Raw genomic sequence first — 136,448 nt, 5'->3', positions numbered from 1 at the left:
CAAGCAAGTTATTTTTGAAGATGTAGTTCAGTTTCCCAAATGAATACCAGGCTAACTGTATTCTTCTTTTAATTTTGCTCTGTAATCGATTTTCAATGTCAAAAAGTTTTCCCAAGTACACATGAGAGGAGACTACTTCTATTGGTTCATCATCAAGTTTAATTGTTTTTGCTCTTAAGCACTTATTGAACATAACTTTTTTTTTCTCTATTTATTTTAAGACCTATCTTGCTTGCTTTCTATGTTCAGTATATTTATCATTTCCTATAGGTTTTGTGCTGATTCTGAAATTGATATAATATCATCTGCATATCTTAAGTTGGTTAATTTTGTATTTTTTATTGTCATGCCTTTGGAACTCCAGTTAATTTTTTGAATCATCTCCTGAAGTGCTGCTGTAAAAGTTTTAGGGGGATATAGAATCTCCCTGTTTTATCCCCTTTTGTATAGGGATTTTGATGCTTTCTGTTTGTTGTCTTATAATAGCTGTTCCATTTTTTTTTGTATATTTCTTTTAACAGTTCCACATATTCACTTGGTATGGATTTATTTTCTAGTTTCTATTATTGCAGAAGTTTTAATGCTATCAAAGGTTTTTTCATAATCTATAAATGCTAAACAGAGAGGTTTTTGATATCCTGTTTTTTTCTGTGATTTGCCTCGGTGCATGTATATGGTTGACTGTACTATATCCTTTTTGGAATCCAGCCACTGGTTGTTTTAAATCCAGAACAGGCGTTATTCTGTTAGTTATTGTTTTTGTAAGTATTTTATACAGAACTGATAATAAGCCAATTTCTCTGTAATTTCTGGCTTCTTCTTTATCTCCTTTTTCATAAATTAATGTTAGCATTGCATTATTCCAGATTGTAGATATTTTCCCTTTATCAATGCATAAGTTGATAAGGTTTGTCAGATGTTTTATTAATTCTTCACCAGCAATCTTTATTAACTCAATTTGGATTTTATCTTCTCCGGGAGCTTTTCCATTTGATATATAGCTTCATGTACTTCTTTATAGGTTATTGGTAATTCAAAATTATTTTCAATATTGGAGTTACTTCTGTTATTCTGTATGGTTTTATCTGATTCATTTTTATAAAGTTCTTTGTAAAATTCTTCCAGTCTTTTGATAATTTTTTTTCGATTTCTTGTTACTTTACCATTCTTTTCTTTTATTGCTACTAAGTGTTTGTTTCCAATCATCAGACTTCTTAGAATTTTCATTTTTGTTATTTTCTATTATTTGTTTGATTTTTCTAGTGTTATAAGCTCTGATTTCATGTCTTACTCTTTTCCTTATATAGTTGTATAATTCTGAGTATTCTATTTTTGAAGTAGAGTTTTTATCTTGTTTTAATATCCCTTCTCTTTTTGATCATGTTTATGTGAAAATTTGTTTTCTTTATTCTTTGCTGATGTATTCTTAAAATTATTTGCAAATGTTACTATGATATCTGTTATTGTTTGATTTAATTTATCAACCTCTTCAAAAATTTTTATTTTATCTAATTTTTTATTTATTGTGTTTCTATTTTTTTTTTTTTCAATTATTGTCTTAGGGTCAAGTTTTTTGGTTGTATTTATTAATCTCTTTCTTCCTGATTTAATGGACAGCATAACATTAGCTCTTACTAGTCTATGATCACTTCCTGTTCTGAACTGATTTATGACTGCTACATCGTGTATTATATATTTCCTGTTGCAGAGGATATAGTCTATTGCATTTTTGACTTCTCCATGTCCATTTCTTTTTTGGGCATTTTTTTAAAGAATGTGTTCATGACATAGAGTCTGTTGGCTTCTGTAAATTCTATTAAAATATTTCCATTTTCATTTCTCTCCCCTAACCCATGAGTTTCAATCATTTAAACTTGAAGGGGGTTTTTTTTTTGCATTAAAGTCTCCTATTATGATCTAAAAATGTTTGTTATTATTATTTACTGTTTTCTGCATATCCTCATAAAACTCTTCTTTCTCCCACTGAATAAGATTGCATTGGGGAATAAATTTGTACTATTTTTAGCTTATACCTATTATTGATTTTTAATGTGAGTTTGGGAATTCTGTTCGATACATAATTTATTTCTTCTATATTTTCTTTTTAAGGATTTTTTGATGACAAATCCTACTCCTACTTTTGCATTTGTTCCATAATGGTAAAAGTAGTGTTCGCTTTTAAGTTGTATAAATTCCTCATCCTTCCTTTTTACTTCAGCTGCATTCTCAATGGAGAACTTATATAATGAATAAAATATTTCACCTATTTAGCACAGTTTTTAGTGAAGATGGCAAATTACTTGTAGAAATAGACAACGGAATAAGCAAAGCTGGTAAGATTTCCAGTTGAATAAATTTATATGGAATAGGAGAGAAATTAGCCAAAACACTAAACTAGCAGTATGTAAGACAGTGTTCAAACCAGTTTTAAGTTATGGATCTGAGATTTGGGTTAAAAAATAAAGCATTTGATTAAAGATTAGTGACCATAGATATGACAGTTCTGAGGAAAAATTAGGGGCCTGAACAGATGGCATCAATGGCAGAATCATATTAAAAATGAAGATATTATGAAGAAATTTGACATTGTTAGCATTCAAGAATGTGTGAGCTAGGCTAAGCTAAGCTAGTATGGCCACTTAAACAGAATGGGAGAAGAAAAGTTAGCAAAACTGGTGTTTGATGGCAAGATTTTAACATGGAAGGAAAAGACCCAGAGGAATACCTAGATCTAGGTGGACTGATTGTCAAAAGTGCCTTAGAGGACTGTAATGTTCGATATTAAAATATTGCTGACAATAGGCTAATGTTGAGGAAAATTATTGATAGGAGATTAGTAATAATGCAAACTTAATCATGTAGCACTATCATAGTAGTCTACAGCCCCATTTGAGGGTACATATCTGGAATAACTGATGATGAGTTATAATATAAAGATCAAATTATGGAATGACATAAATTGGTCAAAATTTATTAGCAGCAGAATTCTCAGCCATTTTGAGATAAATTAAAATAACAGCTGAAATTAAAGCATGTGTTACAATGCATGATATTAATTGCAGGAAAAGAGCACTTTAAACTATTAGAATTCTATAAAAAAAAAAAGAGGAATATTGCTTAGGATAATTACCCAAAATCGGGAGTTTTATATAATCATGTTTTGTTATGGTCCAGTTGATGAATATGAGTTTCACAGCTATCTTACAAGTCTTTCTAATAAGAAACAACTTTTGTGTAAAATTTTATTTTTATTCCTATTGAATTCTATGTCTAGTTGACATAGTATGCTGGCCAGACCTGACCTATCATACGCATAGAGCAGGATATAATCCTTGTGTTCTAAATGAATCTGAGTAGATAGACCAGTCTACTCATAAGGAAGGCCACATGAACACAGAATTCTGTAAACAAGAGGATAGGACAATGGAGGATATTTATCTTTCAGAGTTAGGTTCAAAAACAGCAGCAACTAATCAACATTCATAGAATCAGCCCAACTTCAAACTAAGTGCACTTTTTTTTTTTTTTTTGTAACATCTTCTTTCATCCTATATAACTGTTTGACAGGTTTTCCCCTAAGTATTATCACATGCCTAATTTACTTATCTGTTCTCCATTCTAACCCACCAATGATACTAATGCATTATAGGTTCTACAACTTTTGTGTGGGGCTGATACTTAAGAAATCATTGCATGGGTGACAGGATATAGGCAAAGTTTGCACACAACTGGCTGCATGGACTTCCTTTGCCTTTCCCGTCTTAAGTGTCTTTCTGATGTCCGCTAGTCTGGTACCTACCTAAACTTTGCAGAGGACACAACAGAAGGCTGTTGTGTCCTCTGCAAAGGAAAAGTGTAAAGATATCTGTTTTGTATTAGATATCAAGATATCTATAATTTATTTTCAGTATATTTTAAACAACCGAGAAATGTCATGATTATATATGCAAATTAATTCATCACAATATTGTTTTGTAAAAAAAAAAAAATCATCATCATCATCAAATTCCTGACATGTACCCTCAAGGGGGTGATGTACAGGATATGATAGCACTACATGACAAATTTACATCGTTACTAACTTCCTATCTATAATTTTCCTCCAAATCAGTCTGTCACTTGTCAAGACCCCAACATTATCAGATCTTATATTTCTATCGCCTAAGGCACTTTGTACCGTATCAATCCACCTATACCTTGGTCTTCCTCTGGGTCGTTTTCCTGCAAACTTGGCAGAGAACACTTGTTTTGCTAATCTTTCCTTGCCCATTCTGTTTAAGTGACTATACCACCTGAGATTAGCTGTGCTAACACATTCCTGGATGCTGACAATGTCTAGTTCTTTCCTAATATCCTCGTTTTTAATATGATATTGCCATTGATGCCATCTGTTCACACCTCTAATCTTTCTCAGGACTCTTATATCTGTGGTCTCTAGTCTTTGGTCAAGTGTTTTACTTCTGACCCAGCTCTCAGATCCATAAGTTAAAACTGGTTTGAACACTGTCTTGTATACAGCTAATTTAGTGTTTCGACTAATTTCTCTCTTATTCCATATGAATTTATTCAGTTGACTTCCTACCATACCAGCTTTGTTGATTCTGTTGTCTATTTCTATATTTAATTTACCATCTTCACTAACAATCATGAATAAGTAGCTGAAATGTATTACTTGTTCCACAGGTTCTACATTCACAAAGCAGTTGACATTTTCAACGATTCTACCTATTTTCATTGTCTTTGTCTTTTTATTGCCGACCTTCATACCATATCTATTACAACAGTTATTCAATTTAGTCAGGGAATTTTGCAAACTTGTAGCGGATTTATTTAGAAGTATAACATCGCCCGCATATATTAACATCTCCAATTCTGATATCATGTCTAATACGACTTTCCTTCATAATGTGATTCATATAGATAATGAATAACAGAGGGGATAATGTACATCCTTGTCTCATACCAGATTTAACATTAAACCATCTTCCTGTACTTCCTTCAATTCTAACTGCTGACTTGCAACTCAAATAAACACTAAGTATTGCTTCATATAATGCCACATTGACACCATATAACTGTAGCGTATTGAATAGCTTCTCTCTTGGCACCTTGTCATATGCCTTTTCCAGATCGACAAAACTTGAATACAGATCTTTGTTATATTCCCATGCTTTCTCAACTATTTGTCGTAAAGTGAAGATCTGATCCTGACAGCCTCTATTGGCCTGAATCCAGCTTGTTCTTCACCAACTTTTCTTCCACAATTCTTCTCAACTGTTTCTCAAGTATACTTGTCAGGAACAAGTATACTTGAGAAACTTGTCAAGTATACTTGTCATAAATCTTGCCAGGAACACTCAGTAGGGAAATACTTCTATAATTCTCACATTCAGTTTTATTTCCCTTTTTATATATGGGTACTATGAGAGCTCTACTCCAATCATCAGGAATTTGTCCCTCTGTCCAGGCCTTCTGAACTATGCAGTGCAGCCACTGTGAGACTTTAATACCACCATACTTCAGCATTTCTGGTCAAATATCATCTACTCCTGCTGCCTTTCCACATTTCAAGCTTTTGATGGCTTTTTCTACTTCAAGTATAGATATGTATTCCTGACTGTATGCCTGTTGAGCGTTTTTTACCACTTTGCTATCACTGCTTGTTTCATTTAGCAATTTTTGGAAATAATTATTCCATACTTCAAGGATATCTTTTTCTCCCATTTTCATGTCACCTTTATCATCTCTAACTCCTTTTACAGCACTCTTTCCTCCATTTCTAAGCTTCTTCAACAATCTCCAGAATATCTTACCACATTCTTGATATTTATTTTCCATGTTCTTGCCAAAGTCCTCCCATGACTTTTGTTTAGCTAGTTTTACACAGTGTTTAGATTTCTTACATTTGTCTCTGTATTCTCTAAGAGCACAAGCTGACTTATTTGCTAGAAACTTTTGATATGCTTTCTTCTTTTCCTTCACTGCCTCTTTAACTTCCTGTGTCCACCATGGAGTTCTGATTTTTCTATCCTTGCAGACAACTTCACCACATGCCTCTCTGGCTGAATCAGTCAGCGTTTTTTTCAAGGCTTGCCACTGAATCTCCAAGGTTTGGTTCCTGTTCTCAAACCCTTTCATTTTTTTTTCAATAATCTTTGTGTATTTTAGTCTACAGTTCATATCTGAGAGCTGCTCAACTTTTATTCGCTTTAAAACTTTTCTTATATGTTATTCTTTTCTATATGAAATTCAATTTTATCCTGCTCAAGACTAAATAGTGATCACTCCCAATTTCAAATCCTCTGTACACTCTGGTGTCCTGCACCAGGGAGAAAATATCACTATCAACAATAACATAGTCAATGAGACTTTTCTTATTCTTTGCCTCTTCTCTCCATGTGAATTTGTGCACATTTTATGTTGGAACATGGTGTTAGTAATAACCAGTCCATGTGCTGAGCAGAAATCCAACAGATATTTGCCATTATTATTAAAAAAAAAAACTCTTATATCCATAAAATATATGAAGTCACAAACTGCATCTCTCTTATCTCCTCAATATAATTATTGTTATTATTATAATTATATAATTATAATTATATGAAAATGTGATACACACATATAGAATATAAATTCTTGACCAAACACAGAACATCTTACAGAAATAATATTTAAATCAAATGGCCCATTATTTGTTTGCCACAGTGAATATAATACAAGCATAATGGCACTTTTAAGTATTAATCTTATTAATATGAAACATTTATTTTATCGAAAACAGTATGCTATTTTGAAAAAATGTACATGAAAATATTGTTTACGGGGGATAAATATTCAAAGAAAAGCAGTGATACTGCATTCTCAAAAAAGATACCATATCAATTACATTAAAGATAATACAAACTATACAGCATTTATATTCAAAAGTAGCTCAAAGTATATCCAAAAACCATTACATAAAAATTTATCAAAAAATTACTTAAGTATAAAGAGCTAATAAGCTTCATTTCGGCAATGAAAACATTACTTAAATTAAGGGGATATTAAATCCCACATAGTTTTAAAACCGAATAAGAAACTCAAAGATTGGAATCAGAGAGTTTCTTGCCGAATATAGTAAACTATAAAGTATCGGCGAACACTTAGCGTGAGCTAATGCAAGTGACCCTAGTACATAGTACAATACCGGACGACTCGTTGCAAAGGTGGGGAAAGTTCAGATCGCTATTCTTAGGTATTTTCCATAATGTAAAAACATGTTTCCTAGGAAATGTATGCTGTTATTACATTATGGAGGGAGGTCACTACCCAGACCGGTTTCAGCCTTTTTTGAGGCTTCATCAGTGAGTAGCTAGACCTAATACCAAAGTGTATAGTGAAAAGAATTTATATACTCTGCGAACGAGTTTTCCAAACAGGTGCAACCATTAAGTTACTTAAGTATAAAGAGCTAATAATCTTCATTTCGGCAATGAAAACATTACTTAAATTAAGGGGATATTAAATCCCACATAGTTTTTAAACCGAAATGAAGCATGTAATTCTAAGATATTACATGTAATATAGTATCTTCGTGTACAGACTAATACTACTTCAATTCATATTTTAGACATTTATACAACTCAGACACCAGTGCAACATTAAAAGAAAAACAAAGTTTAACCAATTCCACACATCACTGTCCAGCTGACTGTATAATGCAGACTTAATGTTAATTTCTTATCAAATTAATTAACTATTCATTCCATTACATCTTCTTCTGTGTATAGATATCACACACACACACACACACATTGCATATGTACATATCATTTTCCCAAAGCATATCTTAATTCCCAGCAGAAGAACACAATGCAAAATTTATTAAAATAAAGACTTTGTGAATGATGTTGGATAAAGAGACATCAGTGAGCATTATGTTCAGCTTAAATTAAAATGATGTGCAAAATGATTTTGGGTTTTAGTGGTGTTTATGCCACAAAAACTGGACTCTGGATGACTGGTAACAAATATATTTTGGAGTGATCAACTTGGATTAACTCTCATTGGATAGAAGAACATACATCTGACAGCAACATACTGGTATAAGCATCTGTCCGAAATTGTCAAACATGATAATGAAAATGTATGGTTTTTTATAGAATGGAATTGGTGCACTGGTTTTTATTGGTATTATTGTGAATTGGGCAGTGTATTTTTACATTGTGGATAACCTCACACTTTCTGCATTTATGAAAGTCCAGAGTGAAAGTCATATACCTGTCTGATATGGAATTGGTCCATTGGTTTTTATCCAGTGAATGAAGAGCTGTATCTTTACTTTCAAGAATTCCATAGTGAAAGCCATATCTGCTCCAGCAAACTGTCCCTACATAGTAAAGTTCCACTATGACTTGGTCTGAGGATAACATTTTTTAAATGGGCAGCTCAGAGCCCCAACCTGAACTTGAAAACATGGGTGGATTGAAGCAGAACAATGTGTAGAGAATTTCAGTTCTGGAGGTCAATATTTCTGGCAGAACTCAAAACAGTCCTGTGTGATGAATGCAAGTTAATTTCCCATCAAACTTGTCAAAGGTAAAGTTAACAGCATTTATGACTGTGTGTGAAAACATGTCATTATGTTTTCACACATGCTAAATAATTAGAAATGGATAAATGATTAATGAAACATGCTAAATAATTAGAAATGGATAAGGACTTACATATGTGTATTCAGCAAAGTTTTCAGACAGATACTCAGGTCATCTTTTGTACTAGGTTACATAAGTTAAAATGAACAAATTAAACATTCTGTTCACTTTGTTCATTTTAACTTATGTAATTTAGGTCACATATTTCACATTTAGTGAAATATGTGACCTTGCTTTCAGTAAATCTACTCTAAATTGATGTTAATTAAAAACAGGATAAATAAGAACTGTACAATTTTTTTTATTATTATAAAGTTCACATTTAGAAATATTATAGAAGTTAATAAATGCAGTGATGATGCTTCCTTGATGTTACAGATGGGGAAGGCTTTTATGCCATTGCTAAACTTAATTGGTCTTGTGTGTCTTCTGATATCCAGTCACATAAATTTATAGCTTACTATATTATGTGAAGATTTTAAGAATATACTATAAATGTTATATTTAATATCAGAATGTAAATTCAATATGTCAATGAGATATTCTGTGTCTTCTGATATCCAGTCACATAACATTTATAGCTTACTATATTATGTGAAGATTTTAAGAATATACAGTATACTATAAATGTTATATTTAATATCAGAATGTAAATTCAATATGTCAATGAGATATTTGTTTTCATCCAATTATAACTAGAAAATCTTAACTGTAGGAGAAAATAAAATATTAACTTTGAAGTGTGTTATTTTCCTGTTTCAACTAGATGTACATAAATATTATTTCCACTAAAATGCCCAATTGTTCTGGAGTGTATATTATAAAAAAAATTGAGCCATGTTCAGAATTATTGCATACATTTAAACAAATGACAGGCATTATTTATGATTACATATTTAACAGCAAATTCTGTACATTAGTATACAACATTCACAATCAGGATGGCAAGAACAAAAAAAAAAACATACCAACTTATGTCTTAGGACTCAGAGGTACTGTACAACCTTAAAAAATAAGTAAATTTTAATCAAAAGTTTCAGCTATGTTTAAAAAGCTTTTTTTTTTTTAAAAAAAAAACAGTTTATCTGTAATTTTTTTGTATAAAATAAAATTATCTGTTTAGGAAGTCAGACAGATCTGACTTCCTAAACAGATAACATATGTAATTATCAAATTCTTGATGATAATAATGATGTTATATATATATATATATATAATTAAGCATGTGAAGATAAATGTACTGTTTTTTGTTCTTTAAGGTTAATGGAATGTGATGATCAAAGTGAAAATGACAAGAAAAAAAAAAAAAAAATCACATGGTTCATAATTTTACAAAAACACAATGGAATCCATGCTATATAGATCAGTAAAATCAATATCAACAAAAATTAGGTATTATTTCTGGGAAAACTCCCATGTTACTCCTCTAAGTAAATGTTATTTTTATGGCTATTTAGCCTATTTTTGTATAGGAGCGCCCCTTTTATAATGTCATTGGCTTTTTACTCAAATTTTAAGGAATTATTGATGTTTTATATATAGAAGGATATACTAAGAATATACACTAAGAATATATAGGAGAAAAAATTCGAACAAAAATTACTATCAGGTTAACTCAAGTCCATCTAGAGTGGCAATGTTAAGGAATAAATAAAGGTAAGATATAATTATATGAATGGCATAACTTACAAACATTATCCAAATCCACTTGATACTCTTACAACACATGTAACTCTAAACCACACTCTAACTCAACTTCCAGGGATGACTTCTTGTCCCCCCCCCAGCTAAGTGTTAAAACATTTCCCTGCATTAATCCTATAAAACCCTTTAAGTAACTTAAATGTTCCATGACAGCTGTTAATGTTTTCGGCTACAGCACCATAATTTCTGCATGTACGTTCTCCTTCACCTGTTGGATTGTCTGGAACTCGTTCACATACCAGCCTGGTTGGCTGAGTGGTTAGCATATTCAAAAGGCTGCGGGTTCGAATCCTGCCATGGGCATAGATGTTTGTGATTGTCTGTGAAGATGCTTGTGGTGGTAGATGGCATTGGTGTAGTTGTGGATTGAGTGGTGGAAATAGATGTGTAGAGAAGGTGCCCTCCCCTCGACGAGTCTTTGGGCTCCCTGGAGGTGTCATGTAATAATAATAATACACCTTTTTCTTCAGGTAACTCCCCATAGGAGGAAGTCGGGAGCTGTCAGATCTGGAGAACATGATGGCCATTAAGTACAGATCTTCGCAAAATTTGTGTTAGAATAATTAAATGCCGATTTTCAAAAATAAAATTGCAAGATTTTGGTTTGTTGTTGTGAATTTTTCCATGATTAATTTCCTAATGTTCCTTAGAATACCTGAAAAAAATTAATAAAAAAAAACCCGCACTTCTGAAACAGATGGCTGACTAAATGCTTGGTATTGGTACATATGCTGTTAACAGTAAGAATCTGTGAGCATCACTCTTAGCAAAATCTAATGAGCACTAATAAAATGTCATACCGAATCACAGATTTTGGTACACAAGTTGAGAGAACCTATAAGAATCAATCTTAATGACTACTGACAAATTACATAAATGCAATTTTTTTAGATACAAATTGAATAATTTGTCCAGATGTATAATCGCAGTACAATGTTTCTACTAAGGCCAGAAAATGGATTAAATAATGCAATTGTTAACCACTCAAATGGCCACACGGATAAAATATATAAGCTTCAAATGTTATATTTACATCAATGGACACTTAGTAATTCCATATTGCTATTAGGAGAATATGAGTATTAATACAAGTAAAACAGAAACCTAACTTGAGTGCTGATGGCTCATTTGCCATATATATATATCACTGGAAGGAATATTAAAACAGTTTCAAACCGGGCAACAGACAAATTACAAAATGAGAAACTTGGAGAGTATAAGTTATTTATGCCCACTAAAGATGATTATAACAAAGAAGAATTTTTGCAAGTCATTATTTAGAATGACTTTCAGTCTGAAAGATCACTTAGCTATAATAACTGGCATTGCTTGGATTTTTAATTGTTTTTCCTTTCTGTTTAAAATGTGATAAACTGCTTAAAAGTTTTTAAAATACTTTATTTCCCAAAGTTTGTGGACAGCTTACAAATAAAAAAATAAAATAAGAAAATGTAAAAAGTCTTGTTTTGGTCTGGAGAACCAGAATATTTTTTGTCATTCAGTGTGAAACCATCTTTTATTCCATTGTAGGACTTGCGGTAAGAGCAGAAGCACCAGATTATCTAACCTTACCAACAGTACTACATAATGATGGGTTTACAATCTTTAATCAGAATGGTAGTATTTACTAGATTTCTGGTATAGGCAGAGAACAATCATTAAACAGCATGTTCCAGCAGAATGGTAGCCATAAATTCATGTAAAGGAAAAGAAAAAGAAATTGATTACATTATTATTAATGCTGATATTTTTATATTGATCCCAGGATAGAAGAGACATACAATCTGAAATACAAAGTACTAATTGTTTTGATGTGTGATCAACATGAGTATAACAGATAATAATCAAAGTGGAACAACTTCCATTTGTGAACTGTAAATTCAACTATACAAGATAAGAAAAAAAAAGTCTAAAAACAAGAACAAATTTTAGAGATTCAGTTGAAAAATCTGGAGGGAAGGAACGTAAGACAACCAAAGAGGTACGTGGCAAAGGTTCAACAATAGCAAAGTATGAATTCATGGTGAACATACACTATAGGTGGTAAATGTTCTCTAGAACAGGAGGGAACTGGATTGCCTGAAATTTACCCCATTCATGGTTTTAAATTGTAAGAAACAATTACACCTTTTTGTGGATGACAAAAAAATAAAATAAGAAGAATTTCTACTTAAATTTTGCTTGTATTAAAGTTTTGTACAAGTTTTTATTCCATTTACATAATTATTCTAATGTCAGTAACTTTTGTCTCATATCAGAGACAAAGCATAAAGTCAGCTGTTATAACTGCAAGAACAGGAAGAAAGTGTTCAATATGCTGAAAAGTGTAGTTGTACACTATCTTCACTGTTATTTATGATCACTTAGCTATAATACTGGCATTGCTTGGATTTTTAGTTCAGTTTTCCCTTCTGTTATGCTGTTTAAAATGTGATAAACTGCTTAAAAGTTTTTAAAATACTTTATTTCCCAAAGTTTGTGCATTAACATTATTTTCAGTCATACAAATTAGTAATACAAAATTTCATTTCAATAGGTCCAATGACATTTTTATAACATAACAAAGAAACAGACAAAGTTTTGTCTATTTACATGAGATTAATTTATTCGTATGGTCAAATACAGCAAAAATAGGGCTATTCACATCTATTACAAATAGGGTACAACAATTGCCCTGCTCTCTTTTTATAGCATGATGTAATTCAGCTATTCCTCCTGAGAAATAGGAAATTGGCCAGGACTCCACTATATGAGACATGGTTTACGGAGCATTCACAATATGGCTGATTGGAAATTTTCTATTTATGAAGTAGATATTTACATCTTCCATGGCCCATCTTAATCCTGTTTAGGGAGGACCATTGTTTGTGTGGCAGGTGAAATCCAGGAGACTCAGAACAGGGATTTTCAATAAGTGATCGACTGGTAATGTTAGAATTGTTCCAACGATTCCCCCATTCATCCTCAGGAGTAAAGTTGTGAATTTCCAATAACTGTCCCTCGGACCAAAAGGGCAGTACATGATCTGAGTTGGGTTCATGACGGATTGTTGTATATCTGAGATCAGTTGTAGAGGATCAGATTTGAGTTTTTTATATTTCTTCAAAGTTGCAATCTTTCTTCTAAGATCTGGTGAGGTGACATTTGCTAGGACAGGAAGCCATGGTAGCAGAGTTGATTTCAGGGTACCTGTTTTATATCTAGGGGGTGCTTAAGGGTCAAAGCTGTATAACTGAGAGGAGACCTCCACATAGCCTTTAAAGGAATGCGGAGAACTGACCAGGGCTTCTGACCTAATGTCCAATCCTTACCTTCTCGTGGTGCACCCTGTTGGGTATCTACTTTGATACTGAACAAACGAGGATGGGCTGGCAATTTGGGATTTAGCCGACCAAATTGTATTCTTATTGGTTAAACCAAAATAAAAAATGATGGTACAACATGACAAAATTTCATGCCGGCTGGGGCGTCGCCCGGTTAAACAAGGCCCCCGTTGTTTTCGCCAGGGAACCAGGGCAAACAGCGAAAAGTCAGCTACTGGAACAAATCTGAAAACAAACCCCAACTCAAAATCACCAGGGTTAAAGATCGGTACTATCAACGTAAGAAGCCTGAATGGCAAAGAAATGGAGCTAGCTGAGGAATTAGATAAGTACCAGATCGACATAATAGGGGTGACTGAAACAAAAAAGACCAAAACTGGTGAGATCTTTCTGAGCAATAAATACAAAATGTTATATTCAGGCAATGACAATCAAGGAAAAGAAGGAGTAACCATAGTATTCAACACAAAATACAAGGCTAATCTTCTTGAATGGCAGTCAGTCTCAAGTAGAGTAATGTGGGCAAATATGAGAATGGGGAACTGGACAATGAGACTTATTTGTGCCTATGGTCCCACAGAAGGTTCTACTAAGGTAGAAGTGGAGGAATTTTTTGAGGCTTTAGAAAAAGCAACTGACACAATGAAAAAGGAAAAGTTGGTCCTTGTTGGGGATCTAAATAGCAGAGTAGGAAATGATTGTGAGACATACAAAAATATTTTGGGAAAATTTGGAGAAAAGAGCAAAGCTAATAATAATGGCAAATATCTGTTGGATTTCTGCTCAGGACATGGAATGGTTATTACTAACACCATGTTCCAACATAAAAATGTGCATAAATTCGCATAGAGAGAAGAGGCTAGGAATAAGAAAAGTCTCATTGACTATGTTATTGTTGATAGTGATGTTTTCTCCCTGGTGCAGGACACCAGAGTGTACAGAGGATTTGAAATTGGAAGTGATCACTATTTAGTCTTGAGCAGGATAAAATTGAATTTCATATTGAAAAGAATAACATGTAAGAAAGTTTTAAAGCGAATAAAAGTTGAGCAGCTCTCAGATGTGAACTGTAGACTAAAATACAGAAAGATTATTGAAAAGAAAATGAAAGAGTTTGAGAACAGGAATCAAACCTTGGAGATTCAGTGGCAAACTCTGAAGAAAACATTGATTGATTCTGCCAGAGAGGCATGTGGTGAGGTTGTGTGCAAGGATAAAAAAATCAGAACTCCCTGGTGGACACAGGAAGTTAAAGAGGCAGTGAAGGAAAAGAAGAAAGCATATCAAAAGTTCCTGGCAAATAAGTCAGCTTTTACTCTCACAGAATACAGAAACAAATGTAAGAAAGCTAAACAGTGTGTAAAACTAGCTAAACAAAAGTCATGGGAGGACTTTGGCAAGAATATAGAAAATAAATATCAAGAAGGTGGCAAAATATTCTGGAGGTTGTTGAAGAAGCTTAGGAATGGAGGAAAGAGTGCTGTAAAAGCAGTTAGAGATGATAAAGGTGACATGAAAACAGGAGAAAAAGATATCCTTGAAGTATGGAGTAATTACTTTAAAAAACTGCTAAATGAAACAAGCAGTGATGACAGCACAGTGATAAAAAACACTGACCAGGCATGCAGTCAGGAATACATATGCATACTTGAAGTAGAAAAAGCCATCAAAGGCTTGAAATGTGGAAAGGCAGCAGGAGCAGATGATATTCGACCAGAAATGCTAAAGTATGGTGGTATAAAAGTCTTACAGTGGCTGCACTGCATAGTTCAGAAAGCCTGGACAGAGGGACGAATTCCCGAAATAAAACTGAATGTGAGAACTACAGAGGTATTTCCCTACTGAGTGTTCCTGGCAAGATCTATGCAAGTATACTTGAGAAACGGTTGAGAAGAATTGTGGAAGAAAAGCTTGGTGAAGAACAAGCTGGATTCAGGCCAAATAGAGGCTGTCAGGATCAGATCTTCACTTTACGACAAATAGTCGAGAAAGCATGGGAATACAACAAAGATCTGTATTTAAGTTTTGTCGATTTAGAAAAGGCATGACAAGGTGCCAAGAGAGAAGCTATTCAATACGCTGCAGTTATATGGTGTCAATGGGGCATTATATCAAGCAATACTTAGTCTTTGAGTTGTAAGTCTGCAGTTAGAATTGAAGTACAGGAAGATGGTTTAATGTTAAATCTGATGTGAGACAAGGATGTATATTATCCCCTCTGTTATTTATTATCTATATGGATCACATTATGAAGGAATGTGGTATTAAACCTGATATCAAAATTGGAGATGTTAATGTCAGCTCTTTGCTTTATGCAGATGATGTTATACTTCTAAATAAATCTGCTATAAGTCTGCAAGATTCTCTGACTAAATTGAATAGCTGTTGTAATAGATATGGTAAGAAGGTCAGCAATAAAAAGACAATGTAAATAGGCAGAATCATTGAAAATGTCAACTGTGTTGTGAATGGAGAACCTGTGGAACAAGTAAAACATTTCAGCTACTTAGGCACGATTTTTACTGAAGATGGTAAATTAAATATAGAAATAGACAACAGAATCAGCAAAGCTGGAATGGTGGGAAGTCAATTGAATAAATTCATATGGCATAAGAAAGAAATTAGTCAGAACACTAAATTAGCTGTATACAAGACAGTGTTCAAACCAGTTTTAACTTATGGATCTGAGAGCTGGGTCAGAAGTACTTGACCAAAGACTAGAGGCTGCAGATATGAGAGTCCTGAGAAAGATTAGAGGTGTGAACAGGTGGCATCAATGGCAATATCATATTAAAAATGAGGATATTAGGAAAGAACTTGACATTGTCAGCATCCAGGAATGCGTTAGCAGAGCTAATCTCAGGTGGTATGGTCAATTAAATAGAATGGGAGAGGAAAGATTAGCAAAACAAGTGTTCTCTGCCAGGTTGGCAGGAAAATGACCCAGAGGAAGACCAAGATATAGGTGGATTGATATGGTACAAAGTGCCTTAGACGATAGAAATATAAGATCTGATAATGTTGGAGTCTCGACAAGTAACAGACTGATTTGGAGGAAAGTTGTAGATAGGAAGTTAGTAATGATGTAATTTTTTCATGTAGTAGTCATATCCTGTACACCCCTTGAGGGTACATGGCAGGAATTTGATGATGTTTTATATCTATGAACTTGGCATGAGTATTTCTACTCCAGTCTGGAGCACAGTACTCTGCTATTGAAAAGACCAAAGCCAGGGTGGAGGCTCTGCATCCCCAGCCAGTTTAGAGATAATACTGTTTGTAGCTTCAATTTTATTTCCCAGTTGTTGTATATGCTTTTTGTAGGTGAGTGTTCTTGTTCTGTCTTGGGTGACTCCTAGATATTTTGGGTAATCTTTATGGTTTATTTCTTCATTGCCGCAATTAATATTTAGTGTTCAGTTAGCTTCATAATTGAGCAGGTGGAATGTAAATGAGAAAGTTTTTGCTGGATTAGGTCTTAGATCCAGGAGTTGAAATACTTTCCAGTTGTATTGGGTCATTGTCAAGGGATTTCTCCACTTTGCCAAAAACAGGCTTATGACTAATGATAGCTATTTACATAAGTGGATAGAATGGTGATACACAGTTCCTGTGCTTACCAATACAGGAAAACCTTGCTTTACGTGAATTCAATATGCGCGATTGAATGAAATGATACTATTTCCAGCTTTAAGTGAGTGATTAATCAGGATAACCGGATACAGCGAGTCTACAGTTTCAACTATATTAAATAAGAGCAAAGAATAAGGAAAGTTATTACTGGTTCTTTAAGGATGCAGATCACCTGAAATAGAAGCCATTTAATGATCGAGATGGAGCATCTTCTGTCGCTCTGGATTGAGGATCATGACCAAAAAGGAATCCCTCTTAGTACAGGGAATATTCAGGCAAAAGCTCTCAATATTTTTACCTCATTGAGACCAAATTTCAAGAGGAATGTGAAAGCTTTACTGTGAGTTTAGGATGGTCTGACTGTTTTAAAAATCGAGCTGGACTACATAACGTAAGAATAACTGCTAGCGATAAAGATTCTGCAGCCAAGTTTCCTGAAGAATTGCAAAGGATAATTCAGGAGGGTGATTATGATGATCGGCATATATTGAATGTCGATGAAACTGGTCTCTTTTGGAAGCGTATAACAACAAAAACTTTCCTAGCTAAAACTGAAGCATCTCAACCAGGATACAGAGTAGCTAAAGATCGTCTTTTATTTTTACGCTTTTATTAGGACACAATGCACAGGCTTTAAACTCAAGCCTATGTTACTTTATCGTGCACAAAATCTAATATTATTGAAGAAATCAAATCAGCACAACTGGAAAATAACTTGGATTTAATGAACTGGATAATGAAAATGTGAGAAACTTGCTCTATTCCCATTCAGAACAGTTAAGCGAGAATGATCTCCAGTGTGCATATGAAGAAGAGAATGTGATGACTAAGAAGCTAACTGCAAAGCTAACACTTTATCGTGCACAAAATCTAATATTATTGAAGAAATCAACACAACTGGAAAATAACTTGGATTTAATGAACTGGATAATGAAAATGTGAGAAACTTGCTCTATTCCCATTCAGAACAGTTAAGCGAGAATGATCTCCAGTGTGCATAAGAAGAAGAGAATGTGATGACTAAGAAGCTAACTGCAAAAGAACTTGAGCTAGTTTTCAATCACATGGAGCATGCTAAGAAAATTGTTTGATGCTGATCCTGATATGGAACGAAGCTTCAAAGTCCACCAAAATCTTGTTAATGTGATTGCCAGCTATCGTAAATTGTATGATAAGATGAAAAAGTCGAGCACGATTCAAACATCTTTACTTAATTTTTTTTGTAAAAAAAATAGCTCAATGAAATGTTTAGATATTAAATAAAAACTTAAGCAACTGATTTTTATTAACTTTGATGATTTTGTTGGATTCTGAATATATATAGATTTAAGTAATTATTTGCTTCAGAATCCAACATGATCTTCCATCATAAAGGCTAGACTTGTAAATATTATTTAATGTAAACAACTTATTTTACAATTTAATATTCATATAACTACCTTTAATTTTATCTAATTTAATTAATTAATCAAAGATATATGTATTAATAATGAAAAGACTTAAATATTATTAAGCTATTTTATTTATTACTATATTAATATTATAAGAACTTGTATTTGATAATTTAACTGCGCATTAATTGAAATGTAAATATTCTCTATTTATTCCTATTTGTAGAAGTTTAACGGTATGCAATAGCTCAATTTTATTATGTTTTGTTTTGTAGTCATGGAGACGTACGTAAGTGAGCGAGCGCGAGTTTGGAACAGTGCGTGAGGAGAATGTTGAAAGTTTATTGAAAAGAGTTTTAGTTAAAGAGATCACGAGAACAATTTAGGCGGGAAGAACGGATATGTAAGCGAGGAACGCTGAAAATATTATTAAGAGAAGGTGAGAGAGGAGATAGATAGGAAACATAGAGAAAGAGAATAGGCATTCGGTTGGAATCGGAGTATTCAGCATTCGGGGAATCAGAGTGCGATATTAGAGCGTCGGCAAGTCACTCAAGCAGCTAATTTAAGTCTACTAGTCGAGAAGCAGTTAGCTAATAAGTTGTAGAATAGAATTGCAATTATAGCTACGGCAAACAGCTGAGAGAGACTATTAAATAGACTAGCGATACTTGAGTTGAGATTTAATTTCAGCGCCGACCTTTCAAGGACATATGGAACCTTGAAGCAAAGCACGAAGTTACTAGAGAATAGAGGCTGTAAAGTTGAAGTTTACCGTTAGCTGTGTTTAGAATTATAGTGCCTAAAGAATTATTTGAATGCAGGAGGAATGAACAACTGTGCATATAAAATCTCAAGATAAGGAATTATTGTGTATTGCCTTAATTCATGAGTGATCAGTAGTACTTCATGCAAGAACGTTTGTTTATGTGTATTGTGACTGATGATTAATTCAGTTATTGCTTAGAAGATTTATTTTAATGAGTGCTGTATACTGTTTAAAATGTTTACGGTTATAAAAAGTGTTTGTGTGTAAGTTGATGAAGAAAGAAGATTATCGGTAAGATTATTCCAACCATTAATATTCCTAAGCAGAGAAGTGTGCAAGTTTCATCCTAGAATTTCCCTATACTAACAGTAACTATTGCAGAGAATTAGCTGAAGTGTAAAATTAAAGATGTTTGTTTGTGAAGAGATGTTACTGCAATTTTTATTGTATTTTGGAACTTAAGGAACTATATTATAGAGATAACAGATTTACCTTTCTCTGAGTCTGTATGATTGAACTTATCAGAGAAGCTAAAATGTTTGTGATATCTTAATTACTGATTTGAACTTAAGTGTAAAATTTGTGATTCTAAAATTAAATGTTTGTTTTTGTCAATCAAGGTTGTATTTTGCCTGAATCTCTTTTACTGCACCGTTTATATAAAATATTCGAACTAAAGTGGGTAAATTAAGTAAGTTAAATATACTCGGCCAGTATATATAATAACAACATATAAAGGAAGGGTAGTTGAGAATTGGTTTATCTTCAATTCTTGAACTAATTCAGATATAAAGTGGCATAGTCTTTAAATATAAATTTTCTTTATATTTGAATTAGAAATCAACTTACAACTTATCAATTAGTTAAGAACATTGTAATAGTAATCATGTCGGATCCAAAGTATAGATCGAGAAGAAGTAGAATCCAACAATTTTATCTTCTAATATAACTTATACCGTCATTTTTTTCCAAATTTATGCTAACTGATAAATGAATTATAATTATTCCTATTGTTTATTGTATTCACTTAATGTGATTTTGCTTAGCACACATTAATTGATGGATTAATTAATCACGTTAAGCGAGGTTTTGCTATAATTGCAGAAACTGGTGACAATTCTAACGATTCATTTCTGACACTATTGCCAGAAATGGGACATCTGAATCATTACTTGATTCAGATGTCCTAAAAATACTTTCTTTCTTCCTTTAATATTTTCTGACTGTGTATTCCAATACACTAGGTTGAAATAAGTATTTGGACACCTTTGTAATTTGCTGATATGTTTGTCATCACATATGACCAATACTACTTAGGTCAACTGTCCATTTGTATAATGCCAGTATGTGAAGAACTTATATACTTCAAAAGAGGAGTGTTATGTTTATCACTAGACGCCCATGATTATGGAACAATAAAGCACACTGAAATCTTTTCCACTCATAGGGCAAGAACATAGTGGATGTCTAAGAACATCTTAATCATGCCTTTTCCAGTATTTATTTCAGCATAACGTATATGTTTATTTAATTTTATATATTAGCATTTGAAAATGTGGGAGCAGAGCTAATCTAAGGTGGTATGATCATTTAAAGTGGGAGAAGGGAAGGTTAGCATAATGAGTGTTAGATGGCAGGAAAAAGACCAAGATCTAGGTAGATCTGCAAAATAGGCTTATGACTAATAGGTGTGAAAACCATTGTAGCTAAATGTTAACAGGCAAATGGAAAAGATGGATGAACAGGCAGAGGGGAAAGGAATATGCCCCTTACAGATCACACTGCTAGGAAACAGTAATATCTAGAAATCAGAAGATAATCACAGAATATCACCAAAAACTAGTTTTGGGGTAAAAAAAAAAATTAGCAAACACAGAATGTGAAAAGCCTCACTAAATGACATCATGAGAAAACTGGCAAGGAGAAAGGTTTCTTCTTCTTCCATAAGCAGAACAAAGCATTCAGTTTTCTGGCAGGATTGAAGTTTCTTTATAAATAAACAAATTGTTAAAAAATACAATAACTACATGAAAATCCTATTATAGTATTCCTATTATTATATTAATACGATTAGCACAGTTCAACAAACATCAGTTTAACCTCAATGGAAGTTTATGTATCCACTTCATTACAAAATCAGGAGGACATTCTAAAATATTAATATGACTTAATACATTTATGTAAACAGCAAACATGAGCATGAGGAACTTAAATTCAAAATTAGAAGAAAGCCTTCCCATAAATTAATGGAAAGTTTGCACAAATAAGGAGGTTTGAAATAGAACACTGTTTTTACATTATGTACTTCTTTTCACACATTAAAGGATAATTATATGAGAAAACACCCAAGAATTACTTCAGAATCAAACAGATTACATAATTTTCAGTAAACACAAAATCCATGGATCAAACAATCAATTGCTTTTCTATGACATCAAAAGAAGTAAGCTTAAAATTATTAACAAAACAACATAAAAATAACTACAAAAACTGGGGAGGATGGGAATGGATATGAGGCTAGTAGCATGGTCAGGAGGTGGTCAGAAAGATTCAGAGAGAACAAGATGGTGACAGGTATGTGGAATACTCCTACGAGGGAGTATTCCATAGGTTGAAGGTTTGTGGGTTACAAAGTTTAGTTGATAGGTGGAAAAGGGGGAGGGGACATAATAGAAACTTTTAAGATATTAAAGGAGTTTTATATTATAAAATTGATGCAGGCAAAATTTTTCAATATATGACGAATAGTCAGAGAACTACGGTGTGCAGACCAAATTTTTTGCATGGAGAATGGACTGGATTGCCAGAATTGGTTGTAAGTTCCCTGACAGTGAATGGATTCAAGGAGAGGTAGGATAAAAAATTTTCGTGTGTATGATGGCTCATTTGGGTCTCCCGTGATGAGTCTTGACTCCATGGAGATGCTGTAAAATTATAATAAAAATAATGTGATACAAATGAAATTCCTGCTTCCTTTAATAAAAATCTGCATCTGAAGAAATTCTGGCCAGAAGTGATAATACATCTGCAGATGAACTATGAACTGTGGGAGAAAGTTAAAAATATTATTATTGAGATAGCCAGAAAAACAAACAATAACTGGATTTTTACAAAAGGCTATACAAATTTCAGAAAAAAGGAAAAGTCTGAAATCATATGGTTTTAAAACAGAGAAAGAAACTACACTCAACTTAGACAAGAAATAAAAAAGCAATGTAGGAAAATAATATTGTAAATAGCTATTATAAATAATATTTGAATAGAAATTGAACAAATATAAATAATATTCAAAAGATCTATAATGATAAAAAGGTTATTTTTGACCACAAGAATTATAGGAGAGATTGACTTCTATTTAGGTTTATATAGGTCAAATTAATTAGAAAATACCGACAAGTTTCACCGACTTTAGCTGTTTGGCTTCGTCAGGGTAAAAAATAGATGAAAGACAACTTAAACACTAAAACTGTTACACGAAAACTATAAATGAAGGAAGAACCGAATACAACCGTATTTTTACAAAAAAACAGAAGAACGTATACATCACATGCATGGAGCGTGTATGATCTCACTTGTTGTTATAGGAACGTTCTGTAATTGGCAGCAAGATTTAATTCTGGCATGCTTAGAGATCTTATGAGGGTCTTCCAAATCTCAGGCAGAATTAATCCTTGGTTTCTATTTAGGTTTTGTTCTGAACGGATCACTGTTATGGCTTTTTTTATGATTCGGGAGCAGAAATCCTCCTCTAAGTATGGAATGGAGCTTTTGTCCCATTCTATGGTATGGTTTGTCCTGGAGAAATGAAAAGCTAACCCCGATTTGTCTTCTCTATAATTGTTTATATCTCTTACGTGTTCTTTTTTTCTTTTAAAGCCACTCGTATTCCATGTGGCTTGAGGAGCGTAGCAATCTTATTGGAAACTGTCCCCGTATACGGAATTACAATAGTGGAATTATAATGTATATCTTCAAGCTGTCTTTGTGGGGATCACAGAAAAGTATCTTGTGGATCAATTTTCTAGGATAACCATTGTTTATAAGGTTATTTGATATCAGGGATAGTTCATCTTTGAGGTCTTTATCATCTGTAGTGATGGGAGAGGCTCTATTTTTTAGCATGTGTATGATGCTAAGTTTCTGAGAAATGTGGTGTGAATAAGTGAAGTGCAAGTATCGACCTGTATTGGTTGGTTTGCAATAGACTGTAAGGCTGATGCATCCATCTATTTGTTTCTTAATTAAAATGTCCAGAAATGGTAATTGTTTTTCTTTCTCAAGTTCTAGGGTGAATTTAATTTTGTGATGCAATGAGTTGATCTTGCTAAGAAAATCGAACAGATACTTTTCTGTGTTTTTCCAAACAATAAAAATGTCGTCCACATATCTCCACACACTGTGGGTTTAGGGTCTAGTTGAGATAAAATTTTACTTTATAAAGTTTCTCCATGAAGAGATCCGCACAAGGGGGTGAAAGAGGACTGCCAATTGCAAGGCCTGTTAATTGTTGATAAATCGTTTTATTCCATAGGAAGAAATTAGATTTTAAGCAATGATGGAACAGAGAAGTAATGTCTTGAGGGAAGAGGTTTCTTAAAATGTCGATTACTTCATCTACTGGAATATTGGTGAATAAAGATGTAACATCTAGGCTTGCCAGGTCTATATTGGAGATCGAGATGTTACTTAATTTCTCAACGAAATGTTGTGAATTTCGTATGTAGTTATCCGAAATGCAGAAAAACATAAAAAACAATTACCATTTCTGGACATTTTAATTAAGAAACAAATAGATGGACGCATCAGCCTTACGGTCTATCGCAAACCAACCAACACAGGTCGATACTTGCACTTCACTTCTTCACACCACATTTCTCAGAAACTTAGCATCATACACATGCTAAAAAATAGAGCCTCTCTCATCACTACAGATGATAAAGACCTCAAAGATGAACTATCATTGATCCACAAGCTACTTTTCTGTGACCCCCTACAAAGACAGCTTGAAGATATACATTATAATTCCACTGTGATTCCGTATACAGGACAGTTTCCAATAAGATTGCTACACTCCTCAAGCCACATGGAATATGAGTGGCTTATAAACCTTCAAGGACCATCTGCCAATTCTTAAGATCTCCAAAAGACAGTCATCCTTTTTTCAAATATGCCGGAGTTTACAACATCCCCTGTTCGTGCAGCTTAAACTATATTGGTCAGACCTCTAGAAGTTTTGAAATCAGAAAAAAGGAACAGGTAGGAGACGTAAACAATAATAGAGAAGACAAATCGGGGTTAACTTTTCATTTCTCCAGAACAAACCATACCATAGAATGGGACAAAAGCTCCATGCCCTACTTAGAGGAGAATTTCCACTCCCGAATCATAAAAGAAGCCATAACAGTGATCCGTTCAGAACAAAACCTAAATAAAAACCAAGGATTAATTCTGCCTAAGATTTGGAAGACCCTCATAAGATCTCTAAGCATGCCAGAATTAAATCTTGCTGCCAATTGCAGAACATTCCTCATAACAACAAGTGAGATCATACATGCTCCATGCATGTGATGTATGCGTTCTTCTGTTTTTTGTAAAAATACAATTGTATTCGGTTCTTCCTTCATTTATAGTTTTAGCGTTTAAGTTGTCTTACATCTATTTTTTACCCTGACGAAGCCAAACAGCTAAAGTCAGTGAAACTTGTCGGTATTTTCTAACTTAGTTTGAAATAAATTTGACCTATATAAACCCAAATAGAAGTCAATCTCTCCTATAATTCAAAAGATCTGTTTAACTCTGTAAGGAAGCTTACTAAAGCTTTCAAAGTTAAATCATCTTTTTTTTTTTTTTCAATTGATTACAACATTGGAACCATGTTCATAAATAATGATGAATGATGCATAGACTGAAAAAATTAATTATTGTGAAATTTAATATATGAATGAGCTTGATTCAGGTATCACTGCTACTATCTTCTTTCATGAAACTGAAAAAGAATCTGATATGACACTGAAGAAAGTGAAAAATGGAAAGTCCCAAATGCACAGAATTTCTTCAGAAATCCTTTGAGTGAAAATCAAATTAAAATCATATACCAATTAAAAATAAATATCAAACATTATAAAAGAAAGCCCAGTTCCATTTTTTTTGGATCTCGAAAAGACCTATGATTCAATGGATGAATGCAAGTGAGTCAATTATCAGTTTGATTAAGAGAACATTCAGGTGTAGAGCAGCTGTTAAGTTTGGGAGACTGGTATCAGTTGAGTTTGTAACATCCAAAGGTCTAAGACAAGGATGTGGGATGTCACCACCCTAGTTTAAGATTTACCTTTGTGCAGTGCTGGCATGCTGAATGCTTCATGTAGAGCTATGGGAACTTGGAAACAGTATCATTCATTCACTATTGTTTGCTAACAATGTATAAGTGATAATTGCTCCAGATCAAAATGACATTGATTTTATGATGAGGAAACTGCCCGATATTTACAGAATGGGAAGTCTAAAAGTAAATTTTACCAAGATAAAATATTTAGTGGTTAGTGGAGAAGTCAGAGACTTAAATCTTTTAGAAGGTAAAGTCAAGGCAGTAAATCATTCTGGATACTTAAAATCTATTACTCATTCATAAGTCTGGAACATGTGAGAAGGATGTAGATGATTGTGTCAATCAAGCCCAATTCAGTTTCTAAATAACAATCATAATGTTATTTAGAAACTGAAGTGTGCTATGGAGTAGAGACATTACCAGCCAAGAAAATGATACTCCGAATGATAGTAAAAGTGTTCTGATGTTACTTTTTTTTTATTTGATTTTTTATGGCACAAAGACATCAAAGGGAATACTGCACAAGGACACATGTAACAGCAGTACATGTGGTAATTGGTTAGCAGGACAATGACATCCATGCACTTGATTCAAACTTGTAGCCTCTTGGCTGAGAGCGGATACACTAACCACTCGGCCAACCAGGCTGGCTGTTCTGATGTTTGGGGGAGAAGAATTGACATTGAATGTGAGGCAGAAGAATCACATGAGCTGTAGCTGACTTACAACAAAGTAAGTGTATATCTTGCTTTCAAAGGTTCAGAATGAGACCATTATGAAGAGATTGAATTTGCAAGAAAATGTGATATTCCACTTGGAACATCAATCTACAGTGGTGGTATGGACGTGTACAAGAGATGGCCCAAAGAATGATGAATTGGCCACCACCACCAGGAAGACAGAAGAGAGGATGGCTTCAACTTACATGGAGAGGAGGAGTTTGTGGAGGCAAATGCAAGCTAGAGGGTTGCAAGAAGGCTCCTGGAATGAACATTTGCAATGGAGAAATGGACAAAAGTACATAACAGAAATTACAAATCAATTTAATGTGAACTGATATTAATGAATCTGATATATAAAAATGTTTTCAAGACATCAAACTATATAATCATAATAGGCTTGGAGAATACTTAGGAAAATGGGAATGACAGAAAATTTAATTATACTCATCATAAAACCATATAATAATCACATATTATTAGTGAAAATTCTCCAGCATCTGGTTTAAAACAAGATATATGACAAGAATGAACACTTTTGCTTAAGCTTTTTAGCTTAAATGGAGAATATATATAATGAAAATGGAATATTCAATAGTGGTTTATAGGTTATATACTTTACGTTATGCTAAAGATGATATTATCATAAAAATCAATTAAGTTTAATTAAGCTAACTACTCTGAGAAATCATTTAAGGGGAATAAACAGTACAGATTAAATATAAATCTGGAAAATAACTAAGAAAAAAATTGATCTTGAATGATATGAAACTTGAGATTAAATGTTGGAACTAAATTTATTATAGAGATTAAATGAATATTGGGATTTTCTCATAACTAGAGTAAAACATCAATTTAGCATTTTTCAGACCACTCAATTAATAACCAAGAAGCTTTGTTAATGATAGAGAAATCCAAAGAATTACGCTGGGACAGAATGTCATTATAGAAACTTACAAAAGAAAAAAAAAACAACCTTGAACTTTTATTTTTTGAAACTCTTAAGATTAAATTAATATCAAAGTTCCTCCAACTTAAATAATGCACTAATTTAGCATTCTCATTAACAAAGCAAAAGGCTGTGCTAATGAATTGAAAAGAATGTCATGAGTTCATTATGGAAAGATAATGCTGTTACAAAAATACCAAAAGAAAACAAATTTCAACCTTTCTCTATACACCCAAATCCTGAACAATAAGGTAAAAACAGAATATCCTTCAGGATGGAATGTTGGAGAAAACTGCTGTCTTTTAGAAAAAGAAAAGGCCAAATATTATAAGAATACTAGGGGGAGGGCTAAGTCCCACCCCTAGTTCTGGACTGGTAGGCCGATTCTCCTTGAATTCTGATGACTCGACTCAAGATAGCCCCCGAGTTTCAAACGTGACATAAAAAGGCTTATCATTTTATATATATATAGGGTAGATAATCAAGTCTAGTTTTTCATCCTTGAAACGTGCATAAAAAAAAACTTCTCTATTTATATTTCTCCTCAAATTTATTGAGAAAAATGAATAGAACTTATCAACTATTAAAATAAATATTTTTTTAAAAGATTCACAAGTGATAAGGAAAAATTTAGGTAATTCTGAGACACATCAAAACACATTTTCCTTTAACATTATGATAAATTATAATTCAATGCGATATTGAGTTCATAATTATAACGTGAAACATTTTTCACGTTATAATTCTATCTAGTCTTTAATTCATAAGACTAGATAAACACAAGATGCATTGTAATTTGCAACAAGAAATCAGTTCTTGCAAAAATTCTAGTTTTCATCATAGAATCAACCAGGAAAAAAATAAAATAATGCATATATCAAAGTTTAATGCACAAGAAAGAGGTGGCTGAAGGCATTATAAATACTTCTAATAATAATAATGCAATGATACATTATAACAAAACTTATGGAACACACACTGGAAGAAATAATTTTTTTCTGTAACTTATGGGTTGGTCATTAAAGTTTTTTTTTGGCCAAGTGGCCGAGAAAAGAAAAAAAAATGCAGATACAGGAAACACTCACTATAGCAAGCATCGTTATAAAAACTTACCATAACAAACTATTGAAAAATCCAAAGCCCCTTAGGTACTATGCCATGATTAAAAAAAAAAAATCACTATAACAAATCATTCACGATAAAACAATATTTCTGTGTCAGTCTGAGTTTTCTGTAGTGAGAGTTGACTGTACCATACAACATATTACCACAACAGACATATAGTATCAAATAAGACTAGTATACACAAGATGCACTGTAATTTGCAACAAGAAATCAGTTCTTGCAAAAATTCTAGTTTTCATCATAGAATCAACTAGGAAAAAATAAAATAATGCATATATCAAAGTTTAATGCACAACAAAGAGGTCGTTGAAGGTATTATAAATACTTCTAATATTAATGCAATGATTTATGTAATGCCTGCCCTCCTAAGTAACTGCCATAGATTAGAATTGGACTGATCAGTCATTTGTGTTCAGTGCTGTTTATTATGGCTCCTTCAATTTGTTAAGTGATAAAGCAATCTTTGTTATATAAATTTTCCTTAAATAGGTTACAAAAAATAAATATTATATTGTGCAAGGCCTAAGCCCCCCCCCCCTCACACATTTTTAAATATGCTACACAAATAAACCATCTAACATACAACATCATTTAAATTTAGTAGTTTACTTTGCAGCACTGAAAGAAGAAATATTAATATACTCAAATCATTTTAATTGCAAATGAACTAAGCATTTTAGTTCAAAGAAAATTTAACAATTATTTTCTCACAACAGAAACAGTACTTTCTTTAGAGGGCTTTCAAGCATTTGTACTAGAATCTCAACTACAAATAAATTTATATACAACAGTTACTAATCTTTATTATATGAAAATCAGCTTGTGCCACATTATCTGCTATGGGCTAATGCATAAAAATTAGTAAAAAATCTTTTGAGTTAATTTTCAAGGGAAAAAAAGCAGAAAAGCAAGATTTTTACATATAATATAAATTTTAACTTGAAATCATAATAAAAACTAAACAACAGGAATAACAATGGTTGCATTTAAATGAATCAGTATCTCTGAAAGTTTCAATTAACAATGGCTTTTTCTGCACTAGGTCTAGCTTGTACTATATAACCTCACTTTTGCAACTGCATCAGATATAGTGTAGCATATGTGCTGTCCTGATTGTAGAATATGGAATGAATGCCACTACTTCAAGCACAGTTACACTAATAACAGGTACTTATTAGATAAGCTTTATGCAGTTTTGTCAACTGTGTGCAACAGAAGATCTAGAGAACAGTACAGTCTATAATGAAAAGAACTCAATTTCTGTTTAACAGGAATTGCCATTCTATATTCTGGAAATATCTGAGCAGTATGGTTCATATGGTACAAATCTAATACACAAGAAAAACTACGTTTCTACCAGATCTCATCTCTATGGAATGCAAGTTTCATGATGCAAACATTACATGACATCAGCTTCTTCATATTGCTTTCAAGTGATTGTTAGAATAATTGAGGTCTGTAGATCAGATCAGTGAACTTCCACACACCATGCAAAATCAATCCCTGGCTCCTGCCAAGTGTTCCATGTGAGAGAACTTATCTAAATTCTTTAAAATGGTATGTAAAAAATTTTCTTTGAAGTGTAGCTATCCCTCAACATAATGGAGTGGAATTCTTGGAGTTTATTTCACATCAAAAAACATATTTACATAAACTTTGAGGAATGTTATGCCACATGTTAGATGCTTAGTTTTATCTTATGTTGTATATTATTACAAATCTGTTAACATCCTGTGAGTACCTACAGACTTGTAATGCACAGAGACACTACATAAATTCAGTATTTTCCTAACTGAAATTCTTATTTTATGGCACTCTTCTCAAAATAAAATATATTAGGAATTTTATCACCAACGCATGACAATTTATCTAAAATTTTATGATATTGCCATATAAAACAATTTACAAAAATATGTGGTTCATGGCAAACAACACATCTGCATGCTTTTTTTTAATATTCTTCTAATATGGAAAGGACAACAATTATTAATTAAAAAAAATTAAATTAACAATTACGGCGATTCTTAGCACCTGATGGACAATTGTAATATTTTCTTCTGTTATGTTTGGAGCTTGACCAAAAATGATGCACATAATTTTGGCGATTCAGATATGAATGCTGCAACTGGAATTGTTTTCTGCACATGCTGAAAGGCTGACAAGGCAATATATTTTCAATATATCCAAGAAGTGCTTGAAGTAAAAGAAATAACACAATATGTTAATTTTCTTTTTGATTAATAAAAAAAATCATTTTAGTACAATTCATGTACAGGCTAATATTGATATATACAGTGGTATCTCGCTAATCTGAACTAATAAAAACCACGCTCATTCAGATTAGCAAATTTTCCCCCAAGAAGCAACAATAACTAGCGTTTAAGACAAAAATAATCAGATTCTAATGGTACATCAATTTAATTCTGTAAATAAATGAATTAACTGATAGAAAAAATGCTACTGTAGTAATATAAAACTTAAAAAAATAATACAGTACGCAAGTTTATTTTAGTAAAATATTTAGTTTGTATTTACCTGTATTGTTGAGGATTCCGATTTAATAAAATTGCATAGTTCAGTACATAACTTAATTTGCGTAAAAAATATCACTTTCTTGTACACAACACACAAAAAAAGTTTCAAAAATAATACAAAAAAGTTTTTTTTATTTATTTATTTATTTTGCTTCTTGGAAGCTAAACTTTTTTCGAATGCTTCTTCTCGGAGCTGCATTAGCAATAAAATTTTGTGGAATGGCATATCATTCTGCTTAGCCCATTCTATACACATATTAAAACTGTCAACCGCTTCTTCGTGTTTTACTATTTTTTCTTAGAGTTCTTTATCATCATCATCATCGTCTGCTAATTCATTTTGTAGCATCATATTTATAATTTACACATCTGATTTAATTTCGAATTCACTTTCGGTTCTGCCTGTAATCCATTCCGTACAATCTGTTTGTGAAATTTCAACATCTGGATTTATATTTTTAACCAAATTATGCCTGTTTTAAATATCTACTTTTTGTGTATCACTCTAGTTATCTTCGTAAATTCTAGAAGGCCACAGTTTTTTTCATGACGCTCAACAGCAGTGATTCATGCCGACAATATAGTATGTACTGTACAGTATAAAAAAGCAAACATGAACACACAATAAATCAAAATAGGCCTACAGTGTAACCATACAATCGACAGTATGAAAAAAAAAAATATATATACTGTACTGCAATAATAATAAAATAAATAATAATAGTTAAAATAATAATTATTAAATAAAAATAATAGCACACAAAATAATAATACGTAATAAATAAAACTTTTATTACGTATTAAACGGATTACTGGAGGGTTCGGACTAAAGAGGTTCGGATTAGTGAGATACTACTGTAATTATGAACTTCAATATAGAAACATTGATCTGTGCATGGTAGTTAATTTCAATTATATGGTCAGTTAACTATATGGACCTTAGCATTCAGAAGGGAGGTTCTGGTTCCATTGCATAAAACCTTGATAAGGTCTTGTATGGATTAGTGAATACAGATTTAGTTCCTTGGTTTTTATGGTAACGAGCATATATATTGGAAACAGTCCAATATCTCAAGCTTCGTGAAAAGAAGGAAGATAGGGGATATGACTGAGACATAAGTTGGTAAAGGGGATATTATTGGGTTGATGTGAAAGAAATTTTTCATAGAATGGAGGGAGAACAAGGGGAGATATACCTGGATGCTGTATAAGGAGGATTTCAGTAGGAGTGCAAAGATTAGGTTCTTTGCATGGAGAGTGGAATGAATTGCCTGACATTGTGGTGAATGAAGATACACTAAATAAGTTTAAAGCACAGTTTCATGGGCTTTTGTGTAAAAGTGTTACTTCCTATGATGAGTCTTTTGACTCCATGGATATCTGGTGTTAATAATATTCTTACAAAAGACATAGTTTTCTGGTTTAATCCATTTCAGAAAACAATAACTCATTTAACTCTTCACTTTGAATACTTACCATAAAATCCATAGGAAAAAGGCCACCAAAGCAAGTATAAATATGTGAAACTTTTCCAGAATCTGCTTCGTCCCTTACAAAGTACTCCTATCTCAACAAATGTGGTTGCAACAAGTTGCCACTTATTTGGAAACACTCATACACAGGCAACTGACTCAAAAGACAGGAATACATATCAATTAAGTGGCACTATTTAGGGCTGTAGACCTCCCTGTGTTTTTCTCCTTTCTCAGTTTCACTTACTGATGTAGTACTTGCATAAATGGTCTATACTATGTATGAGCAATGTATACTATTGGGTGATGCCAATTTAATTTTGGTGAAATATTGGAATTAACTGATAATTTAATTGTTATTAAATCATTAGTGTTGTCATTTCCTGACAAAAAAAAAAAAAAAAGTTAACAATCAACATATAAGCTTAAACATCAGAAGTATGATCCTCCATAGAGATTCACTAACATGCATGGCCCACAAGTTATAAGTTGAAACTGAAACTTTCAAGACAACTTAAAAGGCTGAATTTTCCAAAACATAGTAGAGATAATAATGTCATCCCTATCTCTGTAAATCTTTCAAGGTACCTGAGGCAAGACTTAAACAATAAATTACATGATAACCACATTTCATTAACTTTAATGAAATGAAAGTACTGATATTATGTACTGAAAACAACAGTACATCATCAGTGTGTAGAAACAAGCAAATCAAAGGAATGGAAATATAAAATACATACAGCAGTCAGTGGTTTATCTATTAAAAACTGTTGCCACATACTAGAAATTAATATTAATAAATAATATTATTACAATTTATTTATGATGGTTACATAAGATAAGAATCTCCCAAACTTTTGGGAGAGAGAGAGAGTTGTTCAGATTCAGATTTGGCTGATGTAAAAGGGCTTTGTAACTTTCCTTGAAAAGGCATTCATATTTAAACCTGCTTCTATGGAGAAGACAAGCTTCCCACTGAATACTGTGTTTAGTGTCAAATCTATGTTGTGCCAGACCAGACTTTTGATTCTGAAAATAAACTTGCTGCTTTCCTACAACAGATCAATTGCCTTCACTCATTCAATTCACCATGAAAAAAGAAAGGGCTGGTAGTTTACCATTCTTGGACATCCTTCTTACGTGACACAGCCTCTGGTAATTTGTCAACCAGTTTATTGAAAACCTACCTTTACTGGAAGATACATTCATCGAAAGTCTGCTCATCACACCTCTCAAAAAATTGGTGTTATCAAGTCTAATTAATAAAGCATATAAGGTGTGCTTCTCTCTCTCTCAAGCTTATAACAAGAACTTCTCACTATCAAAATGTTAATGGAATTTAATGGTTACGACCCTAATCAAATCCAGCAGATAATCGATTTCTATGTTCCAAATCCCTTATATTTCTTGCATCTCAGAACTGACCAGTAAAATTTTGAAGAAGTATCATCTCATTCCCACATATCTTCCGATCAACAAAATTTCTCATCTGTTGCCATCTACAAAAGACAAACTGTCACCTCTATCATTAGTCGGCATTTATCAGATACCTTGTGAATGTAATCTAACATACTTTGGGCAAACAGGCTGTTTTTTCCATTTTTCATAAAATGAAAAAAAAAATAATTAATGAACATCAATATTATATCAAATACATGAAACCTCAAAAGTCAGGTCTGGTACAACATAGTACTGACATTAAACACGGTATCCAGTGGGATGAAGCTTGTCTTCTCCACAGAGAACGCCTTTGCAAAGAAAGTGCAAAGCCCTTTTACATTGGCCAAATCTGAATCAGAACGATTGTCTCTCTCTCTCCCAAATGTTTGGGAGATTCTTATCTTATATAACTATCAAAAATAGTTTTTCATAATGTTATTTATTAATATTAATTTCTAGCACACGACAACAGTTTTTAATTGGTAAACCACTGACTTGCTGTATATACTTCGATTTGCTTGTTTCTACACACTGATGATGTACTATTATTTTCAGTACGAAATATCTGTACTTTCATTTCATTAAAGTTAATTACTGTGGTTATCGTGTAATTTATTGTTTATCTCTGTAAAATGGAAACATCACTTTCCCTCAAGCAAGATGCCTCACATTATAAATGCACTAGCTTCACCTGCTACAGGAACAAACTGTAAGAGTTTAATTCGTTCTATTCACTTACCAGAAGAAGAGCTTGCTACTGTGATGCATGCACACAAGGAATTTCAAAAAATAAAAATCTGGCACATCCAAAAGTTTGCCAATTTGGTTAAAAAAAAAAACACTCTTAAATCTCAACTATCGCTTGAAAGCAACACAGTGAACCTGTCCTCTGTCAACCTTGGAATGGGTACCATTAAAACCCTGAATTATAGTCAGAGCTTCTCAATAATCCCAGAAACAAACTAACAAGGATTTTTTCAATAATCCCAGAAACTAACTAACTATGGATCATGTGGGGGGTCCACAGCTTTCCTATCAATATCAGGCTAGATGTCACGAATGTTTTAGCACAGGAGAAACCTCTCAAACGCAACCTTTCCAACAAAGAATTTAGGGCCTTACTTAAAATAATAATCGCAAAAGCATATAAGAACAATGCATTAACAGTTCTCAACCAATCTGATTACATTAAAAAAAAAAATAGCTACTCTATTAAAAGACTGCTCTACCTACCTGTTAAACTATGATTGCACTGACACACATTTATCTATTTACTTAGAATGATGTATATATAGAAAGATTAGAGAATAAACAGATGGAACTATTACATAAAACAGAAAAGGCATCATAGTTTAACAGTCAAATTCTGAATCCACAATAAAGCTTCAGGCTTAATATCTAAAAAGTCAAAGGATAAGAGAACATAAGGCAGTAGTCACTAACAATATTGTTAAGGGCCTGGGCTACAATGCCACAATTGCATTATGGAGAGTCAGTCCATTTCCATTTGTGTAGCACCTGTTTGAATCTCCTGTCCTGATCCAGTTAAGTGTAAAACACATGATGTTTGGAAGTTCAAAACCCTTTACTCTGGCAACAGGATCAGGTATACTGAAAGATAAGTGTTTTCTTGTTTTTTTTTTTTTTTTTTTTTTTTTCCTTTTTTGTGGTTACCACCTATGAAAGGTTGTTACTAAACCTATAGTACATTTGTACTGTGGGTGGGCTGAGGATTTTTTTTTTCATTTTTGTCAATTATATATATATATATATATATATATATATATAGTAGTTGGAAGGGGATCAATTGTTCGATGCTGTTAGTGCACTCTCCCTCAACGAGTCTTTGGACTCCCTGCAGGTGTTACATAATAATAATATATATATATTTTTTACATGGTCTGGGAAACCTTGCTCTAGAGACCAAAAATGGAACTTTTTTCAGCCACTTCAGATCTCCATTAAGCGAGGCGTTGGTCTCACACTGGGCAATGAAATTCATCTTCCACCTAAAGGCAATCACAAACATCCATGCCCACAGTGGGATTCGAACCCAAGACCTATTGGTTGGAGAGTGGGTATGCTAACCACTCAGCCAACCAGGGTAGCATTAGAAGTGTGTTTCTGCCAGTATAGTTTCCATGCTGATGTGATATCACAGGCTTCATGCAATATTTACCTAACAGTTCTCCAAGTAGGTTGTCTAGATTTTAATCTCTGAGTACCTATGTAAGAGATGTCTTCATGTACAAGTCACTATTCTCAATAATTTAATTCCATAGTACCTAAAGTCCTTTTCCTTATAATTGAAGAGAAGCAATATTACTAAGGATTGGAATGCAGTAAGTTTGTGTTGATCTTATTGTTCCAGATAAATCTCATGGCTAGATTGAGATAGACATTCAGTGAGGAGTGAGCACTGTTAAGCCACAATGAAGAACAGTATTCTGTTGTGGGAAGCACTAATGCCAAAGCTATTGTTCATAATGTCTATTAAAAAGCAGAGTTGACCAAGCATTTCCAACTTTTTAAGTAAAACTTTTAGTGAAACTGGCAATTAAATATTTCAAAAAAAGTTCAATATGGAAATAGACAACAGAATAAGCAAAACCGGTATGATGTTGAGACAGTGAAACAATTCATGTGGAATAATATCGATTAAACAAAGCATTAAACCAGCAGTGTAAAGGCTGTGTCAAAACCAATTTTAATTTATGAATCAAGAGCTGAATTAAAAAAAAAAAAAACAGTTCAAAGACTACATGCTACAGATAATGTCATAAGAAAAATTAGAGGAATAAACAGATTGCATCAAGGAGAAGAATCATTAGCAGGATCAGATTTTAATATGATTCTGCTAATGATGCCATCTGCTCCAATTATTTCTGTGATCCTTACAACTTTGCTACTGGGAGATGACTGTATTAGAAAGTAACAAACTTGGCACTATTAATGACAGTGAAATAATTTGATGTGCCATCCAGGCAGGTGTCTGATGCCTGAATAGCAGGAAACAATGGATTCCACAGGAATTCCAAGGTCTGCATGAATTGTTGCAGTGTCTAAAAAAAAAAAAGTATTTGATATCACAGACAGCCAAGACAACTAACAGATCAGTTTGGAAGAAAACTTTTGAAAAGAAGCTGCTAACAATGTAAACTTAAGTAATATTTTCATGGTAACACATACATTTCTTGAGAACCAATCCATCACACCACTTAAGTTAGATGTATTAATGGCAAATTTGAATTTTTGTTCAAGTTTTATGAATAATAAATTTCACTGTGAATATACAGTTATACAAGCATATGCTTATTGCACCACAGAATTTTGTTTTTCCTAACTTTGCTATTAAATGTTCCCATATGAAACAATCAAACAAATTTTATAGTAATTCTAAATACAAAATTTCATTAAATTACATGAAGACAGTGAAGAAACGTTCGAATATTGCAAATCATACTACCAATAAAAACAACTCAGTTACACATGAGAAAAAAAAGATTACCATTTTGAAATGTTTCGCCAATAAAAATTTAATTAAAATGAAAATTTTTTTCATTGATCAGCATTGGGCATTTAACAATACAAGTTACTGCACTGAAGAATACTGAATTATCATTTTAGATTACTTTGCAATAAGAAGCACTAATTATAGTGAATAAAATATAATTTCAAATTAATTAAATATTGCAATATATATATATATATATTGATCTTTAATTGATCATGATTTATAAACATCTAATACCAACAAGTTTCGCCAACTGGCTTCTTCAGGGTTCAACAAGATTCTTAGAAACCCCACACAACAACAACCTACCATCACTCAATACAGTTCATCCTTAGTTATTCCTTATGCAGGTACAGTGTCTGAGAAGATTGCAAAACCTTTTAAACCTTTCAACATCAGAGTTGCGTTCAAGCCGGTCAAGATTGTCTGTCACGTTTTAAGATCGCCAAAAGACGTTAATCCTTTTTTCAAACATGCTGGAGCGTACAATATCCCATGCGCTTGTGGTCTAAACTATATAGGACAGATGTCGAGAAGCCTCGAAATCCAAAAAAATAACATATAGGAAATGTTAATAACAACAGAACAGACAACTCATATCTAGCTCATCATTTTGCGATTACGAACCATATCATTGATTGGGATAGCAACTTAATGCCTTACCTAGAAGATTTCTGTTGTAGAAATTTCAAAGAAGCCATTGTAGTCCTCTGTTCTAGAGAAAATCTTAACAGAAACCAGGGAATGATAATAGCTCACATATGAAAAACCTTAATAAGATCACTCGATCTGCCAGAATTTAATTTTGCTCAAAACTACAGAACGTGCTCTCATAACAGTGACTAATACAACACACTCCATGCGTGTAATGTTAAGCGTTCTGTTTTAATATTTAATTTATACGATAGTGTTACTCCATTTTCTCTGTACTAGTGACTTTGAATTTTCTCTTATTGTTATTAACCGGACAGCCCAGTCGACGAAACTTGTTGGTATTAATGTTTATAAATCATGGTCAATTAAAGATCAATATATATTTCAAATTAATTATATGTTTGAATGACCAAGTATAATCTAAACAATAATTTCAAATTGTTTGTCAAATTTCAAAGATGTAATTTAAAAAAAAAAAAAATTATGAAGAACTACATTAACATGAACGCTAGTAAGCAAAGAATAGGCAAGCATAGAAGGAAAGCTGGAGAGAGATCTAAATAAACTACTGGGTCAAGTTCTTTAATCTCTTTAATTTAAATGTCCTACTGGACGAGAAAAGTAATGAACGAAATCGAGGGAATGGACAAGATTTTGACTGGATGAGCTGTCCTGAAACCTTCATTTTAGACAAATTGTGGACTCTACAACTGTGTTAGAAATAATTCTTTTATTTTAATTTCCTGATGTTTTGACTCTCATATTAAGGTCATCATCTGGAGTATACACACACACATATATATATATATATATATATATATATATATACACACACACAGAGACAAGCTATATTACATTTCACATAGTATGCTAAAGAGAGAATGATTTGATCAATGGTTATTCTACTGGCCTAACCTCTAGTGAAAAATAAAATTAAATTAAACTAAATAAATGAAATAAAATGACTACATCAAAGCTATAGATCAGTTATTCTTTCATATAGATAGTTTTGTTACAGCAAAAATTATGTCCTAAATTAACATGACAATTGTTATATTAGATTTAAGATCCTGGATTACCTATAGTCCTATTTATAATTAACTCATAGGGAGAAAGGTTATGTGGGTAGAATATGTACCTTCCATATTCTTGGGATTTTCAGACCATCATTATTGCTAAGATTAGGGTAGCTGATAAGAATTTCATAAGCCTCCTTAAATTTACGTTCATACCATGTTTTGGTGCGATGTTCTAAATGATGGTCTAAAATGCCCAAGAATATGGAAGGTACATATTCTATCCACATAACCTTTCTCCCTAAGAGGTATTATAAATAGGACATCCTTGGAAGCTGAGAATGAATGCTGCAAGAAGGAGGTGAGGACTTGATTTTTTTCTCTCATAGGGTGGTGCATAATTGAGATTCACACTGCTTGCACTCACAACATCCAATGGCAATGAATTCAAGAATAAGTATGATAGCTGGTGTGTGTAGTATGTGGCCTCCCCCAATGAGTCCCGACTCCCTGGAGGTCTCTCTTAATAATAATAATTTTCCTCCAAGTTAGTCTATTACTTGTCCATCCATCTATTCATTAGACATCACCAGAATCCATATGGTTACTTCATTATTCAGTGATGTGCCACGGCAGTCCTTGCCAGATGGTCCTATCGTTTGCCTAACTGGAGGTTCAACACTCTAAAGATCAGTCACTCTAGACACACACCATCCATCTATCTCACTGAGGGTTTACCCCTTCCTCTTTTTCCAGGAACTTTACTTTCTATTACTGTTTTAAGAAGCTCTCCTTCCATCCTTTCAATGTGTCCAAAATATTTCAGCTTTCTTCTTTCAATATCTTTAAGGAGCCTTAAAGTTTTACCAATCCTTTCTAGCACCCATATCCATTTGACTGCCTTTCAGTATATGATATCCTCAACAGCCTTCTTATTACTCCAGTACTGTTATAACTAATATTTCATGCTTCTAAGGCACTTCTGAATGAATCACTCCACCTAGTCCTTGGTCTTCCTGTCATCAAACACCTGTTTTGCAACCTTTCCTCACCCATTCTGCTTAAGCAACCATACCACCTTAGATTAGCTCTGCTCACCCATTCTTGAACGCTAACAATGTCAAGGTCCTTTCTTATATTTTCATTTTTAATGATTCTGCAATTTGGTGCGATGTTCTGCAATTAATACTATTTATTCACTCTCCTAATTTTTCTGAGAACTCTCATTTCAACCTGTGGTATCTAGTCTTGGATCAAGTGCTTTATTTCTACACCAACTCTCAAGATAATATATATATATATTATCCTATACTATAATATACATATATTATATAAAGTGAAAGAATAATTAGAGAAGTACAAGTTGATATAACTTGTGTCACCAAATCAAAGAAGACAAAAACAGTTGAATCTTCTAAGTAACAAATATAAAGATTTTCTATTCAGTCAATTATGATCAGGGAAAGGAAGGGATAACTATAGTACTCAATGCTAAGCTACTTGAATGGCAAGTAATATGAAGTAGAATGATGTTGGCAAAAGTCAAACATCATTCACAGACAATGAGAATTATTTGTGTCTATGGTTCCACAGAAGATTTTACTAAGGAAGAAGCAAAGAATTTTTCAAATCATTAGAGAAGATCACTATCAATCAAAAGAAAAAAAAGTTGGTCTTTGTTTCGGATAAACAGGAGGGTAGTAAACGAATACTAGACATATACAGGGTGTCCCAAAATTCACGCAAGAAGTAATTTTGATAGAAAACACAGGTTTTTAATTAAAAATTGTAATTTCTTATTGATTCATAAAGTATACAGTATAGGGTTATGCATGGAATAGCACATCGGGTAAATGGCCTCCATGGCTTTGCTGGCACATATGCACTCTTTTGTCAAAATTTTCCATGACTGTTTTGCATAAATGTGGCTGAATTTCGTTGATGCAGTGCTCAATTTCCTCCTTCAAGGCGTGGGTGGTTGTGGGCTTGTTAGTATAAACCTTAAACTTCAAAAAACCCCAAAGAAAAAAGCCCAACGGCATTAAGTCACATGATCTGGGCGGCCAATTCTGATCACCAAAACGGGAAATTACATGACCAGGAAATGACTCATGCAGTAATTGAATTGTTTCTCGGGCTGTATGGCATGTGGCACCGTCTTGTTGATACCACATGTCATCCACATCCATATCTTGCAATTTAGGCACAAAAAATTGGATTATCATGTCGCAATAGCGAGCACCATTAACTGTTATTGCCTTACCAGCCGCATTTTTGAAGAAGAATGGACCGATGATGCCTCTAGCCCAAAATCCGCACCAAACAGTGACACATTGTGGATGCATTTGTTTCTCAACAATCACTCGTGGATTTTCTGAACCCCAAATGCGACAATTTTGTCGATTAACGAAGCCATCAAGATGAAAATGAGCCTCATCGCTGAAGATGATTTTGTTCGAAAAATAAGCATCCACTTGTTGTTGTTCCATAATCCATTCAACGAACTCTCTTCGCTGTGTGTGGTCAGTAGGCTTCAGTTCTTGAGTCAATTGAACTTTGTAAGCATAAAGATGCAAATCTTTGATGAGAATATGCTGTAGAGAGCTTCTCGAAATGCCCAATTCACGACCATGGTGCCGAATTGATGTTCCTGGACTCTCAGCAACACTCTCATGAACTGTTTTGATGTTTTCTGTTGAACGACTTGTTGAAGGACGGCCAGAGTGTATAAGATCACTAATTGATCCAGTTTCCTTGAATTTTTTAATTAATCTTTTCACAGTTGAAGTTAAATCACTATTCCAACCATATTTTGTACGAAAATTGCGAACTGTAGCTGCCAAACCTTCATTATTTTTAAAACATTGCTCAACAATGAAAATGTGTTGTTCTTTCGTGTAGCGCTCCATTTTTAATAACTCTGAACTGTCAGCTGTCATGCTGTCTTTTTTTTCTCGTTGGCAACACTTTACCGCACAAATGGCGTTAAATTTAAATCTTGCGTGAATTTTGGGAGACCCTGTAGAAGTGTTTTGGGAAAAGCTGGTGAAAACAACAGCATTGTTTTCCCAAGATGTTTAAAACAATTCACATGAAGAGAAGACATAAGATAGTCTCTTTCTTGCCATCTTGGTATCAAACCCCTGTTTTGCTAACCTTTCCTCACCCATTCTATTTAAGTGGACACACCACCTTAGATTAACTCCGCACAGACATTGTTGAATGCTAACAATGTCAAGTTCCTTTCTAATATCTTCTAAATTGTGTAATGTTATTGGAGGGGGGGGGGAATGGATATGCAATATGCTGTGGTCATGATTCAGTTTTGAGCAGGATAAAAATGAATTTCATATCAAAAAGGAAAAAAATGTGAGAAACGTTTAAAAAGAATCAAAATCATGCAGCTTTTGGAAGTGAACTATAAACTTACATAAGCAAATATTATTTGATTTTATTCAGTATTATTCAAAAAAAGAACCAAACCTTGGAGACTCATAGGCAGACCTAAAGAAAACATTGAATCAAAAAGGATGTGTGGTGAAGTTTCTGATAAAATAGAAAAATGAGAATTAAGTGGTGGTCACAATTTAAAGAAACAGTCCTGGAAATGCAGAAACCATATCAAAAGTTTCTAGTAAGTGAGTCAGCATGTGCCCTGAGAGAAAAATGTAAGAAAGCAAAGTAACGTATAAAAGCAGATAAACGTAAGTCATGGGAAGACTTGGGTAAAAATACTCAAGACAAATATCAGGAAGGTGACAAAATATTCTGAAGGCTATTGAAAAAGCTTAAAAACAGAAGAAAAAAATTATTCTAAAAGGAATCAAAGATGATATATAAAAACTGAAGATAAAGATATTCTAGATATCTGAAGTAATTACTCTGAAACATTACTCAATGGAAAAAAAGAGTGATACAAGACCAATAGAAAATATTCAAAAGGAATGCAATCAGGATATTAATACATAATTAGAAAAAGCCATAAAAACCTGAAATCCAGAAAGGCAGCTTAAGTAGATGATATTCAACCAGAAATGGTTAAATATGGAAGTATAAAAGTTTTACAGTGGCTGAACTGCATAACTCAGAACGACTGCTCAGCAGATCGAATTCCAGATGATCGGAGTAGAGCTGTGATAGTTCCCATCTATAAAAAGGAAAATAAAACAATGTGAGAATTACAGAGAAATTTCTTTATTAAGTGTTGAGAAGTGGCTAAGAAAAACTGTGAAAGAGAAACTTGGTGAGGGGCAAGTGGGGAACTAAACAGCGGTTTTCAGGATCTGATTTTCATTTTAAGACAAATAGTTGAGAAATCATGGGAACATAAGGATCTTTATTTAAGTTTTAAAGATCTCAGAAAGGCATATGAAAAGGTGCCAACAGGAAAGCTGTCAAAACACTATCATTATAGTAAATGGGACATTATACTGAGTGACACAGTCTATGTAGATAAAGGAAGACTTTGATGATAAATCACATGTAAGAGAAGGTTGTACACATTCTTGTATAATGACACCTGTGGAGTATCCATAACTATAGAATAACACGTACACCACAGTAAAAATAAATTCATTGTGTAAACATTTTGTCTTACATATCATAAGACATCATCAGTACAAACAACAATAAGGAATTGAATAAAGAAACAGTAGAGCATATGGGTTAAATTGGAATCCCTCTATGAATACAGTTGTGTGTTCATGGATTAAAACTATTAGGCTGAAAATAATAAAAATTAGTTAAAAATAAAGTATATATAAGAGATTGCAGATTTATTTAATACAATTCAAGATAACGATTTCCCACACTTTTGGAGCAGTGAGCAGTTGTTATGATTAAGGTTAGGTTGACGAAGTAGGACTTCAGTACTTTCTTTGTATAAGCATTCATGTTTATAAATTAAAGATACCAAGAAATTATATACTTGGTTTAATCCTTTATCCAAGTGTAAGCAAACAAAGATTGCACCCAAAGTATTTTCAGGACTGGGGTAACTTGTATAAGGAAGCGAAGACTTCACATCACTTGCTTTAGTATCCAATAATGCAAAGCACATTCCTTACGGACATGTATAATGCTATGCATTATGGGAAGGGTCACTACCCAGACCGATTTCAACCTTTATTGAGGTCTCTTCAGTGGGAGCCAGACCCAGAGGTGATACTAAGGTTGAAGTAATACAGAAGTCATATTTTCTTATACATAAAGCAAGTGATGTGAAGTCTTAGCTTCCTTATATGAATTGCCCCAGTCCTGAAAATACTTCACGCACAAACTTTGTTTGCATACACTTGGATAAAGGATTAAACCAAGTATATAACTTCTTGGTATCTTTAATTTATAGTATATATAACCAAGTGAAAAAACTTCCAACAATCTTTCTCTAATCCATAGTAATTTAATAATAAAGTGACACCTTTTGGCAACTCATATATGAAAATATGACTTCTGCATTACTTCAACCTTAGTATCACCTCTGGATCTGGCTGCCACTGAAGAGACCTCAATAAAGGTTGAAACCGGTCTGGGTAGTGACCCTTCCCATAATGCATAGCATTATACATGTCCGTAAGGAGATGTGCTTTGCATTATGGGATACTAAGGCAAGTGATGTGAAGTTTTAGCTTTCTTATATGAGTTGCCCCACTCCTGAAAATACTTCAGGTACAAACTTTGTTTGCTTATACTTGGATAAAGGATTAGACCAAGTATATAATTTCTTGGTATCTTTAATTTATAGTATAACCAAGTGAAAAGACTTCCAACAACCATTCATGTTTATATATGGATTTATGCAGTAGCTTGGTGTTTTCCTGTTGAATCATGTGGTCAGTGTTTTCATATTCATGTTGGGAACGGTCAGATTTGAGAGATTAGATAAGCCGGATATGGTCTTGATGTTAGATACATTTAGTTACAGATCTTCCTGTTTGTCCATAGTAAGACAAGTTGCACAAACATGGTACTTCATATATGCTGGCTAGCATCAGTAATGAGAGTTTGTCTTTTGGAGAAGATAACAGGTTATGAATTTGGTTGATGGGCTTATGGGTAGTGAAAAGTTTATATTTTTCCATTATTTTGGCCACAAGTTCATAGATAAGTTTAATATATGGTATAGGAGTCCTGTTAGTTTCTTGCCTGGGTTGCTGTATAGGAGAGGGGGTTAATTATTTTTTGGGTTATTCTTAGATTATACTATTTATTAAGGCTGTTTCTTCAACAATTTCCAGTTCTTGATTTTAGAGATTCTTCAGAACAAACCTTGTGTACTTTTGATACTAGGGATTTTACGATGACATATTTTTGAGATGGATGGTGGGCTGGTATTGTGGATATAATGACCTGAAAAAGTTGGTTTTCAGTAATCAGAGGTAGAAATGGATCCATCTTGCTTACACTAGATGTATACATATAGAAAGGAAATACCTTTTGATGATTCTTTTTTTAGTGTGAACTTAATAGGAGGATGTAGGATGTTAATTTTTTGTTGAAATGAGTGGAGTTCTGGTTCTGTGTGACTCCAAACTGCAAAGATGTCATCAATATATATCAATAGCTAGGTTTGGTGATAAGAGTGAGCCCACTGCAGTTCCTTCCTCTTGTTTATATATTTTTATCCTTCCATATAAAGTAACCAGATGTAATTGCAAATTTGAATAAGTCCACTATGTCTGATGGAAATTTTTGCACTAGAAATTCAACTGTCTCCTTGTGAGAAATATTTGTGAAGAGAGAATGTCAAACTTACCAACATGTCTATATCTGCCAGTTTAATGTCTTTTATCTTGTAAGAAGTTCTGTGATTTTTTTTTTTTTAAAAGAAGCTCAGTGGCCACTGAGGAGGCAGAGAAGATTATGTGGAAGACTTAATATTGCACAAGCTGTACTAAGTGGAATTTCAAATTGATGTCATATATTGAAAATAATGTTAAAATGTTTATTATCTTTTACTGCAAATGATTTGGCATTTCATGGAAATGGTAATAATACTGAAGAAAAGGATTGTGATATTTATAAACCTGATGAAATCTATTAGCCATTTTATGTTGGTATGAAAAATGCTTTTTAACTGTGTGAAATGCCATGCTAATTATTTATCCTCAGAAATTCAACATGTTAATTTATTAGCATCAAAAATACAAAGAGAAATAATAAAAGATATTAAAATGCTAAATATTATAGTATATTTGAAACACTCCAGATGTATCAAACAGAAATCAATTATGCAACTAATAGTGGGCTCTACAAGGTTCGGTTATCTCACTTCTGTATATCAGCGACTCCTTCTCCTTCCTGCTAACTCAATACACAGTTTCTCTGGCAACACCACACTGCACTTCTCCCTTTCATTTGACAGACCTAAACCTTGCACTACACAAATCACCACAACTTAAAGAGTATCGATCTCAACAGCCCTCAATTCTGATCTCCAAGCCATCATCTTTCGATGGAATTTAGATAATCTCATCGATTTCAATGCTAGCAAAAGGCAGTTCTGCCATATTTCCCACAAAAAAGAACCAATTCCTTCCAGTATTAACTTTAACAAAACTGAAATCTGCAAAGAAGATGAGATTTCTCTCCTTGGAATTATCTTGACATCAAGCTCTCTTGACATAAACACATCAGAAGGTTGGCAGAGAAATCTCAAGAATCTAAAGGGGATCAGATTAGCAGTAGTGACATGTGATGTAAAGAGCTGCAAAATCTCAATTTACATGGAAGGTCAACTGTCCATAACTCAAACACAATTATAGTATTCAGCAGCAGAAACATACAGTCGTGTTGTTAATTATTTGATATCACTGTGACAGGGAAAAAAAAAAATCATATTACATCATTTTTTTGACTGGATGAGTGTGTGGGTGGCAGATGCCTGGGGAACATCTTATAGTTGAGGTATCATTCCAACTATGCAATTTGATGACAAGGTGTGTAATTGTCTGGATCAATTCCTCGTGGAATGGATTCAGATGCCAACAGATATTCAACACTTTTGGATAATGTAATGCTTTCTACAATGCAGAAGTTTTAAAGAACAGATTCACGTCTTTTCATACAACAATGTGCAACACTATTTTCATGAAACCAGGTACTACTGCACATTGTTTCAGGAAAATGATGTGAAAACATGACTGGCCTTGACAGAGCTCAATCTCAGTCTAACAGAAGAACAATTCTGGGATGAACTAGAATGTCAGGTGCAGACTCATCCAACAAAGATACATGGAGTGGTCATGTTTAACAAAAATCAGTCCAAAATACCTAACCTATCATACACACTATGAATTATGTACAACTTGTTTTATTATTATAGAATGAATACTCATCATTGTCAACTGACTTCAATTTTAGTGAAATATGACAAATAGTAATGTAGAACTATTAATCAAATAACAACTGGTACATACGAAATTTTAAAAGGAAAACCAAGATATTAAGATTACCTATTTTTGAGGATGAGTGGTGATGACTTTTCGGATGGTTCACCTTCTGGCATGCATTAATTCTCTTGCAACCTTTTTTTAAAATTTCTGAATTTAAAAAACATAAAGAAGATCCTTTAGTAAGATTTCCACTATTTCTACTAACCAATACATTCCTTTGGTTATTTGAATTATGTGGCAGGCATACTGATACAGGAGCAGAAGTTGGATTGGATTCATATACACTCATACTTGGATGTTCAATAAGGAGGTTTTCCAATGGAGAAATTTCCAATGGAGAAGGGCTAGTGGCAGTGAAACATGGTGGAGGTGTTATATACCAGCTATCTTCCATAATTAATGGACTTGATGAACGAGTGTTAATAACTGCATCTTTACTCTTTTGTATAGTAGACACAAAATTGTCCATATTATCTACTGCTATGATGTTAAAGTCATCCACCACATCTGGTTTAACAAATTCTGAAATAAAGTAAAATTTATTTACATATATATAAAAATTAAGTAGTGTAAAAATGTATATATTTATGTTGATGACTTGTAAAAATCCTACAGATCATAGTTAAGGTGCTTGTTATGACTCGAAAAATAGCTACTGCGTGGAATTTTTTCCATCACTAAAGAAATGCAACATAATTTGCTAATGCAACGAAGTGTGAGTGTTGTTGGATTACAAAAATATAAAAAGTACTATTGGGTTGACAAATAAGTTCGTTCAGTTTATGCACTAGTGCAAGTTTATGCCGCTTCGCCTGTCGCTATTGTTGCGCTACCATGCAATGCTATTGCGCAGTTGAAAGGCAACATTTCACATAACCTTTCAGTGAATTTTCGTTCGGCCTACTTCAGTTGCGTGTGTGTGTAACACATTTTTAGAACTGGAAGGATATAATGTATATTACCGACATATTTTGCTTTTTTATTTCAAAAAAGGCAAACGAGCTGCGGAGGCCCATAAAAAAATTTGCAGCATATATGGGGATGGTGCCTTAACAGAACGTGTATGCCAAATTCCGTTCTGGAGATTTCGACATCAGCGATGCGCCTCGCGCCCGACTGAGGTTGATTTGAGTATTGTGAAGGATATCGTCGACAAAAATCTGTCACAAACAGTGTGGGATATTGCTGCAGTACTGAACATATCCCATACAAGCATTGAAAACCATTTGCACGAGCTGGGATATGTTTCAAAACTCAATGTTTGGGTGCCACATGAATTGACTGAGGCCAATATGACTGCTCGCATATCCACTGTGATTCGCTGTGAAGTTGCGAAGAAAATGACCCATTTTTGAAGAGGATGATGAAAAATGGGTCGCGTATGATAACGTGGTACGTAAAAGATCATGGGGCACAAGAGTGAGCCGCTGCAAACAACCACGAAAGCAGGATTGCACCCAAAGAAGATCATGCTCTCTGTGTGTGGTGGGATTATAAAGGTGTTGTCCACTACGAGGTGTTACCGTCAGGCAGAACGATTGATTCAACTGTCTATTGCTCACGGTTAACGCAACTGGCCTGTGCAATTAGCACAAAACATCCTGAATTGGCAAATCGGAAAGGAGTTGTCTTTCACCACGACAATGCCAGACCCCACACATCGTTAACAACCCAGAGTAAATTGTTACGTCTTGGCTGGGATGTTTTGTCGCATCCACTGTATTCACCAGACCCGGCACCTTCTGATTACCACTTATTCCGATCGTTGCAGAATTCTCTGAACGGGAAAATGAGGAGGCTGTCAAAAGACACCTGGATTAGTTTTTCGCCAGTAAACCTCATGAATTTTATGAATGCGGCATAATGAAGTTGGCAGACAGATGGCAAGAGATCATTGATAAAGATGGTCAATATATAATTGACTAGTATGTATTGTATATATTAAATAAAATGCGTTTCATTCCACTCTGAAAAACTGAATGAACTTATTTGCCAGCCCAATATATTAATAGAGAATACAAGTTAGTTTAATATTAGTTTAAATACACACTCCACAGAGGCCTATTAATAATATCAGACATAAAATACTAATAACTGCCTTATCAGTCTGGTTTGCCAAGTCAACAAGTGTATCTTCTAAACCAATGGTTGTAAATTTGATTCCTATTGAGGAATTAATGTATGTGAATGTCTTTAGATGGTAAATGAATTTCACTGCCCAGTGCGAGATCAACACCTTACTTATCAGAGGGCCTGAAATAGCTTGAAAAAAAAAAAGTTCCATGTTTAGTCTCTAGAAGAGATTTCCATATTATCTAACCCATAGCCTACCCATGACACTAATATCATCGTACTATGCATTTATGGCAGCATTCATTCCTGTGAAATCTTAAAAACATTCTCACAAAGGAGGTATTATCATATTGCTTTATACTGAATATTTCACACTATTATTCAATTCTGCATTGTATACCTTTATGACTGTGTTGTGAATACTCTAACTTTGTGAGAATACCTTAGTAACACAGTGTCCCAAAAGTCATTGAGTATTTAGGGGATATGGGGTAAATTTCAAACAAATGTTTTAATTACCTCATTATATGTATATTTTTACATAAGATACAAGTATTTAAATTGTGAATATTTAAAACAGCTGGAACTGTACACATGAAGAGAGAAAGAGAGATGTGTACAGATCCAGCTATTGGTATGTTTGATCTGCAGATGCATTCCTGATAATCTGTTTGTAAAGTCTTTGAAGAGGATCAGAAATTATCAGGAATGCATCTGCAGATCAAACATGCCCAAAAGGACAAATCACAGAACAGAATCTTGTGCACAGACTGCCTGCTATCTTGGATAATCTTCTTCTTCTTCATGCAAGTTGTGCACCATTCAAATATGGTAAGGATTTTTCTTCAGAGTAGAATACAAGATTCTGTGAACTGCTGTTCTGGATATGTTCAATCTGCAGGATGCACTCTTAACTAATTCATATGCACAGATCTGATCTTTTAAATTAATTCACAAGTTAAATACTTTATTTTGAATAAAAATATACACGTATTTAAATATATAATCATATCATTAAAGTCATCTGTTTGAAATTTACCCTATTTTACAAAAATACACAGTGACTTTTGGAATATCCTGTACAGAACAGCTGGGCTTAACAACATTACTCCACATTTTTTTTTTTAATATAAATCCTGGCTAACATATATATATATATTAAAATTGCTTGGTATCTTTAATATATATATATATATATATATATATATATATATATATATATATGGAGATGATGCTGTTGATGTGAGCCCAGTTAGATGTTGAATGACACTTCAAAAAATGAAATGAAACTGAGGTCAGAGAAAAGCCTCAAGGCAGCCAGTCAGTGATGAAAAGCAACAATAATTGAATCAATGCATTGATCATGGAGAATTGTCATATTGCAATTTGTAAAGTGTGCATTGTAGTCAGCATGAGAAAACCAGCAGTGATGGCCATCATTAATCTCAGCTACAAGGTTTCCATATGCTGTATTCCAAAAATGCTGAGCAAAAAGAGAAAGTAATCTATGCAGAACTTCTCAAGTGCTATGATGATGAAGGGTAGACTTTTCTGTCATGCAACAGCTACAAGTGATGAAACATGGATTCACTATTCCAACCTGAAATGAAGAGACAGTTGATGGAATCACATCATCTCAATTCACTGCACAAGAAGAAATTCAAAAGACTGGCATCCGTGAGCAAATTTATGGTATCTATGTTCCAGAGCAAAGATAGTCATGCTTGTGGACTTTCTTTAGGTAGAGATGCCATGATCAGTTCAGAATAGTAAATGAAGACATTGCAGAAACTGACAAAAATGGATCCATAGAGTTTGGTCCTCCAGAAACAAGAGATCATTCGTTTTTTGGATAATGCCCTAACTCCTTATTTTGCAAGGGATGTTATTACAACATTTGGCTGGACTGATTTTCCCCATCCTGTCCAAAATCCAGATTTAGAGCTCTCTGAAGGATGATTCCATTTTCCAGATGATAAGGATGAAAGAGGTTGTTTGTGAAGCCATGGGAATAAAGACGTTTATAATCAGAGGAAAGGCTTTTACCTTTTTCACCATACATCTCGCTTAGCAATGGCAAAAGTGTATAGATAATAAGGAGACTATTGAAAAATGACAGATTGCTTGAAGAAGAGGTAGGATTAATCCATGCAAAAGCCACTGTTAAATAAATAAATAAATTATATTTTCTAAGAAAAAAGTAATAGAAGGCATTTTATTTTATTCAGAGCTTAGGTTTTCCCCTCTCTCACTGCTCATGGCAACTTACCTGTCAGAATATTCAGTGTGATTTTTTCTTTCTCTGTCTCTTTAACTTCATTATTCCATCATAATTTACCAATCATTGCATACAACTTCACCACTTGTCTTCCTGACTGAATCATCAGTGTTTTCGCAGAATTTTCCATTAGCTATCTAAAGTGTGATTTTTGTTTTTAAACTCTTACATTTTTTCTGCAGTAATATTAGTATATTTGAAATTAGATTTCACCTCAGAAAGTCATCTGACTGACTGTTTTTAAAACGTCAATTGAATGGAATAGACTGAAGAAGCAATACAGGATAGGTGTTAGTTCTGGGACACAATAGGTGGGATACCATCAGGACCAGATATGTTGTTTGTGTTTAGGTTGTTAAGGATTCTTTGGATTTCTTTTTGTCCTACTGCTTCAGTTCTTCTGATCCAAATCACCTGCTCAGACCTAATAACAGAAATCATCCTCATAGGAATGAAGTCTTTCATCCCTTATTCCACTCCAAATTCTCAGTCACCATCCAGGCTTTGGTTCTCAAAAAAGTGTGCCAATGCAGGAGTTTGAAGAGAAGAGTGATGTCAGTAAGTTAGGGACAACTTCTATCCACCCCAAATGGCCTTGGCAAGGGACCTGAAGGAGCAACTGCCATTTGGGTAGGAGGGGAGTTTGCAGCATTTAGCCCTTTCAATGTCTGATTTAGTAATGATCCTTTTGCAAGGTTTTTTCTTTTACAGCATTGGCACACTTTTTTGAGAACCAAGGCTTGGATGGTGGCTGAGAATTTGGAGTGGAATAAGGGATGAAAGACTTCATTCCTGTGAGGATGATTTCTGTTATTCGGTCTGAGAAGGTGTTTGGATCAGAAGAAATGAAGCAGTAGTTGGACCATGGGAAGAAGGAATAGAAGACATGGAGGTCCTCCCAGTTGGCACATTTGTAGTGCCAAAGGACACGAGACTGTGACCTGGTGGATGAAGGTTGCTCTGTGGCAAAACAGACTTGTATCAGGTTGTGGTCTAAGTTACCAAGAGGAGAAATGACAACCACAGTATACCTGGAAGACAAGCTTGTTAGGAAGAGGTCAAGTGTGTTGGCAAATGGAAGGGAATTTTCAGGTAGGAAGATTGATGATCTGAGATAGGTAATACTTCAGCATCCCTTTCTTGATCAGTGAAACTGAAGAAGGGGAGCCAATATGAGCTGTAGACATTGAAGTCCCCAAGAAGGATGACCTCACCATTAGGGGTATTTTGAATGTAGAAATTCAAGCTTTAGACAGAGCTAGTTGAAAAGGTCTGAGTGATTCATGGAGTTTGAAGAGTGATAGAGATAGCATATGAAAAGGACAGGTTGACAAATGTACATATGCCACCCTTGTGCCAGAAAGAACTGTGTAACGTGTAGTTTGGGCAGTCGAGGTTCTGATAGTAATAGTAGTTCTGATTAAAATGATGGTAGGTAATGGTGCACATCATTTATATTGCTGTTTAGGCCACAGGTGTTGGAAACTTTTTTTTTATAAGAATTAGTGTTGGTGGGTTATTTGCTTAAATTTTGTTTGTTTTTATGGTTTTTTTAACTATTTTGTGTGGGGAGAATTTTTGAGATCCACAGCAAAATTGCATTTCTTTTGGTTATGGTTCATTGTGTTTAGTGAGGAAGAGATTAAAAGGAAGTGGGGCATGCAGTGAGAGGTGACAGACTTGCAAACATATTGTCCATACAGGGGACACAGTGTCATGTCTATATGCGGGTTGCAGTTCCCCTGCAGCCACAGTATTTGGTCTCCATCCAGTCATGAATTGGCAAAAAACATGGTTGAAGGATTTGACGCTAGTTGATCAGAAAGCCTCCAGATTCATTACTAACTGGTTGAGTCCTGTGTACTATCCGACAGCCAGCCTGCAAAACTGTTTTACTGCTGTACCCCCCTTTTCAAGGGGGGGGGGGATCCTGACCTCCTACAGTGAGATTGGTATGTCATTAAAGGTATCACTCTCACTGTATAGTATATAGAGGATGTGAGTCTACAAAATTTAAGGTAACCAGTGGTGTACCACAAGTGACGTACAGCTATTTGCTAATGATGCAAAGATAGGTAGGGTAATCAGGCATGAGGCTATTATGCAGTACTTGCAGAATGATTTGAATAGGCTGGAAATGTGGGCATGGGAAAATGGATGTCAGTTCAATGTAAAAAACATGTACTTATGGTGTGATTAGATATCCTATGTCATATTATATTGGTGAAATTATGCTAGAAGAAACTGATTAGGCTAGGATCTTGGAGTGTTAGTAGATAGGAAGGTGAAGTTCAGGGGCCATGTACCAAAGATTGCAAATACAACTCAAAAGATAACTGCAATGGCGAAACTAATTTTCACTTGTGAAGATAATGATGCCATTTTGCCTCTTTACAAGGAGTTGATAAGATCTCACTTGGACTATTGTCATTCCGATACAGTGAACAGAGAGTGCAAAGGAGAGTGTTAAAAACAATACCAGGATGGTGGAATACTGATGATGAAGACAGATTTAGAATTTGCAGATTGCAGACACTAGCAAACAAGAGAAAGAGGGGTGATATGATTGAGACTTAAAGGTCATACAGGATTTCGTTTGATGGAATTTTTGATTTTATGGAGGATGGGAAAAAGACATGAGGGCATCCTTGGAAGCAAAGAATGAATGCCGCTAAGAATGGAGTGAAATCTCGATTTTTCACTCATAGGGTGGTGTGTGCAAACAGTGTGAATGAATTCAAGAACAAGTATATGAGTCCCTGACTCTCTGGAGACCTCTCTTAATAATTAATAATAATAATATTATTATGTATCCCTGCTTTATAATTAGGGTGACTGTCATAACCATGTGATATCTTTGCAGTAGGACTGAAGGTACAAGATTTCAAGTGATTTTCCAGTTGCAACAGAAGAAAATCAAAACAAAATTTCATAATAATACTAGTTAGTGGCATACCTATTTTTTTTTTTTTAATCTCATGCCTTGAAGTACAAATAAACAAAATGTAATTATCAAGCAAAAAGCTGTTAACTGTAAAAAAGACTGCACCCCTTAATAAAAAAAGAAATGTATTATAAATGATATATTTGATGAATAAATTATAATGGGAATAAACAATTTCAACAGGCTTTCTGCTACTACATTCTCACTTTTTTTTTCAATTACAGGTATACAACTAAAATAATTCACTGAATAATTTCAATGTAAATTATTCAGCAAATTTCAATGAATAATTTGAAATGTTCAACAAAACAGCCAGTTTCTTAGAAATGTTTAAAAACATTTTATTTTAAAAAAGTTCGAAGATTAATCCAGCTGCTAATTTAGTTTCATGCATTATCAGCATCACCTTAAGAGAAATAATTTTAATTCATAAGAATACTTTTCTATGTATTAAAATTACTTACCATCAACATCTACTAAAAGCCAGTCATCTTCTGTTTCCCAGATATCACATTTTACTGAAAATTTATTCTTTGTATTCTCCAACTGTTTACTTTCTCCTAAAATATAACTTGCTAATCCAGTAAACATAGCTTTATTGAATGGAAACTGAAAAAGATAAAAAAACATAATAACATTAAAGAATATTTGACAGTTTTGTCTTAGCATAAAACTATCATGAAAGAATGATTTTAAAAAAATATCCCAAAATATATAGCAGTACTAATTTTGTAACATCATTTAAGAACTTCTAGTTCTTTAGAGATAAAGCTAGTGAAGGAAGAGGACAGTTTACTTCTAGTAGCAGAATTAGTTCTTATACACTGGTTGTTTAATATGTCCAATATACATATTATTAATAAACCTCCACAAAGTCAGACTCATCGTGGGAAGTCTCACTCAGCCAGCAGCATATCACACCGAACTCTCAAATTCATTCACAATCCCATGATTGGGCAATATATTCTTCTCATTCTCATTTTCCCATTATATTTATATAACTTGTTCTTGTCCTTCCCTGTGTGTAATCCCATTAACTTATACTGGCTATACGATATCATTAATTAAAATAATCTACTCTGTGTGCGACCTTCAAAATATCCACTGTTCAAATTTCTAAACTGCAGTTAACTCACTCCTGAAATATCATTTTCCTATAGAGAACTGCAGAAGAGATCAGGCATTGTTTACAGCAGAAGGGAAAAATTATGATGTTGGATTAAAAAAAAAGTAATGACAGTATCTTCTTATAATTATTATGTGACACCTCCAAGCACACATCGAGGGAGGGCATGTATACTGCTATGCATTATGGGAAGGGTCACTACAAAGACTGGTTTCGACCTTTATTGAGGTCTCATCAGTGGGAGCCAGACCCAGAGGTGATACCATGGTTGATGCAATGCAATGCAGAAGTCATGTTTACCTATATGAGTTGCCACACCTTATTATTACATTACTCTGAATTAGAAAAAGATATGGAAGTTTTTTTCCACTTGGTTAGATTATAAATTATATATTTAGTTTAATCCTTTATCCAATTTATACTTATGGTGCAAAGTTTGCACCTGAAGTATCTTCAGGACTCGGACAACTCGAAGCAAAGGTGGACACCGGTCCTGGAAGTGACCTTTCCCATAATGCATGTCCGCAAGGAGATGTGCTTTGCATTGTGGGATACTAAGGCAAGTGATGTGAAGTTTTGTCCACCTTTGCTACAAGTCGCCCCAGATACTTCAGGCGCAAACTTTGTTTGCGTACACTTGGATAAAGGATTAAACTAAATAATATAATTTATAGTCTAACCAAGTGGGAAAACCTTCCAACATCTTTCTCTAATCCAAAGTAATTTAATAATAAGGTGTGCCACCTTTTGGCAACATGCATAGGTAAAGATGACTTCTGCATTGCTTCAACCTTGGTATCACCTCTGGGTCTGGCTCTCACTAAAGAGACCTCAATAAAGCTCCAAACCGGTTGGAAAGCTTGGGTGATGAGTGGCAATGCCGTAGCCCATGAAGTTAACTGAGGCAAGGCTGTAGCTGTTATCCCTCAGATGACATATGAGCAAACGAACGGCTCTGCTTGGTGGTAGGTTGCCTGCCATGGGATAGAGCCAACACTGAGGGTTCTTCTCAGTAGCAGGGTGAGCCTGTTACTGAGGGGAACAACACCGAGTTTTTGGAATTTGACCTGTACTTGAACATTCAATAAAGGTCGAAACCAGTCTGGGTAGTGGCCCTTCCCTTAATGCATAGAATTATATGTCTGCAAGGAGATGTTTATGGGAGATACTAAGATAAGTGATGAGAACTTGGTCCACCTTTACTACGAGTTGCCTCAGTCCTGAAGATATTTATGGTGCAAACTTTGTTTGTTTACACTTGGATAAAGGATTAAACTAAATTCATTATAGAGGTATAAAAGTCTTACAATGGCTGTACTGCATAGTTCAAAAGGTCTGGAAAGAGGGGATGAATTCCCGATGATTGGAGTTGAGCTCTCTCAGTACCCATATATAAAAAGGGAAATAAAACTGAATGCGAGAATTACAGAGGTATTTCTCTACTGAGGTTTCCTGGTAAGATTTATGCAAGTATACTTGAGAAACGGTCGAGAAGGATTATGGAAGGAAAGCTTGGTGAAGAACAAGCTAGATTCAGCCAAAACATTCAGACAGTCAGGAATCAGATCTTCACTTTACAACAAATAGTTGAAAAATCATGGGAATATAGCAAAGATCTGTATTTAAGTTTTGTAGATCTGGAAAAGGCATATGACAAGGTGCAAAGAGAAAAGCTAATCAATATGCTACAGTTATATGGTGTCGATGGGGCATTATATCAAGCAATACTTAGTCTTTGAGTTGTAAGTCAGCAGTTAGAATTGAAGAAAGTGCAGGAAGATGGTTTAATGTTAAATCTCGTGTCAGAAATGGATGTACATTATCCCCTCTGTTATTCATTATCAATATGGATCACATTATGAAGGAAAGTGGTATTAAACATGATATCAAAATTGGAGATGTTAATGTCAGCGCTTTGCTTTATGCAGATGATGTTATACTTCTAAACAAATCCGCAAGATTCCCTAAATTGAATAACTGTTGTGATAGATATGGTATGAAGGTCAGCAATAAAAAGACAAAGCCAATGAAAATAGGAAGAATCGTTGAAAATGTCAACTGCATTATGAACGGAGAACCTGTGGAACAAATAAAACATTTCAGCTACTTAGGCACGATTTGCAGTGAAGATGGTAAATTAAATATGGAAATAGACAACAGAATCAACAAAGCTGGTATGGTAGGAAGTCAGCTGAAGAAATTTATATGGAATAAGAGAGAAATTAGTCAAAACAATTAGCTGTATACAAGACAGCGTTTAAACCTATTTTAACATGGATCTGAGAGCTGGGTCAGAAGTAAAAAAAATTGACAAAAGCTAGAGACCACAGATATGAGAGTCCTAAGAAAGATTAGGGGCATGAACAGATGGCATCAAATGCAATATCATATTAAAAACGAGGATATTAGGAAAGAACTTGACATTGTCAGCATCCAATGTAGTATGGTCAATTAAACAGAATGGGTGAGGAAAGATTAGCAAAACAAGTGTTCTCTGCCAGGTTGGCAGGAAAAAGACCCAGAGGAAGACCAAGATATAGGTGGATTGATATGGTAAAAAGTGCCTTAGAAGATAGAAATATAAGATCTGATAATGTTGGAGTCTTGACATGTAACAGACTGATTTGGAGGAAAATTGTAGATAGGAAGTTAGTAATGATGTAAATTATTCATATAGTATTATCATATCCTGTACACCCCTTGAAGATACATGACAGGAATTTGATGATGATGATAAAGAATGTCAGATTGCACAAAAGCACAGAAGGAATCGTGTAAGTGTAGTTTCAACAGAGATTTTGAGTCAAAAAGAGATTTCTCTGGATGGCTGCAGGTAATGATGCATGTTATTTGTTTATATCATGAATATAAAGTGATGTGAATGTGGACGAAATTTTTTTTTTTTTGTATTTTTTAATTTTTAAAAATTTTCTGAAGGAGGAATGTTATTTAATTTAACTACAATAAAAACATTTATTTAATCTTACTCTTGCTGGTATCGCAAAGGTGGAGAAGAAAAGAGCAGGGGAACATATTCTTAGACCTGTTACCCATACAGAGAATAACATCCAGACTCCATGCCATAATGTGGTCTCAACAGTGCACCACCCACCCACCCACCATTATGCAGCCTTCATCCAGATATGCTCTGCCCATGCAGATAGCAGTGAGAGTATGCATTAGCAGATCAGGAAGCATCCAAATTATGTCACTGTCTAGTTTGATCCCATATGCCTTCCAGTTGCCAGCCTACAGAACTGCCTTACCTTCAAAGATGGGAGAGGTATTGGATCTCTACAATATGTATGGCATTAACTTGAGAGATATCACACACACTACAGGTCGAAAGACTGGGAAACAGAAACCAGAACCTATATGCTGGGAACCAAATATAGCAAAAGCCACTTCAGGCCCCCCCCCCCCTCCCAATAAGAAAAGTGGTGTTATTTCACCACCTTTCTTATTGGGGATCATCTGATGAAGGTCATCTAGTTGGCATTTCCTCCAACTAGGAAAGTAATGAAGCATATGAATTATAGAAATAGTGATAGATAAATATAGATCAAAGGGAAAGAGAGAGGAAGATCAGCTGCAAGATGGAAAGACCAGTGAAGCAGGAACAGGCAAATGCCTAATACTTGAAGATAAGAAGGAAAGTATTCTTATATAGCAAGAATACTCACTGATGCCAAAGTCCCTTTTATATAAAGAGGCCACACTTCCAGAAGGTGGGGTTGACTTGTTGGGAGCAGCTATATTTCTGATAGATATCAAAGAATTGTATACAGAGGAGCAATATTAGGAAAAAGGAAAGTTATCAATGAGGTTTCATAGGACTCACTCAATAAGAGAACATTATTTAGTCCTCTACATCAATGATATTGTTACTGGTTGAAGGAAAATATTGAACTGTATGAAGATGATACAAAGCTAGATAGCATTACTGGAGATAGCTCTGATGCAGCACCTCAGGATGACATATATATAAGCTGGAAATATCACTTTAAAGTTGTCAGATGTAAGGTTTTGAACCTTGAGATTTAGAGACATACACTTTAGAGAAATTTACTGGAGGAAGTAGAGGATCTCTGAGTGATGATGGAAATTTGAAATTCAAGGGACTTATCTTTATCCTTCTTATTATAACACAATCCTATGAGTTGTCTTTACCATATTTGCAATATGTAGTAGGGATCCCTTTTGTAGAATGCTCTGATCAATCTGATGATCAGGATTTTTAGGAAATGAGGATATTTTAGAGTGGGCGTATAGGTAGATGATAAAATAATTCCAAGACTGCTTAACATTAGCTATGAGGATTTGCCAGAAGCATGTAATTTGTAGAGTTTGGCAGACAGAACACACACACACACTGATATGATGATCATTGAAGCTGTCAAGAGGTATTTAATATATATATATTATGATTGTAATACATGAAGTAATGATGTAAGTTCTTCATGTAGTACTATCATAATATCCTGTACACTCCTTGGGGGTACATATCAGGAATTTGATGATGACAACGATGATATATATATATGGGAGAAATTTTTTGAACAGCAGAACAAGGAGAAGTGACAGGGAGTGATGAATAAGTTTTTTTTTTTTAATGTGGAAGTTGTGAGTTAGTAGAATTCATTTCCAGAATGTGTTGTGCTAGGATGTAAATGAACTGAAAATCTTCAGAATGGTTCTTCCATGGTGAGACTTTTGTTGTATTTGCTATAAAAACTTCTCTCTTGATAAGTCAACTCTAGGAGAATGTTCTAGTAGTACTATTACTAATAATAAAGTTAATACAGTTGATAATTCATTTGATCATAAAATTGCATATTTGCACTCAATACAAGAAATGGAAAAAAGTACTATAATTACATACAATTCAATAACATACATAGTAAACAAGAAAAAACAACAACAAAAAAACAAGACAGTCTACTACCTTTAATAATACTGTAAAGGCTTTATACTGAAATCTTTGGATTCTAAATTTAACATTCACAAGACAGTAGCCGAACATGTATTGATAGATACATGTATTGATATTTTAATAAGTTAACCATCGTAGACAGTAGCGCACTCAGGATTTAATCTTGGGGGGGGGGGGGGAGTTGAGTAGACGTTTTGAGAATACGAACTACGCATCGCATACGACCTATGATTGAGCATTTGCAATGATCGCTAATTCATAAGTAGTATAGAAATAGAAGACACGACACAACATAAATAAAAAAACATGAATTTTAACTAGAAAAAGATTTTTGGAAATTTTTCTAGTGTTTTTTTCTGGGGGGGGGCAGGGTCCCCACTACGATCAGTGGCGCAACCCCTCTGGGTGCGCCACTGATCGTAGATGAAAGAAAGTGAAAATAATGCCAATGTATTTACCGAGGCACATCCCCTCCCGGTTTCAGATTAGTATTTCAAGTATTGACAATTTGTCTCAATGAATTCATTTTTGTTCATAGAGAAAAAGTCAATGACAAAACATCATTAGCAATTATCATTAATGCATCCAATTTACGATACCCTCACCTTTAAATGCAAACTGGATTTTTAAACTGCGATTAAAAACTACTGAACAAAGACAATGCAAAAACGAAATAGTATTTACAACACCAACACTTTGTTTCTAGTTGGTGTCTGATGACAACCCAGTACCAATATTAGTATGGCAATTGCGATTTGCTAGTACCAAAGACCAATCAAAACGCCTAAACATCAGGTGATGGTTATCACATGACAGAACATGTGTTTTGGTGACGCTGCTTGAGACGTGTTTCATATATTTTTGTTATCTTTAAAGAGGTATTTAAGTAATATTAGTTTCGGAATTAGATTTAGATTTCTTTTTTTGGACTATCAGGTGAATTATATTTATATCCAATAAGGTATTGATTTTAGGTATGTTTATCGCATAACACTGCTGTTAGTTGTACCTTTTATTCAATAATGTGTCCTTTTTCAAAATTGGCATCTTAAAATTAAGCTTCTGCTCAATTGCCAAGTTAACTAAATTTCTTTTTCCGTTTGAAGGGTTGATTTGTCGTGAACAGGTAATTTATTTTAAATATTTACCGAAAGTCAACCATAGTCCTGTAATTACCTCGGGTTATAAGATGGAATATGGGTATGCCGAAGGGAGACCGGCAAAATTCACTAGGTGACTCATTCCCAGAAAAAGAGATGCAACTGATTTTTATGATGGTATATTTTTTTGAGTTAATAATACGTTCATCAAAGTAAATCATGAAAGAAAATATTACATCCTAAAATTTGGTTTGGAAGCTTTTTAGTAAAGGGATTGAAATAAAATTGCATCAAGTTTTTTTCGCTGTTTAGAAAGTACATTATACTTGAAAAGAAATGATATTGCTCTTTACCCAAGCGTGAGCAAGTAAAAGCTTGTACGTGAACTATCTCCACGACTAATGCACCATAGTACTGAGGTCTTATTAGTGGAAATCAGATCCAGGAAAATACTGAGAGATAAATCAATGCAGAAGTAATATTTTCCATACACAAGTTACAAACTTGTGTATGGAAAATAATATAGTGTACCACTATATTATTCAAATATCTTGATGAGAGATAGTTGTAGCAAGTTTTTTCGCTTGATCAGAAAATAAACTATATTTGACAAGAAATTATATTATTGCTTGTTTTAGGCTTAAGTGCTGTATAAAACTCATATTTAATGGAAGGAAAACAACTCAACAAATGAATTTAAAAAAAGTAATTTAATAATATGGTGATACATCATTTTGCTATTTATATGTGGAAAATTACTTCTGCATTCATTTAGCTCCCAGGATCCTAATGGGTTTAGCTCCCACTGATGAGATCAATAAATTTCTTGTCAGGTGTAATGAAACAAAATTCTGCTAAAAACAGCATTCTTTGATATATATATATCAAAGAGATTTTGACAATAACAAAAATGTCCAGTAGGGTAAATATATTGCACTGAGAGAGAGAGAGAGAGAGAAAAATAGGTGAATGTGAACTAGATGGTATGTGATTGTGAAATGATTCAAAGTCGATGACAAATTCATTATTTGATGCTTATTTTACTCATTTAATAAATTAATGTGATACAAAAAAAAACAAAAAAAAAAACATATCACATTAAGCTGACATGCTGCAAGGTAATCCAGATGATCCATGATCTCAATTACCTTGCGAGACCAATACAGAAGAATAGACAATGATATTCATATATTTAATGCATGAATTTAGCATAGGCGATTAATAAAATTAATTTACAGAAGAATGCAACTGATCTGTCAAAAGGTTTTGCACATGATGTGCGATTTTGTCTTTAAAATCTGCTAGGTGAAGAACTTTGCCCCAATACACCATGCTTTTGAGGTAACCCAAAAGGCAGAAATTAAGGTCAGGGGTATTGCTAGAAATAAGTCTCAATGAGACTTTTATTTGATGCATTTTCTCTCCATGTGAATTTGTGTACCTTTTGTGTACTAGTTCATGACCTGAACAGAAATCCAGCCAGTATGTACCATTATTAGCTGCTCTGCTCTTTTCTGCAAATTTTCCCAAAATATTTCTATGTTATTTTATTATTATTATAAATATACTTTAAATATACTAATCGAAAACAGTCTAGAGACTATAAAAGCCAGCTTAGTAGATCTTGTGCAAGAACTCTTTGACAAACAGAACGAACAAATAACAAAAAAAACTACCAAATATGAAGATTTGGTCAAACATAATAATTTAGAAGTGTTGCAAATGCTAAAAGACGTTAAAATCAGCATTAACTCACTAACTGACAGGCAACACAATTTGATGAAAGAGACATCCGAACTCCGTCAAGAACTTGATTCCCTAAAACTACAATACGAATGTTTAAATCAGCAACAACATAAAGAAGATCTTGTCATAAACAGCCTTGCTGAAACTGCACCTACAGAAAACCTCAGAGACATAGTCTTAAAATTAGGCCATGCAATTAATATCTCCCTACAGCTTAATGGCATTCAGACCATAAATCGGATTCCTAGGAAGAGCAAAAAACAAGGCTGGCCACGACCTGCACTAATCATAGTTTGTCTCTTGTGGAGTTGCTTGTAAGACAATCTCATAAAATCCAGCAGACAGAAAAAACCAATTGTCAAGGGCTTGAATGCATTGCAAGACAATACACCAATCTTCCTATCCAAATATTTAACACCATTCAACCAGAATCTGTTGTACCAAGCAAGAAAAGCAAAAACAGAAAAAAAATTACCAATTTTTGTGGATCAGAGATACCAAGATATTCTTGAGGAAGTCACAAACTTCAAAGCTGATACAAATTAAAAGCTCAGAAGATATTGAAAGGCTATTACGCTTTTTTTTATCTAATCTTTGTCAAGTAGCTTTATTTTATCCTCCTACATGTTTCGCCAATCTTTGTCTATTGGCATCCTCAGGGAATACAAACTAGTAAGCTAAAATGAAGGTTACAGACTAGGTTATAACTGATGGTTCTAATTCATACAAAAAATTGGTATTGTGCATTACAATGTGCATGCCTCGTTAACGTGATTTATTCGTTATGGCTCATGACGTAATTGTTATGAATCACGTTAACGAGACACGCACAATACAGATTTTTTGTATGAATTAGAACCATCAGTTATAATCTAGTCTGTAACCTTCATTTTAGCTTACTAGTTTGTATTCCCTGAGGAGATGCCAATAGACAAAGATTGGCGAAACATGTAGGAGAATAAAATAAAGCTACTTGACAAAGATTAGATAAAAAAAAGTGTAATAGTCTTATGAATAATTGTCAAGAAAAAATTCAACATATAGAAAGGCTGTCACAGTGAAAAAAAAAAAGTCTCCTAATTAGTTCAAAAAGAAGACCACAATAAAAATGAATGTGAACCATCAAGACAGATGTAATAACACCAGAATATATTGGCAATTTCACTTTGATCAGACCCTTTCAGATCATTCATTTGACCTCTCAAACATCAGCCTACTTCCGACACAGCAATTAAATCAATAAAAAAATAATTAACTGGTGTCATCCTCAGTTAAGCTCATTAAAAAGCTTCGAGAATGCAAGCTGCGACATTACATCTCAACTGAGATCAACAGAAAGAAAAAAAAAAAATTATTATATTGAAGTGCTGTAGTTATTACAGCGCTTAAATACATTAAAAGCAAAAATTGCAAAATATATATATATAACTTATTGTTATACTATAAATGCTGTTAAAAATGTAATCTTATTCAATTGCAAACTATAAATTACCATCTATAGTAACTATTGTTAACACTTGTTTAAGTTAAGGGATATTACATCCCATAGCGTTTCTTAGCCGAATAAGAAACTCAGAGTTTCATGCCGAATATAGTAGAAACTATATAAAGTTCGGCGATTCCAAGTGTAAGCAAATACCTGGATACTGCAGCAACTGACCCTAAAGGTAGTGCAAGCTGAGGCAACTCATGTCTAAGGTGGAGCAAGCTCCGATCACTATTCTTGATATTTACCCATAATGTGAACTTAGCTCCTAGGAGCTGTATTTCTGTTCTACATTATGAGAGAAGGTCACTACCCAGACCGATTTGAACCTTATGTATAGGTGAAGCGGGCTCTAAAAATAAGACGATCCCGAAAGATCGCCCAACTCAGCGTTGTTCCACTCGATGACAGGCTCACCCCGTCACCGAGAAGAACTTCTCAGCATTGGCTCTACCCAGTGGCAGGCTCACCCCACCACCAAGCAAAGCCATAATCTCAGTGGTGGCCCCTCAGAGACAGGCAAAAACCTACCTCCAAGTGGAGCCTCTCAAAGCCAGATCCGTCCTGCACCAGTTTCCACCCTCATTGGGGTCTCATCAGTGAGTAGGTAGACCTAGTTAATATCAAGTTTGTAGCGAACAGAACTTACACCCCTTCTATGAGTATTGCCGAGAGGTGTCCTAATAAATTATTAAATATATGAACAGCCAAAGGCTTCAGTTCAGCGACATATGACTTGTTTAAGTTAAGGGATATTACATCCCATATCATTTCTTAGCCAAATAAGAAACTCAAAGAGTTTCATGCTGAATATAGTAGAAACTCTATAAAGTTCGGTGATTCCAAGCGTAAGCAAATACCTGGATACTGCAGTAACTGACCCTAAAGGTAGTGCAGGCTGAAGAAACTCATGTCTAAGGTGGAGCAAGCTTTGGCTCTTCATATATCTAATAATTTATTAGGACACCTCTCGGCAATACTCATAGAAGGGTTGTAAGTTCTGTTTGCTACAAACTTGATATTAACTAGGTCTACCTACTCACTGATGAGACCTCAATAAAGGTTGAAACCAGTCTGGGTAGTGACCTTCTTTCATAATGTAGAACAGAAATACAGCTTCTAGGAGCTGAGTTCACATTATGGGTAAATATCAAGAATAGTGATCGGAGCTTGCTCCACCTTAGACATGAGTTGCCTCAGCTTGCACTACCTTTACGGTCGGTTGCTGTGATATCCAGGTGTTTGCTTACACTTGGAATCGCCGAACTTTATATAGTTTCTACTATATTCGGCATGAAACTCTTTGAGTTTCTTATTTGGCTAAGAAACGATATGGGATGTAATATCCCTTAACTTAAACAAGTCATATGTCGCCGAATTGAAGCCTTTGGCTCTTCTTATATCTAACATATTATTAACACATTATACAAAAAACATATAACGTGTTATACAAAAAAATGGAAAATTTTAATGAAATTCACTGTTTAAAAAAAAACAAACTAGAACATGTTTTGTAAATGCATAATATGCAATCATAATTTTAATAATAAAAATCATTGAATTAAAAAAAAATACTATTATTATTATATGCATGTAATTTTTAGAATTTTGAAATTTCTATAATTGTATAATGTAATTATATGTATGGAAGACATAATAAAGTGTTAAAAAAATTATTATTATTATGTGACACCTCCAGGAGTCCAAAGACTCATCGAGTGAAGGCACCTACTTTACAACTTTCCATCTCCATCACTCAATCCACCAACTACAATGAACCGTAACACCATATACCACCCACCACCACTAGTATTTTCACAGACCATCGCAAACATCCATCCCCACGCCAGGATTCAAACTCGCAGCCTTTTGGTTGGAGAATGATTTGCTAACCACTCGGCCAACCAGGCTTGTTTGGTTATCATTTTTTACTCTGCTGTTTGGATCTCTAACAAGGACCAGCCATTCTTTTTTGTGTCGGCTGTTTTATCTAGTGCCTTGGAAAATTCTTCCAATTCTTTGTGGGACCATTGATGCAAAAAAGACTCACTGTCTTGTTTGCCCACATCACTCTACTTGATGTTGCCTGCCATTCAAGAATACTTGACAAGAAATTCTATTCTTGTTTAATGTTTTACTTAAGTGTAAATAAACAATAAATTAAAGATATCAAGAAATTATATACTTGGTTTAATCCTTTATCCAAGTGTAAGCAAACAAAGTATTTTCAGGACTGTGGCAACTCGTGGTAAAGGTGGTATGACTTCACATCACTTGCCTTAGTATCTTATAATGCAAAGCACATATCCTTGCAGACATGTATAATGCTATGCATTATGAGATGGGTTACTACGCAGACCAGTTTTGACCTTTATTGAGGTCTCATCATTTATCAGTGGGAGCCAGACATGATACCAAGGTTGAAGTAATGCAGAAGGCATATTTTCATATACGAGTTGCCAAAAGTGTCGGTGTCACACCTTATTATTATAATACTCTGGATTAGAGATAGTTAGTTGCTGAAACTTTTTCCACTTGGTTATACTATAAATCTCTGGAAAAAGAGGAAAACAACAGCCTCCCTTTCCTAGACACACTAGTCACCCGTCAGCCTGATGGAACCATGGTTTTCTCAGTTTACAGAAAACCCACCCATACAGGCAGGTACATTCAACAATTCTCCCCCCCACACACACACACAACAATATGGAGTGGTGAAAACACTAAAAAACAGGTCTAAACTAATCTGTTTAAACGACAAGGTCCTAAACACTGAACTAAATCACATCCTCAACACTTTCTCAGCCAATGTCTATCCCCCCTCCATAAAATCCAAAAAATATTGAAACCAACAAACCAACCCCCCTTCACAACAAGGATTACTCTAAATCCATCACCATTCCCCACATCCGAGGCACCTCGGAAAAAATTACCAAACTTTTAAAAAAACATGACGACCTCCTGTTACAGACCATACAGAAAATTGACATCCCTTATCTTCCGCTCCACTAAAGACCAACCACTTCCCCTAGACCTACCTGGTGTATATCAGGTCCCTTGCAGCTGTAAACTGTCTTTCTTGGCCAAACAGGCAGGACAGTGAATATCAGAATTTCGGAACACAAGGACTACATCCAGTTTCACAAGTACAGCCATTTGGGTCTTGCAGACCATGCTCTAGATACACGCCACAGAATACGGTGGAAGAAAGCTAAAATAATACACCAATTCAAATTCGAAAGACTATTCATGGAATCAGCCTCTCCAAACCTCAACAAATTTGGTTGCATGAGACTGCCCCAAATTTGGGAGGCTTACATCAGCAGACCTTCAGCCCAACGGCCAAGAACACCTACATAGCCCGTTAGGGGGCACCATCAGGACTTTTAGGAGAACAATAGCTTCCTCACTTCATTCTCAGTTACTGTGTTGTAGTGCCTACGTGCACGTGCCTTTTTTTGTAAGTTCCTTTTGAAGATGGCAACGTGACGTTGCCGAAATATCGGAAATATTTATTAAAGTGTAATTTAATTTATATTCTTATATACGTTGTCAATTCCTTAAGTGATTTAGTAATGCATAACCAATGTATAAGCTTGTCTACGAGAATTATAAATTAAAGATATCAAGAAATTAAAGTATTTGCCGGCATATATGACGCACCTCATTTTTTGTACACATTTTTTAGGGAAAAAACTTTATCACTGAATATTCTAATGAATTTACAGTATTTCAAATATAAAGTAATAAGTAGGTCTGCTTTTAAAAAATACCTAATCTAACTAGGAAAGAGTACCCACCTTTTTAATTTTTTATCAAAACCCAGAAATTCATCTCTAGAGCTAAATAAGAGACACTTTAAACCACTTCTAAATCAGAATCTGAGTCCTCATACAACAAACTGTCCTCTGCACCATCCAGTGCATAACTAATGCCACATTTCTTAAATGATTTAACCACTGTCTCAGTTTTCACAGCATCCCATGAAGCTTTGACCCACTCACAAACTTGCGAAATGCTAGGCTTCTTCCTGATGGTGTAACCTCAAAATCTGAAGACAGTGTTCCACTTCTCCTTCATAAATCCCTTAAATGGTTTATTAATACAGACATCTAAAGGTTGAAGCTGATTTAGACCTGGAATTACAGCTAACTGCGTTTTCAATTCTTGAGTTTATTTTTACCATCAATTTTTGCAAACTACAAATCTTGAATCTGTTCTCATAAGGTTCATTCCACAGACCTGCCACCATCTTAGTCACTCGTCTCTGGATCCTCTTCACCTCCTCTCCATCAAGAAGAAACCCTAGTGCCCATATCTGGGCACAGTAGTCCAGATGGGGTCTTATCAGGGCTCGATATAGAGGAACAATAACTTGTTTGTCTCTGCTTGTTAAAGTATTTTTTCAGTAACCAAGTGATTTGATGAGCTGATTTAGCCACTTCTGCAATGTGTCCCCTTAACTTCAACTCCCTATCCACCAACACTCCCAAATCCCTGGCCTCGTCAATCTCCTGGAGTACGGTTCCACCACTGTAATATACTGCTGCTAATCTTTTCACTCCAAAATGCATAACCTTACACTTTGCCACATTAAATTGACATCCATTTTCCCTAGCCCAGTCCTCCAAACTATCCAAATCATCCTGCAAAATTTTGACATCCTGTGCACTCGCAATTGCTCTACCCAACTTTGCATCAGCAAACAAGTGAACACTTCCTCTCAGATCCTTTCCTCTATCGTTAATGAACAAAATTAATTGCTTGTTTATCCGCCGGATCCATTGTTCTCTGATATTGTCTTCTTAATCTGTTTTTCTCTTGGATAAGACGTTTTATATCCTCTGGGAGTTTATTTGGTGGTGTACATTTGATTATATTTGTTACCTGTGTTATCGCTGTCAGTAGTTGATTTTCAAGAGTTTTCACTGCTATTTCATATATCTTCGGTGCATGTTATATGCTGTATTGGGTCAAGGTTTTCCTGGAAGGCTGAGGGAAGTTGTTTCCAAATTATAAATGTGGTGGTGTTTTCCATTAAATCTTGTATGGTGCCTAGTTGTAATATGATGGGATTGTGATCAGAACTTAAGTCGTTGACTGTTTGTATTTGATAGCTGTGCGCTATGTTTTTTAATATAGCTATATCTAGTACATCAGGACGTCCGGTTGCTCCTTAGTGTGTGGATTCAGTGGGTCCTATCACTGTTATATTTCATGAAGTGGTATAAGATTTGAGTATTCTTCCATTGATATTTGAGTTTCTGCTGTTCTGGACTGAATGTTTGGCATTAAAATCTCTGGCTATGATCACTGCTCTGTGTGTATTAAGTATCACATCTAAGTCAGATTCAAGGAGTTTTTTATTTGGGGATGTTGTAGGCTGCATATATCCTGATGCTGCTTGTGTTTTCCATATATATTTCAATTCCTGTGGTTTTCATGTGTTCTGTTTGGGGTTCGGCTATTAAATTATGTTTTATGTTTCTTTTGACAAAGATGGCTGTGCATCCTCCTCTGGCATAGAATCTGTCTGTACAGTAAGTGCTATAACTGTTAATTCTTATCTTGTCACTTGGACGAACATGTGATTCATTTATGAGAATAATATCTGCTTGTGTTTCTACTGCAAACTCCTGCCGCTCCTGTAATTTGTTAGATAGACCATTTGCATTCCAGCTAACAATCTGTAGTGATTTAAGTTTTCTTTTAGCCTTATCCATTAAGGATTTCAACAAGGAGTGACTGTGTGTGTGTGTGTTCCTTAAGATGATATCCTTGGCTTCTTGAGTTGGGTTGGTTTGCCGGAGTTCAGCAAGCATTTTGCCTATGTGACTTGTTATTTTCAGTAGGATAGGTTTGTTGCTTTGCTGTGACTGGTTTGGTTTTGGGTCTTTTAGGTACGTTGGTCTTGTAACTTCAGTATATGATCTTCTGTCCATTGTGGCGACTGTGGTTTGATGGGAGGACGTGCGTTCTTGTATAGGTTTGCTGGTTTTGAGGAAATGCTATGCAGACCCTATAGTTTGCAGGGTGTGGCCTCCGCAATTTGCACACTTTGCTGGTTGTGTGCAGGGGTTTTTGGCATTCATTTGTTGCATGTTTGCCACCACATTTCACGCAATGAAATTCAGCCTTACAGCATCGTTGTGTGTGCCCAAATTTTTGGCATCTGTGACATTACATTATAGTTGATTTATACTTTAATGCCTCTACTTTTATGACTAGATGACAGATGGTCTGGAGATTGTATATGTGTTTTTGATCTTTACTTATTTCCACTAGAATTAGGGGATAGGGTGCTGTATCAGCTCTCCTCATTCGGCTGACTTTAATTTGGCTAAATCCCTTAAATTGGAGGTCTGCTGTGACTTCTGTCTGTATTGTTTCAGTTACCCCTCTTAATGCCACTTTTAGATTCTTCTCACTGTTGAATGCAAATGTGTGGTATGGCAGGTTGTTGTCGTCGTCTAGGAATTTGGTTATTTTTCTGTAGTCTGACGACGTTTTTGGCTGTATACGTATTCCTTCTTTCGTGAAGGTGATATCTGAAGATTTCAGTGCAGATTGAATGGATGTCCAGTACTCTTTGGCCCTTAAGGCGACTGGGGGTACCCTTTCTTTTCATTATCTCTGCTGTTTTGGGTGCATCTGCAGTAGAGGAGATTTTCCTCTTCTTTTTGACTATTTGGAATTCTGTGTTGGTTTCCAAAGACTGCTGAATACTATTTAGGGATGCAGCATCCTCTAGATTTGTGTGGAGTGTCCTAATTCTGATTGAGTCAGCATACTTCCATCATTTAAATCATCCATCCTGTCATCTGTGACTGCTGCAGGGGGGGAAATGTATCGAACAGCTTTACTTTCCCTGCCCAGTTGTTGCCCAATAATTTTCCTAATCTCAGAAATTCTCTGTATACCTCTTTGAATACGGTTTCATTTAGAGGTTTTGTCATGTTTGATAAGTAATAATAATCTTGTTTGAATAAAGTTTGAGAGGTGGGTCCTAGAACCCAATGTAAATATCCCATAGATCAAATCAATCTGAAAAAAGATGATTAAAATGGCGATCCTACTCCATCCCAAATATCAACATACGAGCTAATGTGTGCTTTCATAATAGAATTCAAATCACAGACATTATTCGTGTTATTATCACTATTTTATGGATAAGCTGACCCAGATAAAAAAAAGTCCTAAAAAGGACTGGCTAGATGGGCGAAGCAAGAATGTTTTGCATATTCCCCGTTATCTATAGAGGACAATGTAAGGATAGGGTGTTATTGAGCTATATAAAGCTCTGATCATGGCAGGAGGATAACAGCAATAGCCGAGCCTCAGTTAGAACTTCATTGGCTACAGCAGGTGCATCAAACTCAATTGGGCCTTGGGCTATTTGTCATAAAACGTTATCTCAATTGGGCTGCAAAAAAATTTTGACTAAAAAAACCTGCACCAATTAGAATCGAAGGGAAGTGAAAGAATGAGTATAAATAAATTGGAAAATTATTAACAAAAATTTTATTTATTCTAAGTCATTACAAGACATAAAATAATAATATAATGATTATGATAACTCAAAAAAAAAAAACAAAGAATATTTTTGTTATATTAATATTTACAATAGATAGCATTTGAACCAAATTAAACCACACTCACACACATTTAAACTAAAAATAATAGTTTTTAGTTAGGTACTGTGTTTGCCGGTGCAACGTATGATTTTGCTCGAGTCTACACAGCATGGTCAGTGCGGAAGAGGGACATTTGACTCATTAGTTAGTACCGTTTTTATCCCAGTTGTCTCTGATTGCACTAAACAAATATATTACACAGACATCAAATGTCTCTGTACTTTATTCAGTGGTACAATAAAACTACTTGTTTTTCTTGCGTCTGTTGTATAGTGGCAGTTGGGGAGGGCGTTGTTTACTGTGGGGGAGCGAGTTATCGCCCCGACGTGAAAGTGGTTAAACTTTATTTTTGTGTGCAATGTATATGCAAAACTTTTTGATTTATTTTTTCGTAAAAAAAAAATCAGAGGTACGAGTCATAAGGGAGGGTGAGTTATATTCGAGTAAATATGGTATTTCTGTTTTATTATAAAAAGCGACCGTCCGTTTTTTAATCTTGCCTTGAGGCGTCGTGGGGTGCATGTGGGCCACCAGTTTGACATCCCTGGGTACCCATTTTCGTCACCTTGTACAACATGCATGGGCTGCAGTGGAGCTATTCTTATCCTGGCCACCACACGGGGAGCTGACCCAGATGGATACCATGATTGAGTTAATGAAGAAGTCATATGTGAGTGGTAATAAGATGTATTACCTTAATATTAAAATACTTGGGGTGAGAGAAAGCTGTAGAAAGTTTCTTCACTTAGTTACAAAGTAAATTATATTTGGCAAAAAGTTATATTGTTTAATCCTTTACCCAGATGTAAGCAGACATTATTTGCAAATAAAGTATCTTCACAACTATCCTGCCACTAATAAGACCTTAATAAAAGTTAAACCTAATCTTTAGTAATGGTTCTTCCATTAATGTTCTTCCAATATACATGTCCAAAATTGCACTATGGGATTCTAAGGCACATGTGAAAGATCTTGATATTTGTTACATTGTCACATAACAGATCCCACAGTTGCAAAAAATTTGATATGCAGCTTCTTTTTTTTCAAATGTGGATGTTGTTATTTGGAACACCTTAATTTAGAAGATACTCTCTTTTTTAGGTGTGAATGCTACTTTCAGTTTGTATTGTGTTATGGTTATTATACGGGGGGGAGGCAGAAAAATTCTGATAATCACCTATAACAAAAATGATATTAAAGCAACATATATAACTACAAGAAAGAACGTACAAGGATATAAGAACATAGGTTACCTTCATAACTTTGTGACCAGTATGTTCTTTCTTGTGTTTATATCAGTTGCTTTAATATAAGTTCTTGGTGTTTATGAGAACTTTCCAGATTCCCCCCCTTGTATGATATAGGATAGACTGGCCACTCAGAAGAAATTTATTTAAAAACATTTTAAGGATATTCAAAAAATAGAGAGCTTACAAGTATTAGCTTTGGCTTTTCACACCCATGGAAAACCTTTTAGTAGTCTGGTAAAAAACAGAAGTTCCTTACATAGTTCAAGACTTATATTCATAAATTTAAAGATGCCTCAATTGATCAGGTGACCAACACAGTGCAACCAGAATCAAGATCTCTTATTTAGCCTGTCATCTTATTTTTTTTTTAATAAAAGATGAAAATTAAAAAAAAAATATTCAACCCCTCGTAGCTCAGTTGGTTTCAACAATTCCCTATAGTTGGAAAATACCTAGGTTTGAAACCCATCTGGATGCCAAATAGGATCAGGGCTTTTCAGTTGAAGATCCGGCAAGGTTTTCCTTCTGGAAACTTGGGTGTTTCATAATACAGACAAATAGACCAGGAGAACACATGCAATTTATGGACAAAAATACACTGCAGCCAATGGCATTCAAGATTTTCCATACCTGCCTATATGAGCCTCATGGCCGAATTATCATCATACACTAAATATATAAACATCTGAATTCATTGAACTAACATATGATATAGCATTTGTAAACCAACTTAATAATGAAGTGAGCATATGACATACAATGACATGGCTGAGTGGATAGCATATCCACTTTCCAGCCATCAGACTGCAAACAACAGATCTCTGCAGTCTGATGAACTTCATAAACACCAGGTAGCATGAAAGGTGAGAGTTTGTCTTTAGGAGAAGGTAACAAATTATAGATCTGGTTGATTGGTTTGTAGGTAGCAGCAAGTTTGTATTTCTTTATAATTTTTGACAGACGTTCAGAGATGCCTTTGATATACAGTATGGGAATCCTATGGATCTGTTCTTGTCTAGGCTGATGTGTGTGGGTTAGTGACCGATGATTTTGGGTTGTTTTTGGATTGTATCCATTTAGTATGGCTGTATTTTTAATTAAGAGCCTGTGTAGCTCAGTGGATGTGGCGTTTGCACACCACGGCACTTGGCTGCATGAAGGAAGACTTGGTTTCGAGTCTAGTCGGCGACTAGAGGAAATTTTTCTAAGCCTTTTTTCGATCGGTTCCCGAGTTAGTCGATCTCTGGCACAGGCAAGCGGGTTTTTCGTCCCGTAAACTCAAGAAAATCGACCGTAGAACCCACATTATTTCAGACATTAAATATATTGTGTTATGGTTAGGGACCACGAGATGGCGGCACATTTGAGCCGTCTCTCTTCACTATGCACCGCTTAATTAGTGATAGCCTTGGGCCATCTATCTCTGATTGGTACCAGTGGAGATTGAACTGCCTACTCAGTCTCCAAAAGTTAGATAGGGCTAAATGGCCTCGCCTACTCCCGTATATGGGAATAAAAAAAAAGGCGTTAGCTGATTTTTTTTTTTTATATTTTTAATTAAAAGATTTCCAATTCTTGGTTTAAAGATTCTTCAGAGGAGCAAAATCTGTGTGATCTGGCTACTAATGATTTAATGATGCCATATTTTTGAAATGGATGGTGAGCAGATGAATTGTGAATGTAATGACCTATAAATGTCGGCTTACGACAGACAGAAGTGGAGATGGAACTATCTTCTTTTCGTTGGATATGTAAATCCAGAAAGGAGAAACCTTGTGAAGATTCTTTTCGCATCAAATTCACTAGTGTGAATTTGATGCGAGGACGAAGAATGTTGATTTTTATCTAGAAACAGGTGTAGTTTTGTTCAGAATGATTCCAGGCGGCAAAGACGTCATCAACATATCGTAGCCAACTTTTTGGTTTAGGTTCAAACATGAAAATTTTTTCTTTAAGGTGTTCCAGAAAAAGGTTGGTTAAGTTTGATAAGGGGAGAGCCCATTGCTGTTCTTTCCTCTTGCTTATAAATTTTTTCTTTCCATGTGAAGTATCTGGATGTAATAACAAATTTGAATCATTCCACAATATCGGATAGAATTTTTTTAAATTAACAAGTCTATTGTTTCCTTGTGGGGAATTAATGAGGGGGGAGACAATTTCGTAGCTAAGGATGAAAGCATCTTCACAAGGTTTCTCTTTTCTGGATTTACACATCCAACGAAAAGATGGTTCCATCTCCACTTCTGTCTATTGTAAGCCGACATTTTCAGGTTGTTACATTCACAATTCATCGGCTCACCATCCATCTCGAAAATATGACATCGTTAAATCATTAGTAGCCAGAGCACACAGATTTTGTTCCTCTGAAGAATATTTAAACCAAGAATTGGAAGTCATCAAAAATACAGCCATACTAAATGGATACAATCCAAAAACAACTCAAAACATCATCGGTCACTTCCCCACACATCAACCTAGATGAGAACAAGTCCGTAGGATTCCCATACCGTATGTCAAAGGCATCTCCGAACATCTGTCAAAAATTATGAAGAAATGCAAACTTGCTGCTACCTACAAACCAATCAACCAGATCTATAATTTATTACCTTCTCCTAAAGACAAACTCTCACCTTTGATGCTACCTGGCATTTATGAAGTTCCATGTTCCCGTAAGATGTCTTACTACAGACAGACAGGAAGATCTATTAGTAAACTCATCTCTGAACATCTGCACAAATCTAAGCATAGATTCTTATATAAACAAACATGAACGTTTATATAAAAAAAAAAAAAAAAAAAAAGTGCTCAAGCTCTACGTCACAGACCCAACTTAAACCGTAATGACTTCTTACTATCCATAAAGTCTGGAAATTGTCATCCTTAATTATGTAAAATAAATTTGTATGTTATTTTATTTTAATTTAATCTAATTTTTTTTATATCAGATATGTTTATTTTAATCTAATTCTATAATAATCTACTGCATGCATAGTGGGATTCCATTGTGAGCATGCACCCTAACTGTATGTTATTGCTAGTATTGTTTGAAATAACTGTACTGATGATGTCATGAGATACTTAGGATGAAATATTTTCTTATTAAAAATAATTTGATTACTGTGGTTACGTGCATGTGTTTAGTTACTTCCTAATATTAATATATAAATTAGATAACAACGATCCCAAAACACACACCTGTGGCACACCATTAGTGACTCTCCTCTTCTGGCATAGTGCCTACCCCATACACAACTTGTTGATATTTATCTGATAGCCAGCCACATATTGAACTCACTTGTCTGTTATCCGATCCCATCTGTTTCAGTTTAGTTTACAACTTCCAGTATAGCAATTTGTCAAAAGCTTTTGCAAAAGCTAAGTATATCGTGTGTGTATGTACACACACATCTTCCTTGTCCAATATATTCATCACCTTGTTTTAGTACATAAGCAAGTTGGTATAACACAAACTCCTTTTTAACAAACCCATGCTGACAAGCACAAAGAATACCACTGTTATTAACCCACTTTTGTATCTTATCTCTCACCATTGTTTCCAATACTGTAGCCACAACCTAAGATATATAGATCAGTCTATAATTTGGGACATTAACCTTATCACCACCTTTGTGGAGTTTGAACAAATTTACCTTCCTTCGATTCCTTTTTGACTGGTGCTGTTGGAAGACTTGTTAAGCAGGTAGGCTGAGACTGATATTAACTCCTTAGAACATTCCCTTAATATACGTGATATGAGAGGAGAGTGGAAAGTTCTGATAAACACCTAGAACAAAAATGATATTAAAGCAACCGATATAACCACAAGAAACAACATATCTTAAAACCTTTTAACCTCCATGTTTCATCAAATTGTAATAATTTGTTTTTTTCTTTTAGGGTATATAAGAAAGCACAAAATTAATTATTGTTATAGGTGTTTATCAGAACTTTCCAGTCCTCATCCCTCATATATTATCAAGTTCCATTGCCTTATCAACATCTAGCTGACTTAACTCCTCATATACTCTACCTCTTGCTTGCTCACCATTCTGTCTTCTCTCATTTCGCACTGAGGATTAAACACCCTAATGAACTGCTCACTGAATGCCTCTCCTATACATCAGTTACCAATCTCCCACTTTCATCCATTAACATCATCTTATCATAATCATTCTTATGTTGAAATATGTTGCAAGTAGAAGCTTCTACTTGCAACATAGCAAAGAAAACTTCGTAGGGTTTTTCTTTCTGATATAAATTTTGGTTAATACTGCACTTTTACTGTCCTTACCAACCGAGTCACTCTTCATACTTTTAATGGAACTAATTATTACCATTATCATCTTGTGCCCCTTCTTCCAGATTTCATACTTATCTCCTAATTCGTCCATTTTACACATACCTTATTCAGCCTTTTGATCTTCAGGATACATTTACACATTGATGCTGTTATGTATTTTTATCAGTTCCCAAGCAGCATTTATTTCCTTTCTTTTCTATTCAGTCCCATTCTATGCTATAGTTCCAAGTTGTTGTCTTCTAAGCATATCATAATCACCATCCTTTCCTCACAGAAGTCTTCATATAGCTAGCTACAACCCAGGTAATCGCTTCATGATCACTCTTACTTACTTTAGGGAAGTGCGAAACCCCACTCTGATGGTTACATGCTCCTTTGAAATGATCAGATATAAAACTCAATTCTTGCATGTCCTTCTTTACATACTGCCTGAGATAGTTGTCTCAAGAACTTGAGAAATTCACATTCCTTATTCCCAAATGCTATCTCTTTATTCATCTATACTGACATAATTAAAATCACCCTTCCCTTGTTCACCAACCCAAGTTGCTTATACATTTCTTTATTACTTCCCTTCACACTCCTTGGCCTATAGATCTCTTTCTGTCAACTTCCACCTGAGACGACACTGCCTCTAAACGATTGCCACTTTCCTGCTTTCATGTCTACCTTATGTGGACATAATTTCTCTGCTCTCATCAGCAACTCACTCTTTCCCTTTCTATCTTAGCATTTGTAAATAAATACAGTAGTTCACTTTTAGGTCTATAACCAGTCCTTCCCAAGCCACTTGTTGGTTGCGATTTCCACACCACACTTGCCCAGTGACCTTTATCACCGCTTACCCCATGTATCTGCTCAGTCTCAACTACCTCCCCTCGCATCCCCCAACCCACTCCTATGCCATCCCCCCCTTCCCCTTATCCTATTGCATTTCTGTTCTTTCTTCATCTCACATTACTACTATTTCCATTGCTAAACACTTCGGTCTCTTCTGTTCCATTCTCCTGATTTAATTCACCTCTTACTTCTTATCTGTTGCTTGCCTTCTCACTCCATTTCCATCTAACAACAGTCTCTAGTTCTCCAAAGCCATTCAAATGTAGACCATCTTGTATGTATAATTCCATTCTTCCCTCAAATGCATGCCACACATCCATAACACTTCCTTCTCACACAGCTCTGCCAGCATTCCAGTCATGATTCTTTCTCCATATCAATTCATCATCATTGTCATGCCTTGGTGTAACACACTGACAACCTTTCCCACTATACTGTTGTCTTTCACTCTCCTCAATAACCTCTGGATATTTGACCTTTCATTTTCATTTGTTCATCTAAATCATTTGTTCCCACAACCATCAGTAATTCTCTTGCTCATTTCCTCCTGATATCCAAAGCAGGAATTATCTTACTTAGTCTCTCCTGGATAGCAGACCTTATGAACTTTCTCATTAATCAACACTTTAACAAACGAATCTCCATAAAGTGCTATTTTTGAGTCATTCATCACTTATTTCTTTCTTTCTATTCTTTTGCATGCTTACATTTGTTATTATTATTATGTGACACCTCCAGGAAGTAAAAGGATTCATTGAGGGAGGGTACTGCTCTCCGTCTCCACCAACTACAACAAACCATCATCATCCATACCAATGCCATCTACCGCCCATCACCACCACTAGTATTTTCACTGACAATCACAAACATCCATGCCCACGGAGAGATTCGAACCCACAGCCTTTTGGCTGGAGAGCGGATTTTCACTAAACATCTAATATCACACTGCATATTCCTCTTTCCATTTTGAATAACTTTCTCGAAATCATGCATTCCAGCAAGATTCGCTCCCATAGTCTCGCTACCTCTTGTTCTGTCACAGCTTTCTTGTGTTTCCTTTTTCCTACTTACTTTCACTTTGTTATCACTTACTGTTGCTTCTTTTTTCCTTCCTTGCATTCTTTCACTTCCTCAGTCTCACCAACTACCTTTCGTTCCGTTCTTTCATTTATGTTAACTTTCATTCCTTCAGTCTGTTTCGCATTTGCTGATATATTTCATAGTCTAACAAAATATCACACTGTCTACAAATGCATACCTTCTCTCATCTCCTGTTCAGCCTCTCCACAAACACATCTTTCACATTTCACCATGCACACATGCTGCATTCATGTCAAACCATTTTTGAAATGTATGCTGTTAACAGCATTCTTCATGCTGCACAGCATGAAGATTAAATGATTATATTTCAATCTAATTTTATGATGCTGTACAACACTTCAACTGAGTTTGCTCTGTTTTTTTTTTTTCAGATTTATGAGAAAATTGGATGCCTTGAAAAGCAAAAGTAGGCCTAACAGTGGTCTCAGTTTATTCTCTTTGGGTAAGTGTAAATAAACCATTGTGCTTTTACTTTAATTGATAGAAATATGTGATTTTCACAGAAAGCCACAAAAGAAACTTGTTTATCATGGATTGTAATAAAATACAGCAATCCCTCAATTAGGGCGTCATTTTTTTTCGATACTCAAATTCGATTAGTGCGCCTATATACATCTTAAAAATAAATGTTACAGATTTTCAAAATTTTCGATTTATACATTTTTTATGGCTAACTATTTTAAAAAATCACTCGCCAGGATGAAATAAATTAGTTACTGATTTGAAACAATAAATTTAGTTTAATCCTTTATTCAAGTGTGAGCAAACAAAGTTTGCACCTGAAAGTATCTTCAGGACTGGGGTAAGGTAGTACAACACCAGGAAACTCGTTGCAAAGGTGGAGCAAGCTAACATTGCTCCTATCTCAGTATCTCCCATAATGCAAAACACATCTCCTTGCAGATATGTATAATGTTATGCATGGAAGGGCCACTACCCAGACTAGTTTCGACCTTTATTGAGGTCTCTTCAGTGGGAGCCAGGCCCAAGTGGGGATACCAGGCAGAAGCATTAGCAAGGCCATCTCTACCTATAGGAGCTGCCAAGTGTGAGCAAACAAAGTTTTCACCTGAAAATATCTTCAGGACTGGGGTAAGGTAGTACAACACCAGGCAACTCGTTGCAAAGGTGGGGCAAGCTAATATCACTCGTATCTCAGTATCTCCCATAATGCAAAACACATCTCCTTGCAGGTATGTATAATGTGTATAATCTGGGTAGTGGCCCTTCCCTTAATGCATAACATTATACATATCCGCAAGGAGATGTGTTTTGCATTATGGGAGATACTGAGATAGGAATGATGTTAGCTTGCCCCACCTTTGCAACGAGTTGCCTGGTGTTGTACTACCTTACCCCCAGTTCTGAAGATACTTTCAGGCGCAAACTTTGTTTGCTCACACTTGGATAAAGGATTAAACTAAATTTATTATAGTCTAACCAAGTGAAAAATAAACTTTCAACATCTTTTTCTAAATCCAGAGTAATTTAATAAAAAGGTGGCACACCGTTTGGCAACTCCTATAGGTAGAGATGACCTTGCTAATGCTTCTGCCTGATATCTCCACTTGGGCCTGGCTCCCACTGAAGAGACCTCAATACAGGTTGAAACTAGTCTGGGTAGTGGCCCTTCCCTTAATGCATAACATTATACATATCTGCAAGGAGATGTGTTTTGCATTATGGGAGATACTGAGATAAGAGTGATGTTAGCTTGCTCAACCTTTGCAACGAGTTGCCTGGTGTTGAAGATACTTTTAGGTGCAAACTTTGTTTGCTCACACTTGGATAAAGGATTAAACTAAATTTATTATAGTCTAACCAAGTAAAAAATAAACAATTTGAAACATTTTACAAAGTTATTTTTTAATGGCATACTACACTATTTCCATGTACACTATGTTCCAAATTTACCGCCATCATTTATGTTGTCTGCTTTACATAGCATTTTGCTGATCGTATCTCGTGCAATTGTTTTCCATACTTTTTTATTTTAAATTATTTTTCTAACCTTTAATCATGAGTAAAAGAATTAGTGAGCAAAAAATAGAAAGGTGAAAATGATTTTGAAAAGTAATCTGATTGGATGAAAAACTTGAAATAACAAAGAAAAATTAACAAGGCATGTCCAGAGCAAAGATAGAACAAGAACACAAAAATGGGTGAATCAAAGAGAAAGGCTGCTTCAAGTTCATCATGCATGCACTCGAAATCAAAGTATTATAATGATTGAATTAGAGAGACATCTTTTCACATGGATCGAAGATTGTAACCAAAAACAGATCTCGCTAAACACTGGCCTTATTAAATCAAAAGCATTGTCTCTTTATAACCTGGAAAGAAAAGACTATCAATGATGGAAAAGAAGAATTCCACATCAGTGCTGGGTGATTTGAACGTTTCAAAAAGAGGAATAGCCTACATAATGTTCTAATCACAGGCGAAGCTGCAATTGCAGATAACGAGATATCCAGAGATTTTGAAGAAAAATGTGTAAGAAGGGAACTATTGTGATCAACAAATATTTAATATTGATGAAACCGGCCCTATTTTGGAAGCGAATGCCTTCCAAGACTTTTCTAACCAAATCAGAGAAATCTCAGCCAGGTTATAAAGTCGCAAAGCCGAATGAAATTACTGCTAGTAATATGCGAGCTGTTTGGAAGCACGTTGTGCAAATGATTTTAGAGGCTTTTCAAATGAATCTAAGTTATTAAATCTCATTCTGCGAAGTTGAGTGATTTTGACCTGCTAAATTTAGATGCACAGCGAGAAGATCCTGAAGAATATGAAGAAAATTTAATCACTTACCAAAGAGGTTATCAGAAACGATTTGAAAATATTTTTGTACAATCGAAGTTTTTAAGCAGCAATGCTTAGAGACTGACCCTGGTGAAGAGATAACCAGTAAAATTTGCAGAAGAAGCAATAGGGCCATACCGTCAGTTGTATGAAAAAAAGAAACAGAATGCCTGCTAAACTACATTAGCTTAATTCTTTGTTAAGAAGCAGAATAATAAATTTATATCCTGAATATGTTTTGTCTTTTAGCTTCATGGTTTTCCTTTAACTAGGCCCAGAGGCATACCCTAATTCTTTTATAAAAAAAAATTAAGGGTTAAAAAAGAAATTTGAGGAACGAATTATATTTTTCCCCATAGGTTATATTCGATTAATGCACTTGTTTTAAAGAGCGCATTAATCGATCGATTGGTGTAATACAATTTCATTATTTAAAAAAAAAAAAAAAAAAAAAAACAGACAGACCTGAGCAAATGAAGGGTTATCATTTAACTTGTGTTGGTGTATGATGTGTGTGAATGAAGAAATGGCTTTATGATCTTCTGGCATCATATAAATATTTCTTGGACCTGTCCTAGTTAAAGCAGAACGTTTATGACTAATGGCCTAATGAAACAAAATTAAACAATTTCAAATATTTATTACTCAGTAGCTAGGTTTCATATAAACTTTGCATTTTCAAATTTTTTTCCAGATTTTGGTGCTTGAAAGTTTGTGCATATTTCCATCGCCAGGAAACACGTCACTATTCATCTTGCCAACAGGAGAAAGCATTTAGTGTTGGGGTTTGCAAAGATTATTCCATGCACAATATAGCAAACCTCCACCAGGTCTTAACAACATCTATCACAAACATATGGAGTAGAAAGGGTGCATCTATAAAGGACTGACCAGCACAGGGTGTCCACATGTCTGAGAAAGCCATGAGTCATATTTCTCACAATTCAGCAAGATCCTAGGAAATCAGTAAGATAAGCTTCCCTCTGCTAGACATTCTCCATAGGTAGCTGAAGATGAAACCATACCTGCTGCAAGTCCTAATTGAGTAAGCTGAATTCAAACAATACAACTTCTACTGCAGTTTTCAGTCACGTGGAAGATGAACATGACTAAACATGAAGCAAGTTGCCTCATGTTTGAGGTAATTTGTTGAGGCTACATTCCATTTAAGTGGAAAAGTGAATAGCTATGATATCTCCATATGGGCACTGAAAACTCGCCTGATGAATAAACATGAAAGGATTTGCCATGTCTTAGGCACAGTCTTTTTTTGTGGATAACACAGCAACATATCTAAACATGCAGATAACAGTGGCTTTTCCTACAGCTACAAGATGAGTCAAGCTTCGTTTTCCAGCTCTGGCTCACTTTCGGCATGAGATCCGGAGGATTTTTAATGAACATCTTCCCTGGCTTGGAATTTCAGTGTTATGTGCTAAATAAACATTGACCTTCCTCTAGAAGACTGGCCACAGATCTGTGTGGGATATGTCCTCTTCTATGCAAGCATGAAGAACACAATCTGGTTTCCATTTCAATCATTAACAGCACTACGCTAGGGTTAGGGTTAAGTTAGATTACAAGATTGTGTGACCTGAGGGTATTTGGCATTGTGAGATTATAACAGTAATTGTAATAGTTCTTTTACAAATTGGTTTAGACAGTGTTCATACGAAACCAAGTTAATGAGCAATAAATATTTGAGTGTTTATCCATTTCGAATTATTATTATTTTATGGCATCACCATGGAGCCTGAAGACTCATCGTGGGAGATCCAAATTAACCATTACACACAAATCCTATCATTTAATCCTACCTCTCCTTGAATCCATTCACCATCAGAGAACTAGCAACTAATTCTGGCAATTCATTCCACTCACTCTCCATGCAAAAAATCTAGTCCTCACACACCCCTACTAACCACTCTTGTATGTAACTTCCACAGATGGACTCTAGTTCTCTGACTGTTTGTCATATATTGAAAAATTTCACTTACATCAATTTTATAAAATCCCTTTAATATCTTAAAAGTTTCTATCATGTCCCCTCTTTTCTACCTATTAACTAAAACTTTGTAACCCACAAACCTTCAACCTATCCTGATAGGGAGTATTCCACAGATCTGTAACTATCTTGGTCACTTGTCTCTGAATCCTCTCTACTACCTCCTGGTCCCCAAGACACCCAGATGACCAAATCTCTGCTCAGTAGTCAAGATGCAGCCTTATAAGAGGGATAATAATTTCCTTATCTTTGCTTGTTAGCATGTTTTTCAACATCCAAGTAATCCTTTGAGCTATTTTATCAACTTTTGCAATATGCCCTTTGAACTTCAACTCTGTCCACCATTATCCCCAAGTCCCTAGCCTCATCAATTTCCTGCAATCCAATACCATCAATATGATACACTATATGCAACCTTTTCAACCTTACATTTTGCAACATGAAATTGACAGTCGTTATCCTTTGCACACAATGCCAATTTATTTATTTAATTATCCTGAAGGTATCTACATCATCTTTATAAACTATTGCTCTCTCCAGTTTTGCAGCATCAGCAAATATCTAAGTATCCCCTCTTAAATCTTTCCGTATGTCTTTGATATACAAATTAAAGAGTAGTCACCCTAGTACCGAACCCCAAGGTACTCTACTAGTCACCATCATTCTACTCCACCATATACTATTCTCTGGTGTCTCTCAGCTACCCCCTCCCCATCCATGCTACTAGCCTCATATCCATTCCCATTTATTCCGGCTTTTGTAATAGTTTTCCATGTGGTATTCTGTGAAATGTCTTGGCAAAGTCGAGCAGTATCGTGGCGTAGCCATTACCTGTATCCAATTCTGGTGTCACTTTATTAAAAAATGTGAATAAGTTCCTAAGATAGGACCTGCCCTTTACAAAGCCATACTGCCCATTATAGAGTATTGAAGCTCTATCCACTCATTGCTGTATTTTACCTTTTAGCAACTTTTACAATACTTTAACAACCACTCCTAATATATTAATAGGTCTGTAGTTTGCTACCTCTGTCTTAGAGCCACCTTTATGCAATGGTACTATCTTACCCTCTTTCCACTCCCTTGGAACCCTGTCAGAGCTAAGACTTAGATTGAACAACTTCATCAGAGGCAATGCCAATTCTCTTGCACATTCACATAGTTCATGGGCTGATATCATCCAGTCGCACTGCTGTGTTTACATTCATATTTTTTAATATGCTGAATGCCTTTCATCTACCTCAATTTTGATATGTGTCTCTGTGACATCAGTAACTAAAATTTCCACCTGGATGATACACCTTTTGTAAAATGATCACTCAGCAACTCAATTATTTCTTTTGGCTCAGTCACCTTCCTGCATGAGCATTGTTCAGTCATTCTACCGTAGTCATTTTTCCTCTAACTTGCTACATAACAAAAAAACTCTTTTTGGTTTACTTTGGCATGTTTGGCTAATTCTATCTCATGGTCTGATTTGGCCTTCCTTAACATACTACTTAGAACTTCAGTCAGTCCTTCTTGCTTTCACTTTGTACTGTTCATTGTATGCTGATCACTTTTTTCTTTATATTTCTTCCACAAAGTTTTCTGTTTTTTGCAGCTCTTGCTTTATATCCCTACTCATCCACTTAATTCCAACTTGGTTTATCCTCCTGATCTTTGGTGTGCAGTCTGATACTACTATTACTACTTAAGCAATCTCTGACCACTTGCCATGCACTACTGATATTCTTTCCTTGTAGCTTCTCAAGGCACTGTTTCATAATCACCAGCCTTATAGTTGAACATAAACCCCTTCTTGACAGAGAACTCCACATGTTTGGCAACTTCCCAGAACAAGACTGCATGGTCTCTCTCTCCAATTGGGGCAGTGTGTCTAACTTTGGTTATAGATGCATTTCCGATGCTGTTATCAGATCCAATGCTCTCAACCCTCTTGTTCCCTCTGTAACATGTTGTTTCATATAATTATCCCTTAGCAACTGTATAAATCCCACTTTCATCTTGCCATGCCCCCTTTCCTCCATCTCCCCATAGTTAGTCTCCAATAATAATTGTTTGGCCTACTTTCATTGTGCTAATCTGCTGATACATGGCATCTTCATCTTCCTGTGGGTCTCCTGATATATAGCAGCACTCAGCAATGTATTTTGTCCTATTTTGCATGTATCTCACACCAGACAGCTTCAAATGAACCATCTCCCTCAGACTTAAAATTCTCAACTTCTAATTTTGTTGTTGTAATTCTTCAGCTCTCATTAGAAATATCCCACCTCCTGTCCTGTTTCCACCATTCTCCCTGAAAATATAATACATTTTATCCCTGTAACTATATCATTTTTAGTCAATAAGGTCTCGCTGATGCCTATAATTTTTGGCCAGGTCTAACTGACCAATGACAAAAACTCCTCACCCTTATTCTTGCTACTTGCAATTATGTACATGAATTTCAACATCCCTTTGTGCTCATAGTTACCCTTGTGTAATGCCATTACCAATCCATTGAAATCAGAAACCTATGAAATCCCATTTGGCATTGCATAATTATTACTGTGCACATGCTCATTTATCACAGGGGTGACCAGACACATGCTTGTTTTCATCATCCCTAATATCTCTAGTTTCCCTGGTTTTGTACCACCACAGTCTCACTAAACAACTCTTTCTCCAAACATCTAACTCCAAAACCATTTAAAGGTAGTCTGTCGGGTATATATAAGTCCTTTCATCCATCAAATTCACTCCTTACGTCAATAAACTGCATGCCATTTCTCCTGCACAATCTTCTCGTTGGTAATCATGGCCCCCTTCTCAGTTCTGTCTTATTATACCGAGGCAGCAGGCTCACAATCTTTACTTTCTTACTCTTCTTTTGGCTTCTACTAACAACTCTCTCACCTTTCAAATGATTTTTCAAAACAATTATCTTGTTTGCTTCTTTCTTCTGCATACCTAGTGTCACTAACATCCTTTATCTTCGCACCAAAAACAAGCTTTCGTCACTTTCTCGTTAAGTATACCCAGGACCGGATTAAGACCCATAGAGGCCCTAAGCACTAAAAAGATTTTGGTGCCCCATATATATGTAATTCAAAATATAAACAATAATAAACCATAAAATAAATTTTTATTTTTCAAAATGAAACAAAACTTATAGTAAGATGGAAAATAATGTTTATTTTTGTATACTTCAACTTTATTTAGATTTGAAAAGTTTTCTCCTACTTTTTTTAATTGCAAAGTCTTTGATCAGATCCTCAAAATTAACTTACGTAACATATCTGCTTCTATACTTTAAGGCATTCAACCTGCCTTGTTGCATAGTTGTTCTGATGGAATTTTTAATATACTTCAACTGAGAAAATGAACACTCAGCTGAGCAATTTGTGACCATTAATGTTAAAAATATACGAAAGGCAATGTCTACATTTGAAAAGGCACACTTAATATTGTCTTCTACAATTATTTTATAAAGTTCAGCATGACTGAATCTTGTTTTTACATTTTTTTGTTGCACTGAACTTATGGTGCACATATGAGTGAAACTGCTGAAGCTCAGCTGAGAAATTAGTGTTCAAGTCCTCCGGGTAAGCATCAATCAGCTTTTGACAACACTGAGAATACTTTCAATTTCAGTAGATGATGAAGTCACTGAAGTAGCATTATGTGGCACATCACTTAGAAAAGAAAATCTCTCTGATATTTCTTTGTATATCTCTCCTCTTCTCATCTCAGTTTCAAGTTTGTCAATAATTGTGTAAAAGGTAGTGATACGAAATTTATCTCTGGCATTCAGATATACTTCTGGAGCATCTCTGTCATTGGGTACCTTCTTTCTGATACGTTTGTGAGTTTGAGCTGCCTTGTAATCAACATCTGGTAGCACTTCCTTTGTAGCTGCTTCATATCTCTCAAATTCATTTCGTGAAGTGCACAATTGGTTAGCTAATGATCCATACAGATCTGCACATGTTTTTAAGTTGACATCTTCATTCTGTAGAACTTGGCTTACTCTGAAAATTTTGCAAAATCTCATCCCAAAAATTCAACATAAAAACGAATTCTAGCTCTTGCATCTTATTTGCAATATTATCTGCTTCTCTTCTAGTGTCTCCCTTTTGTGACTGGTCTTCGGCTATACAGTCTAACACTTCTAAAATTTGAAAGAAAGATTTCAAAATTGCTGCTGTTGCCATAGCATGTGCCTCCCATCTGATACAGAGAGGGATTTTAAGACATTTTCATTTCCAATACAACCTTTAAGAATTGTCCACCGGCTGGTTAAGGCTGAAAAAAAAGGTATGGAGCAACCGCACTGTAGAGAAGAAATTAACCACCTCTTGACAGCAGTCAACAGCACTTCGGCCTACCGAATTTAGTGAATGAGCTGCACAGGGTACATATATAGCAAACTTGTTTGTTTCTAAAATTTTTTGCTGCATTCCCTTATAATGCCCAGACATGTTAGCAGCGTTGTCATAAGATTGACCCCTACATTTTGAAAAGTTTAGCTGACAAACTTTACGTAAGTACTGCAATACCTGATTTGCCATTTCCTCACTGGTATGGCTTTTCATTTCCAGAAAAGTTAAAAAGCATTCAATAGGCTGTCCATCTTTTAAGTACCTAAGTACAACACTTAACTGGCCGATATGTGACAGATCTGGTGTTGAATCAACTGACAAACTGAAATAACCAGAAGATTTTACTTCATCAACAATAAGCACGTGGACCTTTTGAGCCGTTGAACAGATAAGGATTTCCTTTGCCACAATTTCCATATTTCGCAATGTGACCTGCTAAAAATGGATCAAACTGACTTATGAGCTCAAGCAGCCCTAAAAAGTTCTCATTTTGCAATGATCCAAATCTTTCTTCTGTTCCTCGAAAAGCCAAGCCATGTTCAGCTAACATATGAATAACAGCTATGACATGCCTCAGGACATGTTCCCAGTAATCACACTCTTCCTGAATTTGTTTTTCCAACTGTTGTCCCAACCCTACACCTTGTCTGCAAGTTTAAGTATGTTAGCATAGAGTCTTGGTGAGTAGTGCTTTTTTCATGTTGATCAATTACAATAGTATTTCGCCAGTCACTGAACCCTTCTCTTTTAACAAAATGTGAGAAATTTTTAGGAGCAAACAGTTTACAAACAAAACAATAAACTGATCCCGTTGATGGTGAATACAATAACCACTCTCTCTTGTATTCCTCACCATTGGCTTTTGTCCCAACAAAAAGTTTCTGCGAACAGTATCTTACTGGTTTGCCACTACTGAAATGTCGGTAAGACTTGTTAAATGGCCCATTGTGGTGTTGACAGTCACTGGGTCCACAAGCAGTCCAATAAGCCACGTCATCAGCAGAGAAATCAAGCCACAACCCTGGATCTTTTGCTATATTTACTTCATCTTTTGCAGACTGAATCATTTCACCACCATTACCATGGCCCACTAAACTTTCATTTTCAGCAATTATTTCAACCTCAGAATGTTTTGTAAAGCAACTTGCATCAACATTTTCAGTAGAGATATCAAGAGAATTTACAGACAAAGTGAGGTCAGTAGTGAGACGTGCTAGATGAACCTGCTTGTGACACCTTGATGATTCCAACATCATATTTTGATTTTGAAGTGATCAAAGTGGTATTTGTGTCCACTTCTGATGATGGAGATTGGCTCTGATCAGGAATTGGTATATAATGTTGTGGAACTTGTGTGAAGAAATAAGTCAGCTTTGCAGTGTTGGAATCTAATTCCAAAGTCTCCTCTTGTTTCTTTTTTGATAGTTTTTGCTTTTGTGCACCACTTAACTGAACACATTTCATCTTGGTTCTTGGGATCTGTTAAATACAGAAATAAAAATTATTTTGTTGAATATTAGGTGGCAATCAACACAGTTACACATATCACAAGCAAAATCATATGAACAATTTAATTTTCGGCTTACAGCTGAATCTTGTGCTTTAATTAACATATTTTATCAGAGTCGCACTTCTGTGACAGCTAGGCCTTTTACCAGAGGCACGAGGCAAACATAATGGACTGCAGAAAAAAAATTTTATTCTGTGCAGCACACAGAATAAAAAAAAAGTCAAGGACTTTTTTTTTATTCTGTGTGCTGCTCATTCATTAAATTTGGTAGCTAACGATGCAGCTAAGATATCCTGTGAAACTGTAAATTTTTTGAGGGTAATACAGGAATTATATAATTATTTTTCAATATCTGTGAAGTGTTGGGCTATATTAAAAAAAAACATATTTGTGTTTTAAATTTAAAACATGAATAATTTCTGCTACTAGGTGGGAAAGATGAGTAGAAGCAATAAAGCCACATAAAAATAACATCAAAGAAATTTACCAGGCTCTTTTGGATATTACGGAAGATGAAACTAAAGATATCGATTCTAGAGTTCAGGCAGTCAACTTAATTTCAAAGATTTATTCGTTTAAATTTATTTGCTCTGTTCATGTTTGGTATGAAATCTTAAGTCTCGTAAATGTTGCAAGCAAAATAATGCAGAATCCGACATTTGATATAGGAAAAATTACAGAAAATCTTGATTATGTTATACAAGAATTAAATACTCGCCGAACAGATCAATATTTTGAAAATATTATTAGAACTGCGAAAAAAGTAGCAAACGATCTTAACATTGATCCTATTTTTCAAGACATTCGCAAAAAAACAAATGTTTTTGTTACAAAGCATCAGATGAGACAACGCATCATCCTAAACAAAATTTTAAAATAAATTTTTTCTTTGTGATTTTAGACATGACAGTAACTTCAGTATCATGGAAAAATTCATACTCTTAAAACAACATAGTCAGGACTTTAAAGTTATAAGAGACATTAGTAAATTAAAAGATTGGAGCGATGAAGATCTAATGAAACATTGTAAAGATTTGCACTTAAAACTGAGTGACAATCAAGATTCTGACAATTGCGATAATGATGGTATGACTTTATTTGAAGAATTAAAAACTATGCAATGTTTTATTAAAAAAGAGTTGACTCCTCAGGATGTTTTAAATTATATATACGGAAATAAATTAACCGACATGTTTCGGAATACTTCAATTGTAATGCATATTTATTTAACATTACCAATATCCATAGCATCAGGGGAAAGAAGTTTTTCAAAACTGAAACTAATAAAAAATTATTTGCGGTCAACAATGTCTGGAGAGTGTCTAACGGATTTATCAATTGAAAACAATATTATGGATTCATTAGACATTAAAGATATTATGAAAAATTTTGTGGGGACTAAAGCAAGACGGATAAATATGTAAAATAAATCTACATTTATCCTAATTGTTATGTAGTTAAAAGCATATCTCCAAATTATCTTTGTTATGTAATATTTCTTTTTATATTAAATTAAAAGTAATTTTTGTTTATATGTATACATGTTCTGTCGTATTAACGAAATAAACATTTTTGAAAATTTTTATTATTAAAAATTCCTTATTAATGAATTTTGTGATTACAATGTTTTACTATTGTTAAATAAGATTTATTTTTATGTATGCATATAAACTGTTTTTTACTTTTAACAAAGTAAAATTTTTCATGGAAACTTATTTTATGGGGATGCTGAAAAAGTTTTGCACAAGGCACCTCCTACCCACGGCACTGATCATCCATATACTTTCAGCCACTTCCTTAAAACTCATTTGTATTTTGTGCACTATCATTCACTTCTTCCACTACATTCTCTACAACACTTTGACAATCCTGCCTTATATCCAAAATATCAGTCAGTTCATTCTTTCACTCCCAACGCTACTTGCATTTCTTATGCTCACTTATGAAACATCTCTTACAAATATTTTCTCCATTCTTGGTCTCATACCACAAACTATTCTTTCTTTGCAACAAATACATTAAACATGCATTACATTACATTACACTAAATCTTGCATGTTGATGTTAGTCAACATTGATGTCATTATTTTTCTCATACGCATTGGTGCCATAACGAAGAAATGTTTTTGAAAGTATATTGCATAATAATAGTTGACTAAACAACAGTCAAAAATAAACAAAATAACACCAAATATATATAACAATATCACTAATATCTACTAAACAAATAATGACTTAGCTGAGCAACTCACATATGGCATCTGCTATTAAGGATGACGCTAGCACACTCCATCCTGTATCTTCCTGTATATATGCATACATACATTCTTTATAAAATAATGGATGTACATAATTTTAAACTTCTATATGCCTGAATATAATAATTAATATAAGACCATATATTATTATTAAGAGAGACCTCCAGGGACTCATTTAGGGAGGCCACATACTACATGTACCAGCTATCATATTTGTTCTTGAATTCATTCACACTGCTTGCACACACACAACATCCAGTCTCAATCCATTCCAATCATGCACCACCCTATGAGAGAAAAATCTAGCCCTCACCCATTCTCAGCTTCCAAGAATGCCCTCTTATCCTTTCTCCACCTTCCATAAAATAAAAAAATTCCATCAAATGAAGTCCTGTATGACCATTTCAGTCTCAATCAGATCACTCTCTTTCTCTTGTTTGCTAGTGTATGCAGTCTACAAATTCTCAGTGTCTTCATGATCAGTGTTCCACAGTCCTGATATCATTTTTGACACTCTCCTTTGTATTCTGTCAACTGTATCAGAATCGCAACAAAAACCAGGAGATCAGACCTGTACACAATAGTCCAAGTGAGATCTTATCAAGGCCTTGTTGTAAAGAGGCAAAATGGCATCATTATCCTTACATGTGAAAGTTTGTTTCAGCATTGCGATTATCTTTTGAGTTGTATTTGCAATCTTTGGTACATGACCCCTGAACTTCAGCTTCCTATCTACTGACAGTCCAAGATCCCTAGCTTTTTCCAAGACCCCTAATATATAATATGACATTGGATATCTAATCATGCCAAAGTACATGGCTTTACATTGAACTGACATCCATTTTCCCGTGCTCACAATTCCAGCCTATTCAAATCATTCTGCATTTATTTTTGCCACATTTCTGATTATCCTACTATACTTAAATATAATTTAATAATATCAACAGAAAAATAAACAATGGCCTTTAAAGGACAAAATCTGATAAGAACTAAAATAGTAATAGATAAATGAATTCACCTGTTCTAAAATCTTGTTATCTACCTAGGATGTATGATTACATATGAAAAAGATATAAACCTAAAGATTGCAAAATATTTAAAAATAACAGGTGTAATTAATTCTATATTAAACCTAACCTAGTTCAAAAGCAAACCAGACTAAAAGTATACAAGGTGTGACAATTTAATTACCGAAACGGCCATGTAGTGTTGCCCATGTGGCGATTTGGTCGGAGTCACATCAGTAATTGTGTTTATACATATTTTAACTAATGTGTGCGTAAACCCGGCCAAATTGTATTCTTATTGGCTTAAACCAATATAGAAAATGATGGTACAACATGACAAAATTTCATGCCAGCTGGGGCGTCGCCTAGTTAAACAAGGCCCCCATTGTTTTTGCCAGGGAACCAGGATGAACAGCGAAAAGTCAGCTACTGGAACAAATCTGAAAGCACACTCCAACTCAACATCACCAAAGTTAAAGATCAGTACTATCAACATAAGAAGCCTGAATGGCAAAGAAATAGAGCTAGTTGAAGAATTAGATAAGTACCACATCGACATAATCGGGGTGACTGAAACAAAAATGACAAAAACTGGTGAGATCTTTCTGAGCAATAAATACAAAATGTTATATTCAGGCAATGACAATCAAGGAAAAGGAGTAGCCATAGTATTCAACACAAAATGCGAGGCTAATCTTGAATGGCAGGCAGTCTCAAGTAGAGTACTGTGGGCAAATATGAGAATGGGGAACTGGACAATGAGACTTATTTGTGCCTATGGTCCCACAGAAGATTCTACTAAGGCAGAAGTGGAGGAATTTTTTGATGCTTTAGAAAAAGCAACTGACACAATGAAAAAGGAAAAGTTGGTCCTTGTTTGGGATCTAAATAGCAGAGTAGGAAATGATTGCCATACATACAAAATTATTTTAGGAAAATTTGAAGAAAATAGCAAAGTTAATAATAATGGCAAATACCTGTTGGATTTCTGCTCAGAACATGGACTGGTTATTACTAACACCATGTTCCAACATAAAAATGTGCACAAATTCACATGGAGAGAAGTGGCAAGGAATAAGAAAAGTCTCATTGACTATGTTATTGTTGATAGTGATGTTTTCTCCCTGGTGCAGGACACCAGAGTGTACAGAGGATTTGAAATTGGAAGCAAACACTATTTAGTCTTGAGCAGGATAAAATTGAATTTCATATTGAAAAGAATAACATGTAAGAAAGTTTTAAAGCGAATAAAAGTTGAGCAGCTCTCAGATGTGAACTGTAGACTAAAATACAGAAAGATTATTGAAGAAAAAATGAAAGAGTTTGAGAACAGAAACCAAACCTTGGAGATTCGGTGGAAAACACTGATTGATTCAGCCAGAGAGGCATGTGGTGAGGTTGTCTCCAAGGATAGAAAAATTCGAACTCCATGGTGGACACAGGAAGTTAAAGAGGCAGTGAATGAAAACAAGAAAGCATATCAAAAGTTCCTGGCAAATATGTCAGCTTGTGCTCTTAGAGAACACAGAGAGAAATGTAAGAAAGCAAAACACTGTGTAAAAGTAGCTAAACAAAAGTCATAGGTGGACTTTGGCAAGAACATAGAAAATAAATATCAAGAAGGTAGTAAGATATTCTGGAGGTTGTTGAAGAAGCTTAGAAATGCAGGAAAGAGTGCTGTAAAAAGAGTTAGAGATGATAAAGGTGACATGAAAACAGGAGAAAAAGATATCCTTGAAGTATGGAGTAATTACTTTGAAAAACTGCTAAAAGAAACAAGCAGTGATGATAGCACAGTGGTAAAAAAACACTGACCATGTATGCAGGCAGGAATACATATCTATACTTGAAGTAGAAAAAGCCATCAAAGGCTTGAAATGTGGAAAGGCAGCAGGAGTAGATGATATTCGACCAGAAATGCTGAAGTATGGTAGTATAAAAGTCTTACAGTGGCTGCACTGCATAGTTCAGAAAGCCTGGACAGAAGGACGAATTCCCGATGATTGGAGTAGAACTCTAATAGTACCCATATATAAAAAGAGAAATAAAGCAATGTGAGAATTTCATAGGGATTTCCCTACTGAGTGTTCCTGGCAAGATTTATGCCAGTATACTTGAGAAACTGTTGAGAAGAATTGTGGAAGAAAAGCTTGGTGAAGAATAAGCTGGATTCAGGCCAAATAGAGGCTGTCAGGATCAGATCTTCACTTTATGACAAATAGTTGAGAAAGCATAGAAATATCTGTATTTAAGTTTTTTCGATCTGGAAAAGACATATGACAAGGTGTGAAGAGGGAAGCTATTCAATACGCTACAGTTATATAGTGTCGATGATGGCATTATATCAAGCAATACTTAGTCTTTATTTGAGTTGCAAGTCAACAGTTAGAATTGAAGGAAGTATAGGAAGATGGTTTAATGTTAAATCTGGTGTGAGACAAGGATGTACATTATCCCCTCTGTTATTCATTATCTATATTGATCACATTATGAAGGAAAGTGGTATTAAACATATCAGAATTGGAGATGTTAATGTCAGCTCTTAGCTTTATGCGGACGATGTTATACTTCTAAATAAATCCGCTACAATTAGCAAGATTCCCTGACTAAATTGAATAACTGTTGTAATAGATATGATGTGAAGGTCAGCATTAAAATGACAAAGAGAATGAAAATAATTAGAATTGTTGAAAACGTCAACTGTGTTGTGAACGGGGGAACCTGTGGAAGAAGTAAAACATTTGAGCTGCTTAGGCATGCTTTTTACTGAAGATGGTAAATTAAATATGGAAATAGACAATAGAGTCAACAAAGCTGGTACGGTAGGGAGTCAATTGAATAAATTCATATGGAATAAGAGAGAAATTAGTCAGAACACTAAATTAGCTGTATACAAGACAGTGTTCAAACCAGTTTTAACTTATGGATCTGAGAGCTGGGTCAAAAGTAAAACACTTGACCAAAGACTAGAGACCGCAGATATGAGAGTCCTGAGAAAGATTAGAGGCGTGAACAGATGGCATCAATGGCAATATCATATTAAAAATGAGGATATTAGGAAAGAACTTGACATTGTCAGCATCCAGGAATGCGTTAGCAGAGCTAATCTCAGATGGTATGGTCACTTAAACAGAATGGGCGAAGAAAGATTAGCAAAACAAGTGTTCTCTGCCAGGTTGGCAGGAAAACGACCCAGAGGAAGACCAAGATATAGGTGGATTGATACGGTACAAAGTGCCTTAGATGATAGAAATATAAGATCTGATAATGTTGAAGCCTTTACAAGTAACAGACTGATTTGGAGGAAAATTGTAGATAGGAAGTTAGTAATGATGCAATTTTTTTCATGTAGTACTATCATATCTGGCTATTGCAAAAACAATAGAGATCTGCGTGTAAACTTTGGCATAAAAACGTGTGATTGAAATTTGGAGCAGCATTTTAACATCAGACTTTTGTGTGAAAATTGGCACAACTGCTATTGAAACATTGGAGCTGTTGAAATTGGCATATGGTATGGCTGCTCTGAAAAAGTCAAGTGTCTTTGAGTTGCATAAGAGATTCAAAGGTGGACGAGAAGATGTGAACGACGACCCCAGAAGTGGGCAGCCAAAAAACAAAAATGATGGATGCAAATCTGAACAGAGTGCAAGATTTGATTTGCTCTGACAGAAGATTAAGTGTGTGATTAATGGCTGATGAATTGCAAATTAGTTGAGAAAGGAGAAAAATACCAGAATTGTTGCCTGACAAGTGGATCATCCAATATGACAATGTGCTGAGCCATAGTGCTCATCGTGAGAGAGTTTCTGTCCAAAAAATTGATTACTGAATTATGTCATCTTGTTTGTTCACCCAACTTAGCTCCCTGTGATTTCTGGCTGTTTCCAGAAATTCACATGATGCTGGATACCAGCATCATGTGATAAAGGAACTCGAGAGTATTCTGGAAAAAGAGTTCCAGGCCTTGCCAAAAATGGAAACACTGTCTAAACCAGTGAATAAATGCACAAAGGAACTACTTCGAAGGTGACAGTAGCCATTAATGTATAGTTCAGAATGTAGGTTTTTTAGAAATGCATTCCGGGAAGTAAATTATCACACTTTGTACAATACATTATCCCTACCAGTCCTAATGGGTGGAAGTGAAATCTTGACAATAAAACAAAAAGACAAAGATCAGTAATAACAGCTGAAATGAAGTTTATGAGAAGTTTTTGTGATCTATTTGATCACAAAAGAAATTATGAAAGAATTAAATCAGGAATCAGTAATAGAAAAAATTAAAAAATACGAAGATAAATGGATGGAACATGTTGAAAGAACGAAAACAGAAAGCTTACCAAAACAAGCTTTACCATGAGGAAAAAGAAAACCCGGATGTCGTCTAAAGAGATTCAGTGATGCCTGTTCAGTTGGCTTTCCACAATTCAGTGGCCTATTCTAAGGCTGGAGCAGGCCACTCTAGGTCTAAATCCTTGACAAGCATGATGATGATGAATATAATTTAATATAATATATTAAAATTGTTCTTTTGAAACTTGCCAAGTTCATAATAAATCATTTTCATTTGCTTTTTTAGTAAAAGATAAATATGACTATTGATCATCATGAAGTGATAGACCTGCTATGTATACTAGCAGAAGAAGAAAAATTAACAGTTACAGTTAAAGAATCATTTAAGGGAGGTGTTATGGCTGGTGTATCAGCAGCTGTGGGAGGAGTATTACTTGGACCTGTTGGACTAGCTTTAGGTAAGTAAAAATATAAAGTAAATAATATATTTATGCATTATAATCTATATAATATTTCATACTACTATGCAGTAGGTTAGCTATACTGTTACCAGGTTGAAGCTTGTCATAAAGCCTTCCAGACTGACCACCAAATTTGCACAGTTATACCAAGTTCATTGGATTTAGGTGGAGGAGAATCTGTCATGCCATTTACTGTTCATTTTAAAGATACAGTTTGTGTTATTGAGAAGTAATACATTTGTGGTGTAATTGTGTATTGTACCTTTTCAGTTTCTCTGCCAAGCAAAAAATGGAAGGCTCAGTGAACAGAAGATTATGCATAAGGTTCTTCTTCAAACTAGAAAAAACTGTCACAGAGTGATAGTTTTCTCAGGTGAGTAGAAGTTGCATCCTATGGGTTTGGCAAGGGACCAGAAGACATAGCTTCCATTTAGACTAGAGAAAAGTTTTCTGCTGTTGGTTTTTATGAAGTTGGATTTGGTGACAGTTGATTTACATTTATTGTGCGCTTCTGCATTTGCTGGATTAGTTGTAGACATTCAGATTACCTAAGAAGTAATCTGAATGTCTGAGGTAATCTGATTACAGTTAAAGTTGATTATTTAACTTAGTAATCAGATTACTTAGTAATCTTGCATAGCTGGGAAGATGGTCAAGTTTTGTGGAGAGGAAGTTGAAGAGGTCTAAATTGTTTTCAGAGTTTGGAGACCAATAAATGCAGCAGATGAATGTTACTAACTGGGGTAATGAAACCTTCAGCCAGAAAAGGTCAAATGCAGGAGATTCTAAATTTGGCATTCTCTAGCAGGCAGTATTAAATCATACAAAGACACATCTGCCACCCTTGTGGTGAAATGAATCATTAAGAGTATAATTTGGGTATTGAAGATGAACTGTGGTTGATATAGCTACAATTTGGGTTTCTGTTAGGAGGAGGTCTTGTTTTGGATGTCTGTGAAAATAAATGTCATTTATGCAGCAGATGTTTGTGAAGTGGATGTAGAAATGATTTTTTTTGGTAGGGATCCTGGTATGTTTGGAATATTGTTTGGTTTGATTTGTTTGGATGAATTAGTCGTCAAGGGAGATTTATTTTGTTTGCAGTGTTCCTGCCCATTGTTTGTCTGTTTCAGTTTTATATTTGGTTTATTGTTAGATGAAAGGAAAGAATGGGGATTAAATGGATTAAACAGTGGATTAAATGGACTCGTGAACATACAGAGAGAGGCCATTCCGCATCCTCGACAGTGCCTCCTGCATCCCACTACTTGGACTCCCTTAGTAGGCATAACCTGACAGAGAATGTGACAGTGGGATTGTATGCCATTTGACCAGGTGGCCTCCTGACTTGTTACTAACCAGTTCAGGCACTGAAAACTTTCAAAACCTCAACAAATTTGGGTTGCATGAGACTGTCCCAAATTTAGGAACTATACATTCTAAGATCTTCAGCCCAACTGCCAAGACTACCCAATTTAGTGAACTAGGGCAGTGCTTCCCAAACTTCTGGTGTCAAGGCAAAAATTAAAATATTTCACGGCCCCCCCTCGAAAAAAATCGTAATAAAGAGATATCTTATTATAATATTTATTGTATTTATATTCAATACAAAACATACACAGCAAATATTGCAAAAATCAAATGCATATATTACATTTTTTGCCTCTTACCGTTTGGTTCTGAAGACGATGCAGGCTGTTCTGGTAAAATATGAAATACTGTCCTTTTTTTTTGTTTCTGCTTCTTCTGATTGTTCGCGGGATTTTTTAAATTTTTTATCAGCCACTTATCCATCTCAGGGTTAAATTTTTTAACGTAGAATAGATCAAATAATATCACCACTTACCGACACTGGCACACCACAGACTGATAACATGAAATTAGTGAATATTACCTGAATAAGGGAATCCCAGGACCAGGAACATTTTTCTCTTTTGTGACTTTTCTCCCTTTACGGTAATTAAGCCTAACGTGAAACAGACAGCAAAAGGCAGGTTATTAAAACGTGCATATGATTGGTGCGGTATTAATAAAAGATCGCGCAACTGAAAGATAAAAGCATAACTGACAATTGAGTTGAAATGCTAACTCTCTTCAATCGAATTCCATATGTGAAACTGTCATAACATTCATTATATATATACAGGGTGTTCGGGATAAATTTGACAGTTTCGTAAGGAAAAAGAAAATCTTCTTTGTATCTATTAAATTTAATGAATTGACAAAAAAACATTACAGGCAGAGTTAATTACAATACTATCAACAAGATTTACTCAAAATAACCACCATTAGCATCGATCACAGCTTCAATTCTGCTTCGGAACCTCGAACAAGCTGATGCTACAGTCTCCCTGGGAAGGGCCGCAAAAACTGTTTTAATTTTATCCATTAACTGGGCTTTTGTATTACTGGAAGTGCGATTGGTGTCTTTTTCAACTGCGCCCCATACAAAATAATCCATGGGGTTAAGGTCTGGGGAGTTTGGAGGCCAAACATTTGGACTGGTGAAGTCGTAGAAATTTTCAGACAACCATTTTTGACTTTTCCCAGAGGTGTGGCAAGGGGCCGAATCCTGCTGCCATACATACGGCCTACCATTGGCTACCCTTGTTATCCAGGGCTTGACTACAGTTAGCAACTCCACGAACAAAGCCCGAATTCCAATGCCAGGGTTCTTCAACACCTGTTCCTGCAGATTTGCGAGGAATTCTGCTGTACGAACGCAATCAGATCGTCTGCTAGGGATCTTTCTTCTTGCTACATCCTCGTAGTCACCATTGCAAGTCTCTAGTTCATGCCTGATTGTTTTTACTGTATTCAGGGAGCATTGGGCAGCAGTCGTAATATCCTTATTTTGATGGCGGGCACGAATCATCATGATACAAGTTATTCTCTTCCATGATTCAGGTGGGTTCCAGCTATCCATCCTTTCTGACATCTTGTATATGAATGAAGAAGGGTCCAAACTTTTAAATGAAGAGAAGTGTGTGTTAATACATGTAACTTACGGAAAAATATAATTAATTATAAATATTTCAAATTTATCCCGAACACCCTGTGTATATATATATATATATATATATATATATATATATACAGGGTGTTCGGGATAAATTTGACAGTTTCGTAAGGAAAAAGAAAATCTTCTTTGTATCTATTAAATTTAATGAATTGACAAAAAAACATTACAGGCAGAGTTAATTACAATACTATCAACAAGATTTACTCAAAATAACCACCATTAGCATCGATCACAGCTTCAATTCTGCTTCGGAACCTCGAACAAGCTGATGCTACAGTCTCCCTGGGAAGGGCCGCAAAAACTGTTTTAATTTTATCCATTAACTGGGCTTTTGTATTACTGGAAGTGCGATTGGTGTCTTTTTCAACTGCGCCCCATACAAAATAATCCATGGGGTTAAGGTCTGGGGAGTTTGGAGGCCAAACATTTGGACTGGTGAAGTCGTAGAAATTTTCAGACAACCATTTTTGACTTTTCCCAGAGGTGTGGCAAGGGGCCGAATCCTGCTGCCATACATACGGCCTACCATTGGCTACCCTTGTTATCCAGGGCTTGACTACAGTTAGCAACTCCACGAACAAAGCCCGAATTCCAATGCCAGGGTTCTTCAACACCTGTTCCTGCAGATTTGCGAGGAATTCTGCTGTACGAACGCAATCAGATCGTCTGCTAGGGATCTTTCTTCTTGCTACATCCTCGTAGTCACCATTGCAAGTCTCTAGTTCATGCCTGATTGTTTTTACTGTATTCAGGGAGCATTGGGCAGCAGTCGTAATATCCTTATTTTGATGGCGGGCACGAATCATCATGATACAAGTTATTCTCTTCCATGATTCAGGTGGGTTCCAGCTATCCATCCTTTCTGACATCTTGTATATGAATGAAGAAGGGTCCAAACTTTTAAATGAAGAGAAGTGTGTGTTAATACATGTAACTTACGGAAAAATATAATTAATTATAAATATTTCAAATTTATCCCGAACACCCTATATATATATATATATATATATATATATATATATACAGGGTGTTCGGGATAAATTTGACAGTTTCGTAAGGAAAAAGAAAATCTTCTTTGTATCTATTAAATTTAATGAATTGACAAAAAAACATTACAGGCAGAGTTTATTACAATACTATCAACAAGATTTACTCAAAATAACCACCATTAGCATCGATCACAGCTTCAATTCTGCTTCGGAACCTCGAACAAGCTGATGCTACAGTCTCCCTGGGAAGGGCTGCAAAAACTGTTTTAATTTTATCCATTAACTGGGCTTTTGTATTACTGGAAGTGCGATTGGTGTCTTTTTCAACTGCGCCCCATACAAAATAATCCATGGGGTTAAGGTCTGGGGAGTTTGGAGGCCAAACATTTGGACTGGTGAAGTCGTAGAAATTTTCAGACAACCATTTTTGACTTTTCCCAGAGGTGTGGCAAGGGGCCGAATCCTGCTGCCATACATACGGCCTACCATTGGCTACCCTTGTTATCCAGGGCTTGACTACAGTTAGCAACTCCACGAACAAAGCCCGAATTCCAATGCCAGGGTTCTTCAACACCTGTTCCTGCAGATTTGCGAGGAATTCTGCTGTACGAACCCAATCAGATCGTCTGCTAGGGATCTTTCTTCTTGCTACATCCTCGTAGTCACCATTGCAAGTCTCTAGTTCATGCCTGATTGTTTTTACTGTATTCAGGGAGCATTGGGCAGCAGTCGTAATATCCTTATTTTGATGGCGGGCACGAATCATCATGATACAAGTTATTCTCTTCCATGATTCAGGTGGGTTCCAGCTATCCATCCTTTCTGACATCTTGTATATGAATGAAGAAGGGTCCAAACTTTTAAATGAAGAGAAGTGTGTGTTAATACATGTAACTTACGGAAAAATATAATTAATTATAAATATGTCAAATTTATCCCGAACACCCTGTATATATATATATATATATATATATATATATATATATATATATTACTTAGTTTTAACACTTTCACGAATTTTAACATGTTCGGTTGAATTTTATTGCTGCCTTGGGAAATCGAACTCGCACACATCTAATTAATAACAATAGTTTTTAGTTAGATACTGTGTTTGCCCATGCAGCATGTGGTTTTGTTTCGGTCTATACAGCATAGTTTCTGTATGAGGGGACATGTGATTCATAAATTAGTGTGTTTTTATCCCAGTTGTCTCTAATTGCACTATTTGTTGAGAAATATATTACACAAAATTCTCATATCTTATTCACTGGCATAATAAAAGTATTTGTTTTTATTGCCTCTGCAGTATAGTGGCTGTTAGGGAGGGCGTGTTGTTTACCACTGCAAGCCAGTTACTATCTCCCCACATGAACTTGTTTAAGCTTTTTTCATGTGTGAAGTATATGCGAAACTTTTATTATATCAACAGTCCCTGATTACGAACGCGTGATGAAAGGGACAGGAAGATTTGGAGCTTCCTTGGAGAGCATTCGAAGTAAATACAATTAACCATTGCTTTGAAATGAAACATATGAAGAAGCAATATTTACTAATATTCATTAAGCGCCGAAATATGTAGGAAGCAAAGTTTGTGAACCAACACCCATGTGTGAATTTTTCCATTAAAATATAAAAAATAACAAGAAAGAAATAATAAATAAAAGTTAAATACGTTTCTTTTAAAATAAAAGAAATCTACTTAGTCTTAAAACATTTTAAATTTGTTTTCATTATTTCACGGCCCCCCCTCAACAAAACCTACGGCCCCCAAGGGGGCCGCGGCCCACAGTTTGGGAAGCACTGAACTAGGGGACACCATTTAAGACTCTAGGCCTGACTTCTGTTGCCTTTCTTCAGCCTCATTTGCTCAGTGTTAGTGCCTGTATGCACATATCATTATATTTTGTGATCCCTGATGACAATGTAACGTTGCCAAAATATAGGAAATTATATTAATTAAATTCTTTTAGAAATAATATTTTACTATATGTCATTATTCCTGAAAAATTAAGTTGTATAATTAAGTTATGAAGTTGTGTAACTTCATACGAAGTTGAACAACAATACAGAGTCTTGCTTAAATGTGGGTGAACACTTATGGACTGAAGCAGTATAAATACCAGCTGTTATCTCAAGCTGATGCAAGGTTAAAACAAATAATGGAGCATGTTGATTATAACTTTGTTTGATGAGAAGAATATGTTTAACAGATCTTCATTAATTTCCCCCAGTATAAACGCTCCCATCTACAGAACAGCAAATTGCTACCTCCACTGTGGCAAGAGAGATTATTATACTACAAGTTCAACTAAGTGATGTTTGTATTTCCATCATGTTAACTGAAATTGGTAATGGTTCGGAGTTAGAAGATTTGGAAATAGAACTGATTGAATCAATTTTGTGACTAAGGAAGAAACTGATTGACTTTCTTCACAATCATTTTCTGTAAATTGTTATAGTAACTGAGTGCTTAACTTGTCAGAAGACAACTTGACTTCAGGAAATACCGTGAGTAGGCATATTTAAATAAATTATAATACTGTAGTGGAATAAATGCGTAAGACATTATTTTATTAGTATCGTTTTCAGCTAAGTATCAAAGGCATCTTCAGTACATCTATAAAGCTAATCGAACAATAACTGACAATTCCAAAAGGTACCACCTAAGTAACTAATGTAAGATAATTAAAAAAAGGCATTAAATTTTCTAATTTATTAAAAAAAAAAATAATAAATTTATATATAGTTAAATAAAAAAAAATAATAATTAGGAATGATTAGCTGAATTACTTAAATTTTAAAAATTATTTAATTATTTAAATTTCTTGTTTTATTCGGCTAGAAGAACACAAGTCTTATATTCAGTACCTTGAGCCTGAATAGTCTGGACTTGCAGAGCATGCTATCAACACTAGACATAGAATTCATCGGAACAAGATGAGTCCTTCACAAAAGTCGGTTCCTCATGGAATGGCTTTATAAAGAAACGTGAAACTTTACTTCACTCTCTTAACTTAAATGGATCCGATGGTCTATGTCTATTCGAAATATATACACGTTAGCACAAGAATAATGTTTAATTTGCCAAATATTTCGGTCTGAATATTACAGACCATCTTCAGTGGCTACATAGGAATAGTTTTTAAAAACAAAGTGGAATATGAACAATTGATCATTCATACATAGAACCCGCCATGTGATGTCATATCGCTAAGTATTAGAAGAGTAAACATTTTGTAAAAAACGTAATTAAAGATATTAATTCAGAAATTCATATAATGATCTTAAATAACATTATATTGATAAAAAAAAAAAAATTAGTGTGTTATCCTGATTAAACTTTCCCAAATTTTTGATATAGATATACAGTCATTACGATTCAAGTTAGGACGTTGAAGTAAGGCCTCTACACTTTCTTTAAATAAACATTCAAATTTGTAGCAACATCTGTGTAGGAGGAGAGTCTTGGACCAAAGGATGTTGTGGTTTGTTTCTAATCCATGCTGAGCTAATCCAGATTTCTCAGGTTTGTTGTGTTGAATTGATGGCTGATGCTCTTGAATTCTTTTTTCTATGGAACATCAAGTTTGTCCAAAGTAAGAAAGATTAAAATTGCAAGGAACTTGATACACACCAGGTAGAGACAAGGTTGAGCATTTATCTTTAGATGAAGGAAACTGGATGGATAATTTGTTAATTGATGTATAAGTCGCTGTTAGATCATATTTCTTTAGAATTCTCGAAATTGGTTCTGAAATCCCAGATACTCGGGCCTTTGATACTTAGGCGAAAATGATACTAATAAAATAATATTTTATGCGAGTTTATTCCGGTATTATAATTTATTTAAACTCTTATTCATCAGGTGCAAAAATGCAGAGCAAGCAGCCCATATAAAGGAGAAACTACATAAAATGCTGTTTTAGACACTGGCTGTCTACTTTATGAACTTCCTTGGTTGTTGTTGGCAAACAGTATGTCATCAGTGTGAATCTAGGATTTAGCAAATGGAGCTTTGGATCAACTGGCAAGCAGTGAATTTGAAGAATGCACATCTGCAATTAAATGACTTTGGATCAAATTTCCAAACACTTTGTAATTCAGCTCCTTTTGCTAAGAAACAAGATGTCTAATACACCGATCACATGACATCAGTGATGCCCTTATTCTGATGGAATGCTGCAAAGGCTTTGAAAGTTTTTGAATAACAATAAAATGGTGTGATCTAAATGGAATTACTTTCCCTTCTTTCCATCTTGTTCCATAACCAGTCACTAATCTCAAGGAGGAACTTTTTGATTTAGTTGTGAAAAGAATCATGAATGGTCATTGATTTACATTGCTTTGTTCAGAGTTACCAATATAAATGGACTCTGCATTGTTATTTCCTAAGACAAGATGTTTCACAACAGATTGAAAATTGTGTAATCAATGGTGCCGTCCAAAAGTAGTTTGAAAAATTAGTGAGTAATCCATTGAGAACCATGCATGACTTTTTACTCGAGTGTATGATTTCATGGATGCAATTACTCAGCATTACTAAATATTAATGCTCTTTGAAACTTGGCTAAATAATGACAAGTGCATCAGCTTGCCTAACTTTGACTGTCATGCAAAGGAAGCAAGATTGTTAATGAGCTAGTGAAGTTGCAGTATACCAAAACAAGAACACATACACATATATTATTACTCCCAATTTCTATTTCCTGACAAATGATGGGAGCATCTATAGGTATATGAGAGTAATGCTTTTTTTGTAATTTGTAATGCTTAATGTCTTTTGCGTAACAAACTGTTCGTAACAATATAGTCATACATTTATCCAAACCAGTTGAAGATATTATAATTTCAATCACTTCATTCTTCTGCCTTATAGCATTGACAGTACTGTGCTGTTGAAATTTTATCGAATACCATTGATTCTAAATGGCAACCTTAATGTCGATATCCTAATTCACAGACCATTGTCTAGTTTCTCAAAAAGAAGTTTGAGCTCACTATGAAACACCAATCCTGCTGTATCAGTGATGAGAAGTAGCATATGTCTGTAGATGCAATTTTCCTTTTAGCACATTTAACTCTTGCAGAGATTACATAATTTGCAATGAGAAGACTGTCTCATAATTTAGGTCTCATAAACAATTGTATCTTGTATTCCTGAAATTGAAAGCTAATAAATCACATAATAAATAAAACTGTATTTCTTTTCTTTATTTCAAAAAAAAAAAAAATTAAATTCTGCAGTGAATTTTTCACACAGAATTGGAATCATCCACCACCTTTTCTTCACTATCCTTTATTTTATTTTGTCACATTCTTCCTTTGTTTCCACCAGATGTTTAACCTCATTCTGCATTCACCCCCCCCCCCCAAAAAAAAATTTTTTTTAATGATATTTCCTAATAAATTAGTTAGCTGCATAAACTGATTATCATGCAATATATATGCAGGAATTTTTGGAAACTAAAGTTTTTTAGGAAATAATTAAACCTTCAGCATTCATTATAATTTGTGATTGCTGACATTATAAAATTAATGCATTTAAATGTTAATTATCAACGTTATTTACGTGATCTGCAACATATTTGAATCTTTTAGCAACAATGCTTCTGTAATTAAATTATTTCTGCCAAAATTATGTTCGGAGCTCTGAACAGTTCTAATGATGGTCTCTTAATCTTAATCCACTCCCACGCTAACCAAGATCGAGAAGAAATCAATGCCCTCACTCCCACATTTCCTCTACTGGTTGCTTCCATCTCTATGCATATGATTGGTACAGTGTTGACAAAAGATTGCATGATTCAATGACAAAGGCAAGCAGACAGTTGTTAGTTGAAATTCTGATTCTCTTCAACTGAATTCCAAAATATCTGAAACTGCCATAACAACATTCGCTATCTATTTCTTAAAGTTAAACTTTTTTTGTGTGTGAACTATATGCAAAACTTAAATTTGTTTTTTCATAAAGTAAAATCAGGGGTGCGAGGTATATGTGAGGGAGAGTTATATTCAAGTAAATAAGGTAGTAGTTTATCATGGTTGGAGATTTCCTGTCTAAGACCCATTTATTTATAAAATGATCAAGAAAATTATTAAGGAAAATGTAATTTATTATTAATTTTTGTTACTAGAATGGCTCTTTATGACTCATTCTAAAAGATTTTGTTTAGAAAGTTATTTATTTCTTAATTTAAAAAAAAAAAGTTATATTATGCCTGATCTGCAGCCACTTATCATGTGCTAATTTTCATGCTTATTTAACGAGCCCTGCATATGCCTCATCTCATCCTTTATTTCTTGCATTCCAGCAATTGTGCTTTCTTTCTTTCTTTCATATGAGCATTCATGCTTTGTTTTCTTTCCCATACAGAGTGAAATTCCATTCCATTAAAACTAACAGAACAATGAGAAATTCAAATTCAGCAGACTTATGTAGCAAAGGGTATATTTTTTAAGATGCACTTAGTGTGTACTAGGTTTAAAATTAGAAACTTAAGAAGGGGGGGGTGTTACAACTGGAAGTTGTAATTTCTTGAACTTTCAGATTACAGTTGAGATTCATACAATGTTGATAGTTTCAGAGATTTCCTTGAATGGATATTCATTTTTGAAAATACTTTGAATTCAGTTTGGTAATGCTTGAGAGTGGAAAACAAAGACTGCTCTTCCAATTTTTGTGATACTCGAAATGTTTTTTTATTTTTAATTAGTTTATTCTTATTTCTTTGTGCACTGTTTGTTTTCAGTATGGAAATTGCATGATTTACTCAGCATCAAAGAAAGCCTTGATTAAATTGCATAAAACTACTGTGTGTGTGTGTGTGTGTGTGTGTGTGTGTGTGTGTGTTAAATCCAAGCAAGAATGAAACTGTTGAATGAAGATGGCAATAACTGTGTAAAGAGGTGAAAGAGTATGAGAAATGAAAAGAAAGAAATAGGGGGTGGGAAGGATTTCACGATATCGGAATTTTGAGGCTTTGAATGCTGCACAAATACTGCATGAGTCACAGAAAGGTGTTAAGTAGTAAGTAGGCAAAATACATGTAGTTAAAGATCAAGAAAATACACAAAGTGTGATATATGGCAATTTTATGATCAGAAGCAAAGTAGAGAAGTCTTTTGGTAAGGTTTGAATGGAATGGGCTGAGAAGGAGAGCTGCCATTGTAAATAAGTTAGTGAGTAAATTGTGCAGGAGAAATGGTATCCAGTATATGTATGTATGGGATGATTTTAATGTTCAAAAGGATTTGTACATGCATGAGGAATTGCATCTGAATGATTTGGTCACAGCAATTATGAACAATTGTTTGCTAAAAGAGTGAATTTTCAGGGAAGCAATAAGGGAGATGAAATTGTTATGTCAATTGAGTTTATTCACCCACAAATTGTTGGAATAAATGAAAATCTAGTTGGGTGAGAATGATATCCTAACAGGGAATAGAAATGGAAAAGTATGATGTTTTTTTTGTGAGGATACGAAGGGTAAGATAAGGGAATGCTGCTGGTTATATTGGGGGAATTATGTCTGTACAAGGTTGAGATACAAGGGATGAGGAATGATGGCCGTGGTTTTGAAGCAATATGGTGTGAGGTAGGACGAGATATTTATTTGGCTGTTGCTGTAGGACAGAGAATGTTGAGATGGAGCAAAGAAATGTATAGCTAGGCAGTTTGGCTTAGTGAGCAAGAGAAGGATGATTGTTATTGGGCGATTTTAATTATAGTAATATTGATTGGAATGAAGAGATAGCATTAGGGAATAATGAAAATGAATTTTTTTTTGAGTTAAGGAACAACTCTTAGGCAACATCTGATCACACCATCACACAATGTGCTTTTTGAATGAAATGTCTAATCCATCCCAGTTGGCAAGAGTGATCACCTAGACCAGGGGTTCTCAACCTGGTTGTGGTCACAGGTGCATTCAAGATTGGGAAGAGTGGCGGGCGCACCAATATTTTTTTTTTTTCTATGAAAATTTATACTTGCTTATCATATCTAATGATAATAATTAACGAATTAATTAACTATGAAAGTAGGATAAATACACATGTAACATTAATTATACAACTAAATTAAACCATCACACAATAATCAAAAACATTTCTCTTTACTCTGGATAAAACGATAGTCTTCTTCCCGTTCGTTGTTTTTTATTTTGGATTATTCATTTTGGGACAAAATTTTTAAACATGAGAAAACAGTGTATGGTCAAAGTGTGCCGATAAAACTGTGAAATGTGGTGACACATCCCTCACGTGCATGGTTGCCAGTAGACTAAATACATAAAACATGTGTACAAAATTGACACTGGCAACACTCAAAGACAGAGGAATTACAAAATGTTCTTAATCCCTTAACATACAAAGACGTCTGTGACACGTCTTTTGTTTATTGCACCAAAATTGATTTTGAATTTTGGTTTCACATATAAATACGGCAGTAGTAGTATTCTATAGAAAATGCGGATTTTTATTTCTGTAAAACAACTGGCCAACATGTCATCAACAGGAGATACTTGCCTCATAGTTGCTTTGACTAATAATAAACAACAGGTAAGACCAAGATTGTGTGTGTGTGTAGACAACCTTTCAGCTGAGAAAAGTTGCCAATGGTGTGTATCAGCTATTTCATTTGTGTTTGCACAAATTCATCATTATTTTTCAAATAATGATGAATTTGATTCAGCAAAATCACCCTTGCCCAAAAAATTGGCAGAAAAACGAGCTTTCTGATTTTTAATTGGTACGTTAAGGGGTTAATATAAAATAAATGTTAACATTTTTTGCGATTTCAATAAATGTTATTACTAGGAGAATTATATTTTCCAGTTTTAATTATACTTTTTCCTTCTTTAATAATTGACAGCAGGTGCATGCAAATAGCTCCATGGGTGCAAATGCACCCATGGCCACAAGGTTAACCTTGTGGCCACGGGCCTAGACCAACCACAGACCTAGGCTGTTACTAGTGATTATAAAAAGTTTAGAAGACAACTAAGAGCTATAGCATGGAAAGAGGAATTGAGTGGAAAGGAGACAGATGCTGCTTGAGCATTGATCAAGAGCTGTTTTACAACTGCAGTGTTTGAGTGTATTCCAAAGTATTGGAAAGATTGGCTAGAAATTGCATCCAAAGTAGCAGTATCTCCCATAGAGGACAGCATAGGTTTGTTAAAGGTAGGTCTTGTTTTAGCAGTCTGCTCATGTCTTATAATAGTGATACGCAGAGTTGGATAAGGGTAATGGATATACCATGCCACTTCTTGATTTTGTCAAGTCATTTGACAGGATTCCACACTGGAGACTTTAATACAAACTCAAAAGAATGGGTTTGCAAAATAAACACTACATGTATTGGAGAGGGGTCTGACCAACAGAATTTGTTTAACATATACAGGGTGTTCGGGATAAATTTGACATATTTATAATTAATTATATTTTTCCGTAAGTTACATGTATTAACACACACTTCTCTTCATTTAAAAGTTTGGACCCTTCTTCATTCACATACAAGATGTCAGAAAGGATGGATAGCTGGAACCCACCTGAATCATGGAAGAGAATAACTTGTATCATGATGATTCGTGCCCGCCATCAAAATAAGGATATTACGACTGCTGCCCAATGCTCCCTGAATACAGTAAAAACAATCAGGCATGAACTAGAGACTTGCAATGGTGACTACGAGGATGTAGCAAGAAGAAAGATCCCTAGCAGACGATCTGATTGCGTTCGTACAGCAGAATTCCTCGCAAATCTGCAGGAACAGGTGTTGAAGAACCCTGGCATTGGAATTCGGGCTTTGTTCGTGGAGTTGCTAACTGTAGTCAAGCCCTGGATAACAAGGGTAGCCAATGGTAGGCCGTATGTATGGCAGCAGGATTCGGCCCCTTGCCACACCTCTGGGAAAAGTCAAAAATGGTTGTCTGAAAATTTCTACGACTTCACCAGTCCAAATGTTTGGCCTCCAAACTCCCCAGACCTTAACCCCATGGATTATTTTGTATGGGGCGCAGTTGAAAAAGACACCAATCGCACTTCCAGTAATACAAAAGCCCAGTTAATGGATAAAATTAAAACAGTTTTTGCGGCCCTTCCCAGGGAGACTGTAGCATCAGCTTGTTCGAGGTTCCGAAGCAGAATTGAAGCTGTGATCGATGCTAATGGTGGTTATTTTGAGTAAATCTTGTTGATAGTATTGTAATTAACTCTGCCTGTAATGTTTTTTTGTCAATTCATTAAATTTAATAGATACAAAGAAGATTTTCTTTTTCCTTACGAAACTGTCAAATTTATCCCGAACACCCTGTATATTAATGAAACTGAGGAGAGTCATGAGTTTGATTGTTTTTTTTCCTGATGATTGCTAAGTTATGAAGAGTGATAAGGAATGTTGCTGACACAGAATCCCTACAGACTGATTTGAACAGATTGTTCATATCTGTTCACAATGAATGTCAGTTTATTACCTCAAGGCTGACTTTAGTGAGTACAAGAGTGACAAACCTGGGGTACCTGATGCTGGACCATGCCTTACTTCATGTAATATACATCTGTTATATTATCTGTAGGCTGGTCCCTCTCCCCCTTCTTTCTTTTCTTCTTGCTCCTTTCCCCAATGCTATTAGTGTTTTAGGGCTAGAGGTGAATCTTTCTTATTTTGCTATTTCATTTTGTCTTATGCAGTGGATCTGCCTCACCTAGTAGGCTGAGTCCCAAACCACCTCACCAACATGGGATGAATTGGGAAACAAAATTTCCTGGATATGTGGAAAGGGCCTCTGCAACCCTGCCACTTTTTTTTTTTTCTTGCAGTGACTTCACCCCAAAATTCTAATATAGTTATGCCTTATAATATATCTCATGCTGCATCGGTTGTTGCACAAAATAATCAGAGCCGTGTTCAAGGCTTAGGCAGAGGGTCCTGTTCGAGGAGTATATCACAGTCTTCAACAAAAGTTAGTGATATTGTGAATGAGGAATACAGAAGGGATAGGATTAATCTTATAGGACAATTTTATGTAGGCACATGGAATGTTCGGAGTCTACAGATGAGTACTCTTGATATTGTCTGTAAAGAGATGAAGTATAAAATTGAGATCCTGGGAATTACAGAGACCAGATGGAATGGAGAAAGTCATTTCAAAAGACAGGATGGTAAGCTAGTTGTTTATTCAGGAGGTGACTCAAAACAACAGTGGGTAGCTGTGATACTGAAAACAAGCAAGAACCCTCTTGGTTATAATTCCATTAATGACAGGATACTTTGTTTTAGACTTAAGGCTAATCCTACCAATGTGTCAGTTGTGGTAGTTTATGCATCCCAACAAATAGGCTTGATGAAGAGAGTGAAGAATTCTATGAAAAACTTAGATTGTTTTTGCACTGCCTACCAAGGAGAGATGTACTTTTCATCTTAGGGAGCTTTAATTCAAAAGTGGGAAAGAGTATGAGCATTAGGCTAGTGTGGCATATTTGGTCTGGGTGAATATTACACCTGTGGTGAAAGACTGTTGGAATTTGTCCATGCTAACAGATTAATTATTACCAATACCTGCTTCCATAAACACCCATTATGGACCTATACTTGGACATCTAATATTGAGAGGTCAAGGCACCAGATTGATTACATCCTTGCTCTCCACCAGTGAAAGAAGAGCATCTCTGATGTGCATACTTGTCCTAGAGCAGACTGGTACAGACCATCAGCTAGTAAGAGCCAAAGTAAGACTAAGACTATGAAACCTTCCAAGTCAGGCACATCCTACTAGATTGGATCTTAGAGTAATTCCTAGTGGGTTCACAGAAGAAACATCAACTTGGTTGGATGATTTTTTGGAGACTAATGAGGCGAACTCACTGGAAATGCTTTGGGAGGAGTCTAGGTTATAATACAGGATACAGCCAAGAAGTATCTCAGCCCAAAAAGAATACCAAGAGACCCATGGATATCAGATTCATTTTGGGATCTAATTAAAAGAAGATGGATGGAAAAAAAAACAGACACAAGGACTAAAGAATGTAAGAGATTACATAGAGAAGTCAGAGGAGCCATCAGGCAGGACAAGGAAAACTTTTATACTAATAAATGTAGAGATATAGAGTTGTAGATGAGGAGGCACAATTATAAAAGGATATTTTGTTTAGTTTGTGACCTAAAGCACAAGTTTAAATCCAAATTGAATGTCATCAAAGACCAGAATGGGTGGAGAACTGACAATGGAGTACTAACAGAAGAACTGAAAATCAAAACCAGATGGAAAGAGTGCTGTGAGAAACTGTGCAATAGAAAGGATAAAGAAAATTTGGATGAGCCCACTCACCAAGAAAATTTCAAACCTCCTCCACTTAGGCATGAGGTTGAAAGAGCAGTTAAACAGTTTAATAGCAATAAGGCCCTCGGGTGCTGATAGAATCCCAGCAGAGCTAATTAAAGCTACAGGAGATGGTGGGATAGGAATGTTTCATAGACTGATTGCAAGGATATGGGAAATAAGGTCATGGCCTAGATAATGGGAGAAGTCAGTTTTCATACCACTACATAAAAAGGGAGATATGAAGGATTGCAAGAACTATTAGTTTATTAATGTCTCATGCAAGCAAGATTTTATTAAAAATCATTCTAAATAGGATTGGGGCTACCAGAGATTAGATCCTTTGCCTTAGACAGATCATAGAAAAGTATAAAGAATTTACACTCCCTATGGTAATATGTTTCGTAGACTACTCTAACACTTTTGACTGTGGGAAGTAATGAAAAGAATGGGTTTTTCCTCTACACACTATCAGCTTGATAGTTAACTTGTACAGGGAGCAAGAAGCCACTGTAAAAACGGGTGGTGGTGGTGGTGGTGTTGGATTAACTGATTGGAAAAGGAGTTAGGCAAAGATGTCAACTTTTTCCTCACTTGTTTAGTATCTATACTGAGAACATCATGCATGTCGCATTGGATGAGCTCAAGACAGGAATTAGGATAGGTGGTGGATTGATCGGTAATCTGAGATGTGCTGATGATACAGTACTCCTCTGTAATGACAACAAAGAACTAGGACAAATTCTTGACAAAGTTAATGAGATCAGTAAGAACAGAGGATTTCAGCTCAATCCTACCAAGACAAAGATTATGGTTCTCAAAGGAAATAGACAGGGAAGCTCCTTAGAAACAAGTGTACCTTAATGGAGAAAGAATTAAGCAAGTCAGCAAGGTCGAGTACCTGGGATCCATTATTAATGTGAAGAATTGCTGTTCAGAAGACGTCAGAAGAAGATTAGGAATGGCTAAAACAACAATCAGAGACTTGTCTAAAATTTGGAAGGATGGATTATTTTCATGGGAACAAAATTGAGGCTTTTGGATGCAGCTGTTTTTCCAACAGTGACTATGGATATAAGACTTGGAATCTACAGAAGCCTGATAGGAAAAGAATAGCTGCTTTTGAGATGTAGTGTTATAGAAAGCTGTTGATGATATCATATACTGAGAGGTGGACAAATGGATGGATGCTAGAAAGGATCTGTAGAACTTTAAGGCTTCTTAATTATATTGACAGAAGAAAGTTGAAATACTTTGGACACATTGAAAGAATGGATGGAGGGCTTCTCTGAACAGTTATAAAAGAGGAAGGGGGTAGACTGTCAATAAGATGGATGGATGGTGTGTCTGGAGTAACTCATCTTCAGAGAGCTGAAGCCTCCAGAAAAGTATACAACAGGACCACATGGCATGGACTGGTATGGCACATCACCGAGCATCTGATTGACTATATGGCATCTGTTGATGCTCAATGAACAGATGGATAATATCAGTTTATTGTTTCCAAGTGTAAAATTATGCACTTTGGTTGAAGACTGTTACAAGCCTAGTATTATGTTAATTGGAATTTGTTGAAAATAGTGAGATAGAGTACTGTTAAAGAAAACACCAACTTGTAGGAATAAAGAAGTTATTCTCCTACTTCATATGGCTTTGATAAGACTATATCTTCATTATTCAGATATGGTCATCTTGGTTCCAAGGAAATAAGTACATGGTTGAAAAGGTTAACAAGCAAGTAATCAGTGTGATAACCAACCTGTGGAATTGTGTACATGAGAGCAGACTGAGAAAAATATGGTCTTCAAAGTTTGAGGAAAAGACAGGAGAGGAGATATGAAAGTAACATAGAAATTAGTAAGGTGATCTCGCAGTATAGACATAAGTTAGTTTTTGCAGTTTCTTCGAGTTCTTAGAATCCTTGAAGGTGCATTCATAATAATAAGCAATTTTTTTTTTTTTTTTAAATGAAGACCTCTGATGATGGGGCTTGACTCCATGGTACTCTGGTGATAAAAAAAAAAAAAAAAAAAAAAATCACCGCTATTATTATGTATTCAAAATAGCTGTCTAAGTTTTTGGTTACGTCTGTTTTCCTCACACCATTCAACTTAATATTTTGATGTTTTCAATCTAAAGTAAATCACTTCTGGGTAATGATATATATATATATTTATTTATTATTAATATTTTATAATTAGTTTAAGAATTCAATGATTTTTATGAGTGAAGTCATGTAAAAAATTACTGAATTTTTTACTTAGATTGTGTTTGTTTTTAGGAGGTGCTGTTGGTGGCTGTTTAGCAGCATATGTAAGTCAAGGAAAATTTAAACCTGCTGTTGAAGTAATTCGCAGCATGCCAGAAAATAAGAAACAACGATTATTAAACAGGATATCAGGCATTATGCAAGATATTGATGTTTATGATATGGCTAAATTGGCAGCTCTTGTGGCAGGTGATGTTACAGTTCGAAAAATGGTTTTAGAAACAATGATAACATATTTTAGGGAAGAAATGAGCTTAGAGATGCATTAAAATTATTGTTCCAATGATAGCCAAAATTGATACCAGTGAGAGTTGGTTTCTTTTGTGCGTGTGTGATTAGGTTTTATTGTAATATATCCTGTTTTAAAAACAGTAAGGTCTGTTGTTTATTTTCTATTTATGTACAACTGAACATGTTTTTATTGAATGATATTCTGTTAGATGTTGTGTTGGAAATATTATAATTATTACAATGATAGCATTTCTTTCACAATATCATGTTACACTTTAATGATAACTCAACTATAGTAATTTTAAATTTATTTCTGAGAAATCAACTTTTAAGCAGTGGGTTTACATAGTTTATAATTTTGAATATAAAGGTAATATTTTATGAAATTTACTTGATATTCATGATACTGAAATCAATCTGCTGTGATGTCAAATGCTTCAAGCCAGTCACTGGACTATATTTTATATTACTATGGTATCATATTTTTAAATTTATAACTGTAATATCTTTTGAAATAGTGCCAAGGAAGGGGGAGAGAATTATAAAAGGATGTCACCATGTGCATTTATGATGGAAAGTTTTATTCTTATTATTTGGGCATCTTTATAAAGTGAAAACTTATTGCAGAAAGCTCACATTGACTATTATTTACGCAAAAACTATCATACTTTTTCAGTTAATTGCTAAAACAATCACAACCACTCCTGGTAACACATTTCACTTCTTTACCAGTGTCCAGGGGGAGGACTTTCCTCACATCCTTGCTAACCTCTTATGTAACTTCCAAATATGTGTCTTGAAATTATTATGCATGTTAAAATTGTTTATTTTGCTCCTATAAAACCTGTTTACCAATATATGTTTTTGATCATATCCCTATATTTTCAGTCTGTCAACCAATTTTGAAAAACTAGACCTTTTAGTTTGACTTCATAAGGAACATTCCACAGACTAATTGCTGACATGTCACATGCTCCTTAATCCTCTTCACCATTGCCTCATTCCAAAGAAGCCCACGCAGCCAAATTTGAACACATAATCCAGAGGTGGTTTATCAAAGATTTATAAATAGGAATAATGATTTCCTTATCACATGGATGTTTTGTAATAACATTTTTTATTTTATTTTTATTTTTTGCAGTTTCCTGAATTTCAACTCCTTGTCCACCATATCTCTAAATTTCTGGAATCAATTTCTTGCGACATTTCTTTTTATTGACACATTGAACTGCCAGTCTTATCTTTTGCTCATATTTGAGCAAAATCATCCTGTAGGATCTCTATATTGCTTTCATTATCATTTATGTTCAGAATGTAGCAGAACAGCACTAGTTCAAGTGCAGTTGTTGGCACTCGACTAGTTGCTTACCTTCTTGAAGACATCAGAGTAGTATTACTCTTTGTCTATCCATCATCCATGTCACAAACTCCATATCCATTGCCATTTGCTCCAGATTGCTTAATAATTTCCATGCCATATCATGTCTGATGCCTTTACTATAGAAAGTAGATATATTATTAAGACAAGACTATCCATCACAAAGCTGTCCTCCCATAGAGTATCATATTTCTATTTCCTATCCACCAATTTTGCTTTTAAAGCTTTCCTGGGATACTGACAGTACATAATTTACTTCCTCTGTCTTGGAGTCTCCTTATGTAAAGGACTTATCTTGCCACTTCTGTGGGATTCTGCAGTCCTGAAACTTAATGAAACAGGCTGGTCAAACATTAATAATTTGCTTGTACTTTCTCATAATACACAAGCTGTTATACCATCTAAAACCATGGCTCTATTTACATTGAGATTTTGTAATATCCTAATAGTAAAAAAATTATGCTGCTTTCCTCAAATATCCCTTGCAATTTCTTAAGCCATAGCATTTCTCCAGGTCATTTCCTATGTTTATCATGATCACTAGTTCTATAGTCCCACATATATTCTTTCTTAACTGAATATTCCATATGCATAGCCACTGTCTAGGTTAAGACTGCATGATCACTCTCTCCCAATTGGAGACATAGTAGCTATCTTGATAATGGACAAATCATAAATGCTATCATCATATCGAGTGCTTTCAAGCTCCAGGCGATTATTTCTTATGTTAGAGGCAGGAGCGAAAAACAATAATCAATATATAGGAAAAAGACACATCCACATGCAGAATTATAAGCTTTGGCAGTTAAAATTAATTCAAAATTTCTGATATTGTAAAATAATTCAATACAAATTCCACAATTAAAACTTGGAAACATATTACCTACTTGTGTTAATAGTTGTATTTTGAAGTAGGTTTTCAGTTCAGAAAGATTCGTGAGACCTACCTGAAAATGCAAGCATTCTGGCAATCGTTGAGGAAGAAAAAATGATGTTGGTATCTTCATTATTTTGATTTTGCAGTAACAAAAAAAAGCAAACCAAAAAATGTATATTTAAATCCAAATTGCAAAAAAAAAAAATTTTTTTTTAGAAGAGAATTTGAAAAATCAAGTACCAGGTACAAATTTTCAGGCATCTTGGATTGGTCTACCACTGCTTATGTATTCTTTCCTCCTAGTCTCTCTTCAGTTGAATACTCATAATTACTAGCTCTGTGCTCATTGCAAAAACTGCCTATGCATGTCATCTATATTTAATATTTTTTGTTCTTTTCTATACAACTTTTTCATTATATGGAAACTTATAACATGAGGTTGTTTCAAATGAGCCTTTCACAAAAGCATATACAGTAGGTATATGGTTAACTTTCACAAAAAAAAAGTGAATTTTATGATCAGTGAGCAATAGTGACTAGCTTTTTTTTTTTCCAATAAAATTATCTAAATGTTACAATAATAATGATACAGCATGTGTTCTGAAAAAGAATGTGTAAACAAAATATTTCTGTAACCTTTTCTTTTTAAAGAAAATATGTATATTAAAAAATAAGCACAAGTAAATTACACTTTGTTTATTTATTTTTTTAAATCCTGAAAATGTTAACTTGCTTTAAATTCGAATGTTCAAGTTGGATCTTTTTTCAGATTAAAAAATATGGTCTTGTGCCTTCTCCCTCATCATTTCTGCTGACACATCTTTTTTAATCTCTCTCTCGTCCCAAATTACTACAATGGTTTCTTTTCAGGAAGCAGTGAAATTACCATTGGTTTAACCACTTTTATGGAACCTTGTGCCTGTTTTGCAAGCTGTTATTAGATCTTCATAATACTGTTGATAATGTCTTTCAAAGTTGAATACTCATAATTACTTGCTCTGTGCTCATTGCAAAAACTGATCAAAAACCGTAAATGTTTTGATTTTGTTTGCAACAGTTTCACTAGCATAATTTTTTTTTTTGTGGTGGAGAGGATGACATTACTAGGTAAACAGTTCACCAATTCAAAAATTAAACTAAATCATTAAAGCTCACTTTCTATGAGTAAAAACAAAACTGTTTATATACTACAAAAGATATTTGAAATTGTAAAGAATGGTTGAACTTCGGCCTAAGTATTAAATAGATCTATTTCATAATTTTATTTAAACTATATTCTTTGCAAGAACTATTTTTCACCATTTCATATTAGTAATTTTTTAGTCTGATGGCTTCAAAAGACTTGTCATAGGTGGTCCTCACTGGATGCCACAAAGTATTATATTGCAGCTTCAAGTCATTAACTGCACTCTCTCATTGCTCTTTCAGCTAATGCATTCCGTGCACCTGGCAAACAAAAAAAAAATTTTTTTTTTCATTCTCTTCTATAACCAGAAGATTTCTGTTTATTTTATGAGCACCTGTCAACTTGTATATCTGTCATATAATCCCTCTTCCTTCTGTTCACCACACTGCAGCTTGTTTTCTTGGTCGTCTATTCTAATATATACTATTTGTCTGTTAGCTTTTTCTGTGCCCTCCAAAGTTTCCTCATCCTCTCAAAATCCAAATGACCAGACCTGCTTACAATAGTTCAGATGCAGTCTAATCAGTACCTTATTAGAATGGATCCTTTCCCCTTTAGTGAGTATTGTCTTTTCATTTTCAGTAACCTGCTTGTTAGGTTCTCTTTACCACCATTATTTTGGTGTAATTGATGAATTTTTTTTTAATTTGTGACATAGTAAAGTCACGCCTTATAATTTTATCCAGGCATAACTTTTCATTCATTGAGATTTTTTTTTTTAATGTTGCTGTATCATCTAGAAAGTATGAAAATTAAAGATTTTTTTTTTGTAATTATTTCATTATTTAGTGAAGAAATTTCTGAATAGATGGAATTACCCATAAGTTGGCAAATTAAAGGTTGATTAAAATTTTTCTTACGTCTCTGTTTAGTTTTTTAAAATTAGTCGAATCTAATAAGTTATAATCATAGAAATAATAAATGACACATTATAATTATTATGTTTGTACAAAAATGAGAACATGCTACTCAAGGTTTAATAATACTGTAATAACATGTATAAGATTAGGCTATAATGCCTGGTGTTGTTAATATGTCTGAAATCAGATCCGTAATCAGATGCTCTTGTTTAAATTGACTGGTGAGGATTAAAAAATATCCATGCTAATTAAGCAAGAATTATTGCTCACTCCTCTATAGGTTTCTGGAGATGACTAAAGAGAATTTTTAACATCTCAGAATGAAGTGTGTCTGATAATTTACTAAAATATATAATGTCACATATTTAAATATGAGTATTTTACTGTTTCTGAAATAATATAAGTGGTAACTGCAGTATTTCCTTTTAAGCATTTTATTTTCATGATGCTGGACAGTTCATCAGAAGGGACTAATGTTATAAAGAAGTCTTAGGAATGAATGGTTAGAAAGAAACAAGAGTAACAAGTTAAGAACTATTGTTCTTTGTTTAAGAAAAGACAGGCTTTCTTATTCTTCCCTGGTAAAAAAAAAAAAAAAAAAAATATATATGAAGCATGAGTATGGAATTTTATATCACATCCCAAAATCAATTTTGTATTGTGAATAGAAAAAAATAATACATTCTCTAATTATCAAATGACTTTTGTACAAAAGTATTTTTTATTTAAAAAGAATGATCAGTAACAGTGAAAAACTAGCTGTAGAACCCTTAGAATAAAAAAAAAATTAATAACAAGCCAGTGTTTTCTTGGTATTTTTTTTTAATAAAAGTTATTCATGTTTAATTATGGAATTTGTATAGAAAGTTCTTTATTTCAGGAGTTATTTAATAAGCTGTTTATATTATTACATGACACCTCCAGGGAGTCCAAAGACTCATCGAGGGAGGGTACTTACTCTACAACTCTCAGTCTCCACCAACCGCAAATACCTTCATCTACACCAACGGCATCTACCGCCGGCCACTAGTATTTTCACAGATAAACATCCATGCCCACGACTGGATTTGAACCTGCAGCCTTTTGGCTGATGAGCTGATACGCTAACCACTTGGCCAACCAGGCCGGCTTCCATGGAGGGGCACATTCCTTGTTTAGAAAGGAATCTAAAATCCTTATCTAAACAATTCACTTTGTAATCTTGTGTTCAAATACATTTTGCAGAGCCCATGTATTGTTAACACGTTCGCTGCCACACTACTCGGGCATAGTTTGTTACCGTATGCCAAGCAATTTCACTTCTTCAAGGTCAGTACGGGTAATCTTGTTGCCGGTGGTAATCGACATACGAGTATATTCGTAGTTGGCTTGTCAGGCGCATGTACCATCTACGAGTATACATGCTTTTGCTGCTAGCTCCACACGCCAAGCATTTTCACTTCTTCAAGGTCAGTACGGGTAATCTCGTTGCTGGCGGTAAGCGTCATACGAGCATATTTGTAGTTGGCTTGTGATGCTCATATACCAACTACGAGTATACTCGTAGTTGGCAGCAAACGTGTTAATATTAAAAATATTATCTAAGCTTCTTCGTGAAGTTCTAACACTCATTGCAGGAGGCCCACGCTAACCATTATTCCATCACTGCCTGTCTTATCTCTCTTTCTCCTTACTCATTCATTTCTCTTTCCACTCATTCATCATTCTCCAAGCAGAAAAATGTGGTCCTTGCATCCTTGCTAACTACACTTACACAAGGGATATGTCTAGATATGACTTCTATAGATAATTTTTTTTTTTGTTATATATTAAAATATTTTTTCTGCATCCTAAAAAACTCCTTTAGCAATATTATTTCTCCTATACACAGATCTCTATAATCAATAATCCTATCCATAGTTTTGCTGATGATAGTGCATGCCATTCCTGCTATTCATTTGACAAATCCTGTGGTGCACAAACATTCTGAACCTAAAGATCTACAACAAAACTTTAAACACTGATCTCTATACCATTCTCCAGTGAAGAGGGTAACCTAGTCAAAGCATAGCATTTCATCTTCTTTCTCACAAAAAAGATTATAGTTCATCTTTCCTTACTTACTTTTCAATATACAATTTGGTAAACAAGAGTCGGATTGCTCCTCTTGAACTGACATTTATCTCCATCCATTATAGCACATCAGTAGCTTTTTCAGCCTTTAAAAAAAAAAGGTAGGCATCTTATTCTTATTAAGATGTTACTACTTTCACATATCTGGCTAATCACTGTACAAGTCCCAAATTGGCCCATTTTTAGAATACTATTCACAAGATTGATCACCAAAAACCTATAATGCTGTCCAAAAACAGAGCATTTCAGCTGATAGGTCTTTGATTTGCTTCAATTGCTGTCTTATAGATGGTGTATTCTCAAACATGTGGAAAGGCTTATGTGTTCATAATCCATGTTAATTTATTTTCATAGTATTGATGACAACACAGAATAAGAAAATAATTACTACTTATTAACTTATTTGCTGATATTATCCAGCATCTTCAGAGCACAAAAACAGTCTGTCTCAGTACACAAAACAACGACGATGGGATTAGTTTAAAGAATTGTAACAGACAACACAAAGACTAAGGTCCTGATTAGGTGCCATCTATGTTGGGGGAAAAAAAAGGATATTTATTAAATCTTAAAATGACTGTCTCTGCGATTTTTTGTAAATTTATATAGCCATACTTGTTGAGGTTTGAAGTATGTTTTAGAGCTTCTGTCGATTCCAAAAGCAACCTCTCTGACTTGTGACTTTTGTTTTCTTAGAATTAATCTTGTGTGAAGATGTATCTAAGGCATGGTCTGCTAGACTGTCGTTATGGCTGGATGTAAAAAATACGTCCGGCCATAACAACAGTGCTGGATGTATTTTTTATGTTCACTAAGGCAGATGCCTACAGTTCTTCCTGTGAGTTAGTGTTTTTAGGATACCATCTGTTAGGATGGGTGATGTGTGTGACTGTTTGTGCAAATATCTTCCTGTATGTGTGGGTTTTCTATAAATCGAAAAAGATAAGAAACCATCTGGAAGCCGTTTGATTAATGTATCCAGGAAGGGCAGACAGTTAGCATCCTTTCCATTGTAAAGTGGATTTTAAGGTGTTGACTATTTAAATGTACTAAGAATGTGTCTGGACCTTGTGGCCAAATAGCAAACACACATCATCAACATCATAGCCAAACCACTGGTTTGAGAGGGGCTGTATTAATTAAGAGGGGCAGTGTTCTACGTAGAATTTGGCTGGGGGGGGGTAAGAAAGGGGGAATTTATTGCTGTTCCATCTAGTTGTTTGTATATCATCTTCCTTTTCATGTAAAACAACCTGTATGTACTGTGAATTTAAATAATTCAAATATATCTGGGGGGGGGGGTGACCAGTAAATCAAGGGTTTCGATTAACAGTACATTTGTAAATAGTGAAGTGATATCAAAACTTATCATTATGTCTGAACTTTTTAAGGTATTGTTTTCTAAAATATTTCTTAAGTGAACAGAATTTTTAACGAAGGAGAGAGAATTGATTGTGAGGGTGGCTAGTAGTTTAGCAAGTTTGTATGTAGGACTTTATACTATCCACAATAGGGCATAGGTGTACCTTGTTCGTGAATTATTTTATTCGGTTTATAGAAACCCCACACATACAGAGTGAGATTTGCACAAACAATCACACCATCTCATCTTAACAGTATGGTATCCTAAAAGCACTAACTCTAGCAGAGCTAGAGCAATTTGTTCCGACAATACTCTCATGGCTGAACTCGCTCACTTACGTCACACCTTCTTAGCCAATGTCAATAATCTCCATAGGAGAGAAAAAATACTAAATGCTTCCCAGACCCCCCCCCCCCCCACACACACACACATTGTCTACCACACAAGACTACAGAAAAACTGTTATCATCTCATACATTCAAGGCACATTTGAAAAGATATCTAGAGTGCTTAATAAACATCAGCTATGCACCATGTTTAAACCTTTTGTCAAATTAGCAAATCTCATCCATTTGCCCAGGGAAAAAATCTCTTTTTTATCACAATCAGGAGTTTATGAAGTGCCCTGTTCTTATGGCTGGGTTTACTATGGACAGAAAGAACTGTGGACATCCGCCTTAGTGAACATAAAGAATACATTTGGCAGTGTCTTTATGGCAAGTCGGTTCTAGCAGACCATGCTTTAGATACCCTTTCACACAAAATCAATTGGAAGTAAACAAAAGTGCTACACAGAAGTCGTTATAAGTCAGAGATTGTTTTTGGAACCAACAAAAGCTCTAAAACATATTCCAAACCTCAACAAGTATGGTTGTATAAATTTACCAAAAGTCTAGGGGACAATCATTTTAAGATCTAATTAATACCGTCCCCCCCAAGCATAGATGACACCTAATTAGGTGTCATCTATGCTTGGGGGGGGGGACGAGTTGTTAGACCTACTTGATCTAACAACAATCTAGTTATACTAGATCATTGTTTTGCATACTGTGACTTTTTTTTTGTTGTTGTTCTAAAGATGATGGATATAATACCAGTGAAATATCAGCAAATAAGTTATTAAATAGTAATTATTTTCTTATCATTCTGTGTTGTCAATACCATGAAAATAAATTAATCATAGTGTGTGTTTTAGCTCTTTTCTAAGGTGCATGTATAGACCCTGCTCCATCAAACTAGTATCTGTTATTTCTTTGCTCTTCATGAGGCTTGTTAAAACATGAGCAGCAACTGGTCTAGCATCTTTTGAACAAAAAAAATGTCAACATGTTCCTTATTTCCCACTCCTCACACACATCTGTGTAGGACTGATTAAAAAAAAAATTAACTGAAATATATGTACAGATTAATGATACTAGAGTAATAGCAGTAGTATAAGCACAGAATCCTGTGCCATTTTCCATGTTATTACTGATAACATGGAGATATCACTCGTGATATTACTCATCAACTCATATTGATGTTGCCAATTTCAGTCCATTGCTTCAATTTATATAATTTAGATTTATGTGTGCCACCCTGTCTAATGCTTTTGCAAATGCTAACAACGATGTCACCATATATTAAGTGATGAACTTTATTAAACTGATAATTATATATTGGGTTTTATCCTTTATCCAAGTGTAAGCAAACAAAGTTTATGCCTGAAGTGCTTTCAGGACTTGGGCAACTCGTGGTAAAGATGGTATAAGTTCTCATCACTTTCATTAGTATCTCCCATAATGCAAAGCACATCTCCTTGCAGACATGTATAATGCAATGCATTAAGAGAAGGGCCACTACTCAGACTGGTTTCGACCTTTATTGAGGTCTCATCAGTGGGAGCCAGATCCAGAGGTGGTGATACTAAAGTGGAAGTAATGGAGAAGTCATACTTACCTGTATGAGTTGCCAAAGGGTGTCGCACTCTATTATTAAAATTCTCTGGATTAGAGATAAGTTTATGGAAGTTTTTTCACTTAGCTATGCTAATAATCATATATTGGATTTTATCCTTTATCAAGTGATCTCTAATCCAGATAACTTTAATAATAGGGTTTGGCAACTCATACAGGTAAATATGACTTCCACATTATAACCACCTCTGGGTCTGGCTCCCTCTGATGAGACCTCAATAAAGGTCAAAACCAATCTGGGTAGTGGACCTTCCCTTAATGCATAGCATTATACATATCCGCAAGGAGATGTGCTTTGCATTATGGGAGATACTAACGAAAGTGATGAGAACTTATACCACCAGTCCTGAAAGTACTTCAAGTGCAAACTTTGTTTGCTTACACTTGGATAAAGGATAAATCCCAATATATAATTATTAGCATAGCCAAGTGAAAAAACTTCCATAAATTTATTAAACTGAGTAGAAGAACATTGGCACAATAAGAAATGCTGTGCTTTTATTGACAAGCAGGGGAAAAGAAAAGTAAAATTATGTGTGCACAGTTTCTCATACATAGTAATGGAAAACTTTTAACAGTTTTGTATATCCCAAGTATAAGCAAACAAAGTTTACATATAAAGCATCTTCACAACTTTGTTCATGTACACTTAGATAAAGGATTAAACACAAATATAGTTTCTTGGCAAGTATAATTTACTGTGTAACCAAGTTATTTTAAAAAAAAAAAATCAACTATCTCTGATTCACAGTATTTTCATAATAATAAGGTGATACACATTTTGCTAATTGTATATGATGTAGGTGTAGTGTTCGTGCAAGCTCCTGATAAGATAAGTATTATTTTCAGTTATCGTTGATAAAATTACTTAATATTGCGTAGTTTTGTTTGCCTTGCGTATTTTAGTGCGTCTGTTTGTGTGTTATAACTTATTTGATAAAACACATTGCAAATAATTATGGCACCTGTACGAAGGAAAATGGCGGCCAGTAATGATGGTTCGCCATCTTTATCAAAGAACGGTAGTATAAAAGAAATGAGTCAGTGTACTAGCTGTGAAATGTACGCTTTGCGGAGTGCGGTCGGAGTGTGGATAGATGATAATAAAGGATTGAATGTGTGTAGAAAATGTAGGGAGAATGAGGAATTGAAGTGTATTTCGGATCGTGAGTGTGATATTTTTGTCAAACTTCAGAATGAAGAAAATAGCGAAATGACAAGAAACGCAAGGTTGTACATGAGAATTATGAGAGTGTAAATGTAGAAAATGTGAATGATAGTATTAATGGTTTCTCAGAGAATAAAAAAGATGAGATAGATGCATTGAGTGAGATTGCGTTGTTGAATGGTGCGATAGAAAGGGCAAAACAGCAGCTGGAATGCATGAACAAAAGTCGACTGAATGAACCAACCAATAATAAAAGGTATGACAGGAAAAATAGACGTATGAATGTGAACATGAACAAAATGAAGGATAGAGTGCTGTATGGAGACTCGTTAGTACGAGGTGTGTTAGTAGATGATTTGACAAAATCGTACCAACCTGGTGCAACCATAAAGGATGTAACTGAGTCTATTAGAGAGCAAAAGGAAAGGGTGAAAGAAATTATTGTTGTGGCAGGTACGAATGATTTGAAAGGAGATAAAATGGAAATGATAGAAGACCTGAATGAATTGTTTGAGGTAGCAAAAGAAAAGAGTGAGAGAGTTAGAATGATTAGTCTTTTGCCACGGTATGACAGTGAAATGTTTAAAAGGAGGGCTATAATTGCAAATGACTTTATGCGTGGGTTATGTATGACGAGTGGTGTGGAATTTGTGGATGTGTGGAGTGAGTTTGATGGGCGAAAGGATCTATATAAGATGGATGGATGGCTTGCATTTGAATGGTTATGGTGTAAGAAGACTTGAGAAAGTGTTGCTGAATGTAGTGGATGTGCAAATTCAGGGAAACTAGATTTGTTAAGGGGGGGAGTAGATATACAGTCCTTAGGGAGGCAGTTGAATGTAAGAATGAATATAATATGCTAGAGCAAATAAGGACAACAAACCAGAGTGGGATAGTTAATATAAGGCATCAAGGTAGGGTTGGGGCTAATGGGGGTCTTAAATTGATGTACACTAATACTAGGAGTATTAGGAACAAGAAGGAAGAGTTTTTGGCCATGGTTGGCACTTCCAGACCACAGGTTATTGGTATTAGTGAAACATGGCTGACTGTAGAAGAGATAGCTAGTGGGATTGAATGTGATGGGTATAGTGTGTTCAGGAATGACAGAGAGAATAAAATGGGGGGAGGAGTATTGTTGATGATAGCTGATGAGCTACACCCAAGGAGAATAGAAGTTGAATTGCAGGATAGAGAAAAGAGCACATTTGAGGCCATTTGGTGTGAGATTGTGGCTAGCAGAACTAAATATACAATTGGGTGCTGCTATAGACCAGGTGATGGAAAAGATGGTGGTGACAGTATGCACAAGCAAATAGAAGAAATGAGTGGGAGGAGGGTGATTATTATGGGAGAATTCAAGTATGGTCGCATTGATTGGAGTGAGGAGAGGACACACGGGAGGAAGGAATTGGATTTTATGCAGTTATTAAGGGATAACTATCTGTGACAGCATTACATGGGGTCAGAGAGTGCTTGACCTAGTAATTACATCTGAGGATTTGGCTGTAACAAATATGACCACATTCTCACCAATCGGTGAGAGTGGTGTCATAGGGTCTTGACTTGGGAGGTGGCTAAAGGTGTAGAATTTTCAATTAAGACAGGGTACATGTGGAATTATCGGGCTGGAAAGTATGACAAGCTTAGGAGTTTGATTGGTTCAGTGCCATGGCATGTACAACTGCAAGGACTAGAAGTCGATAGTGCATGGGAGGTAGTTAAGAAGTGTTTGCATGAAGCAATGGCTGACTGTATACCTAGAGTCCGAATAATAAATCAAGTAGGGGTTAAATGGATGAATAACACCATTAAGCTTGAGCTGCAAAAAAAGAAACAACTATGGAGGGAATTTAAGGAGAAAGGTGACCAGCAGGCACATGAACGGTATAAAGCGCAGGCCAGAAGGGCAACGAGTGTGGTAAGAAAAGCAAAAAAGGATTACGAAAGAACATTGGCCATGCAGGCTAAAGAGAATCCTAAACAGTTTTTTAGATATGTTGCAAGTAAAAGGAAAAATGTACATGGCAGAATGATTTTAAAGAATGCCGATGGTAGGGAGGTAACTGAATCAGTTGATATAGTTGAGTTACTGAGTGAGCACTTTGCAAGAATATATCATCCAGGTGGTGACACTGCAGAAACGAATGTACCAGTAGATTATATGGGAATTGTGGTGAATGAAGTGGAGGCGAGTAGTCTATTGCATAACCTCAATGTCAATACATCTGTGGGATTGGATGGTATACCAGCTCATGTAGTACGAGAAGCAGCTAAAGAATTGTCAGTACCCTTGACCATTTTGTTTAATTTGAGTCTCGGGTCTGGGTTAGTCCCGAGCGGGTGGAAGGAGGGGAAAATAGTTCCACTGCATAAAGGAGGTTCCAAGACTGCTGTTGTAAATTACCGACCGATTAGCATATCAGGAATCATTGTCAAGGTCTTAGAGAAATTAGTCAAGAAAAGAATACAGGATTGGATAGATGAAAATGGGATATTGTATGGGGGACAACATGGTTTTGTGAAGGGTAGATCATGCCTCAGTAACTTGCTCACATTTTATAACACAGTGACGGCTGAACTGGATAGGGGTAGTGGGTTTACAGTGATACTACTGGACCTTGCCAAGGCCTTTGATAGGATACCACATGGAACGCTAATCAGTAAACTGGAGCAGATGGGGATGGATATAGGTTTGGTGAGATGGATAGGAAGATGGTTGAAGGAGAGATACCAGAAAGTGGTTTATTCAGGAGTGGAGTCAAAAAGATATCTTGTGGCTAGTGGAGTGCCACAGGGCTCTTTTCTTGGACCACTGCTTTTCAGTTTGTTCATCAATGATATTGGAAAGGATCTGAGAGGAAGTGTTCACTTGTTTGCTGATGATGCAAAGTTGGGTAGAGCAATTGTGAGTGCACAGGATGTCAAAATTTTACAGGATGATTTGGATAGTTTGGAGGACTGGGCTAGGAAAAAATGGATGTCAGTTTAATGTGGCAAAGTGTAAGGTTATGCACTTTGGGGTGAAAAGAATAGCAGCAGTATATCGCATTGGTGGAACCGTACTCCAGGAGATTGATGGGCCAGGGATTTGGGAGTGCTGGTGGATAGGGAGTTGAAGTTTAGGGGGCACATTGCAAAAGTGACTAAAACAGCTCACCAAATCACTTGGGTTCTGAAAAATACTTAAACATGCAGAGACAAACAAGTTGTTGTTCCTCTGTATCGATCCTTCATAAGACCCCATCTGGACTTCTGTGCCCAGCTATGGGCACCAGGGTTTCTTCGTGATGGGGAGGAAGTGGAGAGGATCCAGAGACGAGTGACCAAGATGATAGCAGGTCTGTGGAATGAACCTTATGAGAATAGGTTGAAGATTTGTGGGTTGCAGAAATTAGACGATAGGCGAAGGAGGGGTGATATGATTGAGACATTCAAATTACTGAAGGGTTTTTATAAGATTGATCCAGAAGATATTTTTGAAAATATGACTGGTGGTGGGAGGACTAGGGGCCATGCATGGAAGCTGGGCAAGAGCGTGGTTGACAAGGGTGTTAGAGCTAGGTTTTTTACTTGGAGAGTGGTGAATGAGTGGAATAAGCTTCCAGAGTCTGTTGTGGGTGCTACGACCGTGAATGAGTTCAAGGCAAGATATGATAGATACTGTGTGAATGTTGAATAGTTGTTCCAGACATGATGTTAGGGCCTCCCTTGATGAGTCTGTCGACTCCTTCGAGTTTCCCAGAACAACAATAATAATAATAATAATTCAACCTTGGTATCTGGTCTCTCATTGATGAGCAGTGGCAGAATGACGAACAAAACAGGTACAGGAAATTACTTCAGAATGATCCACAAACCTATTTTATAATTTTTTTTAATTGCCTTTTGACTCTAGTTTAAGAATATCCTTATTACTAATTCTTTTTTGCATGACTAACATAATTAATTGTTAGTCATTTTTTACATGACTCCTAAACCCCAAGAAGGTTGTAAACCTGTATAATATGGTAGTATTGTGGGAGGGCTAAGGGTTGTTTTTATATTTTTATAAAAATATTTTTTATCCCTGTCATCATTTTCCTGATAAGTAACTTCTAGGGGGTACACAGGATAATATGATAGTATTACACGATTAAGTTTACATTATTATTAATGTCCTGCCAACAATTTTTCTCTGCGTCAGTCTATCACTTGTTACCACTCCAGTATTGTTCGCTGTTGTCCATTATTATTGTATATTTTATATATGTATTTATTACATTTTTAATTAGATTATTAATTTTTTGTTCTGTTTGTACCTATCCAGAAACACTACTCTATAGATCAAACATGGAACTTTTATCCAGCCATTTCAGGACCACAATAAGTGGGAGGATGGTCTCATCACACTGGGTATTTAAATTCTACTAAAAGATAACCACAAACATCTAGGCACATGGAATTCAGATCTGCAGCTTGTTGGGTGGAAAGCACATACACTAACCACAATTATGCAACAGAGACAAAATCATTGGGATTACCAGCAAAAGATTCTGAATTTAACAGCTCTTTCAGTTTATACAAGAAAATATCAGAACATTGCAGGTTGATGGAATGGCCTGATTAACGTCAGGTGTATATATTACATTTCTATACGTCATTAATGCTGATAAGAGTTTTAGTAAGACCTCTATTGTATAGAAGTGATTATGGACCATAAAAACTGCAGAAGAGGGGGGGGGGAAACTGAAGAAATCTAATTACTACAAAGGACAGCAGGCTCTCTGAACAAAAAAAAAAAAAAAAATACTCTGTATTGGACAAAATATATGAATAAGTGGATCAAACATATTGAAAGAATGGATAGTTCAATACCACCCAAAAAGATACTCTGATACCACCCAGTTGGAGGACACAGTTCTTTGTGGTACATTTTTTTTTTTTTTTTTGTGTAGAATCAAATGATTGCATGCCTTTGATATGTTGCAAGGAACCAACAGTGTTGTCTGTATTTGCATAGTGATAGTGAATGGTTTGATTGCATTCATTTTTGAAGTATTGTAATTATGAAGTGGTGTGTGAAAACATAGCTATTAATTTGTTACATTCTTGTAATACAGCCTGTAATAACATCATTTTTTCTTTAACATCTCCTAGCTGCCTTGCACTTTCTAAATATTTATGGGTATATTATTATATAATAACACTGTATAATAGTTATTACTATTATTTTAGCAGCCACAAAGTTGTTTGTGAAGCACTATGAGGTTGCAGAACAGTGTACATTATAGTTCTGAATGGAGGAAGATATATTGTTAATGTCATTGCTGTGGGCCTTTATAAATGTGCATTTATTTACATTGTCATATAATTTTGCTGCATATGAGAATTTTTTTTTAAAATTAACAATCATAATTTCTGAATAAAAATGATGAATGATTGGAGGAGTGGGGGGGGGGGGGAGAGAAGCATTTAGGTTCATTCCCACATTAGCCCCAATGGGATATTCCTGCCTTACTAATGAGACCAATAAAAGTTTACAATCTAGGTAGTAGCTATTCCCCTTGTGGGAAGAGTTGTTACCTAGAATGCATTCCAATCAGTCACCACTCTCCATGCATTAGTGACTTTTTCTTCTGGATATTGTTGTCCCCCCCCCCCACACACCATACACAACTTGCTGATATTTATGAGACAGCCAATCTTCAATCCAATGCACTAATGTATTATCCAACCCCATCCATTCCAATTTAACTATGAACTCATGTGGAAATCTATCAAAAACCTTTACAAAATTTAAGTATGCTGCTGTATATGCATCACCTTATTGTAATGTCAGCAGATTACTAAAACATGATCATCCTTTATCAAACTCATGCTGTCCATAAGAGTGTGTCACCATTGTCAACAAAATTTTGGATCTTGATCCTCACTAACTTCTCTAACATTAACTACAACACATGACATGCAATTTGGCCTATAATTTGAAGCTTGTCACCTCCCTTATGAAGTGGTACAATATTGGCTTTCTTTCACTCCTTTGGAATTTGACCCAATGCAACGCTCATTAAACAAGTATGTCAACTCCCTGGCACATTCCCACAAAACACACAATGATATATCATCAAATCCCATAGCCTTATTATTATCAAGCGTACTCCATTCTTCATATATTTCTTTCTCATTCATAGTTCATCTCTCCTCCATTTTCACTGCACTCAAACTCTGCATGACGTCACATTCACTAAGAAGAAATATGAACTTTCCTTTATGAACTGTTCATTTAATATTTCAACTATATCCTCTGCAGTGGTTATTCTTTCATTATTTCTGAATGGGAATAATGAAAGAATAACCACTGACCAATATCTTCCTCCCATAAATGTTCCTTCTTCTGCTGGCTACATATCAGAGAACTCTCTAGGTTTTTTTTTCCATTAGCTAACTACTCCTCATACTACATTCTTGCTACCCTTACAAACTGGTCACTTTCCTTGTACTCCTTGGGCAACTGATTATTACCATCCATCTTATGCTGCCTCCATAATGCCTTCTTCGTCGAGACTGCATGTTTAATCCTTCGTTAATCCATTTCATACCTATATTACCTTCTGATCCTTGGAATACACTTAGACATAACTTCTGCTAGGTAGTTCTTGAATAGTACCCAAGCAGCAATGATCCTCTTTCCACTCAACTCCTTATTCCGTGGTTATAGTAGCTGTAAGCCGTCTCCTGAGTTTTTCATATCACCAGCCTTGTAATTCTCTCTCTCTCTCTCTCTCTATATATATATATATATATATATCCCTTCCTCACAGAAGCTATATGATATAGCTGGCCACCACCCAGGTAATCACTTCATGGTCAGTCGCATCCTCTATCCTCAATCCTTTTCCTCTGTTACATACTGCTTAATGTAGATGTCCCTTAAAAACACAAGTTCATTTTCTTTACTCCCAGATGCTATCTTGTCTTCCCAATCTACATTACCATAATTATAATTGCCTATGATGATCATCGTTTTCCTATTTGCTTATACACATTTCATTGTCACTTCCCTCCACATTCTATAGTATCATCCATCTAAATATTTCATTGTCCACCTCTACCTCAAAACCACTATTATTATCCCCCCCCCCCCTCACCACGCATAGAGACAACTCCTTTTGTATCATTTATGGCATTTCACCTCCTTTTTTTTTTTTTTTTTTTCCATGAAAAACATTATACCCTCCCTCTACTCTTGTCAAGATATCACACTTATTCCAACAATTTTGTCTCCCTTATTTCTGCCATTCATATACAAACATAACTTCATATCTTGATGTATAACAAGTTCCATTTCTCAGATGATCCCTCCATGCTTTCTCTCGGTCACTCCTATCCCTCTCAAATGTCCATCCCAGTACCCTCTCCAGGTCCAAAATGCTTCCAGCATCAATCTTCTCAGACTGTGTACCTCCTCTGCCCACTCTTGTGGGCAGGGAATATAAAGATCAGTGGTGGCCAGTGAAAATTTTAAGTGGGGGTGCTGCATATACACAAAAAAAAAAAAAAAAAAAAAAAAAACCTTTTTTCCTAATCAGTAACGAATTTATTAATAAATAAATTTACATATT

General features: G+C 34.9%; 2 protein-coding genes across 7 annotated transcripts; one reads left to right on the top strand and one right to left on the bottom strand.

The window, feature by feature from the left end:
* Positions 1–28,350: 28,350 nt before the first annotated feature.
* LOC150103379 (uncharacterized) lies at positions 28,351–61,670 on the bottom strand. The gene is made up of 4 exons (XM_090397952.1): positions 61,557–61,670; positions 55,357–55,501; positions 47,658–48,119; positions 28,351–30,767 (listed from the first exon to the last, which is right to left on the bottom strand). The coding sequence occupies exons 2-4, from the start codon at positions 55,481–55,483 to the stop codon at positions 30,580–30,582; spliced, it is 777 nt and encodes a 258-aa protein (XP_090254078.1). The 5' UTR covers positions 55,484–55,501; positions 61,557–61,670; the 3' UTR covers positions 28,351–30,579.
* A 104-nt stretch (positions 61,671–61,774) lies between these two features.
* On the top strand, positions 61,775–123,043 carry LOC150103378 (protein C19orf12-like). 6 transcript variants are annotated; one of them, XM_090398114.1, is made up of 4 exons: positions 61,775–61,829; positions 80,780–80,850; positions 98,940–99,111; positions 117,727–123,043. In XM_090398114.1, the coding sequence occupies exons 3-4, from the start codon at positions 98,952–98,954 to the stop codon at positions 117,981–117,983; spliced, it is 417 nt and encodes a 138-aa protein (XP_090254240.1). In that variant the 5' UTR covers positions 61,775–61,829; positions 80,780–80,850; positions 98,940–98,951; the 3' UTR covers positions 117,984–123,043. The 6 variants fall into 6 exon arrangements, with proteins under 6 accessions (XP_090254240.1, XP_090254239.1, XP_090254241.1 ...); XM_090398113.1 differs by having other exon boundaries at positions 61,809–61,925; XM_090398115.1 differs by having other exon boundaries at positions 61,824–61,887.
* The last annotated feature ends 13,405 nt before the right edge of the window (positions 123,044–136,448 follow it).

Source organism: Typopeltis vanoorti, chromosome 9 (assembly GCF_054136105.1).
Source record: "Typopeltis vanoorti isolate ZY-2024b chromosome 9, IOZ_Tvanoo_1.0, whole genome shotgun sequence".
NCBI lineage: Eukaryota > Metazoa > Arthropoda > Arachnida > Uropygi > Thelyphonidae > Typopeltis > Typopeltis vanoorti.
Note: the sequence above shows the minus strand (reverse complement) of the source record. Positions and strands in the feature narration are given on the sequence as shown.

Excerpts from the sequence above, each read along its gene's own strand:
- LOC150103378 (XM_090398114.1), top strand. The coding sequence starts at position 98,952 with ATGACTATTGATCATCATGAAGTGATAGACCTGCTATGTATACTAGCA. Across the intron at positions 99,112-117,726 it reads ACCTGTTGGACTAGCTTTAG|GAGGTGCTGTTGGTGGCTGT; the intron begins GTAAGTAAAAAT and ends GTTTGTTTTTAG.
- LOC150103379 (XM_090397952.1), bottom strand. The coding sequence starts at position 55,483 with ATGTTTACTGGATTAGCAAGTTATATTTTAGGAGAAAGTAAACAGTTG. Across the intron at positions 48,120-55,356 it reads GCTTTTAGTAGATGTTGATG|AATTTGTTAAACCAGATGTG; the intron begins GTAAGTAATTTT and ends ACTTTATTTCAG. Across the intron at positions 30,768-47,657 it reads CCACTCATCCTCAAAAATAG|CACTTCTTGGATATATTGAA; the intron begins GTAATCTTAATA and ends TTTTACTTCAAG.